The sequence below is a fragment of the Lepisma saccharinum genome, chromosome 7 (genome assembly GCF_977018435.1).
Source record: "Lepisma saccharinum chromosome 7, izLepSacc3.1, whole genome shotgun sequence".
NCBI classification, from domain to species: Eukaryota; Metazoa; Arthropoda; class Insecta; order Zygentoma; family Lepismatidae; genus Lepisma; species Lepisma saccharinum.
In genome coordinates, this window is record NC_139235.1 from 33,028,917 (window position 1) to 33,173,095 (window position 144,179).

A 144,179-nucleotide genomic window follows, 5' to 3' on the forward strand; every position below is an offset into this window, starting at 1 on the left:
TGGCACTTGTCATACGTATCCAGATTAATTAATAAAGAGTCACCAATCATAACGAACAACCATCGCAAACTTTAGTACAAAGTTCTTTGATCTTTTTTCCTTGTTGTCACTTCATCTCGCAGACATTCTTTTCTATCGCAGCGATTAACTAATGAAGGTTAAAAAAGCAATCTAAAACAAGACATAAACAAGCATAAAATGTTAATAAACTAACTTTGCCTTACTTTACATTTGCAGTCCGTCTTAAACTGTCGTTAAGTGTTGAGTTTTCTTGCTCCTTTTCTCAATATACAAGGCTACTTCTGTACGCCCCCTGTTGGTCAACTTCTCACTAATTAAGTGACGAAATGTCACCGGTGATTTCACTTGGAGAAACATCAGTGTGGCCAGTTCCTCGGGCGAGTTGAACGCGTACCCTTCAATGAGGAAGGGGAAGCGTGGAAGTCCAAATGATCATTAGCCGCTGAAAATTTTCTGTTGACTTCGTAAACAAAACCTCACGACCCAGAATCATATTTGCGCAATCAAGCTCACGGGGAGGATATGCGTGTTTTAGCTACGTGAGTTGGTTCTGTAAGAAATTTAGGAAAAAAAAAACGTCCATCAACGGCTTCAAAAATTGTAGTTGTGAGGATTTGTCAGTAACGGACTGTCCCAGCGTGAAGTATCTGGTGATAACTGATAATGCAAGAAGGTCGGGGAGGGGAGGGAGGCGCACATCCAGCTGGTAACACTTGGCGAAAATCGGTTTCTAAAACTTGCTGCACATGGGCGGCTCCAGGGCGGACAAAGGGGTGCTTGGGCACACCTTAATTTTCTTCTGCACCCCATTCAGCACCACTTTATCAAAACCTAAATTCAACCAAAAACACTAACTCTTGCAGTGTTGTGGCCTCTCCGATGGGGCAGTGGAAGCGTCGTCGCCTTGTCATCAAGGGGTCCCGGATTCGATTCCTGGTGTAGGGACACAGTGGTTAGGATCCCACTTTAAACTGCAGTCCAGATAAGCCTTCCTGTGCATAAAGTGGACTTAAAACACCAAATCAATCAATCAATCAATCTTAGTGTTACATTATATCATGTCGTCACATTGAGCACCGAATGTTAAGTATTGAAGTGAGACCGGCGTTTTTACTTCTCCCTAGAAAAAAAACATCTCCGGTCGTCCATGTGTGTCATTGCCCTCCTTCTACAAGCAGTAAAAGGTAAATGTAAAATTTCCCGTGCGTATAACACCGCGCCATGAAAGCACATTTAGGGACTCACCCAGCCTCAAATCAATGAACACCTGGGGGGGGGGGGGAAGGCGGCCGGAGCGTGGTGCTGATCACATCACTTCCAAAGTGGCCGAGATCGATAATGTGCGGGCCCCTACCCCAACATCCCCTGTTCCTTTCTAATTTCTAAACATGTCGTTGTGCGAAAATGAAGCAAGTTGCTAGTACTCTTCAGTGTCATTGGTATATTACCATAGGTGCCTACAAAAAATTGATTACTTATTTGATTTAGTGGCTAAAACATGCATGCATCTTTAATTTTTCAACATCGCACCTCCTAATTTTCATTCCGCACCCCCTCAGCACCCCTAGACGATTAATCTTAGCGCCGCCGCTGATGCTGCACATGCATTATTTTCACAATTATAATTCTTACAATGCCTAGGTTAGGTTAGGAGACAAGGTTTAGGGCTGTTAGCCAGGCCTGTGGCGAGGGGTAGGCTAGGGGACTGAAACCTAGTGCGCAATTCAAATATTTTTTTTTATTTCTAAAAAATATGACAACAAACGGGGGAGAAACCCTGGGGAGTAAAGGCGTCCGGTGCCCGGTGCTGATTACATCACCAAAAAAAAATGGCCGAGATTGAGAATGTGCATGGGTCCTACCCCCACATCCCCTAAATGTGCCTTCATTGCATGGGGAACTTTACCTTTATCATCAATTTCATCATACGCATCATTCATCCTCATTATTGCGATTAACTAAAACTGGAAGAAAAACGACGTAAAATAACGAATCAATTCATTAGCTAGAGATGTATGAAACTTATTTATACCAAATAAAAACTTGGAATGGATATTTGGGAGGGCAAGAAAATGCCTTGGTCTTTCTATCAGAGTTTAAACAATGCCTTCATATGATAAGGTCTCCGCAGATTTCCTTCGTTTACGTGCAACGTCATCGTTGGTAGGCTCCGATTCGAAACATATACACACACACATTACAAATAGTAGCCGTTCAAACCATGTAAATTCTTCGCCTATTCAACACACAGATTTGCGACTGTAATGCTGATATCTTGTTGCGATTCATGACCTACCAGTGATGACGTCGCACGTAAACAAGGAGCATCTGCACAGGCCTTGTTTTATAAGAAGGTATTGGTCACTCCATAATTAGCAAATTTAAGGTGGAAAAGAAGAGAGTTGTGGAAACCCAGTTTCAGCATCCGATGGCCGCATTCCACACGCACGCGACAGGAAGTGATAATTATGCGTATTCTTGCGACAGAAGCGTGCGTAGAGAAGGATGTAGAGGGAGGTGTCACCCAGTTAGTGTCGCCGCCAGGTTACGCGTGAGTTATGGAACGGCTGACCCAAAGGACGGCATCGGTAACCGGGGACAATAACGCATGGAACAGGGGACATGGTCTGCATTCGTGCATTGTCCAGTGTGACCTTGATCACTTACGGACGTGCTCAATGGTACCGAGCCAACGGTGCCACTGGCTTATGCTATGCTGGTGTTTGGAGGTAGGGGTGGTACAGTGGGATGCATAAGTATTACCGTCAAAGAACCAATAGGCTCTGCACTAGCAAACGTAAGAGACCCATCCCTTAAAAAAACACATTAAGATGCAAGATAAAAATGAATGAAAATAGTCATGGACAATTTGTAGAGCAATGCTTGTGCATCCCACTGTACCGAGATAATAGATTAGTAGAATATGTGGCTTGTATAACGAAATTATGATTAATAACCATTCCATAGATTTTTCAGTCATTCTTGACTTACAAAAAAAAATAGAGTCAATTTTGAAAGTACGAGCATGTGATAGTTAATACATGAAATCTGTATTTATACTCAAGATTATATGATTTTTTATATTTTTTCTTGATACTAGTTCTGTATGTCTATACTTACGTAATGAATTCAATTTGTGATTGGATTACATATGGTATCCAGTGGCGGCGATTAGGGAGGCGAGGAGGCAATTGCCCCCCCCCTTTTTCCACTTTTGCCCCTGCACTATGCTAAACCTTATCTACAAAGGTAAATATACTGTCTTTGCCCCCCAGTTTCGGCACCTTGCCCCCCCCCCCCCTCGGTTTTGGAACCCAATCGCCGCCACTGATGGTAGTATTGTACTTGTAGTTGTATTTTGTAATTATGTACGCCTTCTATCATTGGAGGATATTCCTCTGTTGAAGGTAATAATAAATAAATAAATAAGTCTTCATCGATACGAGATCGAGACAAGCTTTCGTAAAATGGAGACCAGATCAAAAATTCCTTGATTGATTTTGTTACTTTGCGTCGCTTTATCTGTCATTTTTGGCTAATAGCGACGATGAGAATGAGTAATAATGTGATGAAGGAACATCAGGCTGGGGATTCGAACCGGGACCACAATACTCCGCTTCTCTGCCACTTTTAGCTAATCGTGACGACGAGGATGAGTGATATGACGAAATTGATGAACGGCAGGAGCGTATATTCTAGGCTAGCCAGGCTATCTGTGAAGCCTGAAGACTAGAGAATAAAATACATGAGGAAGATCGATCAAAAATTGTAAATAAAATTATTCATATCAGTGAAATGATATGGTGATTCTGGAGTTGGTAACCTGATTTCCTGTGAGTTGGCAACCTGATTTCCTATGAGTTGGCAACCTGATTTCCTATGAGTTGGCAACCTGATTTCCTGTGAGTTGGCAACCTGATTTCCTATGAGTTGGCAACCTGATTTCCTATGAGTTGGCAACCTGATTTCCTGTGAGTTCGCAACCTGATTTCCTATGAGTTGGCAACCTAGTTTCCTATGAGTTGGCAACCTGATTTCCTATGAGTTGGCAACCTGATTTCTTAAGAGTTGGTAAACTTATTTCTATTCATAGCCTAGGACCACGTGACATAGTGAGATAACCCAAACCTTGGACTAAATATACGCCACTGATGAAAGGGCACTCACAAAGAACACCCATGACTAGGCTGGGATTCGAACCCGGGACACATGGCGTCGTAGCGCGCTGTGCTAACCATTCCGCCGAGGAGGTCGGTCCGAGAATTACCTTGAGTTTAAGTTTTAGATTTAAGTCAACTTTATACACAGATAGGCTAATCGGGTCTGGACCTACAGTTTAGAATGGGAATCGATCCAGTATGTTCCTGCACCCGGTATCGTACCCGAAACGCATTGATTAAAAGGCAACGACGCCGAGGATTAGCGTTTTGGTATGATATGATATTGGCCGCGGTGGCTCAGTCGGCGTCGACCTCCTTGGCGGAGTGGTTAGCACAGCGCGCTACGACGCCAGGGGTTCCGGGTTCGAGTCCCGGGTAAGGCATGGGTATTTGTGTTTGTCCAAAACGTGAAAAACTGAGAATACTGTAAAAATTGAAAAGTGTAAAAGTTGAAAAAGTGTGAATGACGGGGGATATCACCGCGTAGGGGTATTCCTTTTGTAAAAAAAAAAAAAAAAAAAAAAAAAAAAAAAAAGTCGGTAATGCGTCTGATTACCATGCTAAAGGTCCCGGGTTCGATCCCCGGCCGGTTCAAATCCGGGAACTTTTCTAACGATGGAAGCGGCCCCGGCGCCCATCCAGCGTCGAATAACATGGGTACCTGGGGGAAACCCTGGGGGGTAAAGGCGGTCAGGGGCGTGATGCTGATCACATCACCCCCACAAACGACCGGATCAAGAAAGTGTGGAGCGTTACCCCCACACCCCCTATACGCCTTCATGGCGTGATGCTAAGCACAGGGGAACACTTTACCTTTTACCTTTATGATATTGAAAAGTTTATACAAACCAAATTTTCATTGATATGTGACTTCTTGAGACATATCAAACGGATACCTACGTAATTATAGATTTTTTTTTTTTGTAATTACCAAGCCACTCCAGTACTCAAGCTCGTGCCCAGGGTAGCAAATCAGAAACGCTGAAACTATCGGCGATTAGGGAGACGTTAGGGGCAGTTGCCACTTTTGTTTTGCAACTTTTGCCCATGGACTATGCTAAACCTTTTGTGCCAAGCGAAAAAGTAAACTGTCAACTCGCAAAATTTCTGTGCCAGATCACACAATATAATCTAAAATTTCTCCCAAGCTTTTTGTTGCAAGAGGTGTATAAAGGTTAATAACAAAAGCGAATAACCATGGATTTTAGTACACTTACAATATGAAATGTAAAAAATGATGGATACAGGAACTTGCCCAGCCCCCTCGACAAAAATTTGTTGTTGCGCCCCTGTTTTTTTCCCACACGAATCTGGAATGATTGCGTATCCTGGCCACATCTAATAATCCAACAACATTTCGGTATTCTCATTTTCCCCCACATTTTCGGATCTGTTTCCCCAACCCTTAAAAAAATTCTGGGTACGAGCTTGACATCCTCCTGTACTTTGTACTCACAACAGTTAAAATGCCAAGTGCTACCCGCCCTCTCAGCGCTTAAAATCTAAAATGAAAATATTTAATTAACATACAATCCTAGGGCGACCCCCCCCCCTCCCGCGCCATTGACGCCATCTTCAAGGATGGCACTCTTAAATGTTCCCCTTGTGGTAGTCAAACTTCGGATGAGACATTTTGAATTAAAGGTTTATCCGTTATTTTAAACATTAAAAATTCATGAAAAATTAATTGCCTTTTTTTATTGGCCGAGTCTGCTGCCACGCACGTGTCAGCAGTAAGAATAAGCGTTAAATTTGCTCCTGCCACATAATTCGTCTGCTAAAAGCATGTTACAAATCTTAAGAACAGATGAAGACGAGAAAAATGCAAGTTTATGATTAGTGGGAATGAATGTACAGGTAATTTAGAACCTTTTCTTTAGAAAGCATTTAGCGATATTATTTTAATGCTAACGGAACCTAACCTAACTACGAGAGCATTTAGGTTTATTATTAGAAGAATGCTAAGGGACCTAATCTTAAAACATTTATGTGAAAGTAATCGCTACAACTTCACAGTATGTGTTACAGACGTAATTGCTTACATAGCAAGATGAAATCACGATAAAACAAAGACCGAGTTTGCTGCCACACACATCTCTGTTGAGGTTCCAGCAGAAAATGAACGTGGCAGCAGACACTACCTTTTTTATTTTGCCTATCGTATTTCCAAATTTTTAATGTCTAGAAATTGAGGCTCGTGATATACCTCACAACTGATCCACCACCATTTGTATCGTTGTCTTTGGCCTGTGAGTAGTGTCGCTAGTGTCGTACTTGCAAGCATATTTTCCATAAGGCACAGATATCACAACGCTAGAGTAGAACTCTACAAGTGTAATTTCTGGATCTGACACCGGGGGCACCATCATCGCCCACCCCCAGTACACTTGCAGCCCGATCTACAGTTCGGCCATCCACTGGTATCCTGTGCGACGTCATAACGCGAGAAATCAAGGTCATTGGCTGCTTCGGCGACGGCGAAATCTGACCTTGAATATCAAGCAATGGCGTCCGGTGCATAACAATGGTTTTTTGGCGACGGGATAGTGGTACTGACCTCGATTGTTGTAGACCGCCTTGCCTCCGTGAGAAGGTTTGGTTCACTTGTCACTTTCCTAGTGACAATAGGAAGGGCAATGTCCAGGTTCCTTCCGTTTACTTGTATGTATCGCAATGAACCGGTGGCGTCGCCAATGGAGGGCGGGCTCTAGCCCACTGAAATGTAGTCTTTGCTCACCCAAGGAACCTACATTAGAAATGTTCAGAATCATTTATAGAAAAATAAGAATCGCACAGGCACAGAGGTGGAGAGAGACAGAGACAGAGAGAGACAGAGACAGAGAGAGACAGAGACAGAGAGAGAGAGAGAGAGAGAGAGAAAGAAAGAAAGAACACAACAGCAGTAGAGGAAAAAGAGAAAAGTAAGAATGTACAGGGTTTCTATAAATTAGTTATACAAAAGTAACCGTTAATTGTGAAGAAAGTGTATGTGTAACAGAAATGTTTTATACATCAATGAATACAGCATATCTTCAAGTTTTCTCTACAAGTGTTCAATATGTGATCCTTTCATCACACGGCAAATGTCCCAGCGGTATTCGATTTCCTGCCAAACCCTTTGAAGCATGTCTGCATCGATGGTCGCAGCTGCCTACGTTATCCGGACCTGCAGCTCGTCGACGTTGCTGGGAAGAGAGGGAACAAACACACGTTCTTTAATGTAACTCCAGATAGAGAAATCCATGGGGACAACAGACGAACGAGGTGGCCACGGAATCGTTCCACCACGACCAATCCAAATCGGTACTTCAGGATTGAGGTAGGCGGTTACTTCTTTATGAAAATGCGGAGGTGCACCATCTTGTTGGAAAATGAAATCAGCACCCATATCATCACGCAATTGTGGCATTAGATAATTCTCAAGCATGTCCAGGTATGCTCTGACAGTCCATGATGACTGGCGCAATACTAGAGAAGATAAGCAAACGCTCACGCCTCCAGTGGTGGCGTCTGAAAACTAACAACTGGAAGCAAATGACGTGCGACAATAAACTTGAAGGTATGATTTATTAATTGATGCATAAACCATTTCTGTTACACATACCCTTTCTTCACAATTAACGGTTACTTTTGTATAACGAATTTATAGAAACCCTGCATATAGACCAATGGTTATCCACCTTTTTCAGTTCTGGACCCACCTTGAAGGATATTACACTTCATGGGACCCATAGCGGCGGAATTACTTGTATGGCCGTGCACCCAGTTTATAATCATATTGTTTGCTAACATCGAGTACTTTAAGAAGCCATCGTTTACACTTGCTTAAACAAATTACACACACTTCATTCTAGAAAAGTAAATATGTAATTTAGAAGGCCAATTTACTCTAGTCTAACATGTAACTAAACACAAATGCTGAAATTGAAAACTTTTTTTTTTACTCACCAAACTGAGACGGTTGGGGATGCCTTTTCCACATAAGCTAGGTTATGTTGGGTTCAATGGTGGTTAACTGAAGTCGTAACTCTGAGTGCAAATTAAGTCTATGTCTGTACTTGCTTTCCACTTGATTCAGAAATGGAAAAACCTTAAGTGAACATGCATATGACACACACATAATTAAGAACTGCTTGCTGCGACCGAAACGAAAACGTCAGGTATCCGATTCGCTTTAGTTAAACTTCAGAGAGATGCCGGTAAAAAGAAATGGTAGAGCGCTGGTACAACACGGGTTAAATTTAAATTGTTAAAACAATATATATCTTCATAATTTAAATGTAATAGATTTTGAAGACACGGTAAATAAATCTTCGAGTCCGACTTCGAAATCCACCAAACGCCCCCTCGGGACCCAGCAATGGGTCGTGCCCCATAGGTTCAGAAACGATGATAGAGACAGAGAAGTCAGTGTGTGAGAGAGACACAGATAAAGATAGAGAGAGAGATACAGAATAGAAGTAGTGTGTGTATGTGAGTGACAAAGACTGTAGTTTCATACGCGATTCTACCCCCATTTGAGTTTGGAATCGTCGGCTGGAGGTAGGTTGGAGGTGAGTGTCTCGTGGTCGAAGAAACAGAATCATGACGTCAGGTCGAAGTCGCACTGATTCAACACTTTTCCTTAATTAGACTAAGTTCTGCTTTAGACGAAAGCAATTTTTTATCATTTTTGTTACGTATATTCTTCTAAAATTCTTATAGGATTTCAAGGCAGACAATACTATACATGCAAGCACTTCATGTACAGTACCCGGCAACAAAAATGGGATACCTAGATTCCAAAATACTCGTTTCCCTGCACGGCGTTTGTGTGTTGCCTACCTCTACGGCGATATGTGGATTATAATATCAAATTTTCAATGACCTTCTGTTTCCCTGTCGGTATATATTCCCTCACTCTATTATGTGTGTATGTGTACATACGCACACACAGGGTTTAGAAATTCCAGACAGTTAGGATCGAAAATAATTCTTCCAGATTGTGAGTAGGGTAGAGGAGGAAGGGAAACAATGAAATACGGAGAGAGAGAGAGAGAGAGAGAGAGAGAGAGAGAGAGAGAGAGAGAGAGTGGTATTTTTCCATGCCTATGCTGTATGCGCAGTAGCGGCAAGGGGGGGCAGTTGCACCCCACTTCTCGCCACTTTTGCCCCCGCATTATGCTAAACCTTATCTACAAAAGGAAATATACTGTCTTTGCCCTCCTCCACTTTTGGCACCCTGCTTCCCCGGGTTTGGAACCCAATCGCCGCCACTGTGTATGCGTTATGTTACGAAGCTATGTATTTTAGAAATGCCAGTGATTTGTATCTAAGACTGATAAGTAGGTTTTGATTCATTGATTGATTGATTTGATGTTTTAAGTCCACTTTATGCACAGTAAGGTTAATTGGGACTCGACCTACAGTTTAAAGTGGGATCCGAACCACTATGTGCCTCCACCGGGTATCGAACTCGGAACCCCTTGATTACAAGGCCACGACGCTACCACTGCGCCATCGGGGAGGCCAAACTGACTGACTGATAAGTAGGAAAAGCTTTTCCTATTTGTTGAGTGTTTTGTGCTTTTAAAAATGTGAAGTGATACATTGTTTACATCTCACTCGGTCAGCATTATCTATAAAATTTCTTCATTTTACATGGAAGAATAGGTCGTAGCAGATGTGTAAAGGAAAATGCTTACGTCTGAAGGCCTATATTGTTACATTCCAACAGAAAATATACATGCCAGTGGCAACCCTGACTCTGTAGCGCATAGTTGTGGTTTAGAGGGCTTACAATGTCGAAATGAGCAATCACGAGCAAGAAAAGTTATGTTGATGTTCTATATGTGCCGTGAAAAGTGTTGTATGAAAAAAAGTGTAAAAAAGTGGCTTTTGTTGTATTCCTGAGTCATATTTGTCATCCTTCGATTTATTAAATTGTTCCCGAGTGACTGATTTTTCTTGTTGGTAGTGATTGCTGCTACAACCTTTCCAAGCATTCCCATTTGCTGCTAGCTTTTTGGGGTAGTAAATAATCTGTGGTAGTTAGGTTAGGCTACTTGGGTTTGGTTTTCTTAAAAGAAGTTGACGAAAATGGTTGTAGCAGCAATACCGACCTTTCTTGTTTTGTTGATGTGGGAGTGCCGTTTCCTTGACTCCTATTGAATGGTTTCCTCCTTCTATTGGCGTTTTTGTTGTCTTGATTTAACTTCCTCTGTTACTGTCGCTGGAGATGTTGGTTTTCCGGAATTTGTTCATGCGACCATCTGGCCGCTTACAAAAAAAATCCACAATAATGAAAATTGCCATTACCATTGTTCCATCAGCATCTTACAAAATAATAAGATAACTTACAATGGAAGTGTTATTTGAATATAATATGTCACTCATGTGCATTTACAGTTTTAGTCAGGAAGAATCTTTCAGTTCGAAATACTTTTGCCTTATATTTCTTCTATATGTATTTCTTAACATGTCAAAGGAATTAATTTGTAGACATCCAAGTTCATTCATTTACGAAATAGAAACTCTTAGCACCATCTTGTAGCAACCCTATCAGTTATATTTCAAATGCAACAAGACTATATAATTCTATCTAGGCAGTAAAAAAGTTTAAGTCCATTCAGGGTAAAATAGTTTAATCTAGATCTATGATCCTGGCTACTGCATAATGAACGGTTGCGTCCTAATTGCGAACAGTCCTAATTGCGAACACATAGAACTGAAAACCTGTTTTTAAAAACAGGTAAGGGTAAGACACGAGAATTCTGGTCTTTGCCAGCACCAAAGGAAGAGAGACTTTGAAGATTCAAACACATTTTTTTTATGGATGAAACGTTCAAAAGCTGTGCCAGTTTTCTTGGATATATACAAGTACTATACAAGCAGACTTGGGAAGTACGAATTTAGTAGCAAAGGTTGTTGTACCTCTAGTCTTTGCGTTTCCACCAGACAAGAAGAAAGGCATTTATTTACGATTGTTTCGATTAATCTTGAGGGAAATACCAGAGTGGAACCCTGAAACGGTGAACATTGACTTCGAGGCAGCTGCTATTTTTGCTTTAAAAGAGGTTTTTACTACGATTAACATTCATGGTTGTTTTTCCCACTTTACACAAAGTTTTTGGAGGAAAGTTCAAGACATTCGCATGACTACATCTTACAATGAAGATGAAGAAATAAAGAGGAGCATCTGTATGTGAACGTCTTTAGCTTTTCTAAACCTACATCTTGAGGAATGATGGCTTCATATTTACGAGCAATCTCCTCGTAATGAAAACCTTGTAAAGTTCTTCGACTATTTTGTAGACCGGTGGCTCGAAAATCCCTTACTGCCAAAAGATAGCTATGTGGAACTGTTTCAACAGGAGGCTCCGGACAAATAATGCATTGGAGGAATGGAATCATAAAATCAACAGCGAGCTTGGTAGGCCACATCCAAGAGTGGCAGAGCTCATTAAAATGCTTACAGGCTGAGGCAGAAAAGTCAAATGATATAATTATGAGAATAGAATTGAACCTAGAAGGTGTCAAGCATAAGAAAATATATGTTTTGTTGAACGAGAGGATAGCAAGAAGCACCGACAAATACAAGGAGATTGGTGATATCCCTATTTTTTAAAGAACAATATATGTTTTGAAATTTGACTAGGTAACGTTCACCGCATTATTAATTGACAAAGTCATTAATTGTATTATTAATTAGATAAGCTATTTTTGTACAATATGTATAATGTGTATATATAATGTATGTACTTCGACGAAGGCTTTAATCATGTCGGATTGTATGTTACAACTGACGTGCTTCACTTTGAGTTGCAACTTTTACACCACCAGTGACTCACAGAAATTGAGAGAAAGTTGTAGGTCACAAGGCAGAAAAATGTGTTCACAATTAGGACGAACCCCTTCGAGTGTATTCCTGTTCAGGCAGGAAGTGTTCGCAATTAGGACGACACCTAATGAACCATCACCAGGGATTGAACCCAGGACACCTTGATTGCAAGGCGACAGCGTTTCCACTACACTAGAGTGGCGTCCACTGAGAGGCGACAAAACGCGGAAATATCCAGCAACAGAACTTCTGCTGTCTGCTTCTATTGAAATCAAATGGTGTAACGCCCACTACAGGGAAAAGCGCGGAACCCAAGAACGAATTTCCGGCTAGAAGTCTGCAGGTTATCTTGAAGGTTATGGCCCACTGGGACGACGAAGCTGTTCTGTTCTGTTGCCGCGCTTCCGGCGTCTCTCCTAGTCGAGCTTAAGTGGCAGGGGTGTAAATAACACCCCCGCGCGCGAGCTTCGGGGACGCAGTATGAATGAAGTTTTTATTTCGGCGTTAAAATATATTTTCAACCAAACATATATCTTTATGCCTCTACAACTGCAAACATAAAATATTAATCACTAGAAAAGTAGAAAGTGAAATACCAGATTAGAAGAAAACCTTCATTAGCTGAATAGTTCGTTATTGATTACGTCGACGGAGGGTAGACGACAGGCAAGAATGCGCTTTTCTACCGTACTTCATATATTCTAGTAAATCAAGTAACAATAGATTTCAGAGAATGAAACAAATCAAACAGACCTTCATATTTTTAAGCCCCACCGCCCTAACGAAACACATCCATGGGCGTCCGGAAGGGGGGCAAGGGGGGCCGTGCCTCCCCCTGGAAAATGAAAGTCAACCAAAAATTATGTATTTCACATATATAATTTCATTTTAGCCACAATAATATGTGTTAAATATTGCATGAACACCATAAATTATATATTTACTTGAAAAAATCCTTCTTTGATGTTCGAGTATATACATACAATTTACTCTGACACGACGTCTTTCACGTTTGATAACTTTTTTAGATAGTTGGTAACACTGACTCCCACGGTGTTCCACGGATTGCGTTGAACACAATTGCTGTGCGTGTTGCATCAAACTGTCAGCTAAGGGGTTGTTGGCTACTATACCCCGAAAATGTTCACTGCGGTGTGTGAACGCGAGTCCCGATGCAAGCGGCAATACTTCTTGCATTCGCCACCAGAGCGCAGCATATACAAGGCATGTCTAGGGGGACTCGAGACGGTCTGCGCTACATAGTTGCATAATGTTGAATTTCATTTTAATTATTTCTCTTCATATCGTTATTAAGAGCATTGTGCGTCAGTGTGTAGCGTTTAATTACTTGACCCACAGTGAGAATTTTATGTAATATCTAGATCTCAATTATAGGCTTCGACCGGTCATCCTTCAGGAGCGAGTTCGTGTGCAAATGTATCTATTGCAAACAAGACTACTTACTGATTTGCCCGAATAAGTGGCTAAAGAACACACACTAAACATGCACTTTCTTTAGCCACTTATTCGGGCAAATCAGTAAGTAGTCTTGTTTGCAATAGATACATTTAAAAATATATAAATATATCTAAAAGAGAATTGTTGCTCTTTTTTCATCGGACGGTTCTTGTAATTGATCAATTCACTCGAATGCATTGACGGGCAAAGGACACATCCTGGGCGTTTGTTATCATTTGCACATATACAAGCGACTCGCTTCCAAAAGACTGCTTCTGGAACGATTAGTTTCGTGCAATGCATAAGATCAAGAATGGTAAATATGTTTGATTGATTGATTTGGTGTTTTAAGTCCACTTTATTCACAGTAAGACTAATCGGGACTGGAACTACAGTTTTAAGTGAAATCCGAATCACTATGTGCCTCCACCAGGTATCGAACCCGGGACCCCTCGATTACAAGGCGACGACGGGTAAACATGTTGATGACGACGATGAGCAGATGTTACTATACGCTTTAAATCAGTGGTTCCCAAAGTGTGTGCCGCGGCACCATGGGGCACCGTGATTGACTTACAAGGGCGCTGCGAAATGTTCCAATATTTTCACTGAATTGTTAGTCAATGCTATGGATGTTTCAAATATGTGCTTATTTAGTACATTTTTACATATGAAATGTTTCTGAATTTGAAATACGTGTTTATTAACTCAAGGCATGCAATCTTACAAGTAACTGAGCGTTGCAAGTGTTAGAGAGGGGGGCTACATTCTGGGCGCCGCGGAAAAATCTTGAACCACTAAGGGCGCCGTGAAGCAAAGAAGTTTGGGAACCCTTGCGTTAAATGGTCGAAAATCAATCTCTCTGAACCATAGCAAAATTATGCTAGGAGGTAAAATACGAAACACGAGGGAAGAAGGAACATATGGAATGTCACATTGACTGATACGTCAATCATAAGCATCGCAACTGAGTTATTATGAGCAGGGGGACATTGTGTATAATACCCAAATATCTTAAAACACAATTTTTTTTTCTGGACTAGACGCGTCCTCCTCCCCTCTGTCCCGCTAACGATGCACGTGCTTTCAATGCTGAATGAATGTCGTTGGTTAACATATGGTCTGTGTAATAGAAAGTAGATTGCGAAGTATGGTAGTCTTGTCTTGTACATACCTGAGATGGCTTGTTACACTAATTAGTTTGCACTAGCCATTACTAATTGTAAATTAAGTAATTAAAAGGGTGTTAATTGAATAAAAAATATTCTATTACTTCAAATAAAGCGTTATTTTTGGGGGAAATTGTTGAAAATAAGTTGAACTGGTTATTCTTACTTTTTCAATTGAAGATGAAGTTACAAGGGAGAGGAGTAAATCTCCATTGAGTATAAAAAAATTATTGTGAACACCCGTATGTGAACCGCACGCGACGCCACTGTATTTAAGCAGTGTTTTTATAGGGAACAACACTTTTTGGGGGGGGAAATGCGCCTTGTTTGCCCCCCTTCGAAAAAAATACATCCCTTGCCCCTCCCTGGAAAAATCCTGCGGACGTCCATGAACACATCGATAGTCAGTCAGTGGAATCCGCTACTAATTTCTGGGAGAAATATGAAGAAGATTATCTTGCACTATAGCTACATAAATTGTTTGTTTTCGGAATGTAGTGCCAACTGAAATGAAACTAAGAAACATGTCGAACATCAGCGAAGTTGCAGAATTCCTGGATAGAAAACAAAATTCAGGCCAGTAGCATTCCTGACGTATGCATGTAACGAGTGCACTCCCGGTCCCCGAAATGACGTGTCAATCATACCCCGGCACGGGGCTAAACGTCGTTATGTGTACGGGAAACCGGTCGTGACTCACGGTCCAGTTTTTCAAGTTCGGTACTGAGACGGTCGTTTATTGTCATACTATTGCGAGGCGGAGGTTAATACCTTGAAATGTTACACTGTTTTGTTTACCTTTGATATGTAGATTCGAACAATCATAACACACTAATAGCATAATATCTGGTACCTGAAAAACGTCAAATAACAACACTGACGAACGGTAAAAAGTGAATATATATTGTAACAACAAAAATATATTGCAATCAACAACTGTTTACAAAGCCTCCTCAAACGCTCACTCATTCACTCTTTCTCTCTTTCACACCTCTGAGGTATTTTTACATGTGAAGTATAGATACAAATCATGGATCTCATTAACATATCATTCCTGTTAATTTTTAAACCGTTATGTGAATTTAAAGCATTTGTCTGCCAGCTCCTGTGCTCTTTTAAATTAACTTAAGTGCCAGCCCTCGGAAAGCGGTTAACTAAGACAATTGGGTCGGCGTGGTTATATCTTTCGTTCGTATGAACGTATGCATCTTGTCGTAAGCACGACATTTAACAAGTTTCTCGGACGGGGGTAATACACATAAGCCTCTCTCGTCCAATGAGAACAACTACACAATTACATAGTGATGCAAAAACTTAATTGGCTCCAGCTGCCGGAAATACACAAATCAATCGTCGGCACGAGCAAAAATTACATTAAAAACCACTATGCAACAAATAATACTACTTCATGCGCACGACCTTGCAATAAAAATTACGCTTTCCACAATTAAAAGGGACTCATCAGTCAAGTATTGACAAGTTAAATGGCGCGACGGGGCGGTCGGTTACACAAGAAATGAAGCACACTTTGACAATTTACACTAAATATTAAAGAAATGAAATGGAGCTTCTAACGCTGAATGCAGACAATTAAATTAGAACATCTGAACATGAAATAACCCTTTTTTACAACAATATCAAAAATTATCAGACACGGAAATTAGGTTCGGAGTTTCCTGAGTCACTTTGCAAATAAGTGAGGCTTCGGCGTTAACAGTACGGTGTTGATACTAACGACGCACGTTTACATGGACATAGTCCCTCTGAAGAATACTGTACCGGACTCTGCTACATTGCGTTGTCATTCATCTCTCCTGGACGCGGGACTTGCACACGGTTCCTTTGTGGCGAAATTGTTCTCCGAGGTCGATCGCGACGAAGAATAATTGCGACGATATGGTGTACTTGCACCTCCTCAGTACTTCGGGCGTTCCTCTTGTCACTAGCGTCGGGTGTACGTGGTCACGCGCCGGTTCGGAATATCTCTAGTGTCGGGCATCAATTGGACGTCGATCTGCAATCATCTCTCTCTGGTAACGGGCTTCGATCGGGACGTCGATATGGAAACGTCCTTCGGGCTTTAGACAGTGTTCGGCTTTGATGTCGTCTTTGGTGCTGGCTGGCTGGTTTCACCGGATGGTAGCTGCGCATCGTTGCGGGTGCCGGGGAGGCGACGCCCCCCTTCTCTATCTCCTTTAGCCCTGCATTATTAGGTAGTCCACGGTTGGCAAAAACAAATCACCGCGTAATCTTCACCAAAATAAGGCGCACACTGGTAACTCTCTATCTGCAATTCGCTTACGGTACGTAAGAAAACGAAGTTCACGGACACAAACAATAATCACGCGAGGGTGTAGCGCGGAGATGCTCTCTCTATGAAATCCTGGTCAAAACTGTGTCTGGAATCGTGGTACTCTTGTTTATATGTCACTTTCGAATTTGTCCGTTGGGAAGGACGCTAAAGATGACTTCGCTTCGGTTTCCCAGGGGATGGAAATGACCTCTGTCCATTGTCTTGAAACGCGAGGTCGGCGGCGTTGCAGGGTTGGGCTCCAGCTGGTTTTCCTGGTCATCCGTGAACATGGGCTCGACCGCCCGCTGCGACTTGAAGCCCGGTCTCGACGAAAATAATCTTTCCGTTTCTCCGTGTTGGTGCAAATATGTCATGTTCAAAGCAATGACAGCTCGGCTGTCACTCAAGAAAAACCCGTCTCCCAACTCCCGACGTCTGGCTCGGATACAAATTTATCCACAAAATAAAGAACCTCACACTTTCATATTTGTGCATAAAATGAATCAATAAACAAAAAATAATTTATATCGAACTGCGTTTCACATGTCACTAGATACCGTGACATGCACTGCTTGTATACTGTATTTGGTCCTACCTGTGACGTCTTTATCAGCTGAGAGATCGTTTTCTAAGCTAAAATTGATATAAAAATTACTTTAGAAGCACAATTACAAGAGTGAGATTGAGCGGACTGACGCTGGTAGGCATCGAAAGCGACTCGAAAACTGGACTTGACCAAACCAGCAAAAGAATTTGCTTCCATCAAAAAACGTAGATGACTGGCCTTTAACAATTAACAATATAGTAATTTTTGCAGTAAAAGCGAATTTTCGTAGAATAATATTATAATAATATACTTTCTTACAGTTTGCCTGTTGTCTTAACCTTCTGTAATACCACTTTTTACATTGATTCGAATTACATGTATGTATTGTCATACTTGTGTATACCTAATATAAATGTTTGCGTGAACTAATATGTATTTTAGGAAATAGAACTTTCTTTTTTAAACGAGTAGGGGCGCACATCTGAAAGTTGGAAGGGGGGCTACCTAAGGTTTCAGATTGTTTCTAATGGTGTACAAAGCCCGAAAGGTAATACAAATCACAAGATTCGCAAGAGGAACATTTCTGCACGATTAACTGCTGAAAATGGGAGTCAGTTCTAAATACTAACATTGGTGCAGTGAAGATTTTGTTAAAAAGGAACTTCTTGTAACCTGAAGTAAAGAAAGCTTAAGTAGTCGACAAAGACAAAGATCAATGGGTAAAATGCGTTCATTACATTAATAGCATTAATTCCCTATCATACAAGCTTAATTAATGGCATTAAGAAGCCTAAACATTTCCGAATTCAGTCTTGGTCCTTGTATAAATCCATTCCTGAGGAGAAATGAACATGCCCTGACATCTAGCGAGAGGTTCTTGAGTTATCTGTCCCAGGTGTTGCAACTGCTGATACGCATTCATTTATTTTCTCTCAAAATGAGCATATTAGTAAAAGAAGGGCATTGAATTTTAGATTGTGGGTTTCTCCTCACTCTGTAGTTGTAAGCGGATTATTAATCTATTATTAAGGTAAATAAAGCTTAATAAAAATATCATGAACAAATGTATTATTATTTTCAGGAAATGGAAATGGAAATTTTCACGAAATGGAACGCTCCACATGATGTTATCGTTCTTGTATCTGATTACTACAGCGACGAGTTTAAAAACTAGTGAAATGACGCACTGTATTACAATTAGTAATAGCTAATATTATACATTTTACATGGACATCAAATAATATAAAATACATTGGACACGAATGTTCTGGAATTTTGTTTCTCTTTTAAAATTTAAGCAGACGGAAATCGTGAGCTTGTAGTGAGCTCGCCCAACTGGGAAAAAATGTTGGAATGAAATGTACACTCAACGGCAATAAAAATGGGGAATCTACATCCTGAAATACTGGTTTTCCTGCATGGCGTTATATATGAGTGTTGCCTAACTCTACTGTCGTGGCAAAACTTGCCAGTGAAAATGTGCTATTAATATCCACTAATCGCCGAAGTGTTTTGCAACGCACACAACACCGTACAGGAAAGCGAATATTTCAGGATGTTTCATTGTCGGTGACTGTATATCATGCTGGATAAAAATTATGATTTTTATTTAAAAAATCATTTTTGTTTATTTTTTTTATTTAAATCGGATTTTTTTTCCAATTAAATCGATTTTTTTTCTTTTTTTAACATGCTTAAAATTGCTTGTATGGTTTTTGGCACCATGTATACATACATATATGTTATTTATAGAAAGGCTTTTTCAGGTAAACGACCATGTAAATATTTGAACAGTTTGATTAAAGCAAATAAAAAAATATACAGTGAAACCTCGTTAATCCGGACTAATGGGGGGATAAGTTGACCGGTTTAACGAACGTCCGGATTAACTGAAAACCTAAAAGAACAGTAGAAAGTGCATTAAAACTTCGTTTATAGCAACAAAACACGTCTATTATGTTGTATTTAAAGGGTATAGGCCTAAACACACTATACAGTACAGTAAAATGTAAAGCAATACTGTACATACAATACAGTACGTACATAAGCGATACCCATATTATGATGATGTGCCCGACGGACCTGGCTCTGCATCACTCGAAACTCTTGAAGTACAACTCCATATTCTGTTGGGAGAGTTTGGAATGTGTTTCCTTCACTAATAATTCACGGAGGTGTCTCAAGTGGTCATAGTATGCAGATATGTTTTCATTGTCACTTTTTTTGTTTTCCTTTTGCCTGTCCGGATTAACGAGGTTTTACTGTATGTAAATATAGACTACATTTTTCTATTTGAATTTACTATGGAAATGTTTGTTGAGTGCTAATGAAACTATAATAATTTTAGGAACTTTTCTTCTAGTGAAAATATAACATTCTGCATGTATTATATAATTGTAACAAACTTTCTTTATATAGTCTTTGTAGCTGAATTTGACATTTTTTTAATGATAGTTTGCTAATTACCACTAGCCATGTTTATTTACAGTTTAATGATAATGACACTATTTGCTGTTTAACATGATGGGTATTGTATATTATTCTTCACAAAATGCTTGCTAAAATTATTGAATTTTAAATTAAGATAAATTTAAGTGTGTTTACAGTGTACATATTACATCTCCTTTCGTATGTGCTTCACCCCGTCAGTACATATATTTTGTTTCCTTTCTTACAGCCTAATAAACACAATTAAATGATTATGAGATTAATGTACTTTTCACCAAAAGTGATTCTGATATCTACAAAATCTTCATGTACGTTATTCTATATATTATTTATTTCAAGTGATTTAAATCAGTGCTTTAAAAAAACTGTTTAAATCTTAATTTAAATCAACCCACTTTGCTGTATATTATCCTCAATACCACAGCTTATTAATACTTATCAAAAAATCCATTTGTGCAAGTGAAAGATATTTCCATATTGTTATTTTGTGTATGTTCAAGGATTGCTTGACTGACTTGAAATTTTACTATTGGTTTAGAAAGGACTACAGAGAAGAACCTAAATAAGAAAAAAGGAAAATATTGCAGGTAGGGATGTGTCGAAGCCGATTACCGATGTATGAATATCAGCAAAAATCCGATATTTAAACAGGTACCAATAATAATAGAGTTTTACCTTCTAATAAGTTTTATATTTTAATTTTGTAAAATTAATTGAAAAATAGGTTAATGGATCTTCATCACTGTGGAGTCTTTAAGATAAAATTATTGCAAACTCTCATTCAGAGGATCGACCATACTTCAAAATCAGAAATGGAACAGTAGATTGCTTAACCGACTATTCCACATGACCAGGATCAGCTGTTGTATTGGAAATTCAAAAATGAGCATCCAAACCCAAAGCAAGTGGTGAGAAAGTACTTGAGCATACCTGCTGTATCAGTATTCAGTGAACGAGTGTTCAGTCTTGTTGGACAGATTTGCGAAAAGACTAGAGGTGCTTCCAAAACTCGTGCTTCTCAAGTGGAATCTGCCAGCATTAAATTTAGAAGATTAAGAACGTGAATTCATTTTTCATTTCAAAGAACTGTTTGTGTACTAATGTTAAATCTCTGAGAGCATATATGTCCCTACCGAGACAAAGGGGCGTATCTAAAATTAAAAAAAAGGGAAATTGAGATAAGTCCACCGGTGCTTTCCTCTCGGTGACATCTAACGTACAAACTGCCGTAGTGGCGTATCGCAAAACTCAACGGATGCGAAGATACGGTCTCCATGAGTGACGACGCATCTCAAAAAGGAAGCATTTGTCGCAAGACAGAAGGGCGTAACTCCAGTTACTCGAACTATAACTTTACGACCTCAAAACTAAGATGTGTCACTTTTTTACGTGGCATGAAGGTCAAGGAAAAAGAGGATCATGTGAAATCACCACTTGCTTGAGAATGTACCTCGAAAATCTCAATGCCGCACATAATATCAAAGAAGTAACTTTATTTGCGGATGGATGCCCTGGACAAAATTAGAATTCCATTGTAGTAACCATGCTCTTGCACACAGCATCGAGCTTGGAAAACATTGAGAAGATCGATGTTAATTTTTTTTAACCTTACCGCGGACAGAACGAGGGAGATTCTGCATATAGTGCCATTAGCACAGCCATAGATAATGCGGGTGATCTCTACGTGCCTTCCCACTGATCCCAGTCTTCCGCCTCGGGAGGAGAAAGAAGCCATATATCGTCCACACACTCCAGACTTTTGACTTCCTGGATTACAAGACCATGGCACGTGATCTTCGCATACTATCCATCAGAAATGATGATCAGGGAGATTATCTTGACTGGACTGCAATGCGAGAGGTTATGGTGCAAAAGACTAAGGACAAAGTCCTCTTCAAAACCAGTAATCTGGTGGAGTCACTCAGATCCTTGAGTCCGAAACAACGACTGCAAGCTAAACCCAATTAGCAACTACCATGTAAATTGTACTCAGAACCTCCTAAGATTTCAATGGACAAATATGATGATTTGATGTCCCTTTGTCACAATATCTTACCTGTAGTCAGAGTAGCGGATTATGTCAGTTTTTTTTTAAATCCTTGCCGCATTGAAAACAAGACAATCGTGCTTGCAATAGTTTCTTAGTGTGTGATTAATAGTATCTAAGGGTCAAAATATGATGCTCTGACACTTTGTGATTATGTCACTTGTGAAAGTGTCGCCCCCCCCCCAATCCCTCTTTTTATCCGGCCCTCTAGATTACTTCCTGTCTTAATCCTTCAAATCTCTCCTTTCACCTCACCCTGGGTGCCAAGCGAGCAGATTATATTTGCGCCGGAATTAAAAAAGGGGGGTTTCACATAACAATTTATATTTTTAGTCCCTGGTTCGTTTATACATGTACAGCAAGTGAATATACAACTGGACAGTACCGTAGTTCTTGGAATCATAACATTTATAATAGGATATATTGGTTTATTATTAGTTGTTTTATATATATATAAATCAACATAATTGCGCACCTGTGGCTTACACCATCGGCACTTCCTTTACTGAGTTAGCATAACTGTCTCTGCGGGCCTACCCTCAGCTTAAATGATATTCCCTTCATTACAAATGCGTTTCCTTACGCCTTCACTCTTTCTTTTGGGCATCAATTATTCAATACGGAAATATCCACATATTCAAAGCTTTTCCTAAAAGGGGACTTGGGACAACAACAGGGGTTGGCTTACACCAAATGCTACAATATTATAACCAGTCTAGCCACCATAAGTGGACTAAACTTGAGGAGACGTTCCTCTTTCGTCGATCAATGGGGAAAAACTGTTTTTTGCTAAAGCCCACTGACCTTTTTTATAGTTGGGGTAAACGTCCGTGGATGTGGACCCTGTAGCGTTGGAAAAATTCCACTGCCAACGGTCTTTTGAAAGACAGCTCGCTCCCCCAACCGGGGAGATAAAAAACAGGGGAATCTAATATCCAGTAAAGCACAATGCAATAAGCACATACACTTACATGCAATAATAACATAAAAGTACACTCATGGACACATATTACTTAACCCTACACCTTGTAGCTGGCCAGCAATTAATTAATACAATATACCAAAAACCAGTAATAGTCAGTCCGACTATTACACACTTCATAGTATTTGCAACAGGAGTCCATATAGTTCTGCATGTATGTGTACCTTGATATCAATATCGTTATGGTAATACCAAACATTTTCCAGTATTGTATTATGTACTTGAGGTTTATTGTTACTGTAAGTGTCCAGTATTATTTTGTTAATGGTTATGCAATCTATAGTACAATTCTTTCGACAATAGAACATTACGCACTAGCTAACTGCATATTGTAAGTCTCATGTATACATTCATGCCTTTGCAATGCTTTCTTGTATTTAATGTTCTTTGGTGTGTTTCGAGATTTCTTAAATTATTTTTCTGATACTACCAAATGTTTATTTTCATTTACCTACCATTAAACAGTTTACCATGTTGTTACTTCCATTATATCTTCTTTTTAAAACTGTTTTGTAAGCATTAAGTCTAAATAGAAAGCCCTATGATCTGAACGGCCTGTTTCACTTAATTACGAAACTTCCGCGAAACATTATCATACAAAGAAAGACTTTCTGTACTCTTCATCATCAAGATGATGTGACTACTTTGGGCGTAACTCACTTATTCCCTACTTCATGGCACACTTTGTGTGATCTCCAGTTACGAGACAAAAAGGCGTATCTGTGGCGTAACTCAAAATATCTCCACTGGAACATGTTTTTCTCACAAGAGAAATGGGCGTCTCTGTTTCAAACGGCCAAAAAAGCCACTATTACTGATTTGCGAAAATGAAAACACACTCACCAAAAGGCACGGCCCTTTAGTTACCCGTATGCTTCGACACATTTCAATACCCCTGAAAACAAAAGTACAATCAATGATAATGTATGATCACAAACTTTACAATGCTCTACTGAAAAATCAAGAAAACTGAGATACGCCTCTTTGTCTCGGTAGGGACGATATGTAATTAGAAATATTTATAGCAAATTTATTTTTTATCATGTTCAAAATAATATTCCATTTCTGTTGAATAATTTTATGTATGGGAATCGCTTCCAAAAATTATCGGTGAGTACATAGGCATCGGTAAATTTTCAGTTTCGTCACATCAGAAAAAATTGCAGATGGTGTGCCGGTTGCCAATTTTATACCGCTAGGTTAATCAGAAAACAATATAAAAGACGAAATTATGAAAGAAAAAATGACAATAAAAAAAAAACCGAATTTGTTTAAAGATCTTATGTACCTCTTAATAATAATTAACAAACAAAAGTAAAAAACGAGAAGGAGAAGCCACCAAAAGATTAAAGAAACATACATGGCATCAGACTCTGCAAATCCCCTCTCGGCATCAACGCATCTCCACGTAGAGGGGAAGCTTATTATATGAATGGTATCATATGTACAGTTCTCCCAAAGATACCTGACCACACTGAAATATTTCAAAGTCCAGAAATCGTTCATGTGCCAACATAACTCTTGAGCACAACTAGATTGATTGATTTGGTGTTTTAAGTCCACTTTATGCACAGAAAGGCTAATCGGGACTGGGCGTACAGTTTAAAGTGGGATCCGAACCACAATGTGTCTCCAACCCCGGATCACTTGATTACAAGCGACAACGCTACCACTGCACCATCGGGAGGCCTCAAGAGCAACACTAGAGGATAGCCAACTGGCTACAGGTCCCTTAGTTCAGAAACACAGTGGAGAAATATTTACATTCATGCTTATAACATGAAGTCAGGAACCATATAATAATATTTTAATAGAGAACAAAACGGAAAACTTAAGTATGAGAAATAATGGTAGAGGATACAGAGAAACTTTCGTAAGGTTGGAAACACTGCGCTCGGAAGTGATCCACCTGGAGGAAATCGCTGTTAAATACAGTCATGGACACTTCTGTGTTGTAACGATACCATTAGTTTTCGATGGGATTGTTACAATCCAGCAGTGTCCGTGACTGTACAAACAGAGAGGCATTGTTACGAAGCGTTTAGGCGAAATATAATTAACAATAATTGCAAAGAAAGGCGCACAGCGTAAATATTAATATTTATCAGAGTCTGCAAGCAACATTTGATCGTAACACGAGAAAGTCGTAGCTTGCTCAATTATCTATACGTGTCAAGAGACCTGATTCCAGAAACGTTATAGAGTTTGGTAAAGTGCCTGTGTGTCAGCTTATTTCTTTCTTCCAAAGAATAAGATGTCGCGGGTTCAAATCCACACTCCTGCAGTTTTTTTTCTTTCTTTTGTATGATATTAGCTGAGCATGAAGTTGTAGTTGTTAAGTGAAATACTTTTCTTTCAGCATGTTTGTAAAATTAATTAAATGAAAGTATTGTCTGCACTAAACATTTCACCAAACTAAGCGTAAAAGCTTAGTAAACATTTCGGGACAACAGCACCGATTTCTAGCGAGAGTATAGTCCCTCCACCCCCACCTCTTCTGTAAATGTACCTTACTTAAATTTATTAGACATTTACTAATCCAAGTCTCACTCAGGAGCACCCATCTACATTCCTGATACCAGCTGACTCGTGGCACAATGCGGAGCTGCCTTACCTCATGTTTACATTACCCTCCTCTGCTATCCTGCAAGACCACCACAGTGCGAATCGTTGGTTGCCTACACCGCGTTGCACTCCATCCATTGGGGTGATCCCACTGGCCCCTTCTGCAGACGAGACGACAAGGCCTACTGGAGACTTAGTCTTCTCTCCTCAGGTCTGCCTCAAGGGAAGATAGAACCACTTCAACGGCTCCTTTAGGTGAAAAACAACATGCTGACCACACCCACTGCCTCACAGCCATGAAGCCATACATGTATTTCTGCAACTTCAGACAATGTAGGCATGAGCGATCATTGGAACAGTAGCGCCATAGAGCAATTTTGGTTTAAATTAATCTATGGCAAGCACATTGACCCGACACCACCCACCCACCCACCCCTTGTCACGAATAGCACAGAAATGCAGTTTTTACTACCGAGTACTGAGTCTTGGACTACTCATTCGTTACGATTATACAAAACATTACCATTAACGGCCCACCCCCAAACCCTCCGCACCATTTACAGCTACTGAAATAAATACAGCATTGCCTGCTATGATAACTTCGGTTGTGACTACACGCTGTCTCTGGAGCAAACCAACCAAGACAAGTCTTTGCCCAACTAGTGGCTTGTCCAATGAAGTGAATGTATGGAGGGGAAGTGAATGTATGGAGGGGAAATGCGGCTTCAGCTGCCATCCGTTTGCAGCAGCCGCGCGTCCTTTGCTCCGCCCACTCGCTTTCTTCTCTTTTCCGCCGTTATGCGCGGCTTTGCTCCACATATTTGCGAGACAGATAGTATAGTACATTTAGACCTAAATTTGGCTCGAAACGGAAATAATTATTAGAAAGCTAATTCCTTCTGAAATGCGTTCTTTAGGTCCCCCTGTACTTCCCCAGAAAAATCCCAAAAAATCCTGCATGGGGAACACCCTTAAATTTTGAATAAAAGGCCGCCATCTTGGATTTTTCAAAAAATGAGATAACTCAGTAATGGACAATCATAGGGAGGTGCTGTTTTGCGCTAATATGCATGGTTTGTGTAGTATAATAGATTAAAACATGTCTTTTCTAAAGATAGTCCAGTTTAAAGTAAAAATTTAATGAAATCAATAAGAATTTTGACAAAAAAAACCTGAATGTTCAGAAAAAACGGCATTACCATTATTATTAATAGTTTTTTTTTCTTTTCAGGTCTTAGTGATCGTATGCGGTTGTTGGAAAGCTGAATAGAAGATGGAGGAGAAGTGCATTTTCTGCGGTGAAGGCGGGATGGTGGACACTGACAGTGTCAATGTGACAAGAGGGTTAGAGACTTTGAGGAATCTCAGTATAAAGAGAAAAGATGGGATTGGGGAAAAAATTGAGGGTATTAGTCATGTGCGAGTGCATATACAGTGCAGAAAACGTTATACCAGACATGGAAATTACGTTCCAGTGTCTCTACCTGTAGGAACAAATGCAACAAAACCCCTCCTCAGAAGTGACCTACATCCCTTCGACTTTAAAACGTGCTGTCTTTATTGCGGGGAGACGGTTGATAAGGAAGCTTGCAACAAGCACCCACATCGCCACCCAAAAATATGTCAAGTGGAAACTTTACAAAAAATGTCAAGTATTCGGAGTATGTGCGTAAATAGGTGCGACAAGTGGGGGAAAATAGTTCTAAATCGCATTAATAGCGAATGTGACCTGATTGCGGCTGAAGCGCAATATCATAAAAACTGTGATGCACGATTTTCAATCGTTGGTTCAAGTATGCCAGGCGAGCCATCTGAAAATGTGGTCGGAAGACCTGTTGACGAGTCCAAGTTAGAGGCTTTCAATAAATTATGCAACTTCCTGGATGACAACGATGACTGCCAGTACCTGCTGTCTGACCTTATGGAGATGCTCTTAAAGTTCAGTACCGACAGTGACAAGTTATTCAGTGAAAAGCGTCTGCGGGAACTTTTATCAGCACGCTACGGCAATACTGTTCTTATGTCATCAAGCAAGAAATGTTTCGGGACTGTTGTTTCTTTTAGGCCAGTTGCATCGAGGATTTTAACGGACAAGTGGTACAGCAACAGAAAAAAAGACGCTGTGGAAGAAAAGAAGAGGATTATAGACGCGGCTATTACCATCCTCCAAGAAGAGATAAGATCTAAAGTTTATGATTGCTCGACATATCCAACCTACGAAGAAATATCGAAAGGTGGAGAAAACCAAGTAGGTGAGATGCTCACTCATTTGCTTTCTGGTCTAATGAAACCAGTAAAAGGTCCACCTTGCAACCAGAAGGTGTTGAGTGTTGAGCACTCTATCATTTCTTCGGTGCGTCCACGTTCATTTGTGTCAGCTGTGCAGGTTGGAATTGGAGTGTTTCTTCATAGGCGTTTCCGATCAAAACATCTAATTAACCTTCTGCATAATTTAGGCTGCTCTGTTTCCTACAGTGAAATCTGTAAGTATGAAACTTCCGTGACAATGAACACTTCAAGTGAAGTTCAGAAACATGGATTTCTGCAGTTTGTCTTCGATAATGCTGATCATAACACTCGAACTGTGGATGGACATGGAACCTTTCATGTGATGGGAGGAGTGCAGTGTGTGACGCCTTCTTCAGCTGTTCAGACTAGTTCTCGTGTTCCACGACCGAAGATTGTACCAACGGCAACTGTTGTTGGAAAGTTTGGCTTCATCCCAACCGTCACTCACGACCGGCCCAAGAACCATGGATTGAATCGCCTGGTAATGGAAGACGTCCTCTCCCTGGAATTGCGGCTGATGGATGCAGAAATCGGAACCTCATACCAATGGATTTGGATGGCGGGTCCCAAGTCAGCTGAAGAACCTCATACGGGATGGAGTGGTTTCATGGAGATTGCCACAGGAAAAAGATCCTATGAAAAGTCAGCAGTGATACCCTTGCCCTTCGTCAATCTTCAACCTTCTAACCCCACCTCAATTAACACATGTCTTCGTTTCGCGGTAGAAGAATGCAGGAAGCGGCAACAAAGGTGCATTGTGACATTTGATCAGCCACTTTTCATTAAAGCCATGGATATAGTCTATCAGGCAGACGAAACTGATGAGCTGTCCAAGGTAATCGTGAGATTAGGTGGGTTTCATCTGCTTATGAGTTACATGGGTGCGGTGGGCAAAATCATGGGTGGCAGTGGCATGGAAGAAATGTGGGGTGAGGTATTTGCCAAGAACGCTGTTGTCCACATGGCTAATGGGCATGCTTATGCAAGAGCATTACGAGCTCATTCGCTGTCTCAGGCAGCTATCGCTCATTTGATTTTGAAGTGTTGTGAGGAAGGCGGACTTTTGATCAGCTCTGACGTCCAAACTCTCAGGGAAATTCACAGTGAGGTGTTAAACTTGTCCTCCTCCGCAGAATCTTTCCTATCCAAAGTCAAACCTTTACTGAGTGCTGTATCTAGTGCGATGAAGACACTTGAAGAAAAAAGTCGTACTGCTAAATTATGGCTGCAGTATTTCAAGCAAGTTTCTATAATGCATGACTTCGTGAGAGCGGAAAGAACAGGCGACTGGAACCTTCATCTCTTCTCCGTTCAACGCATGTTAGTTCACCTCCACGCAGCTGGCCATATTCATTACGCTAAATCAGCCCACCTCTACCTCCAGAATATGTCTAAACTTAAGACTACTTTGTCGGATCACGAGTTTGAACGTTTTGTCAGTCAGGGTTATTTTACAGTTCGGCAATCGGATAAGTTTTGGTGCGGCGTTTGGACGGACATGACCATAGAGCAGGTCTTAATGCGATCTATGAAGGTTAGCGGTGGCTTGACACAAGGCCGAAATATGTCTGATAGCGTTGTAGCGCATTGGATTTGCAACATGCCAGGAAGTCTCCAGGTGATGGAAGCAGTGGAAGCTTTTGCAGGAGTGACAGGTGAATCCTCCGACCAGCACATTTCTTTATCAAGATCGTGGCAGACTCGAGATACCAGTGATTTGAAAAAAATTTTAGTTTGGCTGAATCAACATTCGCCTTTCAACAAATCCGAAGAGCTCATTTCCCTGTCTTCAGGAATTGTTGCCGATGATAGAGTTAATTGTGACTCAGCCGAGGAGCTAGGCGAAAATGCTGTCAAAGGAATCGTGGGAAAAATATTTGCAAATGTGACTTTGAAGAGGAAGGAGCAAGTGTTCACACTGGCTGCTATGGGAAAGACTATAATAACTGCTCCCGAAATTGTGAGTGCAAGCGAAGTGGGCTGACATGCACCACTATGTGCAGCGAATGTGCGGGAGAGTCCTGCTTCAATCGGAATATTCTGGATTCCGAGGATGAAGACGATATCGAAGGCAACTGCGATACCGAGAATCATGTCGAAGCCAAACGTACCAGCGCCTCCACCAGAGAAGATTATGCAAAACGAAGACGAGTTTATTGAAAGACGGAAATTTGTCAGACATATTAAACACTACCTGTTTATGTATACGTGTTCATTTTTCATTTTTACAAAAAATTCTACAATTCTTTACTGAAAAAATGATGTTTTTGTATGTTTCAAACCTGTTTTATGCAATAATATGTTAATAAATTTATATCAACTCTCTATTTTACACTTTTTTTGCAGTAGTAAGTTCCTTCTTCCAAAACTGAAACGTTTGGCACCAACAGCACCTCCCTATGATTGTTCATTAATGAGTTATCGCATTTTTTTGAAAAATCCAAGATGGCGGCCGTTTATTCAAAATTTAAGGGTGTTCCCCATGCAGGATTTTTTGGGATTTTTCTGGGGAAGTACAGAGGGACCTAAAGAACGTATTTCAGAAGGAATCAGCTTTCTAATAATTATTTCCGTCTCCAACCTTATTTTACCTATACTAAGAGTAGAAAGATACCTCAACTCGTTCGTGAAAATAATGGTTATAACATAGTATATATAGGGTGTTCCGTATAGGACGCCGAATTACAAAATTAAATAATAATAGGGAAAATATCATGAAAATAGTTACATTTCACATACATGCAAACAGTAACATCCCCCATTTACGTATGAAAGACAGTGTCACGCATATGTCCACCCCTACTGAGTATGCATGCGTATATACGCTCCACAAAATTATTGATAACCCTCTCGCAGATGTCTGTTACGATGCCTCCAATCGTGATTTCCGCCTTCAGTTCCAAAAGGGTTCGTGGTTTGTTGGCGTACATCTGTGATTTCACAAACCCCCATAAGAAGAAATCACAGAGTGTAAGATCACACTTCACCTGCCAAAACCCACACCACACAGTCGTTCTCAGCGGATGGATGGATTTCACGCTCCTGGATTATTCGAGGATTTTCGGAAGGAAACCACAACAAACGAGTCAAAACAATTGAGGCTACATTAATCGGCGTGACAACAGATGCCAACATTGGTAAGAACAGGTCTCCCAACCTCGAAACAAAACAATAGCACTCGATTCAAATTCGGCGTCCTATACAGGAACACCCTTTATATTACTTTTGTTCTTAAACAATTAAATCAAGAAGACTTCGGTGGGCAGACGATCTAGCAGGTATGGTTTGATTGATTGGTTTGGTGTGTTAAAGTCTACTTTATGCACAGATAGGCTAACAGGGACTGGCTGGACCTACAGTTTGAAGTGGAATCCGAACCATTATGTGACTCCACCGGTAATCAAACACAGGACCCCTTGATTACAAGGCGACGACGCTACCATTGCACCATCGGGGAAGCCCGTATCAGGTATGGGAGAGGAGAGAGAAGTTTATAGGGCTCTTGGGCTGTAGTTTAACTTTAACGTCTGTGGAAAGACCAGAGAAACATCACGGAAGCAAGAAGCAAATGAACTGTCCTTGTCAAGAAATTGCATGAAACTCCAATCATGCTATTTTCCTAAAATGCTTTGAGATGTAGAACATGTATTTAATTGACTTGATTACAGATTACATGAAAGAGTTTCGTTTTTAAATGTAATTAAAAACCGTCAGGTTTAGTTACCGGACCTTGTATGTTGTTGTAGCAAAGACCCTTCCCCAGCATCAGTACAAACACACTCACACACACACACACACACACTAATGAAAATAAAATTAAAATTACAATAGACAATTCGCCTATTTTTACCTTTGTTGCCAGCTGCAAATTATAGAAATTTTATTATCAAAAAATTATTCTGTAAATTGTCCAATTGATTTCCTCTAATTTGGTGCAAAGAAAGAAAGTTCTATCACTATTCTGTGAGAAGTTATACGTGTTTAAAGATTGCATCTGGTTTAGGGATGCCAGAGAGTTAGTTTGTACTTGAACACAATGTTGATATTTCTGAAAGAACAAACTAAATTTACTATAGTGGATAACTATATCGAAAAGCAGCTTATGGTGTAAGCATTATGACTATAATATGTGATAAATACCAGGCTTTTTTTAAGAGCCTGCCGGAACTTTTTGGTTGCATCTCGTATGAAGTTTAGAGAATGGTATTTTTAAAGCCCAAATCTGCGCATTTAAATAAACATAGATATGCATGTATGTGCATGCGTGTACATGCATGGGTAGTATCAATGGTTTATGCAGGCAACAATACTTCGGCAAAATATTGCGATTGACAGAATTGAATGACCTGGCATTCTGAGAACATACAAATTTTGTACAGTTGCAAAGTATTACTTCAAATTCATGAATGGCTGGCTCTGAGTAGCAACTACACTTAAATGCAAGTTCAATGGTTACATGCGTTAGACGTTTCATGGTCACGGTGTAACAAAGTAAGCAAGTGCCCCCCCCCCATAAAGTTATATTTAAATTAATTTATGATAATTATTGGAAGGGCGATGCAAGATAGCTTCAATCTGAATAAGTGTTTTTTTTTAAGAGGGCAGCACTTTTACTTTTATGGGTTAAAATGTGCCTCGTTTGCCCCCCCCCCCTGGAAAAGAATTACCATGCTTGCCCCTCCCTGGAAAAAATCCTGCGGTCTAGTTTCAAATCCGATTCTGTAGGTTCCGAGACCTACAACACGTTTGACCACATATAAGTCTGCCATCTGTCGGGAATCAGCGTAATCAAAGAGAACACAATGCGATACTCTTGCCATCTAGTGACATGAGTTTGTATTATCACGGATAAATAGCTGGATAATTCTGTATTTTTTTACCTCGCTTTCCGCATTTGGCTAATTGCGATGACGTGTGAGTGTGAATTAGCCGAACTAATGCAGGATCATAGCTTGGAGACATTCATAGGTTAGCTGGCGATTTCTTTTGGTTCCTTGGCTGATAAAGCAAATACTCTTTTAAGCAATACAAGCAAGACAACAGCTACGAGTTGGCCGAAATTATTTTTGTTATTAATTTCATTTTTATTATTAAAAAAATATTATACTTATTTAATTTTTGGTTATTTTTAACGTGTCTTTTCTAACATTAAGGATAATAATTGGAATGAGGATTGATTTGAAATTGTTGGGTGCATTGGCACGTATGGCCATTTTACTCCCTACTAAGTATACAAGGAAACGTGAGTCTAAAAACCGTAAAATTAAATTAAATTTTAAAAAATACGTAGTTAAGAGGGGGTGTAAAGAGCCCCTTTAGAAACTGTCCAATTATAACACTATTAAGCCTTGTTTCCATTATATGAAAAACTCAATATGCTGACCAAAGGTGAAAAAAAAAATATTTTATTTCAAAACAAATTTTTGTACTAGGTACACAGGGCCTCCCCGATGGCGCAGTGGTAGCGTCGTCGCCTTGTAATCAAGGAGTCCCGGGTTCGATACCCGGTGGAGGCACATAGTGGTTCGGATCCCACTTTAAACTGTAGGTCCAGTCCCGATTAGCCTCTCAGTGCTTAAAGTGGACTTAACAACATTTCAATCAATCAATGTACTGGGTACAGAGTCTGATGAAGACCTTGCTAGAAGGTTGAAACGTTACGTTTAGTTTATCTTGTTTTAAAATAAAATAATTTTTTTCTGCCTTGGTCAGCATATCGAATTTTACCTTTAGAAAGTTTACAAGTTGTAAAGGGACTTTCATAGGACAAAAAACACATTAAAAAGGTAATGGCAGCCTAAAAACATCCTCAAAACAGTGTAAAAGGTCCGCTCTTCTAAAATAATAATAATAATAATAATAATAATTGCTGAAACTCCATCATTTTCTCCCACCACAAGCTTAAAATTCCGTCTGACGAAATTAAAATCGGCTCATTCTTAAACAAACAACTTAATGCAATGTTATCGTTAGTATGTAGATGAAATACATTAAACAATCCGCCTGCGCTTTGGGATTCAAATCCAGCCAAACCTGAAATGTATTTAAAGATGCGGAAACCATACATACAGGGGCGTAAATAATAGCGGCGCACGAGCTTCGGGGGCGCAGCAAGAATGATAAATTAAGAAAGTTTGCAAAAGTTTTCCTTTCGGCGTTAAAATATATTTTCAACCAAACATGTTGTGCTTTTATGTCCGTACAACTGCAAACAGAAAATTTTAAATCTCTAGAAAAGTAGAAAGCGAATTACCAGATTAGAAGAAACCTACATTAGTTGAATAGTTCAACTCATTGATTACGTCGCCGAAGGGTAGACAACAGGCAAGAAAATCGCCGCAACCGAATTGCGCACGCTTTAGATCCAGAATTGCGCACAAATCTCACTGACCTGCCTTGCGCACAGATTTTGATCTAACGTTGGCACTTTAAAGTCTGTGCGCAAAACTGTTTTTTTTTCTTTAGACCAGAAGAGAGAGAGAAAGGTTAGGTTAGGTTAGGTTAGGTTAGGTTAGGTTAAACACAACAGAAGTGAGAACGGCTTGAGAACATTTTACATCTGACAACATTGCCTCAATTTTTTGTGCGCAATCCTGTACATTGTGACAGCTTGTCAACGGCTTATCAGATACCACTGATAAAACCGGAAAAGTGTGAGCAATCCGGCTGTATCCAAGAAAATATGCTGTCAACACTTTCACCCCCTCCCCGCCCCTTCTTACCGCCCGCGTTTCAACAAGGTTTGCCGAAACTGTGCAGCTCCCGTGTGTTGTTAAGTTTCTTTTGTAGTTGGTATTGTTAATGAAGTGAGAAAAGTTTAGAAACAAACGTCTCGTGTGTTGGACTTCGAAAAAGAAAAAAAGAAGAGGAAGAAAAGGAAAAGAAATATCCTAAGTTCCATTGCTTTGTTAAACCTGGCAACAGTAGTGCTACAACTGAAATAATTTTAGATGTAATGATAACATTCCAGCTGTAATTTGGCTCTCAGAGGACATCGAGAAGATGTAACGAACGCTCAAAGTAGTTCTGGTAATTTTCTTAACATCATCGACTTCTTACCGACATATGCCCCACTTCTTAAAACTCATAGGGCTATTGAATATTAGGAAACAGAGGTCCTTAGGTCCTACTATTCAACATGAACTTATTACACTGGCTTCAAAACAGGTGTTGAGTGGCATAAATTACGTTCTAAAGGCACCATCCCCCTCCCCCCACGCTTTATTTTATGTACAGCCCAAGATATTACTAAAATTGATGAAATGTTAGTTGTAACAAGATACGACCATATTAAACCTGAAGAAAACATTCTAGTAGGGGAGACATTTTTTTGGATTTATTGAAGTTTCAGACCAAATAACTGCAAGTCTAGTACATAAAAGTGTAGTTTAGGGCGAGGAGGGACAATTTCCCCTAGGTCTTTCTTTCTGAGGCAGCTGCCGATCACTGTTTCCAACTTCACTCTTTTGGAGCAAGATCTGACTCTTTCGTGCACTCGTTTGACTATGAACTGTGGCACCCGCCCTCTGCCCCACCATGATGCCACCACTGGCTCCGGCCCAGAAAGACCAATCTTTGCCATGAGTGTACATTTTGCACGTGACGTGATATCTATATATAGGCTGCGTCACCCGCCCCCTCTTTCCTCCCCAGGTATTTTTACATATAGGGCTGTGGCTAAGGTGAAGAAGGCAATATTATTATCCGAAAATCCTTTATTTTTGAGTTCATATGAACATCACTGTATTATTGAGATGGGTGATGCCGTCAAATCTAGGCGGTGAAAACTAAGAATAAATTGCCATCACTTTAAAGCTAACGGTAATAGCAATGCTCCCACCCCTCTGACACCTAAAATTACCCTAGGAGGCACTTTATGCAGCCTTCGTTAATCTAGCTCCTTGAAAGTCATCTTTAATTATGAAATGTAGCACTTTTATTCACATCAGGTTTGGCAACAATACGAGGATGGCCGTATGAGGCAAGGAGAAATGCATTAGGTTTATGGGACCATTATTTTATTCGTTCTCTCGGGAATATCAAACATCCAATGATGTAGAAAAGTACATGGACGGAAGAGAACACGTTGAACTATGTCATACTAGTAGGAAGAGTCGAAACTCCCATTTGATTAGCCGTAACTTGAAGTTGAAGTCTATTTCCCATACGGAATACATAGGATTCTGTAAATACTTATTAATCATATTTTTCAAACATCGTGTCTAGCTTACTAATGAACTTGAAAAACAGTTTCCACTTGCAACATGGAGAGAAATTCATACTGTATTGCATACTAAACCCTTTTGTAAATAGCAGTGTCCAATTCGACGATATTGAATTAAATGCACAACTAGTGCGTAATTTCCCCATAACGTAAATATAAATGTCCGCGTGAATCAATATTTAGAAAACAAAGCTTTTTTTAAAAAAGTAGGGATGCACAACTGAAAGTTGCGGGGGGGGGGGGGGGGGGGCACAGAGCATGTTAGTTACGCTACATAAGCGAGATATTTAGCCAAGAAGCGTGACCAAAGTGTTCGTCCAATTCATCCTACCACGGACCACTTTAATCACTTTTTAAAAGGAAATTTCGTTCTGCACGCACAGAAACATATGCAAATTCAAAGAATTAGGCGCATCCAGAAAGTAAGTTTCCCACTCGCCCACAGGTGGCAGGCCATGTGTATTGAAACCGGTTTTGGGCATGCGTGACGTGAGAGGCACATGCCCTGGCTAGTGAATGTCCTAGAAGACGCTTCCCGAAAGTCTTCAGTAGCGTCGCGGCAGCGATGAAACATGGCGGCTCTTATTCCATCTCTCGCCGCGTGCGAGGTTCGTTCTGTGATCAAGTGCTTGAACGCACAAAATATCGATCGAAATTCATCGTCAGGTGTATGGGCCAGACGTCACGAGCAAGCAGATGGTGCGTCGTTGGTGTAGGACATTTACTGAAGGCCGGCAAAATGTGCACGACAATGCGAAACCGCATATGGCTAGGCGCACTGCAGCCCTTCTGGACAGGTTCGGTTGGGAGGTGTTCGTTCATCCATCGTACAGCCCGGATCTCGCTACCACCTGTTCTTGCACCTGAAAAAGTTCCTGTCCAGTCAACATTATTTTCACAGTGACGAAGAGGTTCAGACAGCCGTCACACAGTGGTTCGGCGCCCAGGCGGCGGACTTCTACGACACAGATATACAGAAGTTGGTCCCACGCTATGACAAGTGCCTGAATTCCGGCGGGAATTATGTTGACAAGTAACTGAACAAGTGCTGTATATGTGGCAATAAATCATTGAATGCAATAATGTTTCCTTTTTGTGCACGACCCCAGGGAAACTTGCTTTCTGGATGCGACTAATACTATGAGCATCAAACTCTCCTAGAGTGCGCGTCAAATCTCCTGCATATGGTGATAGCCAATAGCAGCGGACCGCAGCGGTACCATGTCGAAATCTCACACGGAAAAGAGACAGCGTGGTTGAGCGAAACGCCTTGTCACGGAACAAGGCAACGCCGCACGTCTGTGATTCGCTGGTGCTGTTCAGCCGTTCAAGGTCATATGCAGGAGATTTGACGCGCACTCTAATGCAACACGAATGTACAATGACCATCAAACCAAACAATCAGTTCGCAGATTAGATAAATTATTGTGGAACAATGTACTGTAACACTTTCATCCTTGCGACCACGCTACCGAGCTTCACCTGTACAGCCAACGGCAAAGATAATTGTAGGTAAATTGTCCATCATCATTTTCATTCTCATTTGTTCTACATCCTGTGCTGTTTTAATGAATGGAATTCTGTTGATGTGATGCAGATGTTCTCTCCTTATTGACGTTTTTGTTTCAATTCGTAATTATCGCATTCTGGAGACTGAATGAAAATGGCGATGGGTAATTTGCTTACTATTTATTTTGCCGTTGGGTGTACAATAAGTGCAACACCACGCCACAGCTGGGCCGCTGAAGTCACATCAGTGTGGCCAACTTTCAACAACTGATACTCATGAAAATCCTAAACGACATAATGTACACACTGAGAGTTAACATGATGAAGCGCTATTTGTTTCCCGATACATTTCCTATTCTTTACTACACCATAACATTCAAAATGTAACAAAAAAAAAAGTAACTTCGCGCATGCAGTTATATCACGTGGAATTGGCAACGACGTCAAGACGTCATAAATGATACCACGTAAAATCACTAATTACTGGCTTATAAGACATCTGCGCGAGCTAAAAATGAAAAAGGAGGCACTTGACAGCCTCAAGCCCCCTCGAGAATTATGTCGAATATATTTAGTTGTTTTATGTAATATAAAATGTATTTCAGGACGCGGGACCCACAAATACTCTTGATATTTGATACAGTGGAACCTTAATAACTCGAACTTGAGGGGGGAAAGAAAAAAAACGAGGTATCAAGGATTTCGACTTACCAAGGTTCGAGTTATTGAGGGCCAAAATCGCCGACTTCGAGTTATAGAGGTCTAAAGTTTACTGACCATTCTGAACGTCGGCACTACGTATGTCCCGACACGATTGTTGATCGATCACCTGGTAATGATTTCGATCACCAGGGAGCAGCACGTAGGCATAGCACAGACCAGCCAGAGCCAGTAGGACGAAAGTACTGTGTGTTGACTTGCTAAAACGATGGTTGGTGTGTGAGTGAGTGTTTATATGGCACCAAAAATTCCAGTCTTTTGGGAGGGGTACATCTGTGCCCTTTCCGACGTTGGTTATAGTTATAGCCACATAATTAAACAGTGCCACATGAAAGCATTCCATGTGTCAAAGAAGGGCATCAATGCAGTGTTGAATCGCCAACTGTATCTGTTGCTGGAACCAGTGAAAGTGGACCTCGGACATATCGGAAGCCCAAGCGTTCCTCCGATGTTGTACGGAAAGTGAGATCCTTGGTGCGACGTGAAAGCCCTGCAACGCAAAGAGTGATTGCACAAGCAGTGCAATGTTTCCCTGCAACTGTAAATCGCATCATAGCCCAAGATTTACAACTTGTGCGGAAGCACAAGGCTCAAGTTCATAAGTTGCGTGCCTCACATGTCCAGGAGAGGAAGACCAACAGTCGGAAGCTCTACGAACGCCATCTGGCAGGGGACCGCTGGAAGTATGTGGTGTCCCTGGATGAAGCATGGGTGTATCTGTCGGGTTGTGGTTAAAAAAGGGGCCATCTACTATCGTCCAAGTGATGCAAGAGGTCGATCTGAGTGGGTACGTGAATGTGCTGAAAGTTTTCCACGCGGGTTCATGGTTGTTGGTGGTTACTGCCATAACGGCAAACTTCCACTGCGCAGAGTGGAAAAAAAGGCTAAAATAAATGCAGCCTATTACCAGACGAATATTTTGGAGCCACTTTACAGACATGATATTCCTTCTCTCTATGGCAGCGACACATCTCGTGTTGTCATCCACCAGGACAAGGCTTCCAGTCATACGGCGAAGTCCACGCAGGCATACATGGATCGGATGGCACGTGAAACGGGCATTCATGCAATCCCCTTTACCGACATCCCCGATGCCTCTTCCATGGATTTTTGTGGGTTTCCGTTGTTGAAACGAGCCTTGGGAAGCAGACGGCCCCGCACAATTGAGGGTCTTTGGAAAGCTTGTCAGGAGGAATATGATCGTTTGGACCAATGTGTTCTTAAACGCAGTCTCCTCCAATGGAAGCTCCGCTACAGGGCAATTGCTGCAAGACAGGGGTATCACGTGGAGCACCAGCGCTCGTGGCGTCATGGTTTTTCTTAAGGTGAGGTGGGTTCTGACTTTGTTACCATGGACATGAAACGGCCTTCTGTATTCGAGTTATTGAGGTAAAATTAGTATTGAGTGTTATGGACAATTCAAGGGGATTACAAAAAGTTCGACTTATCAAGGAATTCAAGATGTTGAGGTTCGAGTTATCAACGTTCCACTGTATTTGATCTCATAGTAGAGCCTGCATAAGTAAAGAAACATATCTCAGAGTACCTTCCCAGTTTTATATTCGTAAAAACAGATTATATGCACACTCAAATAGCGAAAAAAAGAAAAAAAAGCATGTGCAAAAAATGATAACGTCACCAAACTTAGCACTCAAAATGCTATCAGCGTCAAACCTAACACTCCTAACTTAATAAAGTAAATTTACAAACACCGATAAATGTGTCGGCCTCCGTGGCTGAGTGGTTAACACAGCGCGCTAGTCAGAGCTCCTGGGTTCTAATTCCGACCTCAGCTTGGTTGTTCATCAACAATTTCATCACATCATCACCACTTTACATCTTCGCGATTGCCAAATGTAGCAGAGAGGCGAAATAAAATAAGCTCAATCAGTCAATCAGCACTCATCGGCGCGATTAGCTAAAGTGACGGAAAAGCGACGCTAAATAAAAATCAAACAAACTAATAAATGTAACAACGATATTTTAGTTTCGTAAGTTTGCACTCCTTCGTGTTTGATTTGCTTTATTTTATAATAGATATTAATGTAAAATAATTCATATTAGTTTAAAATTAATTTACTTTTGTCAGTAACATTATGAAGCGAGAGGCAACGTCCTGCTTGGTGTTGTTTTGGGTGCTATATTCACTTGCGCGAAGCCTTCGGTCTGTGCTGCTTCAGACTAAGGAAACATGGATACTTTATTTCACAACACATCTCCGCGAGCTAAAAACAATAGAAAACGTAGATAAACAACATAATCTTCATGAATCATGGAAAATGTTTCACTTTTTAGCGGGAGTACAGATGTCAATGGTGCCCGACAAACGTTCAATATGAAACAATATTCATAAGCCAATAAAAAAATCCAATTTCTTTTCCCCACTTCTCACCACCATTTCAATCATTTGCGATAGGTGGGATGTTTATCAGTTTCGTACGAGTATCTTATAATGCACAAAAAACACTAAAAATATCAGATTTCACATCACCGCTAAAAGTATCGTTGCGTTGCGATCCAAAATCATCATAAATACAAAGTTAGTGACAAATTTTAGTCGAGATATTTATGGACAGATGTGAGATAAATCACTGTTCAGCATAAGTAATACACAAATCCATAACGGTATCGTCTTCTAAACGCTAAATCTTGAGGGAAAAAACTTTAAAAATATATTGGACAGGAGACGTCATCAGGGGTAAGAATCGTCTCATGGTCAGTACTCCGAGCTCTTAAAAACTATAACCTAAATGTAGGTCGCCACAATGCAAGGCAAAATGTGTAAAATCCTATAGACCAATCTCACTTCTATCTCCACTATCAATTATTTGTGAAAAAATCATCAAAAACAGGTTACTTCAGTTTGCGTCACCATATATCAACACAGCACAACATGGTTTTCTTCCAGGCAGCTCTTGCCTAACAAATCTTTCCGTCTTACTTTCGCATGCTGCCAGAGCTATTGATAATAACTCCCAACTTGACACTATATATTTGGACATTTCGAAAGCCTTTGACAAAATTAATCATAAATTTCTTCTACACAAATTATCATCCAGGTTTAACATCCATGGCAAATTTCTCTCTTTACTCCAGGACTACCTCCATGAGCGTGAACAACGTGTTGTTCTTTCAGGTACCTCTTCTAACTTTCTTCACGTCTTGTCTGGAGTTCCCCCAGGGGAGTGTCTTAGGGCCGCTCCTATTCCTTCTGTACATGGATGACCTCCCTGAAAAACTGTCCTCCCTCCCTATCAATATACTTTTGTTTGCGATGACTGTAAACTCTTTAAGGAGACCTCATCGCATCATGACATGATGATTCTTCAAAATTATCTCACAGAACTTGTTAAGTGTTGTCGTCAGTGGAATTTAGAACTAAACCCTGAGAAATGCTCTTTCCTTACTTATTCCCTAAAAAAGAACAAAGTGGTGTCTACTTATTCTATTGAAAACAATCCAATCCAAAACGTTTCCATCCAAAAGGACCTAGGTATTATCATGGATGAAAAACTCACTTTTAATTATCATATTATTGCTACCACTAAAAAAGCCATGCGCCTTCTCGGTCTTCTATACAGATTTAGCGAAATTGATAATCCATCATCTCTTGCTTTATTCTTTAAATCTTTCATTTCGCCCACCTTGAATACTGTTCCCCAATTTGGGCAATGCCCTCAAAAACCAATCTCACCAGAATAGATTCTGTTCTCAGTTTCTTTCTTGCCATTGTTCGCCATATAATACCTTCCTTTCAACATGTATCCAAATCAGACACCATGGATCCTCTGAATATTCACACTCCATCCTTTCGTCGTGATCTAGGTGACATGAATGTTTTATACAAGATAATAAATGGCAAAATCAGAACAGATCTCCTAATCAGTAAATTCACACTTAGGGTACCCCAAAAGCAAACGCGCAACCTGCAACTCTTCCACAACCCAACCACTAGGCTATCCCTTCTACAACGCTCCTTGTTTTACAGGCGAAGTTCCCGGTCTCGAGTCCTGGGCTGAGCAAGGGTGTTATTTGTGAGTGCCCAGTAATCCAGGGAGACGTAACGTTACGAGATGAAGCGGTATTGCAATTACGTTACGTTACTATCAGAAACAGAGTAACTTTTTCGTGAACAGAAACGTTGCAAAAGTAGGCTTACCATATTTGTTTGGGTCCAACCCAGGACATGTTCGCGATCAACTCGTTATTGCTGAATTTTAGTTTTCTTTACAAAAATAAATTGAAATTACTTAAAAGCCTTAACATTTTATTGGAGCATTAAACTATAAATTGTACAAGAAAAAATATTAACATTATTTTCTAAAATCTCTTATGTTTGTTGAAGCAGTAACATTAATAGCACTCCTATGTTTAACTGTTTTCACGTGATCTTCAATATCACCTCCTCCTTTATGTGCAAGAGAAAATGCTCCATTACAGAGTTTACATTGCACGCGTTCACTGTCGCTGTCGTTACACAGTTTCAAGAATTTGTATTCCTGCTGCAGGTTAACGTTAAATGCACACTTTATTTTGCCCATTGCCAAATGCAAAGCCCTTGTAAATAGTTATAATTATCAAAAACGTGTAGACGAGTTACTTCACACGCTTGCAAGACCACCAAGACGCTCACGGAAGTACGGAAACGGAAGCGCTCGGAAGTCGATTTCTAGAAGACAGAAAAGAATCGATCCTTATAATCGATCGATTCTTGCCGGTCATAAATTCTGGTCATCAATATTCAATACCGGTAGCTATTTTCATGTTCAGATTCTCAAAACCCCGGACATTTTGCAATCCCGGACATCACCCAGGACAGCACTAAAAAAACACAGGACTGTCCCGGACGTATGGTAAGCTTATGCAAAATATGTATCAAACATTACGTTACCGGTGAGTATAACGGTGCCGAACCATCTTAATTAATCGTTAAAGGAACAAATTGTTACGTGACTGTTTAACGTTGCACCCTTTGCCGATAACCAGTAACGTTACAGAGAGTAAGAAACGATTCGTCAACTATAGACGAAACGGTATTGTGCATTAAAACTAATAGCAACGTTACAATTAACCAGTAACTTGATTCAGTCAGGTCACGACTTTAAAAACGTAACTTTCTTCCTTCAAAGCAATAACGCTACACTCAGAGAACTAAATGCATCATATCGATTGATGCACCAGAATGCATCGATTGATGCGCTAAAGTGTGTTTTATGGCTTCTTTAAAGAATCAGATTCATTTGATGCATTTGGGTGCATTTTTGTATGTCGTGAAAGAAACACCAAAGTGCATCATTTGATTCAAGTGAGGATTTATCTCAGTCGAGATGCACTTCAGTGCATCAGTTGATGCGTTTTGATGCACCTTGATGCATTTTGATGCACAAGAACGCATCTTTTTTGATGATGCACTTAAACGTTTCGTCAGAGCTACATAAACTCTGTAGCTCAGACCAAACGTTTTAAGTGCATCATGCAAAAATATGCAGGAAGGTGCATCAAGGAACATCAACTGATGCATTGAAGTGCATCTCGACTGAGAGAAATCCTCACTTGAATCAAATGATGCACTTTGTGTTTCTTTCACGAAATACAAAAATGCATCAAATGTGAATCTGATTCTTTGAAGAAGCCATAAAACACACTTTAGTGCATCAATCGATGCATTATGGTGCATCAATCGATATGATGCATTTAGTGTTCTGTGTGTACTGATAGCAGGTATCATACAGACGTTCCTGTATGAAGTAAGTACCGTTATTTATAATATTGTGGGGTTAGAATAGTGTATAAATAGACCAAAAATAACTATTCAGATATTCAGCTTTTCAGAGCTGAATCTAGTTCATACCATGTGTCACTACTTTTTTTTTTTATTCTGTACGCCAATAGTATATACCATATTCCATTTTGTTCCGTTCTGTGTTACAGCGTCCCGTTCCGTTTTGTTACATTCTTATGTAACGTTAATTACTACCACACGGAATTCCAATATGTTCCTGATAACATGTACCATATTGCTTTTTGTTCCTATGTAACGTTAAATACTACCACATTGTATTTCGTTACTACGTTTCATGTAACGGTAGTATATACCATGTTGCATGTCGCGTTATGTTCCAATATGGTGATTCTGTTGCGTTCCTTTGTAACATTAATTTCTACCATAATACATTCTGTTACTTCCTTGTAATATCAGTCCATATCATGTTGTCTTTTCGTTATGTTACATGGGTACCAGCGTTTGGACCAAACTTTTTCCTCCTACGCATGGAACGTAACGTGCAACTCAACTTGGTTAAGTTACGACTCCCTGCAGTAATCAGGTTCATGTAATCATCGCTCATCGTCGCGACTATTCCAAAGTGGCAGAGACGCGTAGTTAAGTATAATTTTAAAAATTAAACGTCATGTGCTTAAACATTGAAGTAAGAAAATTACAAATACATTTTATTAGTCTACACATTTAGGATACTCACAATAAATATACATAACTAGTTTAAGATGTTGTTTTTATTTTTTTAATTACAATTGAAATGTACAAAAATGTAAGAGTTACTTTACATAACTAATAATTTCGTTACAATTTACTTATTTAAAAAAATTATTAGTAACAGTAGTAATGTGACCAGATTTTTAAAACAACGAGACGCGACATTTTTCATATTTTTCTGAAGGAAAAAGGAGACAAAAAAGGGACGGCAAAATGTACACATTTTAATATAAAAACTGTTTCGTCATAAATGTAGGGCGAGGCAGTCAAACAAGAAGATTTAAAACATTAACAAAAATAGAGAGAGCAAATATTAGTTAATTTTTGAACATGAATGTACTGTACGTGAGTTGAAATTACTAGTGTACCTGAAAAACGTTTATTTTTTTAATATGTTGTCAGTAAGATGGCGTCCTAGGTGTTGCACACATTGTCGGAGTCTCAGAGTAAATCCACCCATGACGCTTCGTAGCGTCTCCAACGGAATGTTGTGGATCTCTTGCCGAATTCGCTCCTTTAAATTATCCCTGGTTCTTGGGAGGGTTGTCCTTGAATACTTTGCATTTGAGGTAACCCCAAAGGAAAAAGTCAGGAGCCTACAAATCGAGTGAACGGGCAGGCCACGGAATATCGCCGAATGTGCTGATGAGACGACCATGAAATGCGAGTCTAAGCACATCCATACTCACTCTGGCAGTATGGCTAGTTGCACCATCTTGCTGGAAGAGTGTCTCTTCATCTGCGCCATAGCCATCGAGGACAGGCAGGAAAAAGGTTACCAACATGTCAGCATAACGTCCAGCGCTTACCGTCACCGTGTTACCGTGTTCATTTCCGAAAAAGTAGGAACCGATGATTCCACGAGATGATAATGCACACCACACTGTTACTTTTCCTGAATGGAGAGGCGTTTCATGGAGAGTGTGTGGATTAATTTCGGATGGGCAGATTTACTCTGAGACTCCGACAATGTGTGCAAAACCAAGGACGCCATGATATTGACACCATATTCAAAAAATGAACATTTTTCAGGTACACTAGTAATTTCAACTCATGTACAGTACATTCATGTTCAAAAATTAACTAATATTTGCTCTCTCTATTTTTTTGTAAATTTTTTAAATGTTCCGTTTGACTGCCTCACCCTATACTTATGTTTGAAAAGTAATTAGGGGGTCATTCCACATCAAATCAACGCAAAAACTAAGATTTTGACACCCACCAACACCGATTTCGATGAAATTTGGTATACACCTTACCTATATGGTTGAAAGAAACCCCCCTTATTTTTTTCACTCTATCTCAAACAGTTTTCATTTTACAGCACTTTGAAATGTCATCAAATCAGTGTTGTCTGTCACTCTTGAGACCCTCGACCCAAGATACCCTTGCTTACATTTTATTTCTTCTCTCCTTAACCAATCATCAGATCTCTTTGAAATTTTACACACAGTTCAATGAAATAATGAGGATTTCAGAAAAAAAAATACATCAGCACTCAAAAAATTTTACAAATGCCTATAAAAAGACTAATAATGGACTTGTAGCCTAATTTTTGTGGTGGGAAAACTAGGTTACGAAAATCTGAATTTTTATCATGTGGGTATGATGGAACCAAAACCTTTTGATGTTGGAAATCATTGCAAAAACATGCTCTTTCTCTACAAATTTTGGTTTTCTTATTCCTTCTAACGAAAATTTTACGTTTTTTGGAAATTGCCTAAAATTTCAGGGTCAATCCGTACCAAATGGTCCAGCACCATTTTTAAAATTTTTCATCTGTTTGTCGTTGTAACCCCTGTACAAAGGTAGTTCAAAACAGGCATTATTTGTCTAAAACTAGACTTCGTTTGAAAATGGCGGCCATTTTTGTTTCATGACTTGCAACATTTTTGGCCTATGCAGAATGTTGCGATAATTATGATAACTCAGCTAAGAAAAAATATAGAAATCTGGAGTAAAAAACATTGCTTTCAGTACATTTCAGGTTACATTTTATGTTCCGTATCTTTTTTCACCACATCTAATGCAAATGGCTGAAATTTAGGGTCAAAACTGACTGATATTCGATTTTGAAGGGAAATCAATTTATAGGATATTTTTTAGTAGGTAAGCAATGAAATATCATAGCTATATTTTTTTAGAGGAAACATGTACAGTGACAGACAACACTGATTTGATGACATTTCAAAGTGCTGTAAAATGAAAACCGTTTGAGATATAGTGAAAAAAAAATAGGAGGTTTCTTTTAACAATAAAAGAAGGGTGTATACCAAATTTAATCGAAATCGGAGTTGGTGGGTGTCATGACCTCGTTGAAATAGCATGGAATGACCCTAGATTAAATGGAGAAATAAATACTGTGAACATGATTTACATAATATGGTGATACGCACTGCGCCTCAGCCAAGCAGTCCTTTTTAACTAAAAGTCATTGAATGATATTTAGCCGATGAATCTTCTTTAGTGCATCCTTTTACTCAAATAACATCCTGTAAAAGTTTACAGACGTCTGTTTAAAGTTCACCTTATTAATCAACATAGCTTTCAAAGTTTGTGCTGAAAGAGCGTTCTCTTGTGACTTGTCTACAAACCATTCATGTACGAAAACACTCGACAAGTGGGGGCATTAGTTCCAGGTAAACAGAGAAGAAACGCGAATATTTTAAGAATATTGACTTGTCGCACATCGTTGGTATTGGAATGTAAAATAATTTTACCCAACAATGTCATAGTTCATAGTAATAGTAGAGAAGGTACATTGTTGCAGTAATTCTATGCCGATAAGTCAAAGTGACATTTTGGCGTCCCGTTTTACGTTTAAAAATCGGGACAGAGACTCAAAAAGAAGGGACTGTCCCGGTGACGTTTGGTCACCTTATACAGTGCTAACAGTTTTTTTTATAATTTGCTCGCTTGTAGGTGGGAAAATTTCCCTCGATCAGGATGTCGCAAACTAGCTTTTCAACTGGATTAGTTCTGATTATACTTCGATCGTCATTGTCTTCCTGTTTGAATAAATATCCTTGAATTCGCCTCGGTGAAGAAGTAAGGGGCATTTTTCGATGGGCACTTCAGGCTCAGGATAGTCATAGGCAGAATTGTTGACTTTCTTCCAACTGGCTCTAGCATGTTGTTCCACAGAGCCTGTGCAGCTGAAATATTGGGGGAATTTCTTATCAATACCAGTTTGATGGAACATTTTACTTCAAAGTAAACTATTGTTTTCGTAGAATTTCTTACTCGAAAGAGATAACGACTGGGTTTCCGACATTCGTACATAAAAGCATTATGTACACTTCATACAGGGTGATCATATTACTACGTAATTAAATCGAAAACAAAATATAACAGACCCCAACGCTTCTGAGCATGGAAGAGGAGTGAATCGACAATGTTGCATCTTCATCTGAAACAACTTTCGTAAGAAATTTATTTTGATAAGGATCACGGTTTTTAATATTGATACATTCATTCATAGTTTGGATTTGATTTTGATTTCATTTCATTTGTTTTACTTCGCATTTCTGCCACTTTTAGCTAATCGCGAAGATGATTTATTGATTGATTGATTTGCTTCATTTTACTTCGCTTCTTGTGCCACTTTTGGCTAATTTGCGAAGATGGGGATGAGTAATGATATGATGAAATTGATGAATGGGCACTTACCCCGGATTCGAACCCGGGACCCCTGGCATGATAGCGCACAGTGGTGTACTTTATGCACAGGATGGCTAATCGGGACCGAACTAAAGTTTAAAGTGTGATTCAAACCACTATGTGCCTCCACCGGATATCGAACCCGGGACCCCTTGATTACAAGGCAACAACGCTACCACTACTCCATCGTGGAGGCACTGACTCCCAGGAGTCCTGGGTTCGAATCCCGGGGTGTAAATGGGTGTTCATGAAATTCGTCATATCATCCTCATCTTCATCGTTGCGATTGGGCACAAGTGACAGAAAACGAAGCTAAATAAGAAAAATACAAATAATTATAACTACAATCCCGCAGAATTAACTTGAGACAAATGGCGGCCGGCGCCGCTGCAGGAGTACCAGCCTACAGCGAACGCTTGACTCTCACGCGAATCACGGGCAATCAGCTGACAACGGGAGATGGGAGATTTGAAAAAATAATTACATTGTGTAACGGAAATATCACTGTATTAAGAGGACATGGTAAGAAAATTATATGCATTATAAGTATTCTATCTTACACAATAAATGGATAAACAGTTTATTCTTTACCTTTAATCCGTAACTTGAAAAGACCGAGGCTCTATGCACTGCCGCTTCACCAGTCACTGCACATGAGTCCTTTCAACAGTTGGTAACATTTCGCGCGCCCGAACTTCAGAGTTTCCATTGGCCCGTTACAGCGGGAAGTCCCCCGCTCTAGCCAATTCGAGCGCAGTTGCATCACTCGCAGAGTGGCCATTTCTCTCTAGTTAATTCTGCGGGACTGTACATCGTCGTGTGAGAACCAGAGGAACGTAACTCCAAAAATGCTGTTTTCAGTTTTGTGTAAATACACTCCTCTGAAGAGATCTATTGGGAGTCAGACCCTCACATCTCCACTTCTAATCCCTAGGCGTAAGGTGGAGTCACGTATATACAATTCGCTGACTCTTTTTTTTAAGTAAGACATATTCCTAAGGATACATTGTTTCCTCTCTCCTGGAAATTTGATGAATTTCAGTAACGCCCATCTGGTTATTACATGACAATATATAGGGTGTTTTTTTAGAGTGATAGAACTTTGAATTGAAATAAAACACATAAAAAAATAAGTTTGAAGCCAAATGTGTTTTTATTTGAAAGATAACTTTCTGACATTTACTTTTTGAAAATAATTTCCGGCATATGTCCACCACGACTATCTGTGATGAACCGGATTCGATCAGTCCAATTTTGAACCACTTTTTCAAGTAATTGGGGACGTATGTCGTTAATAACACGAGTTATGTTGGCTTCCAAAGCGTCAATTGTTGCTGGTTTATCAGCATAAACCAGAGACTTTAGATATCCCAAAGAAAATAATCCAGTGGCGTTAGGTCACATGATCTTGTGAGGCCAATTCACTGACAGCACCGATATTTCCGAAGTGCTCTATACGTTTGGCGAACAGAACATTGATTTTGGAAATATATTTCCACAATTTGTAAACGTTGTTGCGGTGTCAGTCTTTCCATGATCATTTGCCAATGCTCACTGATATGAAATGACAAAACAACATGTCATCAAAACAAAACAAATGACAGCTATCCCTATCGAAAGTTTTATCACTCTTAAAAAAACACCCTTTATAAATAAAACTTCATATGGCTCATAAATTATGTGTGGCGTTTAATACATTATTTAATGAATATATATATATGTACATAAATACACAATGTTAAGTCTTTTATATATGCAGTGGACTCTTTTTAATTCGAACTCCGAGGGGACAAGAAAAATGTTAAGAATTATCCAAAATTCGAATTAACATAAAACATCACGTCATTAAATATGGTTTCAACTTCTTCCAAATTACCTATTAAATCTAATTATCCAAGTTTGAATTTTCGCCTTGTAATTAAGGGATCCCTGGTTCGATACCCGCTGGAGGCACAAGTGGTTCGGATCCCACTTTAAACTGTTGATCCAGTCCCGATTAGCATTACTGTGCATAAAGTGGACTTAAAAAAACAACAAAACCAAATTTGAATTAAAGAGAGTGCAGTGTGTGTGTGGAGGGGGGGGGGTGGGTTGGCTCCTCCCAACGTGTCAACCTTCCAGTAATCGTAACAGGGACCAATTTCTACGTCTCCAATTCGCAGCTGAAATCTATTGAAAGCCAATAGAGTGAATCATTGCTCTATGAATAAGTAGTGGAAAGGCACGCAAACCTCACTTACCCAAAGCATGTCCCTTTTGATTAAGATGCATGCAGTCCGGAGTCACATGGGACACGTCTGGCAGCGTTGCCTTGGATACGTTCCCGCTGAGCATCATTGTAAAGGGTTGTATCACCACGGTAAAGTTGTCGCTGTTGTCGTATCTGCCACTAGAAATCTTGAAAAGAAAACGAAGGTCATGTAACTCAATTCAGCTACAAAAGTAAATCTCTTTATAACATTAACATACACTCTGTCCCAAGAATGTCAGGAGCAAGCGAACGAAAAGAAGTCACCTGCGCAAGTAGGACTCGAGATGGCTAGACCAATGAACACGTAGGAGGGGAAGCGAGTGCATGGAGGAGAAAACGAGGCTGCAGCTACCAGCTGTTTGCAGCAGCGCGCACTGCACTGCCTCACCCACTCGCTTCTTCCCCTTATCTATCGTCATAATAAGCTCCACACTTTACCGAAACGGAGTGTATATCTACATTTATTACATACTGTTTCTGGAATATAGTGAAGCCAGGCTGAATACAAAAAAACATTCCTCAAGAAACAGGATCAGCACGTGGAGGCGCTTGACATCCTGAAGCTGGACGCCTACTGGAGCGGATCGGCATTAAGAGAAGCATGTTTGTGTGTAAAGTCCACTTTATGCACAGGTAGACTAATCGGAACTAATCTTAGAATTTAAAGTGGAACCGGAAGCACTGTGCAATGTGCCTCCGCCGAGTATCGAAGCAGAGACCCCTTGATTACAAGGATTGATTTATTGATTATGGTGTTTTAAGTCCACTTTATGCACAGGAAGGCTAATCGGGACTGGTCCTACAGTTTAAAGTGGGATCCGAACCACTATGTGCCTCCACCGGGACCCCTTGATTACAAGGCGAAGACGCTACCACTGCGCCATCGAGGATGCACTAACAGAGATACGTGTAATCATGTGCACATAACTAGAGATCATACATTGTGCATATTGATCATGCAGATTACATGGATATTATTCTAGAGTCAGCATATTTAAGAGATAATTCTTAAGGTTTATTACAGAACTGTTTAAATATTCAACAGGTTCTAAGAAATCAGGAAAACAAAATTTTGAATTCGTGTGCTACCATTTACAAGATGGCAAACATATTTGGCATCTTACCATAGGACTATTGCATAGAATATCATTCGTAGTGGTAACGGGTGTGATATGGGTCGCACCAGAGGCTTGGCGTGCATGTAACCGGTGTTACCACAGGTAACAGCAAAATGTAAAGAAATTAAAAAGTATTTTCCTCAATAAAATAACAACATTGTTAAATAAATTAACCGACAGCGTTGCAGATGAGTGTATATTGCAGAGGACATTTTCTCTGCAGCCGACAAAAGCGAAGAGACAGGCCGTTCCGCTACCCTCAAGAGGCAACAAGAGGAAAGGGCGCCCGCCAATACAAGGGAACAGCGGGGAAAGACTTGGAGGCAAGTGTGCTAGGGGGTTATTCATATGCCTGTTTAGGGGCCCTGTTGCCGCTGCATCTTACCGGATCAGCAAGTGTTGTCACATTGGATTTCCAGAAAAGAGCTAAATCCCGCCTAAAACGGGGATACTATTTCTCTGAAGCAACAAGAGCTAGACTGGAAAGCCAAAGCTGGATTTAACTGACCGTTTAGTAACAGACGAAAAGATACGTAAGTACTTGATGCTATTCGTGATTTGGACAAACCCTGCTACAAAAAAACTAAGTTGGCAACAGTAGTACGTACATCTGGACTTCCCTTCCACCGCTGGAGGAGGGGAATTCTGTCGTCTGCTCAACGCAGAAACGTCAAGCTGACCCGAATGTATGGTTCTTCTTCCCCTTTCCACCTCTTTGCAAGGAAACAGAGATGGTTGACAAGGCTCGACTACTATTCACTGGATTTTCTCGGTAACTCTCTCATGAGTGGTAGTTCTTTCTAGGAGTGATTGTAGCTAAATAAATCATTGATCGGATTGCAAAAAAAGAGAACAACAATCCAGATCAAAGGCATGTTTATTTTGGGGAGCGGTAGGGTGGAGATGATAACGTCTGATGGCCGGTAACACCTATGAAAAAGTCACGCCACGCCACTGGGTCGCACCCAACTTGCAACAAACGCCAAAACTAAATGCTAAAAGTTATAAACCTGCCCTTCTACCCTAACAATTCCTGACCTGCAATTCCGCTTACTCTAATAATAAATATGTGGTTAGGTTAGGAGAGCCAGGTTTAGAGCTTTTAGCATTTAGTTTTGGCGTTTGTTGCAAGGTGGGTGTGACCCAGGGTTGTGCAATTAGCGTCAAAAACGTTTTGTACATGACAAGTAAATTACGCGTAAAAAACGCATAAATACGCATAAAACGTGAAGTACGTAAAAAACCTAGGAATCAAACATATTTTTTTTTAAAAAAACTGGTTTTTCCCATTATTATTTTTATATATGGCAGTTGCAGAAAACAAAAGAAGACTTTGAAAAAACTTTCCTTCCGAATTTGTATGTGCTCTTATATTGGAATTAAGTAAACCGAAATGTTCTGTTCATTGCATTATTATAACGTACTACAGTAGGCGTTCATTGCTAATTGTCCCATGAACAATTTTTCGTTTCCAATCAGCAGTTTGTTTATATATATATATATACATATATATATATACACATATATATATATATATATATATATATATATATATATATATATATATATTCATTCATTCATTGTTTTCTGCCTAATTGGCAGGTTTTTCACTGCAATCTCCAGCTTTCCCTGTTCTCTGCCTTACGCTTCGTAATAGCATACGACCCAGTTAATTTAATATCATCCATAAGCTGATATCTCTTTCTTCCACGGACTTTTCTTCCTTCAACCATTCCCTCCAAGGCATCTCTTAGCAGGCAGTTTCTTCTTAGACAGTGTCCTAACCAGTTTCTTTTCCTCTTCTTGATGGTCTCCAGTATAGATCTTTTTTCACCAACTCTTTTCAGTACGGCTTCGTTTCTTACCTTGTCCGTCCATTTTACACGCTCCATTTTTCGCCATGTCCACATTTCAAAAGCTTCGAGTCGTTTCTCTAATATATATATAGTTATGTATACGTATGAAAGAGAAATTTTAAGCTCTTAGTAAAACTTTGAAATCCAATCCAAGTAAATTGTCGTTAATTGTTATGCTATGTTATAAATACAAGCACTAGTGTTAAAACATCGTCGTCGCTTTGTATAATCAAGGAGTCCCGGTTTCCATGCACAGTTAACACACATAACGGTTCGGATTCCACTTTGAACTGTAAGTCCAGTTCCGACTAGGGATGGCCAGATCCGGATCCTCGCGGATCCGAAATCCGGATCCGGTTGGTTCCGGATCCTACAATTTTTCGGATCCGGAATTTTCAGATCCGGATCCGGATCCGGTACTTTCGGATCCGGATCCGTTTTGCCATCCCACATGCGCTTCTTTGGAAAGTAAGAATGTGTTTATAACATATTGTTACCTGCTAATATACATACATACACACATATATATAGTGTGTGTGCGCGCGTGCGCGATTTGTAATGAATTGCTTCATCTAAAAAAACTGTTTTAGGGGGCAAAACCCCCTCAAAGGTAAAGATGAAGACAAATTGACGCGGGGATCTGACCCCTGTGTGCCACTCCGATATCCATGAAATTTGGCAGGTGCATGGAGAGGGCCAAAGGAAGAATAGGTTCTTTTGTGTTTCAGCTAAAAAGAAAGACGGTTTTAGATGGAACCCCCTCCTCAAATGTCAAGATGAGGAGAAATTGAAGTGGGGATCCGAACCCGAAACCACGTAAATATGGCATAGGAAGAAACAGGGGGCATAGGGCCTCTCTATACACCTGCCAAATTTCATGGAAATCGGAGGGGAACACAGGGGTCAGATCCCCACTTCAATTTGTCCTCATCTTGACATTTGAGGGGAAGTTGCCCCCTACAACAGATTTTTAGCCGAAACAAAAATAAACACGTATTTTTTCCATTGGGCCCCTCTATAAAGCTGCCAAGTTTCATGTAAATCGGAGGGGGACACAGTAGTGAAATGCCCACTTAAATTTGTCCTCATCTTGACATTTGAGGGAAGTTGCCCCTAAAACAGTTTTTTAGCCGAAACAAAAAAAAAACACGTATTTTTTCCTTCGGGCCCGTTTATACACACACCTGCCAAGTTTCATGGAAATCGTAGGGGAACACAGGGGTCAAATGCCCACTTAAATTTGTCCTCATCTTGACATTTGAGGGGGGTTTTGCCCCCTAAAACAGTTTTCTAACCGAAGCAAAAATAAGGTATTTCTTCCTTTGGGCCCGTTTATACACACACCTGCCAAGTTTCATGGAAATCGGAGGGAAGCACAGGGGTCAGATCCCCACTTCAATTTGTCCTCATCTTGACGTTTGAGTGGGTTTTGCCGCGTAAAACAGTTTTTTAGCTGAAACAAAAAAAACACGTATTTCTTCCATTGGGCTCGTTTATACACACACCTGCCAAGTATCATGGTAATCGGGGGGGGGGGGGGCAGGGTCAGATCCTCACTTCAATTTGTCCTCATCTTGGCCTTTGAGGGGGGTTTTGCCCCCCTAAAACCGTTTTTTTAGCTGAAACAAAACAACATGTATTTCTTCCATTGGGCCCCACTATACACCTGCCAAGTTTCATGGAAATCGGAGGCGGACACTTAGATAACCTCCCTTGTTAGTCTTACACTTTGTGATCATATAACACTGCATATATTATAATGTTTTATTTTAATTTGTAAAACTGTAACTGTAGAAAAATTGTTTAATTTTTGTATAACATTTCTATCTTGTTATATGTGTTAAAGGTTTCATCCTGGAATGGAATGTCTCACATTTATGTGTGTTTCCATTTCCAATACATTCGAAGGAATACATATTTGTTTCAATGGCATTTACAAAATCACCTCTGACATTTTATGTTAAACAAGTAAGATTATTTTTGTGCACGAGTGTGTTAGCCGATGCGTAGCAAAGTATTTTAGGAACAACACTTGAAAAAAAATTATTGTAGGACTAACTAATGAAAAATTTCTTTGTAATCGAAGATCATAATACCTTTTAAGGTGTGGTAATATTATAATGGGATTGAGATACGAAACTCTCGGATCCGGATCCAGATCCGAAACTTTCGTACCCGGATCCGGACCCGGAATTTTCGGATATGGAACTTTCGGATCCGGATCCACATCCGGAACTTTCGGATCCGGATCCAGATCCGGAACTTTTGGATCCGGATCCAGATCCGTAACTTTTGGATCCGGATCCGGATCCGAATGGATCCGGATTTTTCGGATCCGGATCCGTTTGGCCATCCCTAGTTCCGACAACCCTGCCTGTACATAAAGTAGACTTAAACTTAAAGAAACTTCACTTTTAAAAAAACTCTAAACTTTAAAAATATTTCTACAGTAGATAATAGAAAGTGTACGAGCAAAAAGCTTACCAATTGCCTCTCCTTCTCCCGATATTGCCATGATAGTTCTGTAGCCCGCATTCCAAGGACAGCTGGACACAGACACAGGGCATGATGGGAAATAAAACAATTGATTGTACTCCTTTCCCTGAGCTTCCTCAAAACCGACACGTCTGTAATTGTAAATAAGAGAGAATGCACGGAATTGTTAAACTTATATAGAGTTCCGGACAAGCTTAAAGAAAATCCAGGCCTTTGCTTGCAAGGTCACCCATGTCTCTTCACGCCTCGTGAAGATTGTGAAGAAGATAAGCTCCCAAATTTTACTGCCTGATTACATAACATATAATTTCTGTTTCGATATATACTCTTCAATATGAAAAGATGGTAGTACTTTACTATAGGGGTGACACCTATATATAATTTCTCTCGCACTTTTTTACATTGCTAACGTACTATTCTGCATTGCGGAACATTTCTTTGGGTGAAATAATGTACGAGTACTTACTGTTACTCGTTATTTCGATTCTGTAACACACATTATGGCGATAGCGTACTAGTTCATGGTTCGTTGTGAGAGTGTTTTGTCGATTTATGCAGTGTTGCAACCTTGTTCACCGGAAAATACCTACTTTCGTGCCCGGATTTGAAATTATGCTAATACCTAGCAAACCATTGACGTTAGCCCCAAAAACCATTCACGTTAGCCCCAAAAACCATTCACGTTAGCCTCACAAACCATTTTCCGTAAGGTTAAGTTAGGTTAGGTTAGACAAGCATAGTTAAAAAATTAAAAAAATAAAAATACTAGACACGTCATGTTATAGTGAAAACACGGCGAGTTTGAAACACTGACTACGGGGTTTACGTCATCTAACACACGGAACATTGTGCTCTTGTGCAGAAAGGAAAAGGCGCCAGCAGAAACAGCGTGTCGGACAGAGACTTTCGCACATAGCAACATGCATTCGCATTAAAATTGATCAAAATTACATTCATGAAATTCTACAACGATACATAAAATGATTTGCGTAAGTACTTTCTCCTGTAAAAAGTAAGAAATGCGTCACCCCTATAGTAAAGTGTTACCGAAAAGATAACCGCTTCGTCAGCAATAAACTTCTGAGTTACCTATCTCAAACAAGGAGAACTAGAAAGAATGGACGATTGATTGATTGATTTGGTGTTTTAAGTCCACTTTAGGCACAGTAAGGCTAATCGGGACTGGACCTACAGTTTAAAGTGGGATCCGAACCACTATGTGCCTCTACGCGGGACCCCTTCCTTACAAGGCGACGACGCTACCACTGCGCCATCGGGGAGGCGAAAGAATGGACGAGAATTGAAATAAAGTGTTATTCAGATTATAAGGAAGGGATTGAACAAGGCAGATCAGAAAAGTAAGGAAGAGAGAGAAAGTGAATGGAAGAACAAGGAAGAGAAAACAATTAGAAATAGGGATAGAATAGCAGAAAAAGGAATAGTATACAAACAGAAAATAGAAGAACGGTGTATCTGTCCTGCATGTCCTATTTTGTGATGCATGCTTCAAAAATTGTAGAGCCGCGATGGTTGCAGACCTTCGTCTCCGTGATCGAGTGGTTATCACAGCGCGCTACAAGGCCAGGGGTAGCGGGTTCCAATCCCGGCCTGGGCATGGCTATTCTTCCTGATGTCCCTTCATCAATTTCATATAGCCATTCATCCTCATCCTCGCGATCAGCCAAAACTGGTAGAAAAGCGAAATAAAGGAGACCAAATCAATCAATCTCTGCTTTCGCAATTCTCTTTGGTTTGCTTTATTTCACTTCGCTTTTTGTGCCACATTTTGGCTAATTTGCGAAGATGGAGATGAGTGATGACATGGTGAAATTGATGAATGAACACTCACAAACATCCACGCCCAGGCCGGGATTCGAACCCGGCACCCCTAGCGTCGTAGCGCGATGTGGTAACCACTCCGCCACGGGGGCCGGCTCGCAATTCTTTTGTTCACGTCCGTGGTGGAGTGGTCAAGTTTAGATTCCCGGGTTGGGTTGTCTAAAGTCGGAAATATTTCCGGCCTTGTCCTCGCATAAAGCGGCTCCGGGAATCATCAAGCCTCAAATCAATGGGTACCTGGGGGTTAAAGGCGGCCGGAGAGTGATGATGATTACATCATATGTGGATCTCCACCCCTACATTCCCTAAATGTGCCTTCATGGTACGGTGCTTTATGCACGAGGAACTTTACCTTTTTATCTTTACCTACTTTAAAAATGATGTCATCTCGTCCATAAATGATCATTCACTATGCTTAATTGACTCACCTCTATACATTAGCCTTGCAGATATAATTTCGGACTGTGCAAAACAAGCTGCCACCTGCCGGGCATGCGCCATTTCACACTATTACCTCGAAACTCAGCTCCCTTCTGTGTAATCTTGTAGGAGCGCTACCCACTACGCCTTCTTGTTCTGGTAGTTTCGAGCGATTGAAAAATGCCAAACGTTACTCTCACGTTTGTCCACCCCTGCAAGTTTCGTGGCGATTGTCGTCGGGAGGTCCGATACCTTCCCTTGTGAGTGTTCTATTTTCAAACGACAGGTATCGCTTGTGGCGTGTCGTTTGTCACTTCGGTCTGCTTGTCACACCTAAGCGACACGCGACACCAATCGAACGCAAGCATGTGCTGTTTGTCATGATGCTGCTGTGTGAAATGTTAGTGTTCATTGGTTCGTTCCCTAGCGACATGTGTTGCGTGTCGCTTCGGTCTGAAAGCTGCCTGAAACTTCCCTAAGTCCACCGAGTGACGTCACGTCTGGTTGTCGGCAGTCGATCGTGTATTTGCGACGTTGATCCAAGAGCGGAAAAAACTCATAGTACAGGGTGCCTACAAACGATTGAAGCGGTTTCATGTTGTTACTGTACATGTATTATTGAACGCATCACTAAGTAACTTTGCAGTTTTGTAGAGAAACTCAACAAGTTTTGTGCCGCATTGCAAGTTATGGGAGTTTTCTGTTCCCCGTGGCGTCGTTGAGCATTTTCGTGACTTTCCGAAACTCAATGCATTTTGTGCAATCTCAAAATTTAGAGTTTATGGCCCCTCCTTCTTCAGCGAACAACCACAGTTGGAGACGGACAGTGAGAACTTCATCCACCAGTTGGATGGTGCTCCGCCCCACTTCCATCAAGATTTCCACGAATTCTTAACCACCAGAGTGTCAAACCGATAGATTGGTCGTTGTGGAAATGATGATCAACAACTGCTGTCATTGCCTCACGCTCCCCTGACTTAACTCCGTGTGAAGGATTTAGTGTTTGTGCTTCCGTTAGCGAGTGATCTAGGAGAACTGCGGCCACGTATCATCAGTGCTTTTGATCGAATTGATAGGGACATGCTGCATTGTGTTTGGGAAGAACTTGACTCTGAAGCTTATGTTTGCAGAATTACGAAGGGAGTGGGGGCACAAAACTTGCTGAGTTTCTCTACAAAACTGTAAAGTTACTTCACGATATGTTCAATAATACACGTACAGTAACATTGTCAAACCGCTTCAATCATTTGTGAACACCTTGTACTTTACTACTGACTTACCCATAACAGGAACAAGATTAACAAAAGTTCTGGGAAGATTTGCCTGAAGATAGTCCAGGGCCTCTCGTATATGCTCCTGGTGCTTCTCCGCGGAGTTTTTCTTCAAATCAAAGCAAACGTGGGCGCACAAGTTCGTGTGGCCTGTCATAAGGGTAATTACCTGTTGACAACAACAAAAGAAAATAAATGTCTTCAAGGAATTAAGCAATTTTTTACGATATACTTCTAATAAAAATTGCCTCTGTAATGAGACGGTTCACTCTGAAAATAATGTCTGAATCATACGAGGCTAGATTTCCTGCTGGATATTGCAGTTGGACTTGGACTATACTTTGTCCCGGGTATCTCTGGAGCAAGGCCGCGCATAGCGGCACAGAAGGGGCGGGGCATCGAGTGGGCAGAGCGAAGCAGTACACGCTGCTGCGAAGACTAGTAGCTGCAGTCGCTTCCACCTCCACGCAATTCCATTCCCTCTCACGTGTTCATTGGTGGAGCCGTCTCGCGTCACTACTTGCGCAGAGACTTGTTTTCGTTTGCCTGCTCCATAGTTAGCTGGGACAGAGTATACTGACTGCTCTTAATACTAAAAATTGAAAGAAAAACAAGAGGCTAGAAATTTGGCTCGCAAGAAAGTAGGAAATGTAGATGCACTCAACAATTTTTTCATGAACTCGGGTACGTATATTCATTATTCACAAACGAGATTCGCAGGATTCATTCAATATATATATATATACAGGGTGTCTCATAAGTAATAGCGCAAACTGACACAGATGAAAGTACGCGATAATAGAAGCAAAAAAGTCTGAGTAAACATGGGTCTGCAAACGAGCCGTTTTCGAGATAATCAATCGTGAATGTGTGTTTACAAGCCGCCACTGACTTCATTGTTTGTAAACGTCGTCCTAGTTGGTAAAATGCTAATAATGTGTGCTAATGTGTGGTTACAAGCCGTCACTGATTGTATTTTGTAAACACAGAGTGCTTTGCTCTTTATTTTCAAAACAGAACATTTCCGAGAGGTGGCGTTGTAATCAAACAGGATGGATACAATCAGTACAGAGAATTTACATGCTTGTGACCAATTCCGAAACTCAATGCGGAATCGCGTACAGTATTGCATCCATATGGAAGGATGACACTTTGAACACCTCCTTTAACAGTGTACAGAGTGTACAGTAATTGTAACGTAGAACATACTAAAGTAGTGCTGTTTTCCTTGTTAAAGTAAGTACGTACAATGTTCAATAAAAGCAATGAGATCTCCTGATTTATCAACTCTATTATTGGTATTTTACCAACTAGGACGTTGTTTACGAACATTGAAGTCAGTGGTGGTTTGTAAACACACATTCGCGATTATCTCGAAAACGGGTCGTTTGCAGACCCATGTTTACTGAGACTTTTTTGTTTCTATTATCGTGTACTTTGACCTGTGTCAGTTTGCGATATTACTTTTGAGACACTGGTAATTATAAGGATTACGTTTAAATTACTAAATATTAATGAACACGAATGCACAGCTCTGTTACTTTTTTCCTTCATCTAGCAGCGAACAAACACAACCAGCACTCGGAAAACACAGACAAGAAACTTTCCCTTGCCAAACTCACATATTATCTTCACATGAGCAAACTTTCTCTGTAATTGGCTGTTTCACAGAATCTAGCAGAGAAACCCAATTGCAATTAGAACTGGTCAAAACCAGTCTATCACCCAGACTGGCAGCCATCTACTCCAGCCAGGGAGCCAGTCCAGCGCCAACACTCACCTTCCAGTCATTATAGAAGTCAATCTTCCTGTTCTTCTTTATCCTCCGAACAAGCATCCTAGCTTCCATCAAAGCGTCCCCATCCACGAAAGTTGATTTGGCTATGGTTAATCTATTAACGTTTCCGGCGATCAGGACGGCCCTATCCGAAAATCCTTGCAAATCAGGGTTATAGACCTTCAGGATGTTTGGAAGCGTCAGGTACTCTCTCCATGTTTTGGCTCCACCTGCAACAAATATCAAACAACAGACGTGTCATGAGAAAATTCATTACCCCTCTTCCCCCCTCCTCGGCTTTTTGCATTTTTACATGCTTTATTCGGAATTTGCACATTAAAAAGATTGTCAACTTCCGTTGCCAGTCAACTAGCGTAAAAAAGTGACCACGAACGTGTTTTATGATAAGATTACTCTGATTAACGTAACTTTACTGCTTTTATATATATATATATATTGTAGAGATATGGAGACCATTAAACCGAGAAAACCTCGTCATGTTAATATTCACACTTGTTCATTTCCTGAACTTGTCCGACCAGCGAGCGATCCCAAGAATGCGCTAACTTGTAACTTCCGTAAAACCAGGAACTGGAAAGGCAAACGCGTGGATCTAAACAGGATCTACCGCGTTTGAAAGGTTTAACAACCTTTCGACGCCTACAATGATAAAAGCAAGCTCCTACCCGGAGCTCGCTCTCTTTTGATTCTGACACTCATCGACGCTACATGGATAACTAGTCCGATTACTTTACAACACGTTACACTGCTAACTACGACGATGGAACACGGAGTTACCGCTGCCTAGCATGCTACAAGGCGCAAGGGATCGCTTGGCTTGGTGAACTGAGGGTCGCTGGATAGAACCTTGGAACTTTCACGATTCGGTCTGCGAGAAGCATTAGGACAAGACACCACACACATCTACCAGGTATGAACAAGCGTGAATAACCTTTTACACCAACTTTCCATATCTCTACCCTCCTACGGAGCAGGTTCAGCCATCAAACATTATTAAGCTCTACCTAAAATGTTTAAATGAAACTTCCCTGTACCTCAGAGCCCAGGTAAAACGGGCTTACAACATGGTGGAGTTGCTTCAGGCCCTTTTTGCAATTAAGTACCCTCCTGTACGAATTGCTTTACATTAAATTATTCTCTCCCACCCCTCCCTCCCACTTTGGGAGCATTTTTAAAGTAAATTTTTAGTAATTCCAACTCATACTCCCACAGTACGCTTAAGATGCGTCAGACCTAGTGACAATTTTGTGTATTACCCTATGGAAAACAACCCCTCTTTTTCTTTTATGCCGAGCCCCCCCCCCCCTTTTTCAACAAAAATCTAGTTCTTGTGCATAACATGTATTCAAGCATCATTCACACAGGAATGAGAACACTTGCTTATACTTATTTGACCAGCGATATATTAATGACATAAATAACTGTATACTCATACGTTCCTTTGTTCTTTGGTCAGCACGACGAACCTTCGTTTATGAATACGTCACAGATAGCGTTGCACGAACACCTAGATTCCTCCCTCGACCAAATCATAGAGTTAGCAACTGCAATCACGGCAAATCCAATAAATTTACGACCTTTAACCCCAATTCCCTCCCCTCCACTAACACGGTTAAGGTCTGCTAATCGAAATTACCCTCAATTTGTCCTTGGACTACAAACACCTAACAAAAACCAACCCCAGCCCTTAGCGAGTACCCCGGCTCCCGTTTCAACTTCCTCTAACACTGTTAATAACTCTGATCACTTAACTGTAGAAATTCCCACGACTAACATGGCTACCCCAATTCCAACTGCATTATACCCGGCACCATTTAGCGGACATGACCCTAAGGACATTGACTCATTTTTCCTCAAGTTTCAAAATGTAGCACACGCCGCAGGATGGACGGAAGCTAAGCGTAAAGAGATGTTACCTTTATTTTTGACGGACACCGCTTTAACTTATTTTCATGACATACAGAAACGACCCAATTTTGTAGACTTGACATACACCCATATCAAAGACGAGCTAAGTACGTTATTTAAGGGTTCATACTTGTCATCAGATCCTGTACAGATAATTCTCCAGAGAAAACAGGTGGTAAGCGAGCCCATTCACACCTACGTTATTGCTAAAAAGGCATTAGTCCAGCAATACTTCCCGAACGCCACTGAAGAACAAACTCTCTCTTACATCATCACGGGACTGCGAGCCAAATACATTGGCTGTTTAACCAACAAGCATTTTGCTAGAACAGAAGAATTAATTGCCCACCTACAGAATTTCGAACGCCAGCAGTCATTAATTAATTCCCGTATGTTGGAAGAGAAATTGGAAATTGATCAGGCAGTCGCACAGGCAAGCTTACCCCAGACATTCATTCCATCACCACTTCACAGCTGTTCGCATGCACAGGTCTATTCCCCCCTCCCCAGTAGTAATTCTCACAACCTGACTCAGCACTTTGTACCATACAACCAGTGTCCATTTCCTTCTCTCCCACAATTGACACATCAAGTCCAAAGTCCGGCTCTCGTAAATAGTTCCCACACAGTGTATCAAGGAATGCATCATATACCGAGTTCTGATAATGCCCGCTGCGCGGCGACACCAGCCGTACCCAGAGTAGAACACGCTCCAAATGCCGCCTCTGGTGACGAAATAAACAAACTCTCGTCACAAATATCGAGCATGTCTCTCTTTTCGAACGAAGAGATGAATGCAAGTTCTCTCTTCAATCTTTGTTCAAATGTGCTGGAATTTGCGAAGACGGCTAATCAAAACGCACATAACAGAGGTTTCAACAAGGGGAATAATAAGTCCTCTTCCTACAGAAATAATAATAATTCTAGAGCTAATCACAGAGGTAACTTTCGATCGAACTCAAGAGGCCAGTTCAGAAGTAATGGTAACAAGAGGTTTCAACGTCGAGATCAGGCTAATCGCGACGATGCAAATACCTCAGCCTGCAAGTTTTGTGGTCGTTATAATCACGAAAGCGACAACTGCTTTTACAAGCCACAAAGAGACAGTGCTTTAAACTAAAATCGTCTTCGACTTGCAGGGACGAAATCGAAGATAATACCAGATTAGATAAAGTTCCTATAATTGAGAGAAATGGCCTATACTTTATTAATAGTAGCATACAAGGAAAACAGGTAGATTTACTTATTGACGTGGGTTCCCAAATCTCAATTTATCCTTCCCATCTTCTCCCTACTGAAAGAAAAACATACAAGGTACAATCCACAATCCAAGGTGTGTCCGGATCGAAACTGAGTGTGTCTGAAATTGTAGTTCTTCCTATCATAATTGGAAAGCGTAAATATTCGCACCCATTTAGAATAGTAGATTCAATTAACGTCCCTCCCCTTTTAGGAAATGACTTTTTACGAACGCAGAGGTGCGAAATGTCATTAAAAGACAATACAATAACTCTTTGTCATTTAGGACGTACTCCTAATTATAGTATTTTAAGATCAAAGTACAAGACCCACCAGCTGTCGCATGACATATTTACCCAAATTGAGAATGTAAATGTGTATGAGGGAAAAGCTACCCTTTCAAACACAGTTCAGTTAAGTCCACGAACAGAAACTTATATCAATTTGAACATTACCAGTACGACACCTAACACCCCTAAGCCTGTACTTTCTACCCCATCTGCGTCCCTTATGGCCCAGCATCCAGTAGTCCTACCCAATGCTACAGTAACCCCGCAGTCACCTGTCATTCCCAAAGACAACCCTATAGAAAAGACTAATCTTGACAAGAAAGATGATGATGATGATGATGACTTATTTTTTCATCAAGTATTTCATGCACAAGCAGCAGATTTTGATATTAGTTCAGAACAACGTAAAGACCCCTATTTTAGAGACATTATTGATGTATTAGAAAACAAAGATAAAGCTAGTGACCCTAAACTAGAAAAGCTTTCGTATTCTTATGTACTCAAAAATGGAGTCTTATACAGGACTAATAAAATCAAAACTGGTAATAGGGATAGACTTTGTATTCCTCATGCATTAAGAAATCAAGTTTTCGACCTTATTCATGCACACAAAATGAATGGAAGTCATCAAGGTGCACAAAAGACATATAATTTAATGCTTATGCGCTACTTCTTCCCCAATATGAAGAAATTTGTGTACGATAAGGTTAGACATTGCATCCCTTGTCAGATTTCAAAGAAACCACAAGGTTCTAAACCGCATACGCTGCAAACATTTCAACCAGCCCAAATTCCTTTCCAACGAATTCATATTGACGTATGTGGTCCTTTAGTCTCTTCAAAAACGCACAAATACAAATATTTCCTATCGGTAGTTGATAGTTGTACAAGGTATGTAATTACAGCTCCTTTGGCTAATCACGATGCACAAAACATAGCAACAGCCCTAGTTGAGAAAGTCTTTTTAGTTCATGGCATCCCGGAAACGATCTATTTAGATCGTTCAACGCCCAATTCAAGTTTACTCTTACGAGAGTTAGCCAATATTACAGGTGTACAACTAAAATATGTAGATACTTGTGCCCATTTCACGAATGGATTAGTTGAGAGTTCATTTAGTTACTTAAAGAAAGCTATGAGAGTCTTTGTGTTAGAAAAGAAAGCTTCGTGGTGTGATTATTTGGCTAGCGCAGCGTTTAGCCACAACGTTACAATCCATTCTGGATCCCTCCAGAGCCCGTATTTTACTTTATTTGGCTACAACCCAAGGATCTTAGCTGACGCTGTCCTTCCTTCGAACCCCGACAATGTTTCCCAGACGAACGCACAGAGACTTGAACTACTGACATCCATACGAAAGACAGCACATGACAACTTGAACAAGCGTTACGAACAGCAGAAAAAGTACGTAGACCGCACTTCTAGGAAAATGCAGTACTCACCAGGACAACATGTATGGATTCTAGATGCCACTCCAACTCCAGGCGTGTCAAAAGCCTTTGCGTCGTCTTATAAGTACAAAGGAACTATTCTTCGTAAAGTTAATGAGAATTCCTACGAAGTAACTTACATCGACGGCAGGAGTAAGCAAAAGACTGACACTATTACTATTTCTAGACTCAAAGCCCGCTACGACTAGTGCCATGATAACCCCACTAACATTCATTAACACGCCACTCCGTTGTCACTCGCTTTAGCCTCCTCGCTCCTCGTTGCGTACATTGCACATGCTAGCATGATCCAGCATTTTCTCACGCTCATCCACCTCCCCCCCCCCCCCTCCTTCCACTTCTCGTGCACGCACTGCATTTCTGCGTTAGAACGAACTCATTTTATTTTTAATACAACATGGTTATTTTTATTTTAACAAGATTAGGATTACAGAATGCTATCTCAATCGTCGGAACATTTATAATACATCTCTTGCCTAATAATTAATATTTTTTTACAGATATTTTAATGTTATTTTATAATTTGCGTTTAAACGCATAGTAATAGTCAGAACATATCACTTAGCTGATTTGACTAATAAGTACTTAGTGTGTTTATGATCCGAACTAGCAAATATTTTTTTTTTCCCCATTTGCTGGTACATATACGCTCAAATGAAGAAAAAAGTACAAAGAAATAAAGAACGAATGAACTAAGATAGAACAAGATCAATGATTTAAAGAACAAATGAACTGCGTAGAACTTGCTTGAACTTTTGGCTTTTTGGCCATAGCAATTTTTTTATTTACGCTTAGGTGTAACGCGAACTGCTTCTTTGAAAGCTGCAATGCACTAAATATGTTAATAAAGCATATAATAAAATAGGCAAATGTTCCCACTCTCTCTTTAATTTTATAATTCAAATATTGATAGCATACAACATGGTATAGCTCACATCCCATGAAATTACAAACTTACTCTATTTTTCAATGAACTTTTACACAAATATATTACTTACTCTTTTACACTTCTTTTTCAATTTTTTTTTTATTAGCAGCGAATCGAAGGCGCTTAAACCTTTGTCCACAAGACACGTAAAATTCTTGCAATTGTTTTTATAAACGACATTTACACATATTACAGAAGGAAATGTCTCGTAATCACTTAGTTCGTTCTATTATCGCTGAATTCCCCTTTCTTTTCTCATTTCAGACCCCTACAACAAGATGTCTCCAGCTCATTATGCCATTATCGCATCCATCGTAATAGCTCTTCTTGGCATACTTATTTTATTGGCATTATTAATTATATCTTGCTGTTGTTCCCCCAAATCACCTGTCACCACACCCCAACAACGGTTAGAGAAATCTTCCATCAGTGCCCCAATTGCTTTACAATCACTTTCACATGCCCCGGAGACAACAGTCATTCCAACACCACCCCCTCTTCCACCGACCCCTTTCATCTCTGGTACGAAACAAATAAATACTTCCACTCAATGTACCACCATTTTTTCGAAAGGACGCCGACTTCTGGCACCTCAGGTCAAGCCACCGTCGCCCCCGGCCCCTATTCCGGCTAGGCCGATTATTCCACCTATCCCCCCCCATTCCCCCCCGGTGAACTTTCCTTACAACATGGAATTATTCCACCTACTCCCCCCTCCGTTGCCCCGGCGAACTTTTCTTCAGGTAAACCTGTTCATCATAAACAGGCGCCCTTCAAAACGCTACATCATATAAGTAATAACGCCCCTTCGCCGTCATTCAAATCAGATATTACCTCCCCTCCCCCCCAAAATAATTCACCAGTTTTAACTGAAAGTCCCTTTTCAATCGATTTTATAACCCGTCATCACTTATTGTAAATCTGCTCCACTACCTTTTGCTTTTTCCTAATTTTTCCTTTTACGCTTGTTTCATTATCTCATCACCATGGATGTTATTGGACCCATGACGACCATCGAGCGACAGACCTAGGCTCATCGCAGAGACCAACAACGATCTTGTGGAGTTCCAGCACCAACAAGGACCCGTTCCCGTCTGGACCCATGGCTGATTTTTCCATCTCCCACGCCGCGACCCAGACGTGGAGCGCTTTACCCAGGACGTCTCTTGACCCAAAGCGCCATCGCAAATTTGACTTCCAGACTCAACTTCGCTGACGTCACGGCGATCTTCATCGACAGGCCCCGCCCACTCCGTGCATCCTGCTCTTGTTTCCCGACGACACATGATACTTATTGTTATCTTACATCGGCTAAAAGTGTTCCGGTGCTCAGCTACTTCAACTACCGTAAGGCACACGCAATTAATACAAACATATGTCATTTACAGTGCCAAAGTTAGTGCCCATGGGTGCTACCCATATTGGATTAGAGATACGTCTCTTTCTTTTGTGTTTTTTTTATTTTATCGTCAGCTGCACAGCACGTCCAGCCTATGGCGGCATGCAGTTTACAGAGTTGCCATAGGTAACATACCTCAAGGCTCCGCCCAGCATCGTGTATGTTCCGCCAAGTGTACTTTGAACTCAGCAAACAGAAAATACCACCGCGTGTGGTTCCCGGCGTTTCCTCACACTGTGCTGACATGTGTTTTTATTATTGTGCTGTCATCACTCAAACAAAACTAGTTCAGTGTCACAACGTCCCAACTTATGTAATTATTTTATCCATGCCTCAAGACTTAGTTGTTGTGCTCGTACTTTTTGAGTTTATAAGAGGCTATGACCTACAATTTAATTTTTTTTTATTATTCTACGTGTTTTTATATTTTTTTTCTCAACGGTGTTTGGTGCCACGATATGATATGACTCTTCTGGTGATTACAACTTTTTTTTACGGTGATGTGATTCTTCTAGTGATTGGTTTACTGTATTGGTCTTCTACACGTTTGATTTGTTAATAAATCCTAATTTTTAAATATAATCTACTCCGGACGAAGTAGTCGACCATCATAGAGTGGCTCGATTATTTCAACAAGGGGAATGTAGAGATATGGAGACCATTAAACCGAGAAAACCTCGTCATGTTAATATTCACACTTGTTCATTTCCTGAACTTGTCCGACCAGCGAGCGATCCCAAGAATGCGCTAACTTGTAACTTCCGTAAAACCAGGAACTGGAAAGGCAAACGCGTGGATCTAAACAGGATCTACCGCGTTTGAAAGGTTTAACAACCTTTCGACGCCTACAATGATAAAAGCAAGCTCCTACCCGGAGCTCGCTCTCTTTTGATTCTGACACTCATCGACGCTACATGGATAACTAGTCCGATTACTTTACAACACGTTACACTGCTAACTACGACGATGGAACACGGAGTTACCGCTGCCTAGCATGCTACAAGGCGCAAGGGATCGCTTGGCTTGGTGAACTGAGGGTCGCTGGATAGAACCTTGGAACTTTCACGATTCGGTCTGCGAGAAGCATTAGGACAAGACACCACACACATCTACCAGGTATGAACAAGCGTGAATAACCTTTTACACCAACTTTCCATATCTCTACCCTCCTACGGAGCAGGTTCAGCCATCAAACATTATTAAGCTCTACCTAAAATGTTTAAATGAAACTTCCCTGTACCTCAGAGCCCAGGTAAAACGGGCTTACAACAATATATATATATATTGGAGACCAGGGCTAGTTGTTACAATTTCAACTTCGGAATTTTTCATGAGCTTCCTACTGCACATGCATTAATCAAATCTTCAGTATTAAACCATCGCACCTTTGGGCAATGCATATATTTTTTCCAATGGAATAGCTTTACATTATGAACTTGTAAACGTTACATTTTTGGAACTCTGAAAACTGTAACAACTTGGGGCACGTTGTTTCAACAAAGTTTTATACAGTAAGAACATACATATAACAATAAAGATTAAGAGAGTCAGGCACAATTATATAACGTCCACAAACATTTTATCCACTTGTTACTTTTTCCCTTGCAACTTTTTGCGAACTGAAGAAACAAAAATAAAATAAAACCAATGAGATTCCAATTTCTTAAAATCACAACTGGAACGCAACCCTCAATAATTACTTTCAAACCAAAAAAAGTGAAAAAAACACTCGTAACGTCCACTCACTTGCCACCACTGGCGCCAAACTACAACCGGGACTTCTTTGTCGAATAAGTCACGTGCCCTATGAGTAAGGAAGTGCTACCCCTAGCGGAAGCTACCGAAAACTCTATGTAACAACTTGCCCCTTGCAACAACTAGCCCCGGTCTCCCCTATGTATGGCCACTAGCGTACACAGTATTTTTCTTTATGAGGGGGAAGGAATTTTAAAGGTCTATATAACATAGATGTGTTCTGTGATGGGTGTGATTACGTAATTACCATTTCTAACAGTTGGGCTGAAAAGTTCGTAGGCTAACATAGTAAAAAATATTTTTTTGACAAAATTCGATTTTATTATTCAATATAGTTGCCTTCGAGGGCGATACAACGATTATAGCGGTCATACAATTTTTCGATGCCATTTTTATAGTACGATTTCTCTTTAGCCTCAAAATAGGCCTCAGTTTCGGCGATTACCTCTTCATCAGTGCTAAATTTCTTTCCAGCGAGCATTCTTTTAAGGTCTGCAAACAGGAAAAAGTCACTGGGGGCCAGATCTGGAGAATATGGTGGATGGGGAAGCAATTCGTAGTCTAATTCATATAATTTTGCCATCGTTTTCATTGATTTGTGACACGGTGCATTGTCTTGATGAAACAGCACTTTTTTCTTCTTCAAATGGGGCCGTTTTTTCGTGATTTCATCCTTTAAACGCTCCAACAACGCTATGTAATAATCGCTGTTGATGGTCTGGCCCTTTTTGATTTTATTATTTTGTGGACTTTTTTGATGTTTTCGTCGGTAACAGCCTCTTTGGGGCGTCCACTGCGTGCATCGTCTTCAATGCTCATTTCGCCTCGTTTAAATTTAGCAAACCACTTCTCAACGGTTGATTTTCCTGGTGCAGAGTCCGAATAATGTTTATCAAGCCAAGCCTTGGCTTCAACAGTATTTTTTTCGCCAGAAAGCAATGCTTTATTAACACACGAAATTCTTTTTTATCCATTTTTTCACAATAACAAAAGCTGCTTCACTCACAATGCTATATCTCACGAACTAATTATCCGGCAGCTGTGAAATTTATACACGTATCTTTTGAAGGTTAGTACTAAGTAAAAATCACATGGATTTAATTCTAGTAACGTCATCTATGAGTCAGCCTACGAACTTTTCAGCCCAACTGTTAACTATTGTTTTAAAAGTTCTTCCAAGACAAGAATGGTCATCGCGGGTCATTTTAACCCTTAACTACTATGGACCGTCTCTCAGACCAAAGCATCCAATCACTTATGAGAATTAGTCAATGAATATACCTTCATATATAAACCTTTCGGATCCTGAAGATGTCGAGATTATGAAATTAAACCCAGAAGCGATCTTGTTCAATGAAATTCAAAGTTACCTGTTCCGAATGAAACTTCAGCGTTCTCTATCATATTCGAAAACGGGAACACGCGCCCCAGGGCCGCAATGGCAGCCAGCATGCTGTCCCCGATTCCTCCGATGACTCGCACGTCGCTGGGGCGAAGCCGGTGGACGCTGGTTGCAGTCCCGGTTGACTTCGTGATTTCACAGGGAAAAGAGAAAGTGTCCGGGATGCGAGGCTGTGTTATGATCAGTCTGTTTCTGCGTCCCTGGAAGAAGGGGAAAAAATACATTGTTACTTTGTGAGATGACGACAGAAAGATAGTCCATGAGTCAGACCAGATATCGGTACCACCAAAGGTGGCAAAACTTCAATAGTATTAAAATATATATTACATTAATGTAAGTAAAACAATATGTGACCATTCCAAATAAACAGCTTTTTACATTTTTGTTAGATACCATGCCTTCGCACCAATTGCGATCAAGTATGTTTACAACATACAGTTACGTGTATGGATATTTTTTTGGAATGATTGCATTTTTCAAAACTCATAATTTCTGTTCCTCTTTTAGTATACAGCACAACGTTGCATTTCCATATAATACAGGGTGTACACGATGAACCTCCGGGGTTTCGACGCAATGTTAAAAATCAGAAAATAAAGTTGAGACAATCCAGTGTTTTGTATTTGGTGCTACATACGCTCAAGTTTGCGTGTTTTCTTCTTTAGTTCGCGCGCGTCATTCTTGGCAGCGCTGTCGTCGCTTTTGTGAAAATGGCGTCTTCTCAAGAGAAAGCATACGCTGTGGCATGGTTTGCGGAGTCAAAATCAATTGTTAAGGTGGAGCGTAAGTTTCGGCGTGTCTTTAACAAAACGCCGCCAACGGACAAGAGCATCAGGGCATGGTACAGAAGTTTTCTGGAAACGGGGAGGGTGTTGAAGAAGCCAGGGGGAGGAAAGCCACTTTTCCACCACGTAGCCCAGATATCACTCCTCTGGACCTCTTCATCTGGGGGTATGTTAAGGACGCAGTTTACTCAACGAAGGCGCCAAACGTGAATGCTTTGCGTGACCGAATTGTTGCTGCAATTGATAACATCCCTGACGACGTGCTGCTGCTCGAAGTGGAATACCGGCTGGATATTCTTCGTGTCACTAAAGGTGCTCACATAGAAGTGGGGTAAAACTTTTGAGTTGCTCTTTGAAATAAAAGTACCAAAAAATGTACAGGTGTGTTCGTTTTAATTTCCCATCACTTCAAAATCACGGAGGTTCACCGTCTGTACATCCTGTACTTCAGCGAAAATTATGTTTTTGTATATTTTAACTTTTATATTATTTATATTAGTCATAATCATTAAAAATTATGGATAAAATAGTAGTCTCATGTGCACTATCGTACTCAACTGTACTTTTAATGTCCTCTTTAATGTTATACTCCTAATTAGTCTATGGGCCCAAGTGGGCAAAATAAAGAATTCGGTAAAATTTGGGGGTACTAATTTTCCTTTATGCCACAGTTGTATGGGTGTGTAAGGGTAGCAAGAAAACACATGATTGCCATTTCAAAGTGGTAGCTAATGAAAATGGCGGTCAATTCAAGATGGCGGATGTTAACTTTTCAAAAAAAGTATTATTGAGATTGAAAAACTGGCTGAGATGAGTTCTTTTAAAGAATTAAGAATTGTGTGTGGTAATTACTTAGCAGTCCTACAATTGAGCGGCTCAGGAGTAAAACCTGATACCCACACTCCGTTCAAAATTGAGTTAACACTGGATGCAGTTGCTGTACAATAGTAGCCGCTGATGGAAACACGCGGGAATATCTGGGTAACCCATAAGCCACAACGTAGTGGACAAACTCTCACCTGAGTTTTTCCCTGTTTCATACTTTAGCAGGTTATCAAGTTTTACTCCCGAGCCGTTCAATTTAAAACGCACATCGCAGTTTGTAAATGAAAATAGAAATAAACACTTCGCATTTTAATATATTCGCACACGACTGTACTTGTTAATTAGAATAATAAGTAACTAAATGTTAGTAGTTCGTAGCATATCAAAAGCTTTGAGATATTCTGTGAGGTCAATTTTTCAATAATATTCACCAGAATTCGATCACCATACCGTAGGTATGATTGATTTTGTGTTTTAAGTCCACTTTATGCACAGTAGGGGAAGTTCGGGAGGTATCGGACAGGCGACAGTATTGGACAAGAGCAGCTTAGGGCATTTGCCGTTTGAGGCAGCACTTGTCATGCGGGCAGTGTGTGCATCAAAACGAACCACTTGAGCCATCGCCATATTGGATGTGTATGCCAAGCAGTTTGTGTCGTGCTGCGAGTTTTTTGGTATTTGTTACGTTGTGCAGTGCACGAAGATAAATTTGGAGTATTACAATTGGTCTGAGAGTAAGTGTATTTAGTTTCTATTGTTACTAGCGTACGTATTATATTGTAGTTGTTACGTTGTAGCAGTATAATATCGCTTGCTTCGTTGTTCTTTGTTTAATGACTATCTCAATGTAGCGTGTTGTTCGGGTGGTATCGGCCAAAGTGAAATCGGGTGGTATCCCCCCCGATGACAATGGCTTACCGTTACGCGGAAAGGAGTGACCTGGAGGAGGGTGGGAGAGTTGAGGCCGCATTCCAAGAATTGGCCCCCTCTACCTACAGCCAGCACAGATGGCTTCGCAGACGACATTCACGCCTTCAGCAGAGGTTTACAAATATGTCACCTCAATACTCAAGGGTTACTGAACTCGTTCGATGAATTTAAGCATATCATGTCACCTGCTAATTTCGATGTAATAGGTATCACCGAATCGTGGCTAAAGCCCGGGATAAGTAATAACGTTGTGGAACTTCATGGTTACGAAATAGTAAGGAAAGATCGAACTCGATGCAACAGGGGTGGAATCTGCTTTTATATCAAAGAAAATATTCGATGGAAAATAATAGAAATTGACAATTTTTTTAAACTAGACGAACAAATCGAAATATTAGTAGTCGAAATTTGTTGCAATAAAGAGAAAGTAGCTGTTGTGTTGGTGTACAGGCCGCCAAACATATCTTATACCACATTTAATAATTTGCACGATGTATTACAATTTACATTCGTAAACTACGACCATTATATTTGTATCGGCGATGTAAACGCAGATTTTTTAAAACCTAAAGAACCGGATACAAAATTACTGTCGGGTATAATTAAAGAACTAAACGGCATTCAATTTGTAAAAAAGCCAACGCGGAAAACTGCCACGTCGGAGTCCCTAATAGACGTTATAATCTGTTCTAAAAAGACAAAGGTTTTATACGTAAATCAACAGTCATTGCCAGGTATATCTGATCATGATACAGTGTATGCAGTATTTGAAGTTTATAATAGTGTAAAAAAATCGAAAACGAAATTTGTCCGTTACCGTGACTTCAAACAACTAGATATCAGCAAATTCAATGAGGATGCAAAAAATTCGGCCTGGGAGGATATAGAGGGATGTGAGGACGTAAACAGCTAGGTCGAAATGATAAATGATAAAATACTATTGCTGGCGAACAAACACATCCCTGTTAAAACGCGCAGAGTGACAAAGCCTCCCGCGCCATGGATAAACAATACCGTTCGTGAATTTTGGAAGCTTAGGGACTACTATCATTTGAAATACGTAAACACCGGCGATAACGATAGCCTTCTCAGCTACAAATACTTTAAAAACAGAGCTAAAAAGATAGTGCGAAATAGCAAGTTTCACTATTATAAATCTGCAATCGATAAGAACATAAATAATGCGAAAGAAATGTGGGCGAACCTGCGTAAACATGGCCTAATAGGTAGCAAATATGTCAGTCAAGATATTCCCGAAAAAATACTAGATCCAAATAGCATTAATGACTATTTTATACAAGCTTCACAAAGTGAAGCGAACCAGGATGGCCTGGAAAAAATTTGCAAAACATTTTTGACCCTCAAACCCCTAAATTCATTTACCTTTACTAGAGTGACATCTCAAGACATACGGAAGGCATTCAGCAGGATACGTAGTAAAGCATGTGGAGACGATGGCATAAACTTAACCATTTTAAAATTATTACTTCCATTTTGCGTAAATACTATAACCGTCATAATAAATAACTCCCTAGCACAGGGTATCTTCCCAGAAGCGTGGAAAAAGGCAATCGTTTTACCGCTCGCAAAATGCAAGCCTGTTAAAAATGTGAATGACTTGCGCCCAATAAGTATACTGCCCATAATGTCGAAAATTTTAGAGCGTATTGTACACGAGCAGCTATTCACACACGTAACAGCTACATCTAGTTTTCCAAAGCATCAATCTGGTTTTCGGCCAAATCACAGCACCACAACAGCCATTCTGAAAGTTGCTGATGATGTACAAAAAGCTATTGATGAAAGCAAAATCACCTTACTTGTATGCCTTGATTTCTCGAAAGCATTCGATTGCGTAAACCATGAAGTTCTACTCGCTAAATTACACAGCATTGGGGTTAACGGCATAAGCCATGATTGGTTTGCATCGTACCTTTCTGGCAGGAAGCAGCGTGTACAAATCAGAGGCAAAAATAACTGTTCCTCTGGGTGGTTAAACATTCGAAATGGAGTTCCCCAAGGAAGCATTCTTGGACCTCTCCTTTTCTCCATTTATGTAATGGATTTACATAAGAACCTCTCGCATGCGCAGTATCACCAATATGCTGATGATACTCAGATATACATACATACAAGGATAGAAGAGTTCTCAAATGCAGCATCACAACTGCAGAAAGACCTGAACGCCATAAGTGAATGGGCACAAACTAACTTCCTAAAATTAAACCCAACCAAGTCAAAATTTGTCATAATGGGAACGAAATTTCTGGTAAAAAAGCTTAGCCAAAACACAGATAACATGATTCTCCCCAAATTGAATAGCCATCCGTTAAACTTAGAAAATACTGTAAATAACCTTGGCGTTGTCATGGATTCCCACATAGAATGGTCAGGTCATATTTCAGAGCAGATGAAAAAAGCCAACAAATCTCTTCGAGCATTACATCACTTGAAAAATATTGTAGGCATTGAGGTTAAAAAAAATTGTGCGAGAGTCTAGTTTTATCACAATTAATCTACGGAGCCACGGTTGCTTACAATGCAAGTAGCTCCATAACTAATAAGCTACAAAAGCTACAAAATGCATGCATAAGATTCATTTACAAACTGAAAAAAAGGGACCACATTTCAAAATACTTATTCAATTTGAATTGGCTTAACACCAAGAATCTCGCGAAATACCAATTATTAACTTTAACACATAAAGTACTAGGCAACAAACAGCCTGCATATCTCTTTGAAAAACTGAACATAAATTCGAGCAGACATGAACATGTAACACGACGAAAGAAATTATTGTCAGTCCCAGTACATAATACGACCACCTATGGAAAATCATTTACCGTAACTGCCACTAAAGAATGGAATTCCCTCCCAACCTCCCTAACATCCATCAACAGCCATAAGCTATTTAAAAAGAATCTCAAACAGTATCTACTGGCAAGGCAGCGAAATACCTAATCACGAGCAACTTTTCATTCATTCATAAAGATACGCATTGTAACATTTGGCAACTGTGTGCACATAAATCTTATAATTTCATAATTTCATTTCACTTCATTATTACTATTATATTTTCTATTTTTCCAGATTACTGAATATATATGAATGTGTACTAAAACAAAAGCAAAAAAAAAAAAAAAGATACCTATGTTCAACAATTTATAGGTAAATCTGTTTTTCTTTTTCATTATCTATACATATATCCTAAGCGTATATACCTATATATTTAATTATTCTTATTTGTATTGATATGTAATCCTTTTCATGTTTGTTTTTTTCTGAATGTATTTTTTTTCTCAATGTACTCTTTATTCCATTGTACTAATCTCCCAGACAAGGGTCTGTTGGCCCTAGAGGCCGAAACACGCCCGCTCCAATAAAGGCGATTTTATTATTATTATTATTATCGGACAGCTTGTTGGTTGATAAAATATTCATTTTAGTCCTAATAGAGGTGTTTTTGTTTTGTTTTCAGTAAACCATGGGCAAAATTCGTGAAAAATGGGACGAAGACAATACGAATACCAATTCGCTGAAAGGCTCAAAATTAAACACCGCTTCAACAAAGAGATACAAATGGCAGGAAAAGATTTTTACTATGAGTTAAGTCTAAGGACAGCCGAATCGACTAGTCTGCAGCGTGCAGTTGGTTTCAGTAAAGATCAAGTCACTTTAACAAGTTGGGTGAGCTTATGGACAAACACAAATTCAGCCCATGTAAGATATTCAATGCGGACGAAACTGGTGTATCATGTGTTCACAACAATCGCCTGAAGGTTATGTCTGTAAAAGGGAAAAGACAGGTAGGGAAGCTGACGTCTGCAGAGAGAGGGAGAAATGTGATAATTCTCTTGTCCATAAATGCAGCAGGTGATACGTTCATCCCTCCGTTGTTTGTTTTTCCACGTGTGAGAACTGACAACGAATTAAAAATAGATGCTCCATTAGGAAGTACTTTTGATGAGCAAAAGAGTGGGTGGATCACAAAGGAGGGGTTACTGAAATAGTTGCATACTTTTGTTGATCGGGTAAACCCTAATGAAAAAATCCAGCCTAGTTGATTGTGGATGGCCATGGAAGTCACAAGGACCTTGATGTGATCCTTTATGCCAGGGAACATCATATTCACATAATCAGTTTACCCCCGCACACATCTCACAAACTCCATCCTCTAAACAGGTAAGTTATGAAACCATTTAAAAATGCCTACAATGAGGCATGTGCATTGTGGATGAGGAAGTATCCGAACATGAAAATATTACTTAAAGATATAGCTGGTTTGGTCAACACTGCCTTTTCCAGAATCTGCAGGATGGAACTGGCGCAATCTGGATTCAGTTGCACAGGGATCTATCTACCCACTGAATCACAATGTATTTTGTGACCTGGATTTTGCTGCCTCACTCTGTAACCAGTCACAGGAAGTAGAAGAGAACTTCACTACCATGAATCAGACCTCAACCAATCCTAACAAAGCAGCTTTCTCTCAACTATCCACTGCTTGCAATTTTTCTGAACCCTTGAATCAACTTTACGACCTGCCTTCAACATCAGGAATTTCTACGAGTTGTAGTTTACCTGGAACCTCAAGCAAACCAGACAATCACCCTCAAAAACCATCCACTTCCAAAGCAGCATCTCCTCCAAAACCTTCATCGTCAACTTCTCAAATGTTCATCGCATCACCGACTCTACGCATTTTAGAACAGATTTCACCACTACCAAGCACTTCAAATGTGAAGTACAAAGAATGTACTTCACGCAGTGAACAAAGTGAAATTTTGACATCTTCACCTTACAAAACGCAGCTTCTACAGAAAAGAAGACTCTTCGAAGAGAAGAATGCTACAAGAGAAGATACATAGAAGACAAAAGACATCAAACAAAATGGCAAAGGTATGATTAAGAATCCAAAGCGTAAATTATCGAAAACGAAGGGAATCCAGAAAGCAACAGTTCAAGAAACTAAAGCAAATGAAGATGAAGGCAACAGTGATGAAAAAGCAAGGAAACAACTTAATATTGAAGACAGCAACGTACCAACTGCATCATCTGTGGAGAGTCATTTGAGGAAGACTGGATCCAGTGTCAAGTCTGCAAAGGATGGGCACATGAGAACTGCGCCAATCTTGAAGGGGATAGTCATTTTTATTACTGTGACATTTGTGATGCTACAAAATGAACAAAAACTTTGCCAGTATTCATAAGTTATCATTAACAATTAAATAAATTGTCTTCCAATTTAATTTTATTTTTGTCCGATACCACCCTCCACTTTTTGGAAAGGCTAATTTGTAATGACTTTCATTTCACCCCAAAAATCAAAGTAGTCCTTCTTTTAGCAAAACAGCTTCCACGCAGTGTGTGGGTAAGAGATTGAAGTTTTATATTATCTCTTTCAGGATTGATTATAGCTAATCTTTAAATATAAATCTTAATAAAAGTTAAGGTGTCCGATACCCGCCGACCTTCCCCTAAGGCTAATCGGGACTGGACCTACATTTTAAAGTGGGATACGAACCACTATGTGCCTCCACCGGGTATCGAGCCCGGGACCCCTTACAAGGCGACAACGCTACCACTGCACCATCGAGAACATAGGCGCCGACTCCATGGGGCTTAGGGGGGCTCGAGCCCCCCCCCAATGTTAATGATATGGGGGCAGAGCCCCCCAAATAATTTTGCTTAAGAGGATCTAATGTATTATTTTTCTTCTTGTAAAGTTTACTCTGAATTGTTCCACATGAACTTAACTTTAAATACAAATTTGAAATGTTCTAGACCATCAACTTTGGGAGCTGAGACCGCTAAACCATCAACTTTTGGGGGGGCTATGACCAAAGACAGTAAAACACATGATTTATTACTATATACTAAGTATATAATTATTATTTACTATTATACATATATTAATCAGAGACATAATGAATTTAGCCAACGACTTGTTAAAGACTGCTTGGGAATCCCCTAAAAGAATGCAAATATTTAGGAATATTATTGATGTGAATGAGAAAGCTGGCCATCTGGACCACTTTGCCCTCGTCGGTGGACGTTGAGAGCCTCCAGTATGCAACAGATTACAAGAAACTATGAAAACATTCTCAATTTTCTTGAGAAATTTTCTGAAGGAAATTCTACTGACGCAGCATTAAAATGTGCTGGATACCTGGAGACAATGCTTCACTTCAAGACATTTTTCTTTCTCTCCCTCTACTGCCATGTGATGGGTCCAATAGAAGAGGTAAACTGTAAGATTCAGTCTCCAAGCATTGGTGCTACAGAAGTGAAATCAAAACTAAAATACTTGACTGACATCTTTCAAGAAAAGCGAATGTGTTTTGATCAGTACTGGCTGAAATGCACAGAGGGGAAACCGAGCCTCGTTCATGAGCCAGAATTGCCCCAGGAACGTCACGTCCCTAAGAGACTTGAAAATCCTGATGCTACCAAACATCACAAGTTCTACACTCCAAAATAGTGTTATAAATCAATATACACTAACGTGTGTGACACAGCAAAAGCATGTGTTAAACAAGGACATTAATCTACGGGGCTACAAAAAGTAATAGCCGTAGAGAAAGAATGCATCTCAGCTGTGAACAGTTGCACAACAAACTTTCAGCAAACGTGAGAATTATTTCGCCAAGATTTGGATGCCGATAGGCTCTCCTTACACCTGTCCATGCTTGGTGATATCGCCAAACAGAAGAAAGTGGTTCCAACTACCATGCGTGACATAAGGAAGTTTCTTTTGGAAGACAGCACCCTCCAGGAGCCAAATTCATGATGATCCTCCGCACTGTGCCCGTGATGACAGTCACAGCCGAAAGGTCATTCAGTGTTATTAGCCGACTAAAGACATATTTGAGATCTGCAATGAGGCAGAAGAGACTAAGCAGTTTAGCGGTACTCCCCATACATCAAACTGTGCTTGATAATTTGGACCTGAGATCGCACGTTAATGATTCAGTCTTGGCAGCCTTAACGTGTGGTGACGTAATGCTGTTTGGTGATTTTAACCTTTCCATCGATTGGAACACCCCCACGTCTGGTACTCCAAACTGCCCGGCTGATCAATGGTTCATGGACACATTCGTGAATGGTATTGGTCTGAAGCAATTCAACATGCATAAGACACGCGGTAACAGCAACTTAGATTACGTCCTGGCAACCTCCTGATCCAGAAATAACCCCGGAAAGAAACATTTTACCATCGGACCACGACTCGCTAGATGTCTTTGTGTACCTGCCCCACGTGGAGAAGAGAAAGTCGTAACAATCCCTAAGATTGTATGTTTATTTTTATTAAAGTCTCTCTGAACGCTTCATGTTGACCAGGGCATTCACTTGTTTTTCTCAGCTGTCTCAAGCCTCTTAGGCATGTTTACAATGCATTGTGTTGTGCCATGCAAACCTCCTGAGCATTCAGGAAACAGGTAACACTTCTGGGTTTGGTGTCAGCGGTTTGCATGGTAGCAATTATGATAATAAACACGATTCGGCGATTCGGCATCGAGGAAGAGCTCGATGGCCAGGGAATATAGAGGTGAGACAAGCTGGGAAGTGACTGAACTTTGGGAATTGAGTTGGTAGAGAGAGGTGGTCAGCAAGGCAGGAGGTCGATAGTGGAAGCACGCTTTGGTCAGCATAAGAGAGAAGCTTACAGAGGACTTCGCTATTTTCATTCAGCTCAGAGACTTCAGTTAGACAGGTAATTATCCTACACCCAGCCATGATACAGGTTCAACGGTTCACAAAATCCAACGAGTTACCATTGTCTTTTCAGTAGTTTAATTCCTTTGTGTAAGTTGTACCTTTCGCATGCCAAGCAATAACTCGTCATGTCAATGACGAGTGGTCTCATCAAGAGGATGAATGATGAGTAGTTTACATCACCCCATCAGTTAACTGGTTCAGATCCCTTCATTCTATAGAATGATACGTGGATGGAGGTGCTTAGGGCTTCTCATGCATTTTTCGGAAATGCGATGAGAAAAAGAGTTTGTTAACCAGTTTAGGATTCAACCCCACCCCAAATATTGACACGTGGTAGAGTTGCGGGCCTTTTCATTTTTTTTTTCAGAAAATGAAAAGAGTTGCAGTTAAATTTTAACCAGTTTAAATTCAACCCCACCCCAAATTTTGTTACATGGTTTTAAATTCAAACCCACCCTAAAATTTTGCTCATTTGTTTAGTTTTTGGTATAGCCTTGCCAAAATTAATTTTGAAAATACATAGGGCTTAAAGCTTTTTGCATTTATGGGGGGAGAAGAATTTATTTGTGCCATGATAGATGTCGAGCTTTCACCTTGCTGATGAACTCGACGAAACATTAGATCAATTATTAGATATAGCACGAGGGACTACAAGTTTTAATTTAGATGTCAGCGGCCCAGCTGCAAGTTCCACTCCCAAGTTTAAACGTAGCCCAATCCTAACTAGACGCCTTCAGCGAGAATTATTGGAAAAACAGAAATGCAAACCACAATTAGAGCAACAAGATCAGGATATTAGAGGTTTAGACCAAACACAATTCGCAACGATGGCTCAGTCGCAGTTTGTTCCCCCAACTATTTTAGAGGGTATCCCATTTCAGGGGATAGCCGGGGAGGATGTATCAAAATTTTTAGATAAAGTGGATAGCCTTGCCATATTAAATGGATGGAATAATGCCCGTAAGCAGGAATTATTTCCAGCCCTTCTGGCCGGGCCAGCGTTACGATGGTACCAGACCTGGAAAGATGGTACAGAAAATCAGGAAGTTTCTTACGAGGAGATACGGCGAAAATTTAAAGACGAATTTACAGGGTCCTTGGATCAACTCCAGATCGAGGAACAAATTCGATATAGATTACACAAGGAAACTGAGCCAGTTACGAATTATGTTCGGGACAAACAATTACTTCTACTCAAGGCAGACCCCAAAATGAGTATTCAACAACAGATCAAACAGATCATATTAGGCTTACAGGTGGATTATATGAAAGATATCCACCATAAAGAGTATGAGTCCGTGCATGGGTTACTTAAGGATTTAAAATCCTTTGAAAAACTTCAGTTCTTGATGAGGCAGCGCAAGCTGAAAGAACTGAGGTACGAAGATCAAAGAGATAGTTTATTCTCTCCTTTGCATAATACACCAGCACTTTCGCAACAGCAGCAGATTTTACTGCAGAGTAACAATCTGGCTACTGCTGAGTCTGCGCAATCGCGACCCACTTCAGACATTGAGGAAAAATTCAAAGCATTGCAAAAGGAGGTTGAGCAATTAAAATTATTCAATAATCCTCAAAATACCAAAGCTCAAGTCCAGGCTCAGGAAACTGGTCTGGAAGCGAGATTAGCCAGTCTCACTTTGAGATTGGATAGCATGGAGGATCAAAAACAGAACTCTGGCACCGACTCATCTACTCCAAAACAATTTAGAGAACCTTATTATAAGGATAATTATCAGTCAAGTAATAATTACAGAGGCTCCTATCGGGGTAATAATAATAATAGACGACAATACAATAGGGGGTACAGGAATGGACGTAATAATAATGGTAACAACTCAGATCGCAATAGGCGATATGGTAATACCCAACAATGGCGAGGACGTGGAAACTTCCGCGGACAGAACTCGCGGGGTTCCTCGTTTTCAGCAGGGCGAGACCAGGAAAACAGGGAAGAGCAACGGGGGAGACCACGCTGCTCAATTTGTAATTACCCTAATCACACAGCAGCCACTTGTTTTCAGAACACGGAGGCTTTAAACGAACAATGACTGCCCATAGAAGAGACGTATGCGCAGATTTCGTTGGCAAACAGATATCAGTCTCTACTTTTCCCTATGAGGAATTAATTTATATTAACGCAGTGTTAGGGGGACAACGTCAGAGGTTTCTCGTGGATTCCGGAAGCCAAGTATCCGTCACCAGTGATCGAGGCATTCCTTCAACCGCCAAACGTTTCAAAATTCATACGGCCATAAGGGGAGTAGCAAAAGAACAAATTGAAATTAAAGATATTGTCCTATTAACTTTTGCAATAAACGGCCGCAATTTTACTCATCCTTTTCGGATGATTCCAAATTTTGAACATGGGACAATCCTGGGAAACGATTTTTTAAGAGCTCATAAAGCAAATTTGGATTTTGATCAAAATCGACTCACATTGAGGAGATTTGGTACTCCTCCAAGCAGTTAAGGACGGAACACAGAAAAACCTTTGACGTTTCCATAAAAGTTGCTAGTCTGATCAGGGATTTATATGTGCCGGAATTTGTAACTTCCAGACAAATTAGAATCAAACCTAGATCTCATTTGTGTATTCCTGTCAAATTGACAAATTCTAGTAATCAAAACTTAACTTATTTGGAACCAGATTTACAGTTTCAAATGGACACAGGCTTAATGGTGCCTCGAGCCATTGTAAATCCGGAGTCATTTTTAATTTGGATCACTAATCCAAATTCTTACAAAATTAAAATTAGGAAAGGGGCACGTTTAGGTACCGCAGAGGCATGGCAAAATCCAGTACCAGCTTCGCGTCATACTGCAGGTGACGGAGGACCTAATGTTATGGTGACCAAGGAGACTGGCACCGTGACAAAACCAGTGCACGACATTACTAAATTTGATATTAATCCAGCATTGGAACCCGATCAGAAATTGCAACTCAGACAATTATTAGAGAAGTATGTAGATGTATTTTCTTGGTCTGAGCAAGACATTGGTTGTGCCACTAATTATACGCATCGTATAAAGTTAAAGGACGACTCGGAATTTCACGTCCCAGCTTACCCTATACCAGTTCACCTGCGTAAGGAAATTAACCAGCAAATTGACAACTTGCTAGAAGCAGGGGTCATCAGTCCTACGACATCACCCTACAATTCACCAGTTTTTCTTGTCAAGAAGAAATCAGGAGCTTATCGCATGGTGCAGGATTTCCGATTACTTAATGCTAGGTCTGTTTTCGATGCAGTTTCTATAGGAAACATCTCAGAGATATTGCACAATATGGCCGGTAAGAGCTATTACTGTAGTGCTGACTTGAAACAAGGATTTTTTCAAATACCATTAGAAGAACAATCGAAAAAGTACACTGCCTTTACTATACCAGCCAGGGGACAATTTGCGATGAACTTTACACCTATGGGACATGTGACTTCTCCTGCGGCAATGACCCGATGTGTTCAGCTCGCTACAGCGGGGATGAACGACAATAACTTTGCTTTTTATATCGATGACATGTTTGTTTTTGCCAATACATTTAAGGATATGTTGGTCAATTTGGAGAAAATGTTTCAATGTTTACGATCTGCCGGATTGAAATTGGCTGTACCTAAATGTTCACTTGGATACTATGAGACAATTGCCTTGGGCCACAATGTGGGCAAATATGGCTATCGTATAAGTGATAGAATACTGTCATCCATTAAGAATTATAAGGTTTCCACCACCACGAAGAAGGTTAAAATGTTTTTAGGTCTTTGCAGCTACGTGAGGAAATATGTCAAGAATTTTTCTGATATTGCATCACCATTACAGGGTTTAATTCGTAAGGGCAAGAAATTTACATGGGGTCCTGAACAACAATCAGCATTTGAGAAATTAAAGGAAGCTCTAATTACTGCACCTGTTTTGTTACCGTACGATCCAGCGAAGAACACCAAGGTTTTCACCGATGCTTCATCTCATGCGGTCAGTGGCGTATTAATGCAGCCCAATGCAGAAGGAGAGTACTTGCCATGTGCGTACTGCAGTAGAACGTTGACCGACACTGAAAAAAGATTGAGTGTTATTGAGCAAGAATTAACAGCAATCTTATATGCTTTCAAATCATTTAGATTTTATCTTGTTGGGCGCCATTTTGATTTATACACAGACAACAAAGCAATTACGTACATTAGGACATCCCGTAATTTGAGCTCAAAGCTTCTTCGATGGAGCAACCTTTTGGAGGATTTTTCATTCACTCCTATCCATGTTAAAACTACGGAGAACATCGCCGATCCCCTCAGCAGAGAATGTGTAGAAAACGTAGAGGATGGCAACACTGAAGAGGACATTCCCGAACCCAGGACACTTACTTTATTTGATGCAACCACAGATGTCGCGGACCATCAGAGACAGGATTCATTTTTTGGCCCAATTATTAAAGTTTTGGAGGACCCAGACAGGGACGATGGAACATTACCGCTATATATCCAGAGGCAGGTCTATCATCATGTGTTGGAAGATGGATTATTGTATAGACAGCAGAAATTAGGAGCTACTACCAAGAAATTATTATGCATTCCCATGACGTTACGTGATTCTGTGATTGAGACACTCCACGCTTCACCCATAGGAGGTTCTCATCTTGGATTTACCAAGTGTTACAATGTGGCCTTACCAAGAATTTATTTTCCAAATATGAAGTTATTTATACAGAGGAAAATTAGGGAATGTATAACATGCCAGCAGAATAAACGCCGTCCAGGTTTACCAGCAGGAGAATTGTGCACTTTTCCCGCACAGAAGCCATTCCAGCGGATTTGTCTGGACTTTTCAGGTCCATATCCTCCTTCATCCAATCTTCGTCATCGATACATAATCGCTGCAACAGATTTTGGGACGCGCTATTTAATAGCCAAACCAGTTGCAGATTGCACGGCCAGTACAGCAGCAGAATTTGTGTATGAAGAGATCGTGTTACGCTACGGAGCCCCGAAGGATATTTACACGGATCGCGGATCTGCATTTAAATCTAAGCTTTTCCAGGAACTTGGCAATAAATTGGGAATCAACATCAAGTTTTCACCAGTCGGTCTTCATAACTCTATAGGTCTTTCGGAACGTAACCACGGGGTCTTACAGAGTATAATGAAGTGTTATGTTAACTCAAAACACACTGATTGGGTCCAATATTTACAGCCAAGTGTATTTAGTTACAATACTACAAGGAATCAGAATTTGCGGTATAGCCCATTCTTTTTAGTACATGGATTCCAACCTACTTTGCCCTGGGAGCTTGCATTACACACACCAAGCTGTGAAAATGTGGAGAATGACGTACGGTTCCGAGTATTGGAGAAAGCAAGAACCAATGCTATGGATAACTTAGCAAAACGACATGTGGAAGTGAAGAAATATTATGATCAGAAGAGGAAACAGATCAAGTTTCAACCAGGCGATCAAGTATTAATTTTTGACAGCACCCAGAAAATTGGAACCGCACGGTGCTTTTCAGGTATTTATAAAGGCCCAGCCACAGTTATTCGAGAAGAGAATCCGAATACATACCTGGTGGAATTCCAAAACAAGCGCGGAAAGACATTAGTGGACTCTATTGCCGTCCAGAGACTCAAAAAATATTATGCGCCAGATGACGGTGAAGGCGAAGAGAATTTGGCAGGTGAAGATGAAGATCATCAAGAAGACAACGCGGACTCACGCACGGATAATGGTCACTAAAATTGAAAATTTATATAAGTAACAGGTTTAACATTTTAATTTCACTTGCATGACATAATAATAATAATAATAATTTCTCATAGAATAGCACTAATAATATTAACAATTAAAAGCAGACTTATCATTTAATAATGTGCTTAGGCACAAAAGTTTTGCAGTATTAATAATACTAGCCCAATAAGTACATCACTAGAATTTTTTTTAGGTACTCTTCAGAAGAAGGTATATGATTTATTAGCAAAGTTTAATTTTAAGCGCCAAGTATGAGAATATTTATATTATATGAATATGTAGACGTCGACGTCAAGATTTTATTGCGCTCCACTAACAAGTATTTTCCTTCGGATATTGGATAGCTACCGATAATCCTGGAAATCCATTCTGCCATCGCAGAATGATTATGAGTAAACCACAACGGTTTTAGTTTAAAGCTTTGCCACAATAATATGCTAAGCATATTTTAAAATGAGTAGAGAGAATTAAAAGATTCTTCAAGTCTTAGTGATGTTAGTATTTTAATGCATTTAAAGATCGCATAAATAATAATTATTATTTTATTTCAGGTAGTCAGGAGTAAATTAGACTCAATTTTTCCTTTACCTTGTACCTCAGTACAGTTCGATTGATTTTAAGTACTTAAAAGTAAAAATACCACCTGAACTTAAATAAGAGAAGTTTGCAGTAAAATTTAAAGCTAAGATAAGTTAACCAGTGCTAATAAATTTAGAGAATAAATAAATTATATTAAATAAATAAATCACGCAGATAAATTGAGCCTAGAGTCAGAAATAATTAAAAGTTGAGTTAAAATATCTACTACTTAGACTAGGAAGGCTTAAAGTACGTATTAGTTTTGAAGAACTGTTTGTTCTGATTGCCTAAGCAACATGAAAATCATTGCGATTTTAGTTATTTTAAACGGATTTCTTCCATACGTAAAAGCTTCTAATTTTATTTATCTGTTGAACAAGTCCTTTGACTATCCTTATAATATAATTACAATTTTATTATTAACAACATTTATTATTAGTATTTTTATAATTTTCATAATCTGTTATTTTCAATGTCACCGCAAGAAATCTATTACTTATGACCATGAGTGTACCAACGAGTTACAGTTAAGCAAACTTAATGATTCACCGTCCATTGATCAGATTTACGATGATGTTGTACCGATTGTTGAAGTGGTACCATTAAAAACGAGTCACCCGCCAATTCCCCCTCCACTGCCTCAGTCCATTATTATTCAACCTAGGGTACACCTAGAAGTTCAAGATGTATCCAGAAATAGTTTAGTCACTAAAGACGACAGTATAGATTTGCCGAATAATATTTTATCCGTTAAGGATAGAGTTCAGAAATTTGCCGTAAGCAAGGATCCTAATTTTGTTCAAAACAGTTGCAAAATGGAAAGTGAATTGCCTATTTCACCCTGTATTCAGCCAGTTGTAAAAGTTAAAGAGTCATTTGCGAATCAGTCACCAGTAAAAGTTGAGAAAGTTTCAAATGTTACTTTAAGAGCAGAAAGTAAGCCAAATTTTCAGGTTCCCGAACCTGTTGTTTCATTTACAGACCATATTTTCTACGACTTCATGTTCGCCTAGAATTTTATATTCATTACGATTTAAATTTTAAGTATAATCCATTTTTTTACATTTGATTGTACCTTATGCAAGGTTTATTAGTCATTTATATTGCTAGCAGCCTTTCCCAAGTTTTATTATTGTACGAGCACGGAGGTGTGTTCAAGTAAACACGCTGTCGCAAACGCGACGTATTTTTTTCTCTTCCCATCCCATCTATGACGTAATTTTAAAGACCTTGACTTTATTTCGAACTCCCGCAGCTGTTACTACACTTTGTTCATAGTAATTTAAAGTTTTGTACACATGTACGCGTCATTCGGGGCGTCAGCGAACCATCGCCTTGCATTTTCTTCCTCCGCACCTTTGCTTGTTGCCCAAAGCAACGATTTTTTTTCGTTCGCTATCCCGAACGGAACCCGAACTTACCCGAAGTCGCCGATCACGCCTGTCGCTGTAGAGAAATCAGTTCAGTCCTTCCGAGCGACTACGAAAATGCAATTTTGCAGGAACTTTGTCAGCGAATTCCTTTCTCCGCACGAAAGCTCTCTCCCGAGTACTTTGAACACGCTGGAGGCTCAGAAAACACTTACCATAAGCTTTGCATATTTTCTCGCATCAGTGGCGGTCGTCCATTAAAATTTTAGGGGATCAGTTTAGTTACGCATATAGCCATCAGAATTTGATTTTTACGATAGAAGTTCATGTAAACAATGTTAGGGATATTTTTGCTACATAGATAATTTTTTTTCCGTAAAACGTCGCATTTATGCACTTCAGACTAAACACGACCAATAATTTTCAAAGGAACAACAAGACGAAATTTTTTGCGTTTTTCTTGCAAAATTTTCCCGTTTTTTATAGAGACATTTATTGTAAGTAAATTTTTAGGGAAATCGACGTACATTTGGATTAAATCAGGATAAAGTCAAACGAAATTTTGATAAAATCAGGGAAGTTTACAAAAGGGCAATTTTAGCACTTTATGCACTTAGAGTAATCAAGATTATTAGCAACATGCCAGGCTAAGCCTCGGTGAGTGGCACAGGCATGTGCAGCAAAAGTCGCCACGGCATCGTTAGCCTTTCCAAATTTTAACAGTGTGGTTTACCACAAATGTTATCATTTGAGAATTATTATTATTAATAATTATTATTAGGAAATTTAACTTAATTACCCAATTTGCACCTTATTTGACAATGCAGCAATAAATTCATTACTTCTTACTGATTAACTTCGTGTTAATGTTAGTACAGTAGGTAATAACTAGTAATTGTATTTATATATTAATATATTGCATAACTATTCTCTATCTATTTTGTTTGAACAAACCTAAGGGATTGACACACCATTCTTATTTGAGTCAAGTATACCTTTCCGCGGCGGGTCTGTTTACATGACCAAGTGATTTGAGGTATACGGCGGACTTAAGAAGTTTTGAGTGGTTAAATTTCTTTTGTTTAAAGAAAATTTGAAATTGAGAAAGTTTTATTATTTTTTATTGTGTTTAAAATTTGAATATCACCTTTTTAATTCCCTAATGCTATATTTTGTTACCACCTGGAGTTTCAACGAGACTCAGAAGTAGCATTTATTAAATTTTTTTTTACATTGCATATTTATGAACCACGGCAAATTGCACCGGCCTATCATTTATTAGGAGGCCATTAGAGGCTTGCCAAAGCAACCTTTTAGATACTAACAGCTTGCTTTGCGCAACACAAATTTTATATATTTATTTTAAGGGTTCACAACATAATATTTTTTTTGAATTTAAACAGAATTTAGAACATGCTTGCAACACTTACCTTTGTTTATTAATTCTACATTTTGTAATTTTGAAGTGAAATCTATTACTGACAATAAATTATTTCAGTTTATTAGGACACGTAATGGTATTTTAATATCAGGTTCAGGTCAATTTATTGTTATTCAGAATTTGAATAATAATTTGAACACGCACAGATCAATTCAGCTTAACGAAGGGGAGTCTATATTTTTTAATTATCAGGATTTTTTCGCAGATTATTGTGGATCAACAAATTTTACACACAAGAATTTTAGCTTTCGAACAAGTCAAAATGCAGGAAATTGAGTTATTACTTAATATTCCAAAGAATTTATCTGATTTCACTATTCCTCAATGGACTCCGCTTGAACTTGCTTTAAAGCAACTTAATCAATCAATTAGTAAGGGCATTTCATTCCAGGAATTAGTTTTAAACCCTTTGCCCATGTCTATATTAGTATTTATTATTTGGAATTTATTACTAACATCAGCATTAGGATATTATTTGTATAAACATCATCAGCTTTCTAAACAGGTTAATTTAGAGCAGCGCAGTAATAATTAATAGGTTAAGGCAACACATTAATCATGGACACTAATATTTTAATTACGGTTGGATATTTTATTTAAATTTTCCTTATTTATTTTCAAGGAGTTATGGCAATCATTTTATCAATTTATTTTAATCATATTTTATTTTGATGAGGCAAGTTAATTTAATTTTAAAGAAAAGGCAATGGAAATGAGTTGGGTTGGTGTACATGCATACTTGAATTATATATACCCATCCTATTGCAATTTCCTTTCTTTATTATAATTTTCCCTTTTAACCTAACCTGTCTATACGGAGCACCATGGACAAGCAATGCCTACACCATCCATGGGCATTTTTCATGACGGACATCCGCAGGCAGTCTACTACTGTTATTACCATTCTACGAGGGAGACATGCAGACATTTTTTAGTTATTACTACACGGAGACTACCATTTACAGGAAGGATGTAGTCAACCAGACATTTCCCAGTATAGCGGACTATACACTATCAACGACACCTAGTGATGGAGCTAGATAAAATTCCACACTGTTTGCAGTTCAAACAACAATTTTTCCCCATCTCCCAAGTTTTACGGGTAATTTACCACATTTTTTTACATTGCCCCCATGCAGTCAAGACGACAAGCAATCCAGAAAGAAGAAGAAGTATAGAAAACATACATTTTACAAACAGCAGTTCCAGTTACAAACAATAATTACAGAATTGTGCTACAGTGTTTCTACACATACACAGGCGAGCTTCTATCATGTGTATCTATTTGGTCATTTAACATGCATTATGGGAAACAGTACTTTTTCATAGCCCTTATACACATTTTCAGTTTTGTGTCATGCATGAGAGCCAGTTTTATATGCATTCAAGTTTACAGTATACTACAAGGAAGCGACAAGCACCAGTGGTGTCAATTGACCAGTGCGAGCATCAATTAGTGCATAATTTTTTTTAAGATGGAATTTTGCACTTTGAATAAATAAACGGTCATGCAAGCAATAAAAAGCTTAACTAAAGCACTTTCAAACATTCCAGACAGTATGCTTTAGTTTTATGCAAATGTTTCTCCCAAACAGTTAATTGTGTTTCACCAACATGGAATATTGAAAGCGACACATTTGTTCGCAGAATATTTATTTGATATTTATAACTCAAGCACATAGTGTTGTCACTTGGAAGATTATTAATTTGTGTGTGCAGTCATACAAAGGTAATCACCAAGCCAGATATATGTATACAGTGTACAGTTGAACGTAGAAAAGAAAATTGAACGCTATAATTACGTTTTTACCAGCGACAGTTTTCAGTGTAACTCACTATATGCATTGAATATTGTATAATAATACATTGGAATGTGCAACACAGCCATGCAAGTTCATATATTCAACGATGTCAGGAGTGCAGTGGCTACGTAGTTCGTACAACATACTACATTTTGATATAATCAGGCTTTCACACAGAAAAAACAGTGAGATGTGACAATGTTTTACATGCCTACTTACGTGTACTTACTTGTGCACCTTTTTAAGGTTTTTCTATTTATTTGAAGAGTCTATATCAAGGGGCAATATAAACAAACATTGTGAATTCCGTTCTATCTTGCAAAGACGCTCCAGCCGTTGGCCTCGCGGGTGACACAGAGTCGACACCGCTCGGCGAGGCATCACAGACTCTTGACTAGGAGCAGGCGGACGAGCAATTCTACATAATAAACTTTACGTACACCCAAACATGTGATACATTAAGAGTTTTATCGCTTAACGACACGAACTTTTGTGATTTCTAGTCTTATAATAGTATATATTATTGTTTTTTACATCGTATAAACATACGAATTTGTTAGTATTAAGGGTATTATTCATTATAAGGTTTAGGGAATGAAAATTTTCTTTCCTTCGGGATGCGGCAAACAAGAGAAAGTTATGTTTTGGTGGATTTCTTTTGTATATTTGGGTTTTTAAGAAAATATATGGAATTGGCGAACCTGAGTCATGTCAAGCTTTGCGATTTGACTTTTAAATTTTCAAAGGAGAAAATTTTCCTACGCGGGGCGAACGTAACAATCCCTAAGATTGTATGTTTATTTTTATTAAAGTCTCTCTGAACGCTTCATGTTGACCAGGGCATTCACTTGTTTTTCTCAGCTGTCTCAAGCCTCTTAGGCATGTTTACAATGCATTGTGTTGTGCCATGCAAACCTCCTGAGCATTCAGGAAACAGGTAACACTTCTGGGTTTGGTGTCAGCGGTTTGCATGGTAGCAATTATGATAATAAACACGATTCGGCGATTCGGCATCGAGGAAGAGCTCGATGGCCAGGGAATATAGAGGTGAGACAAGCTGGGAAGTGACTGAACTTTGGGAATTGAGTTGGTAGAGAGAGGTGGTCAGCAAGGCAGGAGGTCGATAGTGGAAGCACGCTTTGGTCAGCATAAGAGAGAAGCTTACAGAGGACTTCGCTATTTTCATTCAGCTCAGAGACTTCAGTTAGACAGGTAATTATCCTACACCCAGCCATGATACAGGTTCAACGGTTCACAAAATCCAACGAGTTACCATTGTCTTTTCAGTAGTTTAATTCCTTTGTGTAAGTTGTACCTTTCGCATGCCAAGCAATAACTCGTCATGTCAATGACGAGTGGCCTCATCAAGAGGATGAATGATGAGTAGTTTACATCACCCCATCAGTTAACTGGTTCAGATCCCTTCATTCTATAGAATGACACGAAGTCTCGACCGCAAAAGCAGCCATATCGCCTGTGGCGGAATGCACCCTGGGAGGACATTCGCCGAGCTCTTCATTTCTACCCGTGGTGTCTGGTGCAGGATGATGACGTCAACAAATCAGTGGAGATGTTTGTGGACGTACTGCACGCCGTGATTGATGACTTCGTGCCGGCCAGGAAACCGAAATCGACAAAATATCCGTTGTGGTTTGACAATGAAGTTCTCCTGGTGCTAAAAAACAAAAAGGAAGCCTGGAACCTGTGGAAACAAAGCCCCAATGTGCATACACACCAAACGTTCTGTAGTATTAGACGTCACTCCAAGTATTTACTTAAGAAAAAATATAAGGACTACGTAGACAACGTAACAGCACAGTGCCTTACCAATCCAAAGAAATTCTTTACTTTGTTAAATTCAAGAAAGCAAAAACCACGCGTCCCCATGGAAATCAAGTACAAATCGGAATCAGCCTGTGGAGATAAAAGAGTGCACTTATTCAACAGTTTCTTTCACGAAAACTTCACCTCGCATGCTTCAACCAACCCACTCCCCGACGTGCAGTCGGTCTGTTCACACTCTCTCTCCACTATCAAAACCTCTTCTCATGAAGTTAAATCTCTCCTTGCCTCATTACCCATACACCGCTCTTTAGGACCAGATGAAATTCCCACAATTTTCCTCCGTAACACTGCCGACTTCTTGGCTCATCCTCTCTCTCTCTTGCTAAATAGGTGCTTCTCTGAAGGCGTGTTTCCTCAGATGTTCAAGAAAGCCAACGTTGTACCCATTCACAAATCTGGAGACAAAAATAGTGCTACATCATACAGACCAATATCACTTCTGTCACCTCTGTCTATAATCTGTGAAAAAATCATCAAGGACAGATTATTCAGATTTACATCTCCGCATATCGGTACTGCCCAACACGGGTTTCTTCCAGGTAGCTCTTGCTTGACTAATCTTTCAGTTCTCCTTTCACATGCCACTAGGGCTATTTCCAAAAATTCCCAGCTAGATGTGATATACTTGGATATTTCAAAAGCCTTTGACAAAATAAACCATGCTCTTCTTATTCACAAATTACGAACTAGATTTAACATACATGGCAAATTTCTCTCCTTAATCCAGGATTATCTACACTCACGGACACAGCGTGTCACCCTTTCAGGCGCCTCTTCTGATTTTCTTCCTGTCCTGTCTGGGGTACCACAAGGGAGCGTCTTGGGCCCTCTCTTGTTCATCCTATACATGGACGATCTCCCTCAAAGACTTTCCTCATTTCCTGTCAATTTACTCATGTTTGCTGACGACTGTAAACTTTTCAAAGAAATCTCAACCACGCAAGATGCTGTGATTCTCCAGAATGCTCTTTCCGAACTTGTCACATGGTGTAACCAGTGGAATCTACAACTTAACCCACAGAAATGTTCCTCCCTCACAGTCTCTTTAAAAAAAGATCAAAATACATTCTCATTATGTTCTTGAAAACAATTATATTACTACAGTTGCGACCCAAAAAGATCTAGGTGTTATCATAGATGAAAAGCTGAACTTTAAGGAACACATCGCAGCTACAACTAAAAGTGCAATGCGCCTCTTAGGCCTCCTGTACAGATTCACTGAAATTGATACTCCAACTTCTCTTAGCCTGTTTTTCAAGTCATTCATTTCTCCGATTCTCGAATACTGTTCTCCAGTCTGGGCCATGGCTTCCAATACAAATCTTTCTAGCATGGATTCCGTCCTCAGCTTCTTTACCGCCATTGTTCGTCATAGAATTCCTTCTTTGCGGCATCTTCAGAAACCTGACATCCTGACTACTTTGAACATTCAGTTACTGCAGACCCGACGCGATATGGCCGATATGAATTTTTTCTATAAAATCATCAACGGGAAATTAAGATCTGAATCTCTTCTTACAGAATTCAACTTCAGAGTTCCCTCTCGATCGACCCGAAACACTGAATTGTTCCACACCTCCACAGCTAGGCTTTCTCTTATACAGCGCTCTCTATTCCACAGGCTGCCCCAGTTCTACAATAATTTACCCATAAACATAGACATTTTTGCCCCTGAAAGCATTTTCCGATCTTCCCTAACAATGAATATGTAAATCTTTGTTTGTTTCCTTGTTTATGCCTTATGTTTATATTTAACTTTTCTTGTTTTTACCTTAAACCATCTTTACTTGTTCTTGTTATTTGTTAGAGTTTTCAGTGTAAAATGGCCTTAAAAGTGCTGTATCTGAAACTTTGAATAAATAAATAAATAAATAAATAAATAAAATAACCCACTGCGTAGAGCAACTTTTGCTTTATTTTTAAATCATGTGCATATGTGTTTGTTGTGTATGTCACTTTATATCTTAGTGTACATGCTATTTTTTTTATTATTCCAAAATTAAATTTAAAAAGTAAAATATTGTAGCAAGAACAAAAAAGTAAAACTATTTTCCTGCGATTTGTGTTAGCATTTATGTAAATAATTAAATAAAACTGTTAAATATTGTAAATATTCGTTATTTTATGGGTTATTTGCAACCCATCACATGTCTGTTGCGGACATTAAAACACACCCATGCCCTCGCCGGGACTCGAACTCGAGACCTCTGGATCAAAGCGAGTTGAGTCGACCACCGAACACGGTTGGCTACAGAGGCCGGCATAAAACTGTTAGGTTGGTCTGTTAATGTAAATACATACTTTTCAATAAAAATGTTAATTGTTATCTAAAAAACAGATGAGCAGACACAAAAGACATAAAGAGACTTTGAAACATTTTCTAAACGTTTTTCATGTTACATTTCATTTGCATGAGGAATATAATAGCTGCTTAAAAACTGCTATACGAAGACGTAATTTTTTTAGAAAAGGGAGGGAGTGAGTCATTCATTCATTTATTTCAGTGATCAGAGCCCCCCCCCAATAATTTTGACAAGTCGGCGCCCCTGATCGGGGAGTCCCCCCTCCCCCATACCGTAGGTTATGATACGCTTTACATAAATTAGTATAGCATTTCTATCAAAATTCGCGTTTTCAGCTTACCATAATTTTGAACTGTACATATGTACAGTCATGGACACTTCTGGATTGTAATGATTCAATTGAAAGTTAATGGGATTGTTACAATCCAGAAGTGTCCGTGACTGTACGTACAAGTTAAGAGGAACGGATGGGGGGGATGATTAACCTTCACTTCGAGAAGTCTAAAACCAACAATACATCATCAATTAACATAAGGAACATCAATAACAATGAACGCTTTATCCTATGTGAATCAAAATATACTCAAGTTTTAAACGTGCTGGGTAGAGGAAAGGGAGAAGATCTGTGCTAACTGAGTGGGAGTCATAACCTTGAACTGCCAGTTTTAGAGAAACAGAGATTAGACAGGTAAAATGTACTGTAAAGCAACAGACCTGTTGTGCGTTTCCTGAGAATATCACTAACACCATTAGCAGAGCTGCAGTCTGGCTTCCCATGGCTTCTTCTGTAAAACCATAAGTAAGTAAATTTAAAAATTATTCGATTTTCTGTTTTGTGTAATAACAACATTGAAAAAAACAAACAAGTTCGAACTGTATTTACTGCGCACCCACTACTAACTAACTAACTCTCTAGCCTTCTTAAACCCGAAGGTTCATGGCTGCAGCAATTCCATCTGTTCCTATCCTGAGCAAGATCTATATACTCTTTGCCATCCCTACCGATTTCCCTTAGGTCCATCTTAACATTATCCCTCCGTCTTCGTCTTGGCCTTCCTACAGGTCTCTTACCATCAGGTTTCCCAACAAGAATCCTGTAAACTCTTCCTTCGTCTCCCATTCGTGCCACATGGCCTGCCCACCTAAGTCTTCTTTGATTTAATCATTCTAATAATATCTGGACATGAATACAAATTATGTAGTTCTAAATTATGTAACCTTCTCCACTCACCTGTCTCCTCATCCCTTTTAGGTCCAAAGATTTTCCTAAGGATCTTATTTTCAAATACTCTCAATTTATGTTAATCTTTCAATGTAAGGGACCAAGTTTCGCATTCATTTAATACTACAGGCAAAATTACTGTTTTGTATATTTTAACTTTTAGTTTCTTAGATATTAAACGAGAAGATAAAAGTTTATGATGGGAAAAGTAACATGCATTTCCTGAATTAAGCCTGCTTTTTATTTCCTCTTTAATATCATTTTCCACTACATAGATGCTAATCACAATCTGGCAAATTAGTATTTAATTGATTAAAAATAGACCAATTGGATTAATTTATATCGATTTGGATCAGTAAACGATAAGGGTTTCAATATAACAAATCTTTGTAATGAGTAGGGATAGAATTTTTATGACCTAAAAATCACCAAAATATGCAAAATAAAATATGCTCTTATGTCCTAAAATTTTACAAAATATGCACTATAATTTGAAAAATATGCCCTTATAACTAGACTGTTTCAAACATCAATATCTAACTTATGCTGAAATATTTTCATATACATATTATTTTTAGTTCACTTTATGGGCCCTGAGTTGAAATGCACAGTGAATACTTTATGTAAATTTTCAAATAAAAATGAAAAAGATTTTGCTACAGTCCAAAAAAAAAACCTCTCGAGTGAACATGGGAGTAAGAACGAATCCAGTTCGAAAATGACTGCATATTTCTTGTAAATGCAAAAAATATGCTGAATATGACCGAAAATCCATCAAAATATGCTATATCACGCAAAAATGGCCAAATATACCAAAATATGCCCTTAAAAAGCGCCTTAACTTAATTAGTTTCTTCATAATATGAATATCTATATGTTTGGGGAACACATCGCCCTTACCAAAAAAAAAATTATGCTAGGTCATGAAAATGCAACAAGTAATAGATTCGAGTAAATTGGAAAACCCGAGTCAGAAATAATACTTATATTGCACGAAGTTTGTAACTAAGATGTCTTTGTGCATCAAATCATATATTTGCAACTTAGTTTGTTCTGAGACGGCAAGTGTTAGATATACTGATTGCTGATTTTCTAATTATTGTGAAATATTAATTCTTGTTAATTGTGATTTCGAACAATTAGACCCCCACTGCCCCCTATTATGCACTGTAGTAAGGTGCAGAGTGATGTAGAGAGAGAGAGAGATGATTTCGCTCGAGCGCCAAATAGTTCACACGAACGACGCTAGATAGCGTACGGACAGGCAAACGAGCGGTATACGCTCGAAGCCCAATAGTACACGTATAACCGTCATTTGTCTGTGCAAGTGGGACCTCAAGTATGGATCCTGAAGTGAAACCCGCAGTAAAATTGAAACTTAAGTGAACATAGGCATCATCTCCGCCAATACGCATATGAAAATGAAATAGATGTTTGTGGGCTTAAACTACCAAGGTGCACATACGTGTCTACGATTATATTGTCACATTAAAATGATATTTCATTGTAAACGCTCGGGGGTGGGAGGCTCGAAATGGTACGAGCGAACTAAAGTGGTTCCATATTCTAGTAAACAAAAACTATATTTGAAAATAAAAATTACTTTTCTGTGCGAGTTATTCACGCATAACAAAGGGGTAGCTGCGTGTTTGTTTAATAAAAAAATATAATGGTGAGTCAGCGCTGAGGCAACTTCTACCCTTCTCTCAATACGTGGATGACCCTTAGCAAAAACACTGTAATTTAAAAGACGGTGAATTAAAAGAACGAACATTATTAAGATGAACTCCTTGTTAATTGGACGTTATCCATTGCCCAGTGGTTCTACGTTCACGGCCTTGTTTTTCTTCTTTTTGCCGGCAAGGAAGAAATTGTTCGACAACAATTATAACCTTGTAACTTTCTGTTAAGTTTTTCTTGTAAACTTGGTATGTTCGTACAGAGTGATTTCAAATATCCACAAAGCTCATGTTTCTAATTAAGTCACCGAAAAATAGCCCTTATGGATTAAAGCAATTACAATTTTGAAGCCTGGAAAAAAGCATGCATGCATTTAAATATTAACAGTAAAAGAAACATCATAATTACAAATTGGTAAATAGATTGACCATCATGACTTATAAAATGCGCATTGCTGAATTCGAAATGAAAAATTTTAAAAATAATCATAAATGACAGCCACATGGACTCTTCCCCTGCGACACAAAATCGAGAACGTGCTAGGCTTCCTAATTCAGCAAAAGACCCTGCACCGTCTATTTATAGCTACAAGTTTGGAACACATGTAATACAAGAGCAATGCATATATTACAAGATAATCTATATTTTTCTTAGTGAATCAAGTTACAATTGAATTGAATTGTTGTTGTAATTCCACTTTACATACAGAAAGGTTAGTCAGGACTGGATCTACTGTTTAAAGTGGGATCCGAACTACAGTCAAGCCATGGAAGACAAAACTAGCTGGAAGGGTCTATTCGACGCGTGAGGGGAAGCAGGTAAAAGCACCCTGAAACTACCTTGTGATATTTCGTTTGTATACATTAGCTTGTTTTCTTTATTTTTCTGTGGTGTGGTGTATCTGTGATTCATGATGACGCTTCCAAATTTGTAACAAACAGTTTCGAAGTGGATCGAAGAAAACGGGCAAGTCAGCTGCCATGTCGTTGTCTGTAACAAAAAAGAATCGTCGTGAAGCAGATATTATTAGTGAATACTATCCTGATTAATGTTGTGCAAATTTGAGCTCGTTATAATATTTGCTAAGCAAATCAATTTAAATTGAATAATGCAAAATAAAGTTTTGGGTTTAGAAACAAATTAATCAACTAATGTTACGTGATGAATACTTTCCAGACATGTTCCGTTTGCTGATATGGTATATGGATGGCTTTTATTATTATTATTCTGAACCCTTGCATACTTTGTAAACATATATCTACGAGGGTCATCCAGAAAATAAAGACCGTTTGGTTATACAAAATGAAAAACACAATATTTATTGAAAAAAAAAAACAATTCTGTTGCATACCTGAAGCTTCCTTCACTTCTATACATAATCACCTCCTACATTTAAACATTTGTCGTATATGAGCACGAGCTTCAGAATTCCCATGTTATACTCTTCTGCCGCCAGTTCATTAAGCCAGGTGGTCACTGCATTCTCCAACTCTTCTTCACTTCCAAAACGTTTACCGCCCAGAAACTCTTTCAGCTTAGAGAAAAGGTGGAAATCGCTTGGAGCAATATCCGGACTGGTGGATGATCAAGAATTTCCCATCCGAATTGATCCAGCAATGGACATTTCCACTCATTTTTTTTTACAACAATTTTAAAAACTACACCCTGGAAAAATGACCCCTGCAAGTTCTCGCGTTTCTCTGCGTCCAGTTTAAGGCAGAAACGAGACTTCCAAAGTTGCGAGGCTAGCGTTGCGCTGAAAACACGCCGCCGCCATGTTACTACGTCACTTCTTAGGGAGAGCTTGTTTGTCGTCTGCTTCGAGCGTCCAGTTCCGGATGGGTAGCCCACGGTGAGCGAACACGTGCAGCAGTTTTACAAATCTGTACCGATTTAAATAATGGAAGAAGGAGCGATAGGGGAAAGGAAAGCTATGCTTTGTAATGATCATTCTTCTATGAAATATCCGTGCTGCTCACGTGCAAGATAAATGAAAGGGTTCAGCTGCGTGTGTGTTCTCAGGCCATATGAAAAATATTGCTTATAAAATTGGTTGCTGACCAGACACTCAAAAATATTTTTTAAACTTATATTTTTCGATATTTACCGTAACCTATGTAGTGCAAAATAAGAATTTTCACATTCATCACTTTATTTATAAAGCCTATTTAACTTTCTTTTCCATAAAGCAATTTCAGTTTGTGTTCCATTTCTGTTGCGCAAATTATGATCAAATATTTTTGTGCAGATAAGAGAAAATACACTGAGAAGATTACATTAGTTGCGCAGTACATATCTATACTTAGTTTATGTATAATTATTACAAGGAAATAATGTGTATAACCATGAGCGTATTTAAGGGGGATCCAACGGGTCCAACACCCCCTTTTTTGGTCCACTAAAATTACCATTTTCCTTGTTCTATCCGCTTGTTCATAAAAAATTCCTTCGGACTTTTTTCATTCTCTTAAATTAGAGACGTATAGGACGGGATACGGATGGAAAGGAAATTTCGTAATTCCACACACCAGATGGGACTGCAGACCAATATCTGCAATTTCCTGATAGTTTCGGAATTTCTGCGATAAGAAACTGCATTGAGACTGTCAAATCAGTTATTTTTTCCCCCTCGAATCATATTAAAGAAATTTGGTTCTTAAGAACGTAGTGACACAAGATGAACAGAAAAGTATCAATACTAAGTAGCGTGACTTCGTGACTACAAACACACAACTTTGTCGGGTCCAACATCCCCTCCCCCCATGCTCCCCAACAAGCTTCCGGCCAGGAGTGTCCTGGATTTTCACTTACGAAATAAAGCAACCCTAATCATACCAAAAGTTGATCCATCCCTCCCCCCGTGAACTATATATACGCCCATGTGTATAACAATATCCCATACTAAAATAGTACGATATAATTATTTTGAATTTTGTACTGCGAAAAAAGCCGCCTCATCTCGTTACCCCGAACACATTAATTGGTTGGTTCACAACTTCACCACTAAGGATCCTATCGAGACGAGACATGGCAGCCTGGTCTCGTTCTCGTTGAGAGTTGTAAATGTCTGCCTCGTGTTTATTTGTAAATGTCTCATTGACAGTCTCGTCTCAATTTATAAACATCCGTCTCGGTTTGGGAGGGCAATTCTCGTTCTCGTCTCAAGTCTCGAAAAATATAGAATTAACAACGTATGCAAAGGCTTATCACTATAAATACAAAAAAAAAAAAACTTTCTTAAATTTTTTTTATTTCTTTTATTTTTTTTTTTTACTCCTAGTTTCGACGGTACAGCCCTCGAAAACTAAATATTATCCTGCTTATATATGCAAACCAAACTGCAGATTCAGAATTACCAGGAATGAACTGGCGTTGAAATTATTCTACACAAAATTCATGATTTATCTGAGGAAGTCGCATGTTCCAGGTTTGACTCTCGACCTGGGCATGACTGTTTCTTTGTGAGTGACATTTCATTGAACTGGAAATTGTTACATGGGAGGATGTTTGCTCGAGACTTTGGGGACAGCTAGGGGATGCTTCTATTGTTAATGTTAGTGTTGCTCACGAGACGAGGCATGTTCCGTCTCGTCTCATAAAAGGAGATGGGACAAGTGAATGTTTTCGAAATGAGATGAGACAGAACAAAAAGTTCGTCTCTTATCCAGGTTGGGTGATACTTAGATTGTGCAGTTTGTGGTAGTGTGTGTGGGGAGGGGGGTGTAATCCTGCACCCCGACTTCGAATACTGCTTGTAGTTATTCCTCTTCATTGTAGCGATTAGCCAAAACTGGGAAGAAATGTGATGTTAGAGATGACGTGTTCGCCACTCTCTTCAGAATTCTCGTCAGATCTTCCCCTGTCAAGCAGACCAAAGGGCATATGCAAGTGCATTAATTCTTAAAATACTTTGTAATTACTTCTATACAATTTTAAATTTTGCATTCCAATATCGTATTTTGTGTATTATATATTTTGTATTTTGTGTGTTATATTCAGGGCGTTAAGACTTGTGTGTATGAGTATAATGTGTGTGTGTGGACTTATGTGAAAGGACTTAATGTACTTTGTGTATAATATAATAATGTATAATTTTATGTGTATGGTTGAGTGGAAGAAAAGGCTTTGTACGGCCTTAACTCCGCCATTTAAAACAAGGCGTTAATAAATAAATAAATAAGTACATAATAAATTAACCATGCGTTCTCATCGTTGTGGTTAAACAAAGTGAACGGAAAAGCGACGTAAAAGTAGGCTAAATACAAAAATTTGCAATATATATATTAACTGAAGAAAACTGTCATTTACTGCAGGAAATTTAAAAACTCACCGTACCTTTTTATACCGTATCACCTCTTATATTGCAGAAATTGGCGTGTAAACCAGTGTGTTCTAAAAGTATTATCTTAAAATTTGTGAAGAAAATATTATGACGAAAATAATTGTAATTCCAGAAAAGGCATTCCTATAACATTAAGTTCTTGCCAGTCAGAACTAACCTATGTATTCGCAATGAACAAGGCTGTTCACGTGTTCAGCCATTGACTGTTACAAGGTTTGCTTTGTCACCCTAATGGGAAACCCCTCTACCGAGTGGCTGAATTATAGTAAATACTTCTATACTGCTAGGGTATAATTCATCTCCAAGAAATGGAGCACAAATTTTTGCACTGGAAGTTGTAAGATACTTGTTTTACACAGTAACAAGTGAAATGCTGTCGCTTCCGCGGCTCATGCTAAGTTAACGGGACGAGCAGAAGCCCCGCCTGCTTGCATTTCTAAGTGATGACGTCAGAGGACCTACTGTCTGTGGAGAGGACGTTTTCAAATCCGTGACGTAGTAGGTGAATTTCAGCGGTGTTTGAAGGAGTGTTTCTCGAGAACCGAAACAAATATCGCCGAGATATTTTGCACATCTCATGTTTGTGTCATTATCTGTAAAATGAATGGATTTAAAACGTTTTTCATGTCAAAGTGGAAATGTCCATTCTTGAGTTGCACCAGCAGTGTGAAGGCGGGCATTGTCGTGCAGAAGCACAATTCCTCCAGAAAGCATTCCTCGCCTCCTGTTTTGGATGGCTCGCCGTAGTTTTCTTAGTCTCTCACAATAACGATTTGCATTGATCGTAGTGCCTTTTGACGGAAATGCGCGAGCGGTCTTTTGTTTGAATGCAGTGACCACCTGGCTTAATGAACTGGCGGCAGAAGAGTATAACACGGGACTTCTGAAGCTCGTACCCAGATACGACAAATGTTTAAATGTAGGAGGTGATTATGTAGAGAAGTGAAGGAAGCTTCAGGTATGCAACAGAATTGTTTTTTTTTTCAATAAATATTGTGTTTTTCATTTTGCATAACCAAACGGTCTTTATTTTCTGGATGACCCTCGTACTTACTTTGCCGGCGATGTTACTATGTTTGAAACTTCATTATTGTTTCCACAGAAAACGATTCTCAAGGAACCCCTTCCTACCCCAGATGCGCTTGCTGCCGTCACTCCTATTTTGACACTGGTCAAGTCCAGTTGGCGCATGCGCACTTCTGTCCATGGTTTCGACTAAGGCAGCCGGACAGTACTGTGCCATGTGCCTCCACCGAGAATCAAACCTGGGACACCATATCAAGTTAGAGTTACAAAATAAAGTATATCAACTTTGAGTTTTGTTATGAAGCGTCGTTTTTCTGCCATTCTTTGGCTAATCGCGAAGATAAGGATGAGTGATGAAATTGATGAAGGGACACTCACCCAGGCCTGGATTCCAACCCGAGACCTCTGACGTCGTAGCGGGCTCTGCTAACCACTCCGCCACTAAATCGATTCTTATACAGATATGTCCTAAAGATCTATAAACTGAAAAAATGGACCCTCCCATCATTTCCTTCCGGATTTATTCTCAGTCCATCATAAGACTGAAGTCAATGAAAACAAAAGCCTGTAATTTATGCTGCTTCCTATTGGTTAAGGCTTAATTCAGCTGATCCTTAGACTCACCGACAACAGGTATAGCTATGCAGTTCATAAAATAAAGCCCCATAGTTTCCACATAGTAACATGTGGATTCATGGTACTCACTATATTCCTACAGCAACGCACAAAATTACCGCACAGCAGCGGACATGCCAAGGATATCTCCAAAGACACGTGGAGACTTAGTTCTTCCAGTGGACAGATTATAGTTACCCCTATGATTACAAAGATTTGATTGATTTGAGTTGGTGTTTTAAGTCCACTTGATGCACAGTAAGGCTAATTGGGACTGGACCCACAGTGGGATCCGAACCACTATGTGCCTCCACCGGGTATCGAACCCGGGACCCCTTGATTACAAGGCGATGACGCTACTGCTGCGCCATCGGGGAGGCCATGATTATAAAGAAAGTGAAGAAATGTACATACCTTTGGTAACGTTCACTATTAAAATAACAAAATCGGAGACGATTCTAATCTTGCATTGGTATCCGTACATTTTGCTGCATGTCCACGTGTGTTCTAAAGCACAGTTTTCAAGAAACTAAATTCTTAAATACACCTGGCACTATTTCACATGGGAAAATATAGGAGGAAGTTGCATCTGTTGTACAGTGTCCTTGACATTTCAACCCTCCGCTGATTTTCAACCTTGGTTTTCACGCTAATTGCAAGAGAAGTAATTAACGCTGTTTCTCAAGAAAACACAATGACTTGACTACTGGATCCACGTGTCTGCACTATCAGAATTTTCTGTAATTGTAATAATGGCAATTTTTTTTTTATATATACAGGAACGGTGCTAGACCTGGCCTCCAGGTGATTTGACAAACACGGTTCTAACCTGGAACCTTTAGATTCCTAGCATTTGACGCTAACCACTCCTCCACGAACAAAGAACTCCCATTCTCAGGCCGGGACTCGAACGAAAATAAGTCCTCTACGCAAGTAGTGATTCGAGAGGGCTCGACCAATGAACGCGTGAAAGAGGATGTGAGCGTATGGAGGGGGTAACACGACTGCGGCTACCAGACCTCTGCACCACTGCTTCTCTCAGCCCACTCGGTTTCTCCCCATCTCTACCGTTAGGCGCAGTTTTGTTCCACAGACTTCTGAAACTGGCTGTAGATTGGGAAGGGAGAAGAGATGACCGCTTGGACAATAGTCTCTTCACTTCACGTATAATTCTTTCAACCTAGACACTGAAACAGAATTCTGGAGATTTCATATTTTCTGTCCTGCCGTAAACTGGCATCTAGACCAGAATCCACTACTATTTCTTTTTAGTATGCTTGTATTGCTGCAGCCATAAACCTTCGAGTTTAAGAAGGCTAGAGATATAGAGTTAGTTATAAAAAAAATAGCTTAGTCAGCAGCACAATTATCTTCAATATGCAGTGCAGCATTATAATTTTGTATTCAAACTGAGTGCTGAAATACCAGCACTTTAAATAGTAGGCATGAAAACCTTAATAAATTATAAAAGAATAACAATAAAAATAAAAATAGATGGCAGCACGTAAATAAAAAATATTTCATTTTCATGGATACTTAAAACACTATTCATTCTAATTGAAAGACGCCTTGCCGCTCCAGGAAAATATTATTTTACATAAAATCTATATCAAAGGGAAGGTACACTCTCTAGGTTTAAACAAAAAGTAAACAAAGTTTTAGGTCCTATAGATAAAAATTTTCCAAACTGTTTAATAATGCACAGTGCGATACTGATATCAATGTTAAATGTTAAACGATGTTTTAATGTACATCTATACGGCGTACGCTTTTAGAAGGAACATGAGTTCAGCCAATACGCAGCCAGTGCTGTCGCGCTGCTGCCAAACCAACTGCTAGCGGAAAGGAAACGCAGAGATTTCGCCGTGTCAAATATTCAGCTTTTAATATATAATGCATGCATCTGATATTTGAGTACAATGAAATATATAGTAAAGAATTCTACACAGGATTATATCATATCACTGCAGCATATAAGAGAAACTCGTACCTGAAAGAAGTTTGAAGGTATTTATTGTAGAGAAACTGCAAGACCATCATCATCACTCTCGTTTCTGTTTTCTGGCATGTTTCCCAGAAGATTTGAATAGGGGTTCACCGATTTCTGTGGTAGATACGTAATCCTGTTTTATAATACGCAACACAGTATGCACACAGACACCACATGCTTTAGCCGTAAGTTCTCGACTCGGAGAAAACACTGTTTCAGCACGCACTTCTTCCGACGCCAATTCCTTGAAGCAAGAATACACTAGATTTCTGTCTTGTGAATGTAATATTTTACCCTTGGTGCCTGTACTACTTGCAATAGGTTTCGAGAGCGACATTATTAATTTGATTTGATTTACTTTATTTTATTAATTTTCTGTCACTTTTGGCTAATTGCAAAGATGGGAATGAGTGATGATATGATGAAATTGATGGATGGACATTCACAAAATCCATGTCCAGGCCGGGATTTGAACCCGGGATCACTGGCGCCGTAGCGCGATATGCTAACCACTCCAACATGGGGGCCGGCGCGAAATTATTAAGTAACACTCGCGGAACACACACTATTGCATAACTATCGAACATAAGGGCTGGACTTCACAGGGCGCTACGACGCCAGGTGTCCCGGGTTCGAATCCCGGCCCGGATATAGGTGTTTGTAAGTGTCCCTTCATCAATTTCATCATATCATCATCCATCCTCATCTTTGCGATTAGTCAAAGGTAGCAGAAAAGCGAAGAAAAATAAACCAACATTTAATCAATCAATTAGGGTCATATTGAATAGTCTCACACAACTGTTCTTAGTGGCGTACGAGTACAATTATCTTACACCGCCCTTGTTACGAAAACGCTGAACTGAAAGTGACTCAGACTCGCAATGTTCGTAAATGCCCATGACAATGAAGGGTCATTGTTCATATTCAGCTGAATTTGACACCCATAGCTTTACCAAGTTACAACTCAGCGGGGTTAACAAGGTGGCAAATAAAAACAAAACAGACGGAACACTGAAGGTCGTTGTGTGTGTGTAGAGACGCGCTGTTTCCCTTGTTTCTTCGAGAAACTATATCTCGGGCTGTAGGCGACGGAAATGAATGGGACTTGGACAGTCAGGTTCATAATGTCGTGTCCCATGCAATCATGAACCTTAAAGTGGCGAGTTTTATAAAGAACGTCTTGCGCGCAAACCTAACTGTACAACATTGCACTAGTGCTATTGGCTGGTCGCCAAGGACACGCTCTCCGTAACTCCGCCCGATATCGCTTCTAAAAACGTGCGTCGTATAACTTCTTGTCACATACATATCACGTAAACAAATTGTCAAGAAAATCGAGATTTTGTTGTCTTTCTGTCAGTGACCAATATGATCCGTTTGAGATGTCAGAAAAGCAAACCGTTGTGCACAATAGGTTAATGAGCAGTTTGTTGCAGAAAGGATGTAAGTCTTGAGTGAGTGCAGGTTTACACACTTCACCCATGTGGCTGTACTAGTGTGCAACACTCGACAATTTGACATCCCATACGATACATTGTGCGCTGTTGTGGCGTGACTACTATCTTTATCTACCATGAACGCTAGCGCCACGCGGCTGAAGTCTGTAAACCTGCACTCACTCAGAACTTGCATCCTTTCTGCATATATTACAACAAACTGCTCAGAGATATGTACATTAACGTATTGTACACAACGGTTTACTTTTCTGACATCTCAAACGGACCATCCGATACTACAGACTTTCATCACAATTGAAAACATTCCTATTTAATAAAAAGAAAACGCTAGTTGTTTCTTAGTCTACTTCGAAACATCTATTCTGAGCATCAACACTTTGGTTATTTGCACCAGTCACATTCATTGGCGGCAATTAGGGGGGCGAGAGGGGCAGTTGCCCTCTCACTTATTTCTACTTTTGCTCACGCACTATGCCAAATCTTATGTATCAAGGGAAACTAAATTTTCCTTGCCCCCCTTTGCCCCCCCAGTTTTGGAACCCATTATTGGTCACATTATACGGGGTCCAGCCCCTTATCGTAACAAAAATTGACATCCCTCTCTGAGGACTACAATACCCTTAGCTAGTTAAAAGCTGAGGCTGTGAAGGGGCACTCAGCACATATAAGGGCAAAACACAGGATAACACACACACAGCCCTGCAGAGGATTATAATGGCCATAGGTCCTGACGCCAGAGCCTCGTTGGCGTGCAGCATTGCAGTTACTGGAGTGTACTACTCGTAAGTGAGGTATTAGAACATTTTAAGTGTTTAGCCAGATTAACAATCCACATCAACCTTAAACAACAATTACATTTGTATTCTGTGAATATGAGATATGATTCTGTTCTAAGAATTGAACGTCCTCCTCCTGCCCTCATTAATATCTCTTGACGTAATAGTTACACACACGAGAGCTAAACTACTGCGCATTCTGTGGCCTTGCTTCCTCGTTACTTCTCCTCAGGAACCACTCGCGGTATAGCACCATAAACAATTGCTTCAACTAATTTTATCCTTCAATGAACTGCGGGTTAGAATGTCATCAACTTCCAATACAATATCCAAAGAATGCTGTCACATATGCACAATGTAAAACATATTTAGCCTATTTTCTTGTTTCTTTGACAAGAGTAGGGAAGCTAATGACATGCGGAATTTTGCTATTTTTGATCCGTCTTTCAGAACATTGCTAATCTGGTTCATTCGTATGGCAGCAATTAATCGTTGCTTTCAATAAAAATACGTCAATCTTAAAATGAAACTAGTGTCGGCAAGCAGGCACACACACACACACACACACACACTCACAGACAAGGGCGCCCGCAGGGAGGGGCCCGAGGGGCACTTCCCTACCTGAGATTTCTGGAAATAGTTAATGAAATTCGAATGGTGAAATTATAACGATATTTTACAACAAAATATATTGTTTTCTGTGACTTACAGGCCACAAGTTACAGCAATTATTATTATGATAATAATTATTATTATTATTTGAAGTAGGGTTACATTTAAGCTTACAGTTTATTTTACACTATATGTAGAATATATTATATGCAGATATACAGAATATGGAAATTTCAAATGTATGTAATTTAACAAAGAAACAAGTAGTAGTAGTACTAATAATAACAGTAATAATAACAAAAGCAAAACCAGTAATAATAATAATAGCAACAAAAATAATAGCAGTAGTAGCTAGTAGTAGTATTAATAGTAATAATAATAATAAAGTTTCTATGATTCTGCCCCTCTGAGAAAAAATCCTGCCAGCCCCCTTGCTCACAGATGGAGGGAGACATAAAATTCCTCCATACACTACGCAGTTAATATCTGACAAACTCAAACAGAAAACTGGCTGGAAAGAAGTTTACATGCATTGCTTACAACGTGTGATGACCTTGTATATAATGACTTTCCTTCCTACATTCTCTTATCAAAATAAAAGAGTAATGAAGTGTTTCCAACTCCCTTCCGTAACGGGAGGGACGTTTCTTTTGTTCGGGACAATACTTTATGCGCCTAACGTAGGGTTAAAGTCAAACAAGGAGTTATGGAGGTTATTGCAAATTGCTTGATCACATTCTGATATCAATCAGCACGACTCAATGGGTTCGCATCATGTACATTACCAAGTAAAGGAAAAAAACGAGAAGACAGTTAACAATAGCTAAAGTCAGACTGCACATTTGTAACGAAAGTGTCAATTTACTTGTTTTATCCCCTATTTTATGCCTACATCTACCTTGAAATGACCAACGGGTAAAATGTTAAGGTGATCAAAATTGTTACATTTTATTGTCAAGCATGTAATAGTATCACTGGGATCTATGAGTATTGCCGTGCAAATTGTCCATGACTATTTTCATTAATTTTTATCTTACATCCTATGTGTTTTTAAGCGATGAAAATTTATGTAGGCTATGCTGGTGCAGAAGTTGCCAACAGCTTGTTTTGAGTTTTCTTTTAATTCTTGAAGCTCTTATTGGGTCAAATAAAGTGCACGAACATGGTGATGGACAATTTGCACGGTAATACTCATGGATCCAAATGTACATCTACAATATAAAAATTACCGAGACTTAAGGCCCTTTAAGATCTATTTGAATTACGCATGGGTTTAATTACCTTATCACTGGAAGGCCCTGAGATATTAGCATGACACTTTTTCAGCCGACCCAGCAGTGGCGTAAATAGCACCCCCGCGGTGAGGGGGGGGGCGCAATAAGATATATAAATTAAGAAAGACTAACAGTTCACAAAAGTTTTCCTTTCCGCGTTAAAATATATTTTCAACCGAACATATTATACTTATATGCCCCTACAACTACAAACAGAAAAATTAATCACTAGAAAAGTAGAAAGTGGATTACCAGATTAGAACTACCAGTTGAATAGTTTAAGTCGCCGAAGGGTAGACGACAAGCAAGAAAAATGTGTTGGCAACGCTGACTTTCACCGCTCCCCACCCCTACTCACAATTTCTACCAACATCATATCAGTAACTTTCTCAACCCATTGGACTGTTTTAAAGTAAAGATTTTCCACCGTGCTTTAGATGTTCTTGTAAATGAAATAAACAATAGATTTCAGGGCATGAAACAAATCAAAGAAAGCCTCACCTTTTTAGTTTTTAAGCCCCATGAAATTGTTTGTTTTCGGAATGTAATCAAAAGAAGAAACATGTCGAACATCAGCGAAGTTGCAAAATTGCTCTTGATAGAAAACAAAATTCTGGCTAGTAGCATTCCTAACGTATTGTATGCTGTATTTGACCCTACATGTGAGGTCTTCATCAGCTGAGAAGTCATTTTCCAAGCTAAAATTGATCAAAATTACTTGAGAAGCACAATGACACGAGTAAGATTGAGTGGACTGGCGCTCTTAAGAATTGAAAACGAGCTAGCTCGAAAATTGGTCTCGACCAAACTACACAAGAACTTGCTTCCATAAAATAACACAGGGAACTAGTAATGGACATTTAACAGCATCGTAAATTTTTGTAGTAACAGTGTACTTTCATATGTAATTACAATATCTAATTTTTCAGTTTGTCTGTTGTCATAACCTTTCGTACCAGTTTTTATATTGATTCAAATTCATGTATGTATTTTCATATTTGTATACCTAATATAGCCTTAATGTAGGCGTGAATTAATATTTTAGAAGAGAAAGGTTTCTTTTAACGAGTAGGGGTGCACAACCGAAAGTTGCGGGGGTGGGGTGTGCAGACCGTGTTAGTTACGCTACTGCAACCCAGGTTCGAATCCCGACCTGGGCATGGGTGTTCTTTGTGAGTGTCCCTTTATCAATTTCATCATAGCATCACTCATCCTCATCGACACGATTAGCCAAATGAGTTGGAAAAGCGCTAACTAACAAAAAATCCAGATGAATCACATACAGGCTGGATAAATTGAAGAAAAACACAAAATTATTGAATATGTTCAGAGCGTCAGCGGTTGTGTTACATTCACACATATACACAAAGCTGAAGACGAAATCTTCCACATTGCAGTACCTTATGGATCACATTCCTGGGAATTTCCTAACACATCTACGTCATGCGCCGATAATGACCTGAAATTTGACCTCGTAGTACGCCACACTTTTAAGTTGGCCAAATAAATATATATCGAACGGAGTGAGATCAGTACTCATTGGAGGCCATTCTAATTGCAGTACCATCGATACCCGGTGGAGGAACATTGTGGTACGGATTCCACTTGAAACCGTAGGTCTAGTCACGATTAGCCTTGCTGTGCATAAAGTGGACTTAAAACAACAAATCAATCATTCCTACCAGTACAAATCAATGTTCTAGAAGCCATGGCAACGTAGGAAGTGATATTTTGACAAACTATGTAGGGTTCAGTCTTACGGACATCTTGAATTTAAAAAAAATTTAATGAATATACTGTTAACAAGTCAAATAATCTAGTTTAATTACAAAATAACATCCAAAAATGAAAAATATTAAATGATATTTTTTATTGGAAAAGTAAAGTACAAAGCATAATATTCACAGCTATCAACAATAAAGACAGTGCTTACTTATAAATAAGTATAATATGATATATGATATGAAATGATCGTACTTCACACCCTCCTAAAGGATTATATGAACTTCTCAATGTGCGATTCAACAACAAATAAGCCCTTGTGTTGACATCTACTAGTCGCCCGGCGTCAAATAATGTTCTAATGTACATCTGGGCGCATTGTCTCGTCGCCCGGCGTTAAACGATGTTCTAATGTACATCTGGGCGCATTGTCTGGTCGCCCGGCGTTAAACGATGTTCTAATGTACATCTGGGCGCATTGTCTGGTCGCCCGGCGTTAAACGATGTTCTAATGTACACCTGGACGCATTGCCTCGTCGCCTGGCGTTAAACGATGTTCTAATGTACATCTGGGCGCATTGTCTGGTCGCCCGGCGTTAAACGATGTTCTAATGTACATCAAGGCGCATTGTCTCGTCGCCCGGCGTTAAACGATGTTCTAATGTACATCTGGGCGCATTGTCTCATCGCCTGGCGTTAAACGATGTTCTAATGTACATCTGGCCGCATTGCCTCGTCGCCTGGCGTTAAACGATGTTCTAATGTACATCTGGGCGCATTGTCTCGTAGCACGCCGTCAAACGATGTTCTAATGTATATCTGGCCGCATTGTCTCGTCGTCTGGCGTAAAACGATGTTCTAATGTACATCTGGGCGCATTGCCTCGTCGCCTGGCGTTAAACGATGTTCTAATGTACATCTGGGCGCATTTGTCTGGTCGCCCGGCGTTAAACGATGTTCTAATGTACACCTGGACGCATTTCCTCGTCGCCTGGCGTTAAACGATGTTCTAATGTACATCTGGGCGCATTTGTCTGGTCGCCCGGCGTTAAACGATGTTCTAATGTACATCTGGACGCATTGTCTCGTCGCCCGGCGTTAAACGATGTTCTAATGTACATCTGGACGCACTGTCTCGTCGCCCGGCGTTAAACGATGTTCTAATGTACATCTGGACGCATTGTCTCGTCGCCTGGCGTTAAACGATGTTCTAATGTACATCTGGGCGCATTTGTCTGGTCGCCCGGAGTTAAACGATGTTCTAATGTACATCTGGGCGCATTGTCTCGTCGACCGGCGTCAAACGATGTTCTAATGTACATCTGGACGCATTGCCTCGTCGCCTGGCGTTAAACGATGTTCTAATGTACATCTGGGGGCATTGCCTCGTCGCCCGGCGTTAAACGATGTTTTAATGTACATCTGGGCGCATGGTCTCGTCGCCCGGCGTTAAACGATGTTCTAATGTACATCTGGGCGCATTGCCTCGTCGCCCGGCGTTAAACGATGTTCTAATGTACATCTGGACTCATTGCCTCGTCGCCCGGCTTTAAACGATGTTCTAATGTACATCTGGACGCATTGCCTCGTCGCCTGGCTTTAAACGATGTTCTAATGTACATCTGGACGCATTGCCCCGTCGCCCGGCGTTAAACGATGTTCTAATGTACATCTGGGCGCATTGCCTCGTCGCCTGGCGTTAAACGATGTTCTAATGTACATCTGGACGCATTGTCTCGTCGCTTGGCGTTAAACGATGTTCTAATGTACATCTGGGCGCATTATCTCATCGCCTGGCGTTAAACAATGTTCTAATGTAGATATGGGCGCATTGTTCGTCGCCCGGCGTTAAACGATGTTCTAATGTACATATGGACGCATTGTCTCGTCGCCCGGCGTTAAATGATGTTTTAATGTACATCTGGGCGCATTGTCTCGTCGACCGGCGTTAAACGATGTTCTAATGTACATCTGGGCGCATTGCCTCGTCGACCGGCGTTAAACGATGTTCTAATGTACATCTGGGCGCATTGCCTCGTCGCCCGGCTTTAAACGATGTTCTAATGTACATCTGGGCGCATTGCCTCGTCGCCCGGCGTTAAACGATGTTCTAATGTACATCTGGGCGCATTGTCTCGTCGCCCGGCGTTAAACGATGTTCTAATGTACATCTGGGCGCATTGCCTCGTCGCCCGGCGTTAAACGATGTTCTAATGTACATCTGGGCGCATTTGTCTGGTCGCCCGGCGTTAAACGATGTTCTAATGTACATCTGGGCGTATTGTCTCATCGCCTGGCGTTAGACGATGTTCTAATGTACATCTGGGCGCATTGTCTGGTCGCCCGGCGTTAAACGATGTTCTAATGTACATCTGGGCGCATTGCCTCGTCGCCCGGCGTAAAACGATGTTCTAATGTACATCTGGGCGCATTGCCTCGTCGCCCGGCGTTAAACGATGTTTTAATGTACATCTGGGCGCATTGTCTCGTCGCCCGGCGTTAAACGATGTTCTAATGTACATCTGGGCGCATTGCCTCGTCGACCGGCGTTAAACGATGTTCTAATGTACACTGGACTCATTGCCTCGTCGCCCGGCTTTAAACGATGTTCTAATGTACATCTGGACGCATTGCCTCGTCGCCTGGCTTTAAACGATGTTCTAATGTACATCTGGACGCATTGCCTCGTCGCCCGGCGTTAAACGGTGTTCTAATGTACATCTGGGCGCATTTCCTCGTCGCCTGGCGTTAAACGATGTTTTAATGTACATCTGAGCGCATTGTCTCGTCGCCCAGCGTTAAACGATGTTCTAATGTACATCTGGGCGCATTGCCTCGACGACCGGCGTTAAACAATGTTCTAATGTAGATATGGGCGCATTGTTCGTCGCCCGGCGTTAAACGATGTTCTAATGTACATATGGACTCATTGTCTCGTCGCCCGGCGTTAAACGATGTTTTAATGTACATCTGAGCGCATTGTCTCGTCGCCCGGCGTTAAACGATGTTCTAATGTACATCTGGGCGCATTGCCTCGACGACCGGCGTTAAACGATGTTCTAATGTACATCTGGGCGCATTTTCTCGTCGCCAGGCGTCAAACGATGGTCAAATGTACATCTGGACGCATTGCCTCGTCGCCCGGCGTTAAACGATGTTCTAATGTACATCTGGACGCATTGCCTCGTCGCCCGGCGTTAGACGATGTTCTAATGTACATCTGGACGCATTGCCTCGTCGACCGGCGTTAAACGATGTTCTAATGTACATCTGGGCGCATTGTCTCGTCGCCCGGCGTTAAACGATGTTCTAATGTACATCTGGACGCATTGCCTCGTCGACCGGCGTTAAACGATATTCTAATGTACATCTGGGCGCATTGCCTCGTCGCCCGGCGTTAAACGATGTTCTAATGTACATCTGGACGGATTGCCTCGTCGCCCGGCGTTAAACGATGTTCTAAAGTACATCTGGGCGCATTGCCTCGTCGACCGGCGTTAAACGATGTTCTAATGTACATCTGGACGCATTGCCTCGTCGACCGGCGTTAAACGATGTTCTAATGTACATCTGGGCGCATTGCCTCGTCGACCGGCGTTAAACGATGTTCTAATGTACATCTGGACGGATTGCCTCGTCGCCCGGCGTTAAACGATGTTCTATTGTACATCTGGGCGCATTTTCTCGTCGCCAGGCGTCAAACGATGTTCAAATGTACATCTGGACGCATTGCCTCGTCGCCCGTCGTTAAACGATGTTCTAATGTACATCTGGACGCATTGCCTCGTCGCCCGGCGTCAAACGATGTTCTAATGTACACCTGGGCTCATTACCTCGTCGCCCGGCGTCAAACCATATTCGGTTGTGAATCTGGGTACTATATTTGGTCGCCCCGCGTTCAAAGACTTTCGCTTGTGCATCTATCTAATCGCCTTATCTTCATGATCCGCATCAAGAAATTTTTCGAAGTGCATCTCGACACCATCTCTCCTAGACCTGCGTGGACAGACATTCTCATGTGAATCTTTGACTCTGGGAGGTGTTTGACTCTCTCTTGTCAAGTGTATACGGCGGTTTACGCCGTATTACCTGTGGTTAGCCTTACTCATCAGCCTATGTCTTCTACTTGCGTTTCGTTTTTTGTATTTTGTTACGTAATTTGGCCTTTACTCCGGTGAACTTATTACGGATTCGCTGTATCTGGGGGGGGGGATGTTGATAAGGGCAGAGGGTATGAATACATGATGCGCTTTAGCGATTTATCGTCATCATATCGTTGTCACTCTGTAGAATTGTGCACAATGTGTACAGTTATTTTCAGCAGAACTTTTACCAGCTTGGTTTTTCTACTTGTGTAAGTCTTCAGAAATGTGTGATCTGCCCTTTGTTATCAAAACGAATATAGATATTTGGGTAAACACGACTTGACAATGCTAAGTATGTAGTATGTCCCACGCAAAAGTCTCAACGTTATTCTTGTCTCTCTTTCCTGTAACAATTGGTGGTCGTTCGTGCAAAGAGTCGGTGTGCTTAGGAACGTATAATTTTCTGTAATAATTTAATATGTGATTGCGAACTAATAATTCTGTGTTTACGTGTTTTACAAGAAAATATGGATCATTATTGATTTTATTTATTTCACTTTGCTTTCCTGCCACTTTTGGCTAATCGCGAAGCTGATGATTAATTGTGATAAGATTAAATTGAAGAAAGATCAAACACAAATGGGCAGCATATAACAAAAGCCCCATTGAGGATTATACATCAAAGAATATACATACGCATAAAGATTCTGTGAACAATGTAGTAATTAGTACATTTAGTAAATTTCTAGTTGCGCCCCACGAGTCGAACGGAGGATATCCAGTGCATTCGACCAAAGTGACAACAATGGAGCAGCTTCGTGAAAGGGTTACAGTTGTCATTGGGACAGTCACACCATACATGCTTCAGAAACTTTATTACTATGCATATTCATTGATGCGTAATTCATTTAAATACATCAAATACAGACAGTTGCCATTAGGGCGTTTCAATCCGGACACCCTGCACGGCAAGAATCACAGGCATTATGAAACTTCAGCTGCTAAGGATGTCACCATCAAAATTTCTCGAACAACTTACCACCTGCCAAAGGGCCTCTTTCACATCACATGATCCATGTACAGCAGATAAATGGAATACATATGGGATAGGCGCCGATTTATTCCAATATTTTTTGGAGGGGGTAAAGCTAAGCAAAGAATAAATACCTATTTCTTTCTGTTTGCTGGGGTAAGGAAAGTTTTTTTCAGTAGCCGAGACCCAAGAGTAAACACACTTGAGAAAAACCGTTTAAAAATTGTAATAACAAATAAGTAACTCCGAAACCAGGGCACATCGACCTTTATTAGCTGGACAAAAAAGAACACAATTTTGAGTACCGGTACATAATTAAATTACACCACATAATACACCGTGTATCAAAAAGAATCATCCGATTTAAAAGTTCTATATTTAGGAAACCAATGGACATAGAACCTTGCAGTAAGTTGTAAAATACATGTTGGAATATAAAGTTTCACTTACAGTACGTTTTACGTTGTTGCAGGTAGGTACGTTCCGAAAATCTTAACGAAACGAATTTAACGAAGGTAACTGGGCTCATCAACCTAGTGAAACGAGTTATTTTCCAGACTTATGGGACGCTCTAGACGAAAGCGCAGGCGCAGCGTCCTCGTGTCTTCGAGCAGAAGGCATGTCCTTATGGCAGAAATAAACTCTACTTTGGGCATTGTTACTCATTTTAATCACGTTGTAAGAACAGTTGAGGCACACTCGTCTTACGCATCATGCACGCGCGTTGTCTGCACGCAGCAGACGATTCTCACCGAACAAACCAGTCTCCTGGCCCATGCGTTTGGTGAATCTCGTTCTTGCACGAGAAGCACGGAAAGCGACTGTTGGGACAGCATAACGAAATGCACGAGAGCACTTATGGGACGGCCATTTACCATAACTCGTTTAATGCATTCAACTCGTGCGACTTTCGGAACGGGCGCCTGGTGCTGCTCACTCTTTAGTCCGCTTCAAGATGGCATCCCAACAACCGAAAGCTTTCTGCGTTCTCCACTTCAACAAATGTGGTCCGTTACAGTTGGGCAGCGTGAGTTTCGTCGTAAATACGGTGCTGCACCACCTACTGCTCACAGTATTCGACGTTGCACGCAGAATGCTGCGGTTGCTGTGTTGCCATCCTGACTCGGACTAAAGAGTGAGCTGCACCAGTGGCACCTACCTGCAACAAAGTAAACCTTATTGCAAGCAAAACTTTATATTCCAGCATATATTCTACAACTTACTGAAAGGTTCTATGTCCATTGGTTTCCTAAATATAGCATTTTTAAATCGGATGATTCTTTTTGATACACCCTGTACTTTATATGTAACTTTTGATTCAGAATTTGATTATCACATTCTCTTTATAATACTTATTGTACTATCCATTATTGGAGTATAATATCTTCACACATACACACCACCAATTTGCATAACAAGCACTAGATAGCGGCCGCAGCCCAAACTACAGCTCTTCTGGTCTTATGGCGAACGGCCTACATGCTGGCAAGGGAAGCAGTCCAGCGCAATGAGAAACATAGCAGCCTGTAGAACGAGGTGCGCGCTTACCTCCTCCCACGACGTCGTAACTCTCGGCGCCACCGCTGTTGTCTGGTTGCTGCGTAATGCGTATTCCCCGCTTTCCGCTTTCCTTGTAGGCTGCCCGCCGTAAGATCAGAAAAGAGCTATTGTACGTGCTTGGCGGGGCACTTGGTCTTTTCCTTCGAGACAGAGAAGAGAACAAGCAGTACATGCTTTCTCAACTAAACGCACGGCCATGAAATTAGGCGGGTGGCAGAAGTTCGCGCTGTTGCCACGTCGGAGCACAACCCTGGGTGTTCGGAGCTTTAAGAGAATGAAAGATCTCGTTATAGAGTTGTTCTTTGTAATCCATGTGATACAAACTGACAGTATTTGCTCGAAAGGTCAGGGATGACCCAAAAGTGTCCCGGTCTGACGCTCGAACTAGGCAACACAGCCCGGTTGAAGTTGCCACACAGTGTGCGGGAACCTACAACTTTCGTCCCGCTCCTGCTTTGCTTTTCCCCGTATGTGGAAGTCTTCGCAGCCGCCCATTTTCATGACAGTGTCTTTAGTTACAGCTCTGCGTTATAATACTGGGTGTCCCACTTAAAAGTGGTACGCCTAACATTCATTCTGGCGTTCACAAATAAATGGGTGGAATCAGATTAATGTAGTTGCCTACACTGAAATATCGCATTACTTGAAGTCACAGGTAATTGTTGAATATTGTTGAGTTGCGTTCGACAGTTTAAAAGTGATTGTTTGCGGAGATTGTTGTGCAAAAGTTTGCGGAGAAATGGTGCAGTTTGCAATTGAACACCGGATAGATATTGTTGAATTTTACATAAAGACAGGGTCCATTAAAGAGACTAAAGAAATGTTTGTGGCGAAATACGTCGGTATGAAGCCTCCCACAACCAATGCAATTCAAAAGATGTATAACAAATGGAGGACTACAGGATCCGTTAGTATAGCCTGACAAGTTAAGTCCCGATATGCGCAGATCGCTGCGGAGCACGTCATCCTCCCCACCACTCTTCTACTCACTGGTCTGGCGTTGAGAGTACCAGTGGTGCCAACTCAGCAAAATTAAGCTAAAACGAATATGACGATTTTCATGGTACAGTGGCTCTCAGCGACAGACAGACCTGCAAACGAAACTGAAATCGATGCGGAGAATAGAGTGAAAGCATTGTGAACAGTAAACAAAAGGAAATTGTACTTAAAAATTCAAAGTGTACCTTATGTGAAACAGTATGCGATTGACACGAAATTTAGAAACGCGGGGCACACCATAATACGACTTCCGCCTTACCACGCAGACTTAAATCCCATTGAACTTGTGTGGGGGGAAATCAAGGGTAAGGCAAGGGAATTCATTTCGGATTCACTGGACGTAAAGAAAGAATTGCTGGGAAAATTATTTAGGGAATATTCTGTACAGAAATTGATTAAATGTTGTGAACACGTGAAAAAAATTGAAGATTCTTACTTTGAAAGAGATGGACTTATGGACGAGCGTGTAGATGAACTGATAATTAGACTTGGTGAAGCCGATTCAGACACGGACACAGATTCATCGGTAGACACAGACTCGGATGAGTGGGAGAGTGAAACTGAAGAAGGAGAACTGGAAAACATTTAGAAGGTGAGCTCAGTTCTATCGTTTATATATTTTTCATTTTTCTATCGTTTTATTTCATACATTTCTTATGCTGGTAAGAAATATCCCTAATATAATTTAATTCATTTAAGGTTTAAAGGGAAAATATCAAAATGTACTTAGAATTTAGCGTAATCAATAGGTAGCGTAGGTGAGGGGATACTAATTCATGCCTTTCACATACCAATTTAAGGCTTTTCACATTCAAGTTTCGTTGAAAATTCTCAGACGATTGCTCTCCCTCCAGGTTTGCAACACTGCGAATGAACGTCGCCGCAGACAATGGAGTGGGGAAATGTGATGCGAGGTGCGCAAACAATGGATTGCAGCGTCTTGTTTTTAAACTTGTCAAGTTATAATGTTTTGAAGAAGAAGTGTCCCACAGTGAAGACCCCGGTGGTAATGGACAGAATTCGCAGTAACATATTGAGAAGCCCCAAGAAATCGATACGAAGATTATCTCAACAAGTTGGTGTATCCCGCACAACATGCCATCGTGTACTAAAAGATCTCCATTTCCGACCATTTCGTGTGACCGTAGTGCATGAATTGAAAGAACCAGACAAAGCTAAACGAGTTACTTATTGCAACTGGATGTTATCTTCGATTGCTGATGGTTACTTGGATCCTATGCTCTTCTTCATGACAGATGAAGCTTGGTTTCATCTTTCTGGTTACATCAACTCACAGAATTGTAGATTTTGGTCACAGGATAACCCACACGTCGTGCATGAGGAACCTCTTCACCCAGAGAAGATAGGCGTTTGGCGTGCAGTGTCGGGAACACGCATTATCAGACCAATTTTCTTTGAAGAGACTATCAACAGCGAAAGATATCTGCAGATATTTGAGTAGTTCTATGTACAGTTAACAGAAAATGAAAAAAGGCACGGCGTCTTTCAACAAGATGGTGACACTGCCCACACCTCCAACCAGAGTATGACCCGTATAAGTGAAGTGTTTCCCGAAAACAGGCTTGTCAGCAAAAACCTTTGGCCTCCGCGATCGCCGGACTTAACATCTTGTGATTTTTATTTATGGGGAGCTCTGAAAGGAAAAGTGTACGCTAATAACCCTCATACGATAGACCAACTGAAAGAGAACATCACAAACGAGATAAATAACATCTCCCCTGAAGAATTACGACGTGTTTCTCAGAACATTGTACTGCGAGCGCAGCGATGCCTGGATGCTGGTGGATGGCACTTTCAGCATTTGTTATAAACCAGACAGTTTTACAGTTTTACACAGTAAGTGTACCTAACCTAACATAAGATGTGAAAATGTAATTGAAACTCTGCAGTATTTACATATGAAAAAACAATTCAACTAGTATGAAAAGCAGTCAGTGAGTCGTACCACTTTTAAGTGGGACACCCGATATAAGTAAAACTCGTCATGTGCAGATGAAACGTGCAATGGATATTTACAAATTTCAAAAGAGATGGAATATTTGGAATTCTTGAATAGACAAAGCACGAAATAAGTTAATATATAATATTTACCTGTAAATCGAAGGTCGCAATAACAAGAAAACCCACTACTTATATTGCAATACTGTTTAGTATTTTATTTAAGCAGCTACCAGGGTTATCAACAATTGAAATAGTAACACTGTCAAGGTTATGCGACATTGCATTATTAATGAACATTTTTATGTATAAATATGGGAAAATTGTTGTAACTTCCAAATCCAATATGCCCGTTTATTAATCCAACGAAAAGTAAAATCAAGCAGCGTTATGTCTGGAGAGCACTTGGATGGATAACAATCTATTCTACCGAATCAAAACATTTAAATTAGTTAATTAAAAATTTGCTGCTGAAACTGGTCATGTTCGGAGTAGTCTAAAGTAGGCCTATTGTTCCTATGGGAAATTTTTCCTACAATAATAAACAACAACATAAAACGATTGTGGAGCCCACCTGGCTTCTAATCAGTGTGGACCTGGGGAATAAAGACGGCCGAAGCGTGTTTCTGATAACATCACCTAAGTATGGCTTAGATCGAGAAAGTGTGGGAACCTACCTCCACATCCCTATTACTTTGTGGCAATATGCAAATGCACAGGGGATCTTTATACCATATTAAATGGTACAAAACAGCCAGTAGGTTTTCTACCTCTTCAGTTTAATCCAGACCATAAGTATGCATGTCTATTAGATGAAATAACTACGCTATATCAAATATCCAAGGTTCTAATCCAGAACACTTGGACTCGTAGAGCGTTATACTAATCACTTCTCCAGAGAGGCTCTTAATCAACAATGGCAGCAGGAACAATGCCATGATTAATGGTTTCTTTTTGCAGATATCAGTTTGGATTTTGAAATTCAATATCGAGAAGTATCCTGAATATATCAATATTAGGCAAATTAACCAGTGACCCAATTATCATGAGCTAGTCAATGGGGAATTACTTTCGAGAGTGTCAACCAATTGTATAATGTGTTACTAATTTCCGAATAAATTTTTGTGTCACAAGAGGAGTGTTATGCTAGGACACCTACTGTCCCTTAGCCCCATTATAATTAATTCTTGGCATGAAACTTCTTGAAATATTCAGGATACAGAACAGGCATGTGAGTATTGGTTAATGCAGAAAAATTAAGTTTTTATTTTATACAACTTCATTTTGAAGCATGAAAGTTGAAATTGCCTGCATTAGTTTATATTTGTGGTGGTCAATTCCACTAATTTGAAAAGCGTCTGAGGAATATTGATTGTTTTGATATTTTTACTTTTAATTGCTGAGTGGATATTCAATTATTAAATTACATTAATAAAAATTGCAAAACATAACTCAAGTGTGCTTAATTTTTTTTCCTTTCTTAAACATAAATTTAAAACAAAGTTTATTTTCCATGAGGACATACATCTTCATTGGTTGTATGAGTTTGTGACATGTAATGTTATAAGAAGTTGTAAAAAAAATTTGGACACATTTAATACGAGGGCTGGGGCATGGCAACTATATTTTGTCTCAAAGTTAAATAGTGGTACCAGAATATGATCTTATATCCTGGAGAACATGGCACCTATCGTATGTGAACAAATCAGTAGATTGCAGTGTGATAAACAGTTATTGTACAGAGGGCAGTAGTAATTCATTGTTGAGACAACCACCGTCGCACGGTGTGAACAGCGTTCGTGTATCAAAATAGCTGTTCTTTGGGGAGAAATCCCAGAGAATGCCTCAGGAAGTTGGTAGAAACTGTGGGAAATAGTGTCCTACCATAGTATGGGCCTCCTTTGTTCCTGTAAAGCTTGTATGTTTTCTGACTTGGAAACACATGTGGCACGATTCTATCTTTAACGATGTTTTGCTTGGTTCTCTATCCTACACCTGGTACACATGATCTGCATTGTCCATACATTCCACATACCATAGACTGCCCCATACATTTCATATTTCGAATTTTCATGCCGGTCAGACATTCTCACAAAAAAAAAAGTTTCCATGACTTATGCCACAACCCTCGTATTATGTCTCATTCCACTTTTAATTGGGAATTTAACAGGAAATCCTACTTTGCTTACAGTCTATTGCTTACATGAATCACATATGTTCCTCCTCATTTCTTCCCTACTCTATTTGTTGTCCTGCATTAAGGTTGCTTCAGAATTATTTATTACTTCAATATTATGTATCTTTAATAAATGAAATACATTAGCTTACTTAAAAAGCGCATCTCTGTAGGAGCATTTACTCAGAATTTACTTTTCTTGCACAATAGTTGATTTATTTCCAGTTTTGGTAAGATTTATCACTTTGTAATGTGACAGGCATACATGTCGGTTGACCTACACTAAGGCACCAAACACTCCTATACACAATACACAAACACACATTTATTATTATTATTATTATTATTTTATTACCATTTTTTGCTTTCAATTTTGTGCTGTAATTCTTTCACAGCAAAAATCATAATTTTTAACCATACCAGATTCAAACAGCAATTGATTTCAAGAAACCATTTGCAGCAAGGTGCATTATTGATGGAGATAGTATTGACTAACGAAGTACTAATTACTAGAAAATAGTTTCAACTGTTCTGGATTAATATATTCTCCTATAGAAAGCCTGAACTCCAGATACAGGGAATGAATAGCACTCCCACCTTAGGTACTAGTGGTCTCATGTTCAATTTATAGTAGGAACACTGAACATGTGGTGGTGGTTGAATGAACAATTGCTTGGTAAAGCACAGTTTGTCAAAGGACCATTGGATCGGAAAGTTTATATTTATAGAAATTCCAAGCAATATATGCAAAGGTGTTGAGTGGGATGCAAAGGCATTACCAAGCAAATTGTCCATCATCATATTTGTTATCTGTTTTACAGAATGAGAACTTCCAGAACAGAAACAAAGCATCAAACTAACTTCTGACAATATCTGAATCGGCATATGTAAAAATCCATTCAAACACATGGAACATTCAAACTTAATGAAAATAGTCATAGACACTTTGTCAAGCAATACTTGTGCATCCCAGTGTACATGCAACTGTTTCCTGTTGGGATTTTTAAAATTCCATTGCTCAATGAATTTTTTATGATTACAAAGTTGCATACGAGCACTAACTTTCAACCTGAAAGTTTTCAAAATATGTTTTAAAAAACATATTCTCCATCAATAAGACACCATCTGCATTACTGTTAGGAATAAAGTAATGTATGCAGTTTGATCTGACAGTCCTAAGTCTGTAGAAAGTGGGAAGGAAGATTATGATTTCTGTTAAAACATACTTTTACTTAAATAATTTTTGAAGCTTTCCTGGCGGCGAATATTGGATTTGGATATAGGATTTGGTGATGATGGTGTTCAATCCCTGCAGATGAGAGTGACGTTAGCTCTCGAAAGCTCGGAAGCCTATCCGGAAATCACGTGGTTAATTGCCCGAGAAAACTGCTTCAATACTTTTACTTGTCGCAGTTAACCTAAAGAGGCACTAAAGCAACATAAAATAAACAAAATACATCTCCATTTGCAACAGTAATTTCATTGATGTTGAAAGTTTTCTGACATCATCATGCAATCAATATTCATGTGGACACTGAATCTTGGTTGGCAACAGTGTAACTGCAGAGATTTGTCTGGTAATGCAGGCTTAAGGGCAAGAGGGACAGTTTCCATGTCCAGCGAGACACAAGGACCTGAAACTGTCCCTCCTCCACTTACCTTTTCCTGTAGAATGGTAAAGTTATGACGATTTTTAGGGTAATGTAGAAGTAATTGTAATAAAATATGTTGCAACTGTTTCTGAAAGGGGAAAATGTGAGGAAAACGATGGTAAAAAGTCTACTGCGCTACGAAGCAGACTAGTCTCAAAATGGAGACCATACCCAAAATGGCTGCCATGCGAGTGAATGGAAAACCTTTGTTTTTGGCCATTTATTTTTAGTGAAACAATAAATTAATAATTAATAAATAATAATTAAATTTTTATCACAACATTATCATGCTAGACGGTCATGGCACCTTTCATGGGATGGGCATAGTAGCGGCTGTAACGCCCGATGGGTGATTTGTAACAATTATCAAGAAGCGACAGGTGTCGTTTAAGGAACTGAAAGTTGCTGGCAACATTTCCATCACATATTATCGCTCACAGGCCAGTGGATTGCGGTTTATAAAATACAACCCAATCAGAGATGTGGCATACCGTGATCCAACTAAAAACGTCGACATACTTTGGAGCATTTCACGTCTTCTAAACCAAGTGTGCCTGACTGGCAGGGAGTGAGTCAGCTGATACACAAGGTGAACATACTCCTGTATCATCGGTGGTTTTCCTCCCTATGATTGACATGGACCCAACGAATGAATCTTGCATTCTGTCAACACTGTCATTTATAGCAGAGCATGCAGGACGTTGTAACCAATTTCCCATTGTAACCTTTGATCAGTCGTTGTACTTAAAAGCAGTTGGAATCGTAAGCAACGAACCAGAAAGCTAGTCTGTTCAAGAAATGTATCCTCAGACTAGGCGGTCTGCACACAATTATGAGTTTCCTTGGGTGCATTGATTTTGTCATGACAGGATCCGGTTTGACTGAAATTTTGGAGATTGTGTATGCAGGAAACACAGTGAAGCATATGCTGTCGGGCAAAGCAATCGCCAGAGCTATTCGTGGCCACATACTTGTATCATAAGTTCTTAAGACCATTCTAGCTAAGGAAGCAATAAGTACAAAACCTGAAAGCGATAACATAACCATAGCATGATTAACATTTGAGCGACTTCTGAAAGAAGAAATGGTGGCCTCCGAAATTCCTGACGACGTAATCGGCAGACTTTACAACAAAGTAGAGGAAATAAAAGAGGAACTGAAAACCAGCTGCACTTTGGTTGGTGTACATTCAAATGGCGGATATCCTGAAAGCATTTATCAAAGTTGAAAGAACAGGCAATTGGGAAATGCATTTGCATACGGTAAAAGAAATGCTTCCCTTTTTGGCAGCATGTTGCCATAATTTGTACGCCTGTTCAGCTCGTCTCTACTTGTAAAGCATGTTAGAGCTTGAAGATATGGCTCCAAACGTACACGCAGCTTTCATGACTGGACTACATGTTGTAAGGCGGAGTGATAGGTTTTGGACCAGACTCTCCACAAAATTGATAATTGAGCAAGTACTAATGAGGAACATAAAAGGCATTAGTAATGAGTTAACACATGGAAAAGGGGTGACACAATAGCAGCAGCTCCTATGGGTCATGTGGCGCCGCATTTGTGCACTCCTCAACCACGGGATGCAGGAGTTTGCTGGGATTCAAAAGGCGATGAATGAGCAACATGTAACTCTGATGAAATCCCGAAGGAAGACAGACAACGCTGACGCACAAAAAATTATGGAATTTGTGGACCAGCTCAGCGTTTTCCATACTGACCCAAATCTGAGAAATGTTATTACAGGCATCACTTAATCTGCAGAAACGAATCCTGAAATGGCTAGTGAAGTAGGAAGCATAATTCTTGATGACATGAACGATAAAGCGGTTACACAGTTTTCATTCAAGAGAAAGAAAATGGTGAAACCAATGAGGGCAGTACATGTAGTTAAAGCGAAGGATGAGACATTTTACATAGACCCGCAACTGCTTTTTCAGCATCTTCTCATTTGCACACAGAGCGGTGAATTCAATCTGAAAAATGTTTTTCGTTACAGTTATGTACATACCCAGCTTCAATATTTGACAGACATGGACTTACAACATACTTGCGCGGCCAATACCAGGCAAGCCCTACTACGCCAGGAAATCTGTACTATGCCATTAAGCAAACCTTCGAAGCACTGTTCCTGTCATATGCAGGCCTACAGTACGTTCAGTCAAAGTTTGGGCTAGCAACTATTATCTTTGATGCCTACCGGGGAGACCACCTATCAACCACTGCAAACGCACCAGAGGTTTGGAGGGACCAAAGGTGCATGTAACGCAGTCGACAGTTCTCGCCATCACCAAGGACATGTTCTTGAGCAACAAAGAGAACAAGCAAACTTTTGTAACACTATTGGCTGAGAAGTTTGCGGAAGCTGGCTATCGCATCAAACATGCTCCTGGTGACGCAGATGTCCTGGTTGTAAAGGAAGCTATTGAAAGATCGCATGTGTGGCCGAAAGCAATTATTGGTGAAGACACTGATCTCCTAGTCCTTTTAATCCACTATCTCAACAATGAACTCAATGATGTCTTTCTTTGTCCTGAGCCAAAGAAAAGTTCCAAGAGTGTGATGGTCTACGACATCAAGACAATGAAACAAACACTGGGTGATGCCGTGTGCTCTAACATTCTCTTCGCTCATGGGGATGTGACACTACATCTGCTGGGATGTGACACTACATCTAAACCATTTTCGCTTAGGGAAACGGGATTCCATTCTACTGCTGGGGAAGAACGAGTGTTTCCGAGAACAGGCTGCAATCTTCAGAACTGCAGGGAGAACACAAAAACAAATTAAATATCTGGTAATAAAGCTATGGTGTGTCTATATGGGGGTTGCATCGTTCAAACTCTGAATTACATTCGCTATCACAAGTTTACCTCGAAAACAATTAAGTCGACAGCTAAAGTGACGCCTGAAGTACTGCCGCCTACTGAGGATGCCTCCTACTATCTCTCTCTATGCATATATCTTCAAGTTCAGGTCTGGCTTTCCAACGAGCTCGATCTGCTCCAATGGGGTTGGGAACTTCGTGATGGCCATCTGTCACCAGTGAAGACGGGCCAACTCCCTGCACCTGAGCAGTTGCTGAAGTTCATAAAATGTGGCTGCTCTATAACTCAGTGTGCTACCATGTAGTGCAACTGCAAGAAACATGGTCTTGACTGCACAAGTGCCTGCACTGAATGCCATGTAATCACATGTCATATGTAACAGATGCGACAGACGTGGAATCGGAAAGTGATGATGACTAATTCTGGTGTCAATGCTTTACCTGCTGCTTCGTGCCATTGTGATTGAAGAACGATACTTTTCGCTTGATCGAGGCTTTTCCTTTTCGATCATTATAGATCTGTGATATTATTAAATGGAAAAATAAAATACCATCGTTTTCCTCACATTTTACCCATTCAGAAACAGTTGCAAGATATTTTATTACAATTACTTCTACGTTACCCAATAATTTCACTAGACTACTGCAGCAAGCTGGAGAGAGAAAGGTCTGTGCACTGGATGGTTGTAGGTGGGGAAGAAAACTTAGCATTACGCTTATGGGAGTATTGTTTTACTAGTTCTCTTGGGGACATCAAACTTCCGATGGTGCAGAAAAACACATTAACAAGAACAGGATGGATTGAGGATTTTATTTGTGTTAGGGAAGTCGAAACTTCCATTTAATTAGTCGTAACATGAAGTTGAAGTTGTTTGTCCAAAAGGAATACATGGGAGTTTATAATTACTCATCATGTATTTTACAGATCATATCTAGCTTAAAAATCAACTTAAAAAATCACTTCTACTTGCAAGATGGGGAGAAATTCACACTCTCTCGTACTATGTTTTGTTTTTATCAGTAGCAGTGCTCAATCCGATGATATTGAAATAAATGCACATCTTGTGTGAAAGTGCCACTCTTTACCTTAAGTATTGATCACATACTTGAATGATATAAATTTACATTTTTATGCAAATTTAGGTGTCCAAGGCAAGTCTGCCAATTAATCAATGATGTCTTTGTTTCTGCATTAATTACTTTTAGGTAATGATGCTAGGTGAAATGAACATTTCTTTCGAAAGTCAAATTTACATTAAAAAAATATATATTATAATGTGCCATCTGGTATGCAGAAAGTTTGTCAGGGTCTATACAAACGTAGTAGATTGCCGTCAGAGAAGTGCAGCTTTGAACCCTTGGAGGTGATGATGATGAACTTATGAAATGGATGGTGGGACAGTGGCAGTGTATTTTGATGCACATATGCGCTTTAATGTGTTACTGGAGTTCAAATAAGAAGAAAGAAATCAAACAATATAGCGTTGCATGCAGGGATGATACTGCATTTTGCAGACTCACAAGGCTCTGCCGTAAGACCTCACAGCCAGGATATTCCTCTGTTGGGCTCATGTTATGTCCTGTCCATGTGTGTTTGTGACTGTCCTTTCACCAATTTCAACTTCTCACCTCTCACAAATAAAATAATACTTCCATAAGCATACAGCACTTCTCCTTGCCTCCTACGGCCATCCTGGCAGTGTCACCAAATCTGATGTGCATAAAAGAACTAAATTTCACCTTCAACGGTTTAAAATTGACTTTCAAGGAGCTAGATTTTTCGAAGGCTCGATCTAGGGTAATGTTACTTGTCAAAGGGGAGTGGGGGAAGGTGCTGCTATTACAGTTAACTTTAAAGTGATGGCAATTTATTCTTAGTTTTCACAGTCTAGATAGGGGCATCACCCATCTCAATAATCCACCAGTGGTCGTATGAAATTGAAAAGAAAGTGCTCCCAGATAACAATATTATGTCATCTTCATGTCACCCACGGCACTATAAAGTAGTAGCTGGGGAGGTAAGAGGGGGTGGAGCTACACAACCAATACAACAACATCCCGTGCAAAATGTATATTTATGGCAAAAGTTAGTCTATGTGGGCCGGAGCCAATGATGGCACCATATTGGGGCAGGGTGGGGGGGGTTCCCCAGTGCACGAAAGAGTTAGCTGGACCTGGCTCCAAAAGAGCTAAGTTGGCAACAGTGTCCGAGGCTGCTACAGAAGGGAGAACCTCGCGGAAACCCTCCCTCATGCCCGAAAATTCAAACTGAGTTGTTTCATGAGGTATATACTGAGCCGTACATAGCCATAAATTTCTAACATCGGGGCAATAAGGTCCTCCATTAAAGAACTCTCCCCTTTTTACTTGGGATAAATATTATTATTTTTGTTATCAATAGGAACAATTACATAGAATTTATCTTGAGTGCAATTTTCACTTGCTAAGGTAAAATTGTCCTGTGACGAAAAGTTAGAAATGCATGTTTGACATTAAATATTTTTTCTGCTTTATCGTGTAATTTGCAAGTTGTCACCATGCAGGACACTTGGTAGAATTATTACAGAATGCAGGGAATCAACAATAGTATTTCTAATAGAACACCACCATTGAAATAATGCACCTGCTATTAAGATAGTAGTATGTAATCATTCACAATCTAACTAACTAACTCCCTAGCCTTCTTAAACCCGAAGGTTCATGGCTGCAGCAACACAGGCCTTCCATCTTTCCCTATCTTGAGCAAGTTCTATATAATCTTTTCCATCCCTACCAATTTCCCTTAGGTCCATCTCAACGTTGTCCCTCCATTTTCGTCTTGGCCTTCCTACAGGTCTCTTACCATCAGGTTTCCCAACAAGAATCCTGTAAACTCCTCTTCCCTCTCCCATTCGTGCCACATGGCCTGCCCACCTAAGTCTTCTTGATTTAATCATTCTAATAATATCTGGACATGAATACAAATTATGTAGTTCTAAATTATGTAACCTTCTCCACTCGCCTGTCTCCTCATCCCTTTTAGGTCCAAAGATTTTCCTAAGGATCTTATTTTCAAATACTCTCAATTTATGTTCCTCTTTCAATGTAAGGGAACAAGTTTCACATCCATATAATACTACAGGAAAAAATACTGTTTTGTAGATTTTAATTTTTAGTTTCTTAGATATTAAACAAGAAGACAAAAGTTTATGAAGAGAGAAGTAACATGCATTTCCTGAATTTAGCCTACTTTTTATTTCCTCTTTAATATAATTTTCATTTGTTAATATTACTCCTAAGTATTTGAATTTGGAAACTGGTTCAAACAAGTTGTTATCAATAATTAGATATTGATTATTACCTAACACTTGGTTTCGGCCTGTAAGCATATATTTAGTTTTCTCTTTGTTAACTTCCAAACCTATCTCTTTAGCAGTTTTGAAAAATATTTTAGCATTATTCTTAATTGTATTTATATCATCCCCTAATAAGTCTACATCATCTGCATATGCTAACAACTGAGTCACACCATTTAATTTTAGTCCTTCTTTAGTTTCTTTTACCTTCCTAACAGCATATTCTAAGGCAAAATTAAAGAGCAATGGAGATAATGCATCTCCTTGTTTTAACCCATCATGAATTGTAAATTTGTCAGACATATTAATACCCATACGAATTTTACTTTCTGTTTCACTGGTGGATATTTTTATCATACTAACAAGCTTCTTAGGTATTCCAAACTCTACTAATATATTATATAATTTATCTCTTTTGACCGAATCATATGCTTTTTTGAAATCAATGAATAGCTGATGGACATTTTGATTATATTCCCACTTTTTTTCAAGTGTCTGTCTGATGTGAAAAATTTGATCTGTAGTTGATCTGTTACGTTTAAATCCACATTGATAATCACCTATCATTTCATTAGCATATGGGGTTAGTCTTGTTAAAAGAATGTTAGACAATATTTTGTATGTTGTTGAGAGTAGAGAAATTCCACGGTAATTATTGCAGTTCATTTTATCACCTTTTTTAAACACAGGAACAATTATGGATTCTTTCCACTGTTGAGGGATTTCTTCCTTATTCCATATTAAACAAAATAATTTATGAATTTGACATATTAATGAATTTCCACCATATTTAATTAACTCAGCTGGTATTAAATCAATGCCAGGTGCTTTGTTATTCTTTAGCCTTTTAATAGAATCTTTAACTTCAGTCAAGTTAGGTTCTGGAACTAAAGGTTCTGCTGTGTGTACTTCATTTACATCTGATTTATCTCCTACATGGACATTTAAAAGGTCATTAAAGTAGTTCTTCCATCTATTTAGAATATCGCTTGGGTCAGCTACAAAATCACCGTCTTTATCTTTTATCAAGTTTACTTTAGGTTGCCACCCCTTTCTAAACTCATTTACACCTTTATATAAATCTCTGATATTTTTATTTTTGCTGTTTGTTTCAATTTCGTTAATTTTGCTTTTCAAGTAATCTCTTTTTTTACTTCTAAACGTGCGGTTAACTTCTCGCTTTATTCTATTATAATTGTTTAGATTTGTATCATCAGAGTTATTTAACCACCTAAGTCTAGCCTGATCTCTTATTTCTATTAGATTATGACATTCAATATCAAACCATGGCTTACTTTTTCTTGGTTTATGGTATAATATACTTTCTTTAGCTGCTGATTCTATTGCATTACGTATGTGCTCCCAATTCTTATTTACGTCTGTTTCATTTATATTTTCATCATCATTTAAATCCTGCAAAACATCAAATCTATTTGACAGTTTAATTTGGTAATCTTTCTTAATTCTTTCATCAGTAAACTTTCCTGTATCAAATTTTAGAACTTTTAGATTTTGTTGTTTATGATTTATCACTGAGAGTCTTTCTCTTAATTTAGCAATTACTAAATAATGGTCACTGGCACAGTCAGCACCTCTATGTGTACGAACGTCAAATTATACTAGTATGCCTTCTCTTATCAATGAGAATATGATCTATCTGATTATGAGTTTTACCATCTGAAGAAGACCAGGTATATTTATGGATATCTTTATGTTTAAAAGTGGTACTTTTTACAATTAAATTCTTTGAGGTTGCAAAAGTAATCAATCTTATACCATTATCATTACTTAATTCATGAAGACTTTCTTTATCAATTGTGGGTTTAAATGTCTCTTCTTTGCCAATCTGTGCATCACAGTCACCTAACAGAATTTTCATATCATACTGAGAAAATTTATCAAAGACCTGTTCTAGCTCTGTATAAAAATCATCTTTAGTATTATCATCTTTATCTTCCGTTGGTGCATGTATGTTTATTAAAATAATTTTACACCACCTACCCTGTAAAACTGCATATGATATCCTGTCATTAACAAATTCTACTGTTTTAAGAGCCGAGATAATTCTATTATTTATGAAAAAGCCTGTTCCAAAATTGTGATTTTCAGTACCACCATAGAAAAAAGTATAATTTTTAGTTTTACAATTCCCTTCTCCTGGACACCTAACTTCCTGGACAGCTACTACATCTAATTTATACTTAACTATCTCATTAACTGTACACTGAAATGCCCCAGGCCGGTAAAGGCTCAGAACATTCCAGGTGCCTAAATTTATCAAAGACCTGTTCTAACTCTGTATAAAAATCATCTTTATCTTCTGTTGGAGCATGTATGTTTATTAAAATAATTTTACACCACCTACCCTGTAAAACTGCATATGATTCACAATCACCTTATCCAAATGCTATACATGTATTGATGCATTATTGCGAGCGAAGCGAGCAAGAAAAGTTTTTAGATCTATTTATTTTCAAACTAGCCTGAATATTAATTTAATAGTTAATTCATTAATTTAATAGTGAGTCAAAACTTTCACAGGTTGCGGTGATGTTTACTCTTGTCCAACTTTCCCTCTTTTGCATGTTTGGTGCCAAAAACAAAAACATGTACATCACAGTGAATGTTCTGAGCACCTTCACTCTCATGTCTTCATGTAAACAAATTCTCCTTGCCAGTGGTGTGGATCAAACCTACAAATCTGGTGGGCTAACCAACTACTACATGGCACTTCCTGGAATTCTGTACTAATGTAAATTTGGCTGCTTTTGACAAACTCCCCCCCTGAATGTATACCTTCCTTCTAAAAAAAATTACAGCTCTGATATCACGGTCCTTTCCTGCTAAAAATATTCTTAACTTTGATTTATGTTGAAAAGATAATATAATTTTTCACCCTAAATTTTATCCATTTCCATTAGAGATGGTAAAAAAAAAAATATATGCTGAACATAAAATGTAGCTTGAAATGTACTGAAGACAATGTTTCTTATCCCAGGTTTCTGTCATTTATTCTACTTACCAAATTTATTGCAAATGTCTGCAAAGGCCAAAAATGGAGAAAGCCATGAAATAAAAATAGTCACAATTTTTAAATCACGTCACATAAAAAAGAAATAATGACTGTTTTGAACTGCCCTTCCATAGACATTACAACAATAAAATGAAAATTTTTAAAAATTGTCAGGCAACCATTAATATTTTGCTATTTGAAATGAGAGACAGAAAGAGATGTGGAGAGAAAAACATTAAAATGTGCACTAATAGTGGATAGTGTTTTTATTATTACATTCTTCACACACACACACACACGTATTTACATATACATACATAATGGCAGATATTTGTCATATGAGTAAGCTAAGCATTTATATACAAATTAACAAGATCTATTTTTCTATACAAAGGCAAAAGAAAATAATCATACTGATAGCACTGTTACGTGGAGGATGTATCCATTGGCTTTTCTTCTTTCAAATTGTTCATGTACCTATCCAGTTCATCATCGTCACCACAGGATGCACCATCCTCACCAACGATCTCCGGGGTTTCAGAGTCGAAATATTTCTCTTCTTCGTCCTGCTGTCTTACGTCCAAGCAGTCATACTCTGTGTTGAAATCTACGTCACTGCAAATAGATAGAGGCAAATTAATTCACTCACGTCAGTGTTCAAAATGGATGTCCACATTTACAGGGTACGAAAAAAAACTTAACAAAAACAAACTAATACAGGGTGTCCACAATTTTGTAAAACAATATTTCCTGACTTTTCCAGGTTTTCCAGACCAAGAACCAGAATTATCCAGACCAGGTCATTAGAATGATTCATGTATTTAATGGGGCTGAGCCGATACCACTATGAACCGATACCGATGCCGATACTCTAACCGATACTGATACTTGTATAATTCCAATTTAAAATAACAAAGGTTATATTATATACAGGGTGTCTCATCTAACATTGCGACCTGAAATATTTCGTGAACAACAACAAATATTGAAAAACTGCTTTCGCAGATATATAGGTATGAGAGGGGCTCATGAAATTAGTGGACACAATACATTCAACTACGTAAGGAAGTACGATTTTCAACACAAACTTTGTTCTTTTTTTTTAATGGAAACCCCATTTTATTTTCAGCTCATTTGAAAGTAGGGAAAAAATCATTAAGAATGGTGTTTGTTACATTGTAATACGTCAAGTAGTTCTCAAGTAAATGTAACCTGAAGTTGAGCGTGAAGGCGCATCCCTCACATTTGCGGTCGGCAGAGCCGAGTGCAAATGTCGTCACGCATACAGCCTGCACGCATGTGCTGCATTTTTCCTACGCTCGCCATAGATAAGTATCATCCCGGCCTTTTCAGAGTCTGAAAATACTATTTTCTCAGCAACAGTTCTGATGTACGTACACTATCACAAACGTCTGGTTAATCAGTGTACTTTGTTATACCCTTGCTTAATTTGATAAATCAATTTGAAGGAAAAATGTATAAGCTGCAAAGTTTCAAAGTTGAAAAATTAAAGATTTGTCATGACCAAACGAGAAGAGTTGATTGTTCTAATGTACTAAAAATTATGACGTGAATAACTGAACGCCAATTAAAAATTAGAAAGATGTTAATGTACTAACATTTATGTATGTAACTGATGGCGGAATGTTTAAAATTTATACTTTTTAAAAAACCCTTATTTGATAACTCAGAAAGATGTATCAGAACCTTTTCGATAATTTGTCAGAGTTTACTTATGTACAACCTGCAGTTGTTGGGAACGTAACAACTTTCCTAAGTACAATGCATAGTATGCAGAAGAGTAACATGTTTGTTATGATACACGAATGGCATCAAAAGGGGGATATGTATGTTACGACACAGGAATCAACTTGGGAGAATGTTTGTTTCAAGCGTCAACTTCAGGTTACATTTACTTGAGAACTACTAGACGTATTACAATGTAACGAACGCCATTCTTAATGATTTTTTCCCTACTTTCAAATGAGCTGGAAATAAAATGGGATTTCCATTAAAAAAACCAAAGTTTGTGTTGAAAATCATACTTCCTTATGTAGTTGAACGTATTGTGTCCACTAATTTCATGAGCCTCTCTCATACTTATATATCTGCGAAAGCAGTTTTTCAATATTTGTTGTTGATCACGAAATATTTCAGGTTGCAATGTTAGATGAGACACCCTATATATACATACATACATACATATAATATATATATATATATATATATATATATATATATATATATATATATATATATATACACAGGTATTGGACAAAATAATGGAAACACGAGTCAGAAGTGGGGCATATTTTCAATGTGCCTGGTAATGCTGTGCACGGCTGAAATCAACCTTCTCTTGTTTGCTGCAGGTAGTATGGACTGTGCACTGACAGTAGAGTGAGGCAATGTGGTAGTGCACGTTGTTCAGGTGTAGTGAGTGACCAGTATAGCCGACCTTACGGTGTTTGAAAGAGGTCGAATTGTTGGTGCCCGTTTCACTGGAGCATCTGTGAGCAAAACAGCGAAGTTATGCGGTGTAACACGAGGCACGGTCTCGAAAGTCATGATCGCATACACAGTGCACGGTGAAACGGGGTCTGCTAAGCACAATAGTGGTTGAAAGACGAAGCTACAGGAAAGGGACCGCCGGTCCTTGAAGCGTATTGTGACGTTGCAGAAGAAACCAATGGCCTCCAAAGTGACTACAGAACTTAATCAGCAAATAAACACCCCATGTCATGCAAAACAGTGTGGCGGGAACTGCATCAAATGGGTATCCATGGGCGTGTTGCTATTGCCAAGTCCCTAATAACTGAGACGAGTGCTCGAAGGTGACGTGCATGATGCAATGACCACAAAATTTGGACGTTGGAGGACTGGAAACATGTAATTTGGTCAGACTAGTCAACCTTTACCCTCTTCCCCACTACTGGACGCGTGTCTGTATGGCGAACACCCTCGGCAGCATACGATGTGGACTGTCACCGCCCGACTGTCAAACATGGTGGCGGCTTTATTATGGTCTGGGGCATTATATCATGGTATTCGGCAGCCCCCTTGTCACATTACACAGTCGGGTCTCATAAGCAGTGTATAGAGAACTCTTGGATAACCAGATCCACCTAATGGTGCAAACCTTATTTCCAAACCGGAATGCCATCTTCCAGGATGATAATGCCCCCATTCATACTGCTGGCACTGTTCAACAGTGGTTTCCAGAGCATGCTGATGAGATTCAACATCTTCCCTGGCCCACCCAGTCCCCAGACCTGAATATCATCGAGCTTCTGTGGGCTGTTTTGGAATCCAGGGTTCGGCGTTGATTTCGACCTCCTTCGTCTCTACCTGAGCTGGAGGCTGTGCTGCATGAAGAATGGCTTCAAATTCCACTCACCACCAGTCAGGACTTGTATCGGTCTATTCCGTCCCGAATCCAAGTTGTATTGCATGCTAAAGGTGGCCCAACACCGTATTAATACATGATGTTCCAACTTCCACAGGTGTTTCCATTATTTTGTCCAATACCTGTATATATATATACATACATATACATATAAATATAAAGTGAAAGAGGAGACCAGATGCAGAAAAACTTCAAATTTTCGTGATGGTATGTCACATATTCAGGAGTAGAGAAACATTGTAGAACTTTGTGACAAGAACGAAGCGTTAGCGTGACCTGCAGTGTTGCCAGGTCCAGAAAAAAAGTGTTGACAGTGGCACAAAAAAAATAGGTAGTTCTTTCGCCAGGCTTGTCGAAAACTGTGAGTGGTTGGGGGGGAGGGTTGAGGAAAGGTGGTGGTAAGGGTGAGGATTGGGGATGAGGGGCATTACTGGGTGGCCTTGTTTAGTGTATGTACAGAAATAAGAAATAACAATGTCATGCGTACATTGCTTACTTGCCAATCAGACACCTCCATAAGGTTAAGGATATATATCTGTTTCAACAACTTGTGAAGTCAATTTCTCTTATTTTTAGAACTTTTAGCTATCACAAAGATGAAGATGAGCAACAATTATATGAAATCAAAGAAGAGATGATCATGAACACACACACACAGATGACACACAGAACACATATGTATATTTTTGTGCGTTTATTTTTTTGTATTACTTTATGGCCACACTCCAATCATAATGATGAGGATGAATGATGATTAGATAAAATTAATGAATGGAAATTAAATGTCTGCAATATCCATATAGGTACATAGCACAACTAATATAAGCTGTACTCTTTCTTGTCACAACTAAATCTTTGAAAACTCAGTTTTCTTTATAAGGGATGTTTCCGTGACCTTGAATCAAACTGACAGGGGATGTGGGGTAAAAAAAAACAGCTCCCCTGTGCATAGCACCACGCCATGAAGGCGTATAGGGGGTGTGGGGGTAACGCCCCACACTTTCTTGATCCGGTCGTGAGTGGGGGTGATGTGATCAGCATCTCGCCCCTGACTGCCTTTACCCCCCAGGGTTTCCCCCCAGGTACCCATGTTATTCGATGCTGAGTGGGCGCCGGGGCTGCTTCCATCGTTAGAAAAGTTCCCGGATTTGAACCGGCCGGGGATCGAACCCAGGACCTTTAGCATGGTAGTCAGACACGTTACCGACTGAGCCACCGCGGCCGACTGATAGATTTAGTACAGACATTAATTACTACAGTGTATCATAGCATTCTACAGCAGTTGTTCAAAATGGCGACCCCCCTATCAATGCAAGCATGACAGCATCGCAAGAAACTCTGTCAAATCCACTCTAACATCACTGGAGTTCTTCTGGTATCACAGGCAGCAAGGATTCTTGCCAGGATGTCCCTCGGCTCGGCACCCAATTGTCAGCTGTTACTGCCAGGCAGTGCACCCTGAATGTATGTATTTCATCTACAAGCTGTATCTTTCATTGTCTTATTTCACTGTCATATGCAGCCGCAACTAGTTTTGGCTTAAAACTTTTTAATGGTGCAGACTGGGGTTCCTTGTCTCACTTTGGTACTTGGGTCAGTCTCCATGCACACTGCTAGTTTGATTCAAGGTCATGGAAACACCCTGTATACACATAACTCCTAAAAAGAAGCATCCAAAGTGGCTGATATCAATGTATTGTTATAAACTGATAACAAAGGTATCAGTATTAGAAAGTACTTTACCTGGTGGCTTGTGGAGCCTGCAAATATGTTGCACAGCACTTTCACGGAGAATAAATATCCTGGAAATTTTACATAACCCAATTTTGTGATTAAATGATTATGTTCTCCATTATTATTTATTTATTTTGTACCTTGGTAAAATAATTCATGAATGGAAATCTATAATGCTCTCAGGAATATACACTGATGGAAATTCAAAGAGTAATATTTGCAGACGAGCACATATTGATGTCAGAAAGTGAAGATGATTCTACAAAGGTATGTTTTCAAACTGTAATCAATTCTCACATATTATAAGATGAAAATTTCAGAGGGTAAAACAAAGTCAATGATAACAAATGGTAAAAAGAACTACCTAGAGTGAAAATGGTGATAAACAATAAAATAATTGAACAGGTAACAGATTTTGTATATTTGGAAAGCCATATTTCGCAGCTCGAACATCAAAAAGATTTTGAGAAAAACTTAATAAAATATAATAGTTTAAATGGAATTCTGAAAAGAAATTTTGGAAAACAAATGAGAAAAGAAATTCAAAATAGATAAAATAACAATTACAAAACTGGCTCTTCTGTATGGTAGCGAATGTTGGACTCTTTGTCAAAACTAGATACTAACAAACAAAACTAGAATAAATTGTTCACAAATGAGATTCTTGCAGTATTTAAGTGGAGTAACCTTACAATACAAAATTAGAAGTGAAGAAATACAATATAAATGGAAGGTGAAAGAAACTGAAAAATATCAGTTAAAGTGGAATCAATATGTTCTGAGGATGGCTGATAGCAGTAAGCCTCGAAAATTACTACATTACAGACCAAAAGGAAAAGGAATTTAGAAAGAGCATATTGCCGATGGAATTATCAATTTTTGTAGTCAGAGGACAGGCTTTGGTTACCCACACCTGCAAGAGGAGGAAGAAGATGAGATTACAAATATTAAAGCAAAACACTTATAGATTGCTATGATATGTAATTGATAAATATTCTGAACTTCACTAAATTGTTACAATTTACAAGTGTTGGAATCAGTATTTGTGTAAAGTTTGGGAGTGGTTTCTGTATTGGTTTGGTCTGGGAACAGGCACAAGAGCCTCATTATACCGTAAGAATATAATTTCCAGGGTGGAAGATAGGTTTAAATTATAGTGTCTTCTAAAAGGGCCGCCTTCTATAGAGAGACCACACACACAAAAGAACCTACGTCAAAAAGTCTTCGCACATCTTCCTCTACATCAGTTCAACTTTGGTCATAAGGAAGCATGATCCACTCTACCCCTCTCCACATCTCATGAGTATGATGCACAGGATGCGCAGTTCTGTTCAGGTTCTTTACCACTTGGCAGGCAGAATCAATGTGCAATCACAATTGGACCCCTCGATTACAAGGTAATACAATAGTGTTAGCCACTGTGCTGTTGAGAAGGCTCAAAATGTAAGCACACGAGCCTTGCTTCAATACAATGAACAGGTTAAGCGGTGATGTCCCCGGATGCATGTACCCAAACAAAACTCTCATCCCGCTTGCTCCTATCCTTTTGCATTGAAAATGTATAGAAAAAGGATAACTTTTGTTAGTGACAGCAGTTAGCAAGCAATATAAAGAGGTGTATTATATTAGATTCTGGTAAATATATAGATACTTTTACTAATGGACATTTCCACTCAATTTTTTTACAACAATTTTAAAAACTACACCCTGGAAAATTGACCCCTGCAAGTTCTCGCGTTTCTCTGTGTCCAGTTTAAGGCAGAAACGAAACTTCCAAAGTTGCAAGGCTAGAGTTGCGCTGAAAACACGCCGCCGCCATGTTAATACGTCACGCCTTAGAGAGAGCTCGTTTGTCGTCTGCTTTGAACATCCTGTTTACTGCGGGTAGCTACTGTCTATGGGGTAGCCTGCTGTGAGCGAACATGTGCAGCAGTTTTACAAATATGTACAGATTTAAATAATGGAAGAAGGAGCGTACGTGGAAAGGAAAGCTATGCTTTGTAATGATCATTCTTCCATGAAATATCCCTGCTGCTCACGTGCAAGATAAATAAAAGGGTTCTGCTGCGTGCGTGTTCTCAGGTAATGCGAAAAGTGTTGCTTGTAAAATTCGTTGCTAACCAAACTTTCAAAAATATATATATTTTAAACTTATATTTATCGAAATTTACCGTAATCTATGTAGTGCAAAATAAGAATTTTCACATTCTTCAGCCTATTTTACTTTATTTTCCATAAAGCAATTTCAGTTTGTGTTTCATTTCTGTTGCGCAAGTTACGATCAAATATTCTTGGGCAATTAAGAGAAAATACACTGAGATGATTACATCAGTTGCACAGTACATATTAATACTTAGTTTATGTATAATTATTACAAGGAAATAATGTGTATAACGAAGGGTGTATTTAAGGGTCCACCCCCCTTTGGTTCAGTAAAATTGCCAGGGTTACCTCTTCATCAGCTTGTTCATAAAAATTTCTTCGGACTTATTTTATTCTCTTAAATTAGAGACGTAAGACGGGA

At 39.7% G+C, this 144,179-nt stretch overlaps 2 protein-coding genes across 2 annotated transcripts in view; both read right to left on the bottom strand.

Annotated features, from left to right (window-relative positions):
- Positions 1-46,081: 46,081 nt before the first annotated feature.
- LOC145990416 (phospholipase B1, membrane-associated-like) lies at positions 46,082-106,545 on the bottom strand. The gene is made up of 8 exons (XM_083126110.1): positions 106,463-106,545; positions 97,878-97,948; positions 71,794-72,025; positions 61,436-61,662; positions 59,665-59,824; positions 56,114-56,256; positions 50,645-50,801; positions 46,082-47,899 (listed from the first exon to the last, which is right to left on the bottom strand). The coding sequence occupies exons 1-8, from the start codon at positions 106,530-106,532 to the stop codon at positions 47,742-47,744; spliced, it is 1,218 nt and encodes a 405-aa protein (XP_082982236.1). The 5' UTR covers positions 106,533-106,545; the 3' UTR covers positions 46,082-47,741.
- Positions 106,546-136,781: 30,236 nt separating this feature from the next.
- Positions 136,782-144,179, bottom strand: part of LOC145990181 (coiled-coil domain-containing protein 97-like) — an 18,462-nt gene continuing 11,064 nt past the window's right edge. The window contains exon 4 of the mRNA XM_083125842.1: positions 136,782-137,130. Coding sequence (XP_082981968.1) covers positions 136,941-137,130 — 190 coding nt within the window. The 3' untranslated portion in view covers positions 136,782-136,940. The remainder of the gene's footprint in view (positions 137,131-144,179) is intronic.

Bases quoted from the DNA above. Each gene is read 5' to 3' on its own strand.
- LOC145990416 (XM_083126110.1), bottom strand. From the start codon at position 106,532: ATGTACGGATACCAATGCAAGATTAGAATCGTCTCCGATTTTGTTATT. The intron at 61,663-71,793 runs GTAACTTTGAAT...TATTTGTTGCAG, and splicing joins TGAAGTTTCATTCGGAACAG to GTGGAGCCAAAACATGGAGA. The intron at 59,825-61,435 runs GTGAGTGTTGGC...TGTTGTCAACAG, and splicing joins ACTTCTATAATGACTGGAAG to GTAATTACCCTTATGACAGG.